At 46.2% G+C, this 144,179-nt stretch overlaps 1 protein-coding gene across 2 annotated transcripts; it reads right to left on the reverse strand.

The window, feature by feature from the left end:
* Window positions 1–2,272: 2,272 nt before the first annotated feature.
* CHST9 (carbohydrate sulfotransferase 9) lies at window positions 2,273–92,351 on the reverse strand. Of its 2 annotated transcripts, XM_048507272.1 has the most exons (4): window positions 92,182–92,351; window positions 75,765–75,961; window positions 8,587–8,624; window positions 2,273–3,866 (listed from the first exon to the last, which is right to left on the reverse strand). In XM_048507272.1, exons 2-4 carry the CDS (start codon window positions 75,862–75,864, stop codon window positions 2,763–2,765), a joined length of 1,242 nt encoding a protein of 413 aa, XP_048363229.1. In that variant the 5' UTR covers window positions 75,865–75,961; window positions 92,182–92,351; the 3' UTR covers window positions 2,273–2,762. The 2 variants fall into 2 exon arrangements, with proteins under 2 accessions (XP_048363229.1, XP_048363230.1); XM_048507273.1 differs by lacking the exons at window positions 8,587–8,624; window positions 92,182–92,351 and having other exon boundaries at window positions 75,765–75,915.
* Window positions 92,352–144,179: the final 51,828 nt, after the last annotated feature.

The following is a 144,179-nucleotide window of genomic DNA, read 5'->3' on the forward strand; positions in this document are numbered from 1 at the left end:
AAAACGTACAAAAACATATGTATTAAAAAACTTTTTTAAAAAGTTAAAATTAAGTTACAATGCATAGAAAATGTATAAAAGGTGTGGGTATTGACCTTTAAGGCCTTACGCGGCCTGGGACCCTCGTACCTTCGGGACCGCATTACCCCATTCGTCCTGGGTCGACCTCTGTGTACAGCAGAGGCCAATTTACTGGCCTCTCAATGATGCGGCTGGCCTCCACTCGGGCCAGGGCCTTTATGGCTCTGGCCCCGGCCTGGTGGAACACTCTACCACCTGCTGTCCAGGCCCTGCGGGACCTTGGAGAGTTCCGCAGGACCTGTAAGACCAAGTTGTTCCACCGGGCCTTCGGAAAGACCAGCCGCTGAGGATGCCCCCACCCCCCCTGCTCTACAGGGGTCCCCACCAACATCGGGACCCACTATTTTGCTCCTGGGAGGGTTGCATATGGGTTTTGTAGGACATTGTTTTAGATTGTAACTGTTTTTAACTTATATGTATGTTTTTATATATGATATTTTATGTTCACCGCCCTGAGCCCTTCGGGGATAGGGTGGTATATTAAATCAAATAATAAATAAATAAAAAATAATAAAAAATAAAAAATGGTTAGGAATCAGGAATCATTGAGGGAATGCCCAATAAAACAAAACAAAAAAGTGTCCCCCCCTCTAGCAGAAGATGGCAACAGAAAGGGATAGACAGATCTCCCTAGGGAGAACGTTCCAGAGCTTTATTGTCTTGACTGAGAAGTCCTTCTCCTGGGTGGTCATCTGCCTAATCTCAGAAGGCAGTGGCACTTAAAGCAGGGCCTCAGAACATGACCATAACAACCAGGTGGGTTCATATGGGATAAGGAGGCCTTCATGTTTGTTAGTCCCAAACCACATAAGGCTGTAAAGGTCAAGACCAGAACCTTGTATTGTGCTTGGAAACAAACTGGAAGCCAGTGTAGGCAGGCTTGTCTCATGGGAAGAGGAAATGAGCAACTGCAGCATAAGCTATTGTGATCATTTTCTTGGAGGGCAAGCTGTTACTTTGGGCTCAAGATTGTGCCTTCATGCAATAACTCTTAGGACTGGGACCAAGGACTGCCTCTGGACACAATGGACCTGCATTTGTCTAAATCTAAAGTTTGTGAGAGATCATACTAAATTGTCGAGAAAGTCAGATGCTCAACACTCTCCTTGTTATTAATATCCAGGTATGGTTCAACAGATTGAATGTTTAATTTGCCCACAAAAGATCTGGGTGCAGCTTCAAATGATACAGATGCTGCATTAATTGAAGGTGAATCAGGAATCAATCCAGATCAAGAAATATTATTTTAGAAGACCTAGGGAGATCAATAGACCTATAAATACATTAAAAGTTTGGAACAATGCCAAATCATACGTGTAAATCTTAATCCATGCCATAACTTTGCTCATCTAACAGCTGCATCATGTAGAATGTTGCTGAGATATCCAAAGAAAGGAGACCATTAACATCTGTTTTTGCTTATAGAATGTGTCAGGTTTAAAAACGTGGAAATGTTTAAACCAAAGTTACTATTAGAAAATAATCTTCAGCTAAGGGCAACAAACACATGTGGAAGCAGGCTTCTGGGTGAGTATTCTCAGTTGGACAAGAAAGCATATTGTTATACAAATCAGTATACATGTGTCAGAGTCATAATGTGGAAAGGCATCATCTTGCTAGCATGAAACAAATGTGTGTGTATTTTAAGTACTTTAGCATTTAGGTATAGTTAGCCTGTGTACACCAAAGTCCAGATTTGGATGGAACACTCAAAAAAACAAGGGAGAAGAGAACAAACAAAAAAGGATCTTGGGGGCATCAATATGCTGCATATGTTTTCCATACCCCCAAATCATTTGAACATTTTGGTAGAAAGCTGGCAGTAACGTCAGTCAGGTATTAGGAACAGGATAGGAGGGCTAGATTTAGTAACTCGAAAGCCCCTCTGCTTAAAACACTGCCCGGTGTGCTGCTTTTGTAATTTTATTTATTAATTATATTTGTACTCTACTTCCCTCTCCACGGCACAGCAAATTTTGGTTCATGCAGCCAGATTACAGTACACACATGCAATGGGGTGGTGGTGGTGGTGGTGGTAAATCATCATTACTTTATTATCATATTCTTTTATGTGGAACCAACCCATTTTGATATAATGTGAATACTTAATATATAGTTGTATTGTCGAAGACTTTCAACAAACACAGCCCGGAAACCACACAGCACCCAACTAATATATAGTTCATTAAACTATTTTGAAAACTGGCTTTTAATTGGTATTTCCAGAAAGTGCAAAATACATTCAAGACACATTTTATTTCTAGAGAGATATAACAAAACCAATTTATTTTGGTCATTTCTGAAGAGATACAATTGACCCAATTTATTTTGGAGGGTTTCAAATCATGAGATTGCTGGCTTTACAGTGAAATCCTTTGCAGAGTTAGTCTAGTGTAAATCCACTGAAATGAATGGACTTACATCAGAGTAACTCTCTTTAGAATTGCACTGATAATGTCATAAAGGTCACATCCCTAACATTTCACCCTTTCAGGTTGTTCAATATAGGAATATTTTCCTTCCCAGACATGCCAGTATAATCATTCCTGCATTATTCCGATAATTTATGCCAATGGGAGTTTAAGAAGGCTCCAACAATCAAAACTTCTCTGTTTAAAAAACTATGTTTCTTTCACTCCGAGTTGCAAACTAAAACTGCTTAAGCGTTAAACTAAACAAAATCAGGGCCCTACATATGGTGCACTATAATTAAACATTAAATAATCCAGAGAATAAAAGTCATAAATCATTTGTCTCTCTGTAGCAGGAATTTTTGCCAGGTACTGTCTCACAACTTCTGAATTTGTTCTTTCATCGGTGGAATGTCGATCTTTGAAATTAGGATATGTCAGGTCTTCTGGAGCTCCTATTAGTCTCAAAAAATAATTGGCATCTTCTTCCAAAGTTTCAAATTTACCGATGAAATCATAGTTGATAATGCAAGGATTACACAATTTGCTGATCTGCTCCCAGTGTATGTCCATCCCTATTGGACGATGGGAATCTAACAAATACTGAATGAATTCTTTGAACTGTACTCCTGAGCCTGTTGTCAGTGCTTCTCCATCTGCATTATATCTGTATTTCTTAATAATTGACTTCCCAAATACAGGGTGGTAGTAGCTGTTTGGGTGTTCAAATTTATCTCTAAATGCAGAGACCAATCTTTCCATGGGATCCCGTACAAATATAACTTTTGTATATGTCTTTAAACGCATGTGTATCCCTTTTAAATCAAAACTGTCCAGTTTCTTCAAATGCTTTCCATAGTGTACAGCATCGTGGGTAATATTATACGTTGATTCTGCAAGACCGTTGAGTACAATCAAAACCCTTTTCCAGTTAGAGCAGCCTGCCTTGGGCACTTCACAATACAAGAGTTTGTGTTTATCTTCCACGTATATTCTGGATACCATGCGCATAAGGTGAATCAGAGGACTGTGTTCTCTAATGTGTTTTTTGCAGAAATTATAAAGGAAAGCTCTTCGTTTCTCCTGAACTTCATCTGTGGTTTTCCAGTGGTCATCTTTGATGGAACTCTTGTTCAAAGGACGCATTGCTGGGGAGAAGTTCACTTGCTTGACTTGTTTAAGAAGCAATTTGATCTTTTGCTGCTCTTCAGATAATTCAAGAGTCAGGGAAGCAGCCATCCCTAGAAAGGGGTTAGCATCTGCCTGGGAAGAAACAGTCTCAGAAAAAATTGTACTTGATCTGTCAAGTTTTGGAGAAGTGATCAATTTTTTCGGTGCCCTTTTAGGTTCCTTTGTATAATAGAATTTGATATCCTGTAAAGAAACAGTGACAGCATTTAAAATATGGTTATGTATTACATTCATAGCTCTCCTTTCTCAGGAAGGAAAAAGTAATCAGACGGTTAAAATAATTAGGGATGTATTTCTTGATGTCATTACTTCCTAATGGCATAGAAAGTTACTGTATCAAGTATGATTGCAACTCCAACTGTAAGAACTACTTTGCTACTGGAGCACTATATCTTTACTACAAGGAGTAATGGAGATAAAAATGTACTTCATTAAATCTGCACCTCTGCTGCAGGTACAAGAGCTATGTAATAAATAGCACAACCATGCATAATTAGACAAATGTAATACATAAACATTGAATTGCATCTAAGTCACTAGTGGGACTAACATGCTCATTCCAAAGGAGATTATCCTGCTGAAGAAAGTCCATCAAAAGAAAAAGGAAGTTTCCTCATGTACACAGGAAAAAAACACTGGACCACGAAGTAAGAGCTAATGCATACTACAAACATTCTGCTGGTCTTTATGGTAAGTAGTGCACTGCTCATGGAAAATGACTGAAGGACCTACACATCAAAACAGGGTAAATTACTAACTGATTTGGTGCACAACCTACTAGGGTTGTAACTATACTTTTATAATCTAAATGCAGGTAGATTGCATCTGAAATCCTTGAACAACACAAAGAAGCATCCAGCTGGGGTGTGAATTAACAATGGTATTTGAATAATGGATTCTGAAAATAACCTCTAATTTAGCAATTATGTATACCAGGCTATGAGTGAAAAAAACACTCTTGAATTTCAAGTAGGGGAATGTATATGAATCAAGATTCTTATCTACAAGGTTCTCATCTGAGAACATTAAAGCAAATGGCCCACTAGGACCCTTAACTGACGTTTAGAATTACCCTGAAGGATACTGTGGAAAGGTAACCAAAAGTGACCAGAGGACTTCTATGCAGCTACCTGAGAAAGACAGTATGCAACTTGCAGGGAGAGATGCTGAATTACTATGACAGGAGTGACTTTTTAGCTGGAATGGGATCAGCTGAGCTTTGTACAAGTGCCTCAGGTAGCTCTCCCCAGGTTGAACTGACATACACAGCAGGAGTTCCTTGAAACTGCTCCCCTTGCAGCTTCAAGAGCAAAATCAGTCAGGAAAAAGGCAGTACTGACTCGATGCACAGAAGAAGGGAAAGACTTGAAGCCAAAACAAAATCAACAATGCAAGGACAAAACCTATCCCATAATTTTTGTTACTCTATTCCTTGACCCTTCCTGTTGGACTTAACTATAGAAAACACATTATTAACAATAGTAAATATTAATGATAATAAGAATAATGACAGGTAGCTGTCAGATAATGATGGAGGGCATCCCTCAAAGGATGATAGTAATGAGTTCATGAATTTACTGCAGCTATATACCAAGGAAGACTGTGTGCTACAGAGTGTGTGTGTGTGTGTGTGGGGGGGGGGAATGAGAGTATGTCACCATATACTCTCATGCTTTCTTTTTAAATAATTATTTTATTTACTTTTTTAACAACTACACATCATAACTAAAATAACACATACAACTCTACAGTGATCCAGTCACCCAAAAAAAACTACTTACACCACAAAAAACCAAATTACTTGACTTCCTGCCCAGAACCCACTGCAGAACTTATCTTCAGTATTATACTATTACCATTAGTATCCAAACCAGCAATTATAAAAAAAGAAAGAAAATAAACTGTTCGAATGTCTATCCTTTTCACATAGAAAATGTACATAGTATAACCTTATCTCTCTAATTTATTTCTTGGATTTAAAGGCAATTTACATATAAATTCTTCAATTAAAAAACATTTTGACCCACTAGATCAGGGGTAGGGAACCTGCGGCTCTCCAGATGTTCAGGAACTACAATTCCCATCAGCCTCTGTCAGCATGGCCAATTGGCCATGCTGGTAGGGGCTGATGGGAATTGTAGTTCCTGAACATCTGGAGAGCCGCAGGTTCCCTACCCCTGCACTAGATACATACTTACGACTGTTGTCTGACATACTTTTTTTAAATCGAGCATTCCACTTAGTTTTGCTGATTTTTTATTTGCATTTCAGCTATTTCTTTGAAAGTTTTTAAGTAAACTCTTTAATGTTTTCTCTTGTTAAACTCTTTGGCACTTGTTGCAGTGGTGATTCTTTGTGACTGTCCTTTGTATGTGAAAATAATTCCCTCCCATTTTAACCAAGTTAATCTTATTTGTTTCTTCTTCTGAGGGTCCACTAAAAAGATATATTCCTTTCGCTTCTGCAGGATCCTCTCATGCTTTCTTGACAAATGGCTTGGGTGGTAAAAATGTACTGAGTGCTTCAATTGCTGAGTAATTAATGGCTGTGACTTATACGGAGATGGACCCTTTAAGTGCTTTGTTTTATCTACTTTGTTTATGAGCAGGAACACAGACCTTCTGGGCTCCAGCTAACAATGATGTGAGAAAGATATGTGGGATCATGTTTTCCTGTGTTTTGTATAAGTTAATAAACACTGGAAGTAGTTACTTGGAACTTTATCACTCACTAGCTGATCAGGTACTAATCAAAAGCCTGAATCCATACACCCTTTCCAGTGTGCCATTTTCGTAAGTAGATGCCTTGGTCAGCATTTCTTTCGCATTTTTATCTTGTATTACATTGAGGAAGGTGATTTCATTGCCACAGCAGCTTTTTGAGGTAGTTTAGTATGAGGGAGAGAAAACAGTACCAATGGATGCTCATTTCCAATCATCATGGTTTATCATTGTATAATCTATTCTACATATTCTGGCCACCTGCATCAAGTAGACATCATTTAGAAACTGTTTCATATGACTTCTTTAGATCAGTTCTTAGTGACAGTGGGTTAGATTTAAAGAACCACAATCCAATCAGAACTCTGTTCCCAGAATGTATCATTCCCATTTCCCTGTCTTTAATGGTCCCCCACAACACCTGGAAAGTTACTGATGGGGGCTGGGAGGCTCTTTGGAATTGCATGGAATATAACTCATGTGGCAAATAGATGAAAATCACAGATCCTCTCTCCTTATACAAACAATAGGATGCTTTGCTCATGTGAGGATAACTGTTGATGAACCACTATAAATTAATTATATTTGCTAAGGTATGCTGCTCCACAATAAACCACAGTGGCATGTGAATACCAATAAGTATTTAGCCTTGGTGGTTGGCTAAGAATACTCACAAATCCCTTGTTTTCTCATTAGAGGATCACATTCCTTGAAGTGATACCCTCAAATGCTGACCACGGTGGCACAGAAAAATGGAGGACTTGGTTATAAAAGCATTAAATACACAGCTGTAGTGAGTTTCTCTCTATACCCTTTATTTAAAAAACCTACACTATTATTAAGATCCAAAACATTTAAAAGTTAATAAAAATAAGCTGTCTAGTTCAGAGAACAACCTGAAGGAAATGAACTCTGAAAAGCTAGAAATGAAGCTCATTTATTATGAACAAAAGAAAGCATCAGCATAAAATGGCTTGGGTGGGGCTGAGAAGAAACAGCTTCTTTTCCTTAATTAACACAAGCCTATACAAAATCATAAGTGTAATGAAATAAGCCTGTTTGTATGAACCAGATCAGTAAGCTGATTTGTGTAGGCAGTAACTTGGGATAAAGGGCATTAGTCTCTAATTTTATCTGCCAATGTCTATTAAAACTGGAAATTAAATTCCTGCAGTCAAAATATTATGTATTTTTCTTAAGCAGAACATGATGAATGCTGTGGAATCATGAACATTTGCCAGTCTAGCAATATTTCTACATAAGGCCTTGGTTTCACAGTGAAATTTTACTGTAAGCCAAATCTGTTCTGATCTCATCTGCTGGAAAATATACTTATTGCTATGCATGAAGTTCTTAGCCCCAATCCAAAGTTAGCTTCATTAAATCCCATAGAAATAAACAGGACACATTTGTTGCATCTTACTTAAATTCAATTGGTTTCCATAGCACTTAAACATGATAACTTCTTCCACAGAATGTCTAGACTGCAGACAAATAAGATGCCAGGGCAACTGTCTGGCCTCAGTTACACCTCTCTTTTAGCAGGGTTTATACAGCTTTCTTTTAGCCAGTAACCAATAATAAACTAATTTAAAATAACAATTGACAATATCAAGTTTATTTTTTTATTATCTGCAATTTCTAGCTATATTTTAGAAGAAGAAGAAGAAGAAGAGTTAGATTTATATCCCCCCTTTCTCTCTTGTAAGGAGACTCAAAGGGGCTGACAATCTTCTTTCCCTGCCCTCCCACCACAACAAACACCCTGTGAGGTAGGTGGGGCTGAGAGAGCTCAGAAGAACTGTGACTAGCCCAAGGTCACCCAGCTGGCGTCTGTTGGAGTGTACAGGCTAAACTGAATTCCCCAGATAAGCCTCCACAGCAAAAGTGGCAGAGCGGGGAATCAAACCCAGTTCCTCCAGATTTGAGTACACCTGCTCTTAACCACTATGCCACTGCTGATCCATCTTATTCCTTTTATTGAATGGTTTAATAAAACTGACCAAATCAAGGCAATTTTTTTTATAATCCAACATGTATTCAGGTTCATAGAGGAAGTTTTATGGGCAGTACGTGCTTTTAACTTTTGTATTATTTTTACATGTTTACATTTTATTTTATTTATTTTTACATACACAATCTGGTATAAACAACTCAAAGATATATAAAAATGGTTGAAATACCTGATTGCTTATATGTTGTTTTAAAATTTCTTCAGACTCTGAAACAGAAAATTGAAAATAATCACCTTATAGAGTTTGAATATGATCACACTCATCACAAACACAGTACATAAATCAAATGAGACAGTGGTGGGCACCACTACCAAATGGCTGCCACAGGAAGTGGAATCAAGCACAAAACGGACGCCACAGGAGATACAGACAATCACACATACAAACACAAGAGAAATAGTGATGGGGAACAGAAGCACACACAAAGAGAAGAAGTCCAAGGGTTAAAATTCACAGAGAGATTCCCAAGAAGGTCAAACTAGGATAATACTCCAAAAGCATACCAAGGGAAAATGGTGCCCAGAGACAACTAGGTCTCTGGGCGCCCCCCCACCTGCTCAGGGGCATGGCTCTTGGGCATGGCCACCCCCCAAGCCACCCCCAGGCTCCCTAGAGCCTTGCTGCTGCTCTCCCCACAGCCTGTGGAGGGAGCACTTGCCAGCCTCTGGGATGTGCTTTTATAAGCACGGAGGTCAGGGGAGGGGCTTGGGTGTGACTTTGTGCTTCTAAAAGCTGGTCCCCAGAGGCCAGCAAGTGCTCTTTCCCTAGGCTCTGGGGAGAGCAGCAGCCGGGCTCCAGGGAGCCTGGGGGTTGGCAGGAGCTTGGGGGGCAATCGACCCTGCCCAAGCCACACCCCATGTCCTCAAGTTTTGCCCCTGGCCTCCGTGCTTATAAAAGCATGTCCTGAAGGCCAGCAAGTGCTCGCAGCTGGGCTCCAGGAAGCCTGGGGGCAGGGCACTAACACAGGCCTTTCAGTCATGACTAAAAGGCTTGTACCCGGGGACATGGGTATCCCCATGTCCCTAGGCTGGTACACTGCTGTAATACTCACACACAATGACCAAGAGAGAATAAACACACACACACATAAATAAGACTACCAAGGGGGTGGTGAAGATGAGAGATAAACTGAGAAGGCAGCAAAAGAGACAGCGCTCCAGCAAGGTCGCTTTCTGGTCAGTTTAAAATAGCACCAAGGTGGGAGAAAGGAGGAGGGTACTCACATGCAGAGGGATAACACAAACACACATAGGATTACAAAGAGGGAGGACAGGATAAAATATATACACACGAAGACAGGGAGGAGGGCAGGGGAGGATAGAGCACACAAAATTATTTTGCCTTCATAGTGGCCCTGCCTACTTTCCTGAAACACATGTGGACCCACAAGAAACTAGTAGGGAGAGAAGGATTCTTGATTATAGGGGCTTCCCACTGCTGGACTATTTACTGGAACCTCAATTCCCCACTGCAATTGTGACTGCTTCTCCTTCTCTTCCCTAGCCCACCTGCCTCTAGCATTGCCGTTTTTGGCAGTTGGAGAGGAAGCAGCGGCAGTTCCTAGTCCTTCTCCCTTGCTGCCTGCACTTTCACCCTGGTGGGGTGGGGGCAGCAGTGGGTTACATCACACCGATTTTGTTTTCTTTCCCCGCCCACCTACAGCATCATGAGGAAGACCTACAAGTTCTGCTCCTTCCATTCTCCTCCTCCTCTCTTGGCCATCTATAAATCGATAAATAACTATCCATTAATTTAATTTTTGTTTTGTTGCTTTATATGGTAGGCTGACTCCTTCCATTTGCTTGTTTCAACAATTGCTTTGCTTGAATTCAATTTTACTGTGTTTTTAAGTAGCTTCCCTTTTATTTTGAATGACACATTTCAATTCACTGCTACTGTTTAATTTCATTTCAGAATCAGAAAAAAAATTTGCAGTGATGGAAAAAGTAACAATGCCTGCTAACTTCATATACATAGATTATTAAATTTAATTATTTAAGAAGACTTTTTGCCACAGGGATTTTAGAGGTCCTTCTTGGTAATATTCCCAAAACATTTCAAAAAGAAAGGTATGGGGATTCAAGAGTTATCAGTAAAAATGGCAATAGAGATTTGAAGTTATAATTTTGTTGCTTCCCACTCAATTATCACCACAGTTCCAGGAAATGCAGATTTGATATGCAAAAAGTTGACGGAGAACTTTCAAAAAGAGGTAAAGTAGCAAATAAATTTCAACTGAATGTGAACATGTAATACCATTGTGAATTGGTGTTTAAATGCTGAGTCAAGTGAGGCAGAGACATATTATTTATTATTTCATTATAGAGTTTATATATGCTTCTACAGAGATCTGGAGCAATGGAGTAGGAAAGTTTACTGATTTAACGAACAATGCAGAAGTTACAACAAGCATTCACTCCAAGAAAAGCCTCCCCTAGAACCAGCCCAAACCTGTATGTTTCCACATTTTCAAAGTTCCCCTCCCAAGAATCACAGATATTAGAAGACAAAACAAAGGGGTACAATTAGCAGCCTTCATTCAGCTGCTATGTGCCTCATTGACAGCTCAGAGCTGTCAATCATACTGCCCCTTGCCTGACCTCCCCCTAAGTGCTTGGAATCTACCTTCCCAATGTAGAAAAAGGCTCCATGCAGTTAAAGAGGAAGGATAAAAAATGAACAACAATATTAAAAAGCTGGGATCCAAATGAAGCAGCCAGTAGCGTAGTGCCAACGGGGCGGGTGAGGGGTATGACACCCCGGGCATGTGCTGGTGCAGGGTGTGTGCGTGCCCTGAATGCAGTTCCCCTCGCTCTGCCCCTAGAAGCAGCTACACTCCCAAACTGTTCAAAGTGCTTCTGATGGCATTCCTTTGGTTGGAAGTGGAGTAGTTACTAAGGACCTCACTTCCTTTAGAGAACCTTCTTTTGCAGTTCCAAAGCAGGATGATTCTATCAAAGCACGATACTTTCTAACACAAATGCACACCCAGTAATTAGTAGACAGAATCAACTAAGCAACAAGAGATTCCAATGAAGTACAAACAAAACACACTTGCAGATATTTCCCATTTTCCCTTTTCTCCAGCAGCTTCTTGTGGTTGGACAAACACTGATGTTGTCGGTCGAGGAACACTCACAGCTAGTTCAACAAATAGGAGATGGAGGTGATTGTGCCCAATTCCCTTTTCTCACATCAGCTGCCCATCCACCCACAGTTACACTGGCTTTGTTCACAAGAGTCGCCTGTCCCCAGCAATAAGCTTCCAGGACATCATAGAGAGCTGCTGGGGGAAGAGGGAGACATCAAATGTCTACTTTTGTGAGTGCCCTTAAGCTTCAGGTTCATATGATCCAAACCAATGACATGGAGTATTTGGAATTTTAACACATATTGCACTGTAATAGACTAACAATAATGGCCCATTTGTAAGACAAAAAAAATAAACTTTAGACTACTGACAGGACTGTTAGAGAAACAGTACAAGAGTGATTTATCTATGGGTAAATATTTCTCAATCTGTTCCTTCTTCAGTCTCTTGATTTTTGTCCTGCATCGATACTTTTCAGAGCTCTACCTGGGGAATTAAATTTTATTTCCTTATAAAATATGAAGGGAGAATGAGCTGTGTATTGATAATGGTAATTTCGTTAACAAGGGTCATAGCATGCCATATACAGTTACATCATAACTATTGCATCCAAACCCGAAGAACCATCTGACTCTTGGGTGCTGTGTGGTTTCCGGGCTGTATGGCCGTGTTCTAGCAGCATTCTCTCCTGACGTTTCGCCTGCATCTGTGGCTGGCATCTTCAGAGGATCCTCTGAAGATGCCAGCCACAGATGCAGGCGAAACGTCAGGAGAGAATGCTGCTAGAACACGGCCATACAGCCCGGAAACCACACAGCACCCAAGTGATTCCGGCCGTGAAAGCCTTCGACAATACATCTGACTCTGCTTCTGTCTCCCGCATCAGAAGGGATGAAATGCAGAGTTCCTGGCTTGTTACTTCCAGCCACACGTGTTTCAGAATGAATTCCTGAAATATTTCCTATCCCATGATACTGATGGTCTGCTGGACTTGAGAGAAAAGAGGTTTACTGACATATTTTATTGTACTACATCCACAGCTCTGCAATAGTAATCCTGGGCTACATCCACACACTGAATAGGTCACTATCATTGCTTTATAACAATAATTTGCACCAGGGTTTTCCAGTGTGAATAAACCAGTCCAGTTGTGAGTGATTACTCAAGGGCAATGATTTTGCAATATCCAGCCATAGGTGGATGCAGCCCTAGGACAGAAAACCTAGAAAGTGTATGGTTAACTACAACTAGAGTGCTTGTACATGCACAGGCTTGCACCAAACTGCAGCTTTAGAACACAATTCCTGATGTCATATGTAGAAAAGTCTATAAAAGAAAATATTCAACCATGATTTGCCGGGGGTGGGGGTGGGTGGGTGCATTTCTTAAACCAGCTTCAGATGGAAAAGTGGTTTTGAGACTGATGCGGAAATCATGTACTTAAGTGACGGTAGCAGAAGCACGTAATACTGAAAAGACATATTAGACCAATCACACCCTTTTAAGTGTATTTTACTATTTAGACAATTATAAACAATTCATAAGGAGCTGAAGAGCTAAGTAGCACAGGAATTTCCGAGCCCTTCATTACCTTCTTCAAGGAAAGGGTTTTGACATCCTTTGTGGGAATTTCAGTCTAACTCTATCAGTCACAGATTTCTGGGCAAGGATATGTGGATGGCAATCCCTTTACAGCTTGTCAGTGTCACAATTTGAGTGGCTGGAGGGATTGCTGTGGAGCCAAAAGCAGCAAACTATCAAACTGGCAGGTTTAAAGGCATTGACAAATGCTCTCACTTTTGTTCTACTTCAAACACATAAAGTTGAAGATTTGCCTTCCTGTTTACCGAACGCTCTTACTGTAAAACAAAGGTCTGATTTACAGTTTTTAGCCTTTCTACAGCAAATCTAACATTTTAACACCTTTTTTGGCTTACTGGTTGAAGACCATCCACATAATTTTGTAATTAATACGTTTAATTTTATAATAATATTTTAATACTTTTATTTGGATGGTTCTACTAACTGCCTTTGAGGAAGGGCTGATAAAGGTGGCAGTTCCAAATTTAACGGCAAAACAACATGAGGAACATTCTACTCAAAACTCCAGAAATTTCACATTTCTCCTCCCCCGCAAAAGGTATACTAACATCCTGAACCTGGTCATCTTCACCTTGATGTCCACATGTCAAGGGTCCACCCACCCACCAATAAGAACTGCTTGGCTTATGCAGTTTGGTTGCCTTTCCTGAAACAAACTGAGCAGCCCAAATAGCCAAGAGCCTTATATGCACAGTGGTCCTGATCTTAACGGTCAAAGGTTTATATTGTAAGACCTCAGTCCCAAAATAAAGAAACTGTAGTTTTCAAACTGTAGACTTTATTTGGCAACCAAAGCATAACCAAGCATAGACGATTCTGTGGGACAAAGCGCAGGCTAGATCTTTAATCCCTGATGCCCTTGACCCCCCGCCGGGCCCCAGGTGCTGTGGCTTCAGCATAGTAACAAAGAGAAGAACACAAAAGACAGGAACCACTTCACACCTGGGAGGATGGTAGCCCGGCCAGGCCTATGGCCAACAGACCAGAGGGAAGGGGGGAGAAGGGCTGGCGCCAGAGTAATAGCTGGTATTAGTGGCTCAATTCCCCTTCCCAGATTGTCAGAAGACAGCCATCCTGACATTTATATGCATTATCAGGTTTTCCTAAGGTCAGACAGAAGATGTCAAGGTGACTGAAATACAGGTTGTACTACTCTCCTGGAATAGCTTAAATAAACCAACCCACCCCCTTTAGCCTTCCCACTTTTGAAAAGAATAACAATGATATTAGAAAGGGCCCTCACCTGGCTAGCCGGATCTCATCAGATCTCAGAAGCTAAGCAGGGTTGTCCCTGGTTGGAATTTGGATGGGAAACCAGCAAGGAATACTTGGGTTGGTATCCAGAGGAAGGCAGTGGCAAGTCACCTCTGTTAGTCTCTTGCCTTGAAAACCCTACTGAGTTGACGTAAGTTGGCTGAAACTTGTCAGTGCTTCATACACACGGGGAAAGGTGTTTTTTTTTTTAAAAAACAAGGTATCTCCTTGAACAGACAAGTTATACTGCTGAGAAGATATTGCTAAGCCTTTCTTTCCCTTCCCAGGAAAAAACAGCAAATCTGATTAAAAGAGGAACACAAGCAGCCATTTTGTAGATGATAACCGGCAACCCTCCAACTGGACCAATGACCCTGAGCTGTTGTTATGACTAAAGTGGAAGCCCTCACTCTGCTTTGAACTACTGTGGGTTTGGAATTTGGATTTTCTAGCTCCAAAACACTGACTTCCTCAGAAAGTATTTAAGACCATGTTGTAACTATTTTTTTAACAATTTTGTTTTATTAAACATGTCTAATATACAAAAATACCACAATATAAAATTCATAAACCCCTACCATTAGTCTGATCCCTACTTTGATAATGTATAACTATTATCTAACAGGTAGACTCTGAACAAACTTTTTTGTCTTTTACAATAACCATCTTCCTAAAAATAAACAACCTCCTCTTTCTACATATTGCTTTAGGCTATGATGGAGGATTGCCTTTTTATAGTAATTACTCCCCATATAATGGTGCACTATTGTGTTTTATAGATCGAAGTTTCACTTTGTTTCTTGAAGAAGGAAAATTAAACATTATTTAGGCAGACTTTCAGTATGCATTCTTGTGTTCCCTGAGATTATCATTATGACAACTGAAATTACATCTTGGGGCTAATTTTTTCCCCCCAAACCACATACGGCTTTTTCAGTTATACAAGATTAAAGAATATGTGTTTTAAACATTATTTAATGATGTACAAGATGCTAGGAAAGACCAATGTTTGCAATCTTTGGTTGGATCAACTCTATTTTGCTCAGAGCTTTGTGGACTTTGAATACTGATGCTTTCCTGCTTCCCAGTACATTTGTTTTTAGGCTATTTTGATTCACTTTAAAGGAATTTTAATAACTTTGTGTTGACAGCACAGACAGCTGGGGCTGAGAATTAAAGAAAAACTCACTTGCTGACTGAGGAAGGAAGTGACATCAATGAGCTTCTGAAGACAGCCCAGAGGGAAAATGGAGTTTTGTGCATGTGGCCTCCCATTTCACTGTATTTGAAGGGATGCCTCCAAATGCAAATTGTATTACCAATCAAACTTATGGTACCTAACTCCTACCAGCCAAGAAGCAGAAAGAATTTCAACAATTGCGTAGCACTTGCTAAGGATTAACAAAAGGCCAGCGGTCCTACAGTTTAATTTCTTAAAGGCTATTTCTCCTGACTATTCCTGCTGATACTAGTATAACCAGATCAAAATTTTTTGCTTATGAGGGCAGCATCTTGGGCTTAAATACTCCATAATACTATGTGAGATCATCTAGGTCTGCCAATAGTTCTCCTCTTACATACATTAGCCCTTTATTGGCATAATCAGAAAGCAAAATGAATACATCAGATACATAAAAACAAAAAGGCCCCAAAAGGACCATACCAGATACATACTATCAGTGATGGGATCCAAACATTTTAGTAACAGGTTCCCATGGTGGTGGGATTCAAACAGTGGTGTAGCGCCAATGGGACTGGGCAGGGCATGACGGGGGCATGGCCGGGCATTCCGTGGGTGGGGCATTAATAATTTCTCTGTTACTGTAAAAAAACTCTTACTGTAAAAAAAAGTTCCTAATTTCCAGCTGGTATCTTTCTGTCCATAATTTAAACTCATTATAGCAAGTCCTATCGTCTACTGCCAACAGAAACAACTACTTCTCCTCTAATTGACTGCCTGTCAAATACTTAATACTTTCAAATACTTAATTTTGTTTCTAAAAATCAAAGGAAGGATACTTTCCTTAAACAAGGAACTTTACCATATTACTAAAACATGTTTTTAAAACAGCCCAACAGGGAGAATTATCCCGTTTTCTACCTTCGCTAACCAGCCACATAGGAAACAACCAGCCACATAGGAAACAACAGGACTTTATGATTTTTGGACCTAATGGAATTTCTAATGGAAAAGCAGACCCAATTAGTAATCCCCTCTCAGCACACACAAATAATTAGTAACCCACTCTCGGGAACTGGTGAGAACCTGCTGGATCCCACCTCTGCATACTATTAAATACTCTTAGCTATCTCCATAATAAAGTTGGCGACCTCTTCACAAAAACCAGGGTCAGAGATATTCAGCAATAAAGAAAACCTAATCAGATCTGGCAGCCCAGAATGGAAAAGAGAATGTAAATTGATATATTTAGATCTGATTTTAACAAATCTAGTGCAGTGCAGAAGTTGGTGGGCCAGGGTTTCAACCACATTGGATTTGCAGCTGCACAACCTTGCATATTTTTCTACATTACTAAACCCACCCTTTAATTGAGCAGAGGACATAACATTGAATCGTGCGATGGTGAGAGCTCTTCTTGCTCCGGGGTTCGTTAGAACATAAAGGCTCTGCTCGAATGGAATTAAGAATTGAGTAGGGGAGCAGGTTCGTTCAGCTGCTAGATGTAAATTTGCAAATTCCAGATCTAGAAGCCGGTCTTTAAGTGTATTAAATGCTTCTGAACAGGACATTAAATAGAGTGATTCGAGTGGCAGGCCAATGGATATGATCTTCCTCTCGATTGGGGAGAACCAGGGGTTAGCCTGCATGTCCTGAAGTATCAAGGAGACAAGGGAGTGTTCAAATGGTAGGTAGTGAAGGCGGAGCCAGAATCTAAAGGCTCTGAGCCATGCTTTGAGTTCTAGGGTGTTTTCCCCCAGTTCTAAGCACAAAGCTGTGTAAGGAACACAGTTTGGGACTCCCATTATTTGATGAAAAAACTTAGATTGGGGGACGTTCAGAGCATGGTTCACTGCTTGGATCCAGATGGGGACCCCATAAAGTAGTTGAGATTCAACCTTTGCATTAAAAATCCTTAATGCAGCCGGAACATAATTCTCCTCTTAAAAGTTGTGTGTGTGTGTGCGAACATATGTGTAAGAGATAGAGGAAAGGATCCCACTTTTCCAGTTTCTTCCTTAGTTGGAAGAGTGACCTTGAGTGGGAGGCTTTTGAAGGAAAATAATCCAGAAAGTGCCCCAAGAAGCAAATGACAACGTAAAAAAAATGTTTTTATTCTCTGTACACTCAAATAAGCCAAAAAAGCCAAACTCTGGACATAGACATATGCAGACAAAACTATCCGGGAGCTACATTATCTTTAAATATCTGCTTCTAAAATAAAATACATTCCATCCCTCCTGCAATCATTCAGGTTGCTATTCAGTACATCTGTCCCTTTTAAGGCACCTGCTGATGGAATATAATAGTACAAATTGCATCCTGTTGACCTACCTTACTGTGGAAGGCCTGAATTTTTGTTTCTTTTTAGAAGTATATTCTCAGATTCACAAATGTATTTTTTTCTTTTTTGCTTGAGAAGAGTACAAGTGGTCTAGTTTACTATAGAACATTGACACATTAGAAACTGGCCAGGGTTTTTTTGCTCACTGTCAATAAGCGGAAATTTATTTTCAATCAAGCCACCTTGCTTTATTGTTTTTGGGGAGCATTCTAACCACATCACATTCATCTACTGTTAATGCAAACTGCACAACTGAGAATAATGAGAAGGTCTCACAATGCATTCATTACCTTTTCCTTGGTATTGAATAATCCTGTCATGGTGCCAACTCAACAACTATCCAGGCAGCATTAAACATAAAAAGGAACCCCAAGTTGATACTGATTGACACAAATGAAGGGAAGTTGGCCATTTCAGAGTGTTTGATTTCTCAAAGCATTCTAAGATCTCCCTGGTTAATTTTTGGTGATTACTTTGGATATGAAACAGTCCTTTAATTGTCAGTCTCTAATAAAGGCCCCTGGGAACATAAACATTTGCAGAAGCTAAAGCAGCCAAATATCTTATGCTGACCCACGTGCGCATATTCAGCTGCTGTCTAATGAAGCCATTACAAACAACACAGACAGGACCAAATGGTGATGTTCTCAGTTTGATGACAGAACTCTCCTTTGAAAAGAATACTGGAGTACATATTTATTAATGAGACTAAGAATTTAAAAGGAGGGAATAAAATAGTCTTCAATTTTGTGCCGAAATCTGCTATAATTCCCACTTAAGCAATATAAGACCCAAGGTTGTTTACAAACAAACCTGTACTCAACAATGTCAGCATTCCTAACTTTATTCTTATTGCACACTGGAAAGCTATATGGTTCTTACTGTACATTTCAGTAACCAGTGTTCAGTAATCACTGGAACAGTATGCCTAATCCTCTTAACAGCAACCATGTGAACTTGCCCTGAGTTAGCCCCATGGAAGAATTTGATTGAAGCTGGAAGCAGCAGCTCATGATTTTGGTCACGTTCACAATACGGAGATTACGATACCCTTTGGTATCTCTTGGGACCATTTTTTCCACACCTTTTTTTTAAAAAAAAAATCTTGAAATTAAGCTCTAAACATTATTTGGTTTGAAACAGGGAGCAAACACTGATGCTCCCCTGACTTCTCAGGAGGTTATTTTCCATTACAAAAGTTGCCAGAGAGGTGGGCATTTCTGAAAACAAAAGTATTTTTCATCCTTCTAGTTTTTTCATGCGGTATTCCCTATGAGCAATTTGTTAGATCCACAAAGTTAAATTAGTTAGTGGGTTCTTTTACCTTTTAGTCAAACTGTCTGGCCACTGTATGGGGAACCCTTCCATAGAACTGGGAGTGATAGTCAGTCTTTGGCTGAAAACCCAAGGACTTGGTAAGGGGGATTAGAAATTGATTTTGGACTATGCATGATAGGTAGCTAGTGGAGAAGTTAGTGTAGTCTAATTAGGGATTTTTCTCCTTGTTAAGATTGGTTAGTTAGTTGGGATTGCAACTAGGATTAGTAAATTGAGAGATAGTATTGAGGGAAGTGTAAGAGTTGTTCTATCTCAAAGGGGCGAAAGTGGGACCAGGGATCCCAGTGATTGTTGAGCAAGGGAATTATTGCAATGGGACAAGGCCATATGAGAAAAGGTGGCTGAGATATCATCAAGCTCGACCTCCTTCTGACCTTCATTCCATTTTGAGATATGATGGTAGGGGGTCTAAGAGGAAACATCTCTCTCTGACACCGGTGCTGTGTAACACCAGGTCCATCAAGAATAATACTGATACAACAAAATTATTTTGTGACTCAACATGTGGACCAGGTATGTGTGACTGAGACTTGGACTGGGGGTGGGGGGTGAAAGTGTTGTCTTAAGAGAACTCACTCCACCAGGTTTCTCTGTTCTTCATCAACCCCGGACCAGGGGAGTAGTAGTGGTGATGTTCATCCAGGAGGCTTTCTCCTTCAGGGCAGTCTCTGTCCCAATGATCATAGTACTGATTGTGTGGGCTGTGGAAATCTGGGCATTCGGCTGGTATACTGGCCACCAAGCGCAACAGCAGATGCCTGCCAGAATTGCTAGAGGTCATGGCAGAGTGGGCCTTGAAGTTTCCCAAGCTTATTGTTCTGGGGGATTTCAACATTCATGTAGACGCCTCCATTGTATCCGCGAGCTCTCGCCCAGTCCAAGTGTTTAAGCTAATGCAGTCTTTAACATCCCTTCCAATGGGATAAAAAAAAAAATTAGTGATTTGGCAATCACTTTTGCTTGTGAGGCTTTTGCAAGTTTTTTTGCAGACAAAGCCTTGTTGCTTGGCTATCTTCAGGTCCTCTACTGGACCATTTCAGCCTGCTCTCCAAGGCTGATATCGCCAGGATGCTTGCACTTGTGAGAACCACCACTTGCCCCCTTGACCCGTGTCCATCACGGCTGTTGAAAACCATTGGTGGTGAGTTGTGAGGTCCCCTGTTGGAATTAATCAATCTCTCCCTCTAGCAGGGAGTTTGTGTGGCACACAAATGTCAATCTAAGGTTGGATCTCAGAATTCTCCGTTTGGAATACCTGAATCCTCTTTTCAGATCTTTTAATGTTTATCGTGAATATCTGAAGCAGCAGCTGCAATTTACAACCACCAAGTACAGCTCTAGATGAGAAAATCCAATTTGTTGGCAGCAGTTTAGGAAACATGGTCCCAAAATGAAGCCTCCTTGGGATGCCTAATTTACAGCTAATTTGTTTCAAAAATAAAACTTGTCAGGCTGCCAATAAAGCAAGGTGTAAAAATGAGCAGCACCAAGGAGGAAAAATGTTTTAAATGTATTATTGATACTTAGCTCTGCCTCAAAACTTCCCTGCTAATAGCTATACTAAGTTGCTTACTTTAATTGGGACATTGCTAGCTAGTCATAGGTCAAGTTTTTTCCACATGGTTACGCTAGAGGTAAAGGTGCGCGGCATATATGACGCCGGACGCACCCTCGACCGCTTCGTCCGGAATCGAATTCCCAGCTGAGGGCGGGGAAGACGGTGAAGCGTTGCGCCTTCGCCCGAACACCTTCCCTTCCCTCCGACCTTCCGGTGCGTCGCCCAGGCCAGGGGACAAGGCCCCCTGCCCTGCACGACAGCTCTGGAGTTGCAGAGTGGGGTGGTGGTGTCCCCAGGCCTGGACAACGTGCCGGAAGGTTGGAGGGAAGGAAAGGCGTTTGGGAAAGGGGGGGATGGCGCCTTCCAGCCACGAGGTTCGGAAGTGAGGTTCGGAAACAGTGGCTTCGTGCCGCTCGAGGGTTGCGAGGACACTGCGGTGCAGCGGCGGTGGCCGTGCGAACCCCTCCCCAGGGACGCTGTTTTTAGCGTCCCTGGGTCGCTGTATTCCGCCCGTGCGGAAACAGCCACACTCTCTGAATGTCAGTTGCTTAGAGGTTTATTGCTTACTAAACTGAATTCTGGCATCTTCCTTCCACTGAATTTTCTTAGCACTCATCCACATCAATCCAATCACTAAAATAATGTAATTTCCCCCAGCTAGCATCAGTGCAATTGTATGTGCTGTGGGGACTGTGGCTGTGTAAGCAATAGAGGCACCTAGTGAAAAGTGCCCACAAAATCTACAAGTGAAGAATGAATGTCCAGTACTCCAGACATTTTGTGACTTTTTTAAAAAAACACTTATTTCTTTGGTGGCTGAGTGCCTCCCTTGTTCATGAAGCTATCAAAATATTATCAAAGTACAGAAAAAGTCTGTCCCTTCTATCATTTGCAGCAATGCAGCAATTTTAAATATCTGCTGCTTTAGTAGTTCCTCCTTCCATTTTTTGAAGGCTGTTTACTCTCCCCTCCACTGAAATGTGAAATGTAATGATCTCCCTGCACAACAGTATTATGTCCCCCAAGCAGGTCTATTTTATCCTGGTTGTGCTTATTTGTTCCAATACATTTCCCCGTGAGATCACAGAAGAACTAAGAAGCGGTTGTGATGTACTTTGACTGTCTGCCTTTGCCCAGCTTGCACAGCCTATAGCTGAATTGTTTATCAATTTAAAACAGCCAGTCATAAGAACATAAGAACATAAGAACAAGCCAGCTGGATCAGACCAAAGTCCATCTAGTCCAGCTCTCTGCTACTCGCAGTGGCCCACCAGGTACCTTTCGGAGCTCACATGTAGGATGTGAACGCAATGGCCTTCTGCGGCTGTTGCTCCCGATCACCTGGTCTGTTAAGGCATTTGCAATCTCAGATCAAGGAGGATCAAGATTGGTAGCCATAAATCGACTTCTCCTCCATAAATCTGTCCAAGCCCCTTTTAAAGCTATCCAGGTTAGTGGCCATCACCACCTCCAGTGGCAGCATATTCCAAACACCAATCACACGTTGCGTGAAGAAGTGTTTCCATTTATTAGTCCTAATTCTTCCCCCCAGCATTTTCAATGTATGCCCCCTGGTTCTAGTATTGTGAGAATGACTCTGACTCTGCTGAGTGAATACACAAAGGTCCATTTTACTCTTCTGTGGAAGGTGGCGAAAATTCTTTACTGAGCAGAAGATAGGTAGGTGACTCCATTGTCTGCCTTGTCAATATCTGTGCAAGAGACTGAGGCCTACTTAAAACATTCTGCTGAAAGGCAAGAAGAGCTTACTTGGCCATTTTTGCACATTTCATTCAGACCATGCTGTTACATGTGCGCAATGCTGTCACACATGCCACATCAGTATGCTAGTGCAGTGTCTACCTTGGCAATGAATCTCTGGGTGCTAAGAGCCCAGTTTAAATCAAATGGTGGACTAGTGAAAGATTGCACAGGTAAATTCTTCTTAACCACTTGTGTCACGTTTAAATCAAGCCTGAAATATTAAGATAGAAAGAGCCATGAAATAGGCTGTAAAAACGCTTTAGCGGCATTAAAGTAAAATAAGAAGCAAGCTCTAAAGTATCTTAGTTGCAATGAAATGTGACTATAAGCCAACGCCAGGAGAAAGGCAGAGGAGCCATCACCTTTCCTAATACGTAAATTTAAATGATGACTGGACCAGCATCATTCAACCTGCAGCAACCAATTGCTACGGGTCGTTCACTTTACCTATGTTTTGTAGAGTGAAAGGTCACTTTAATCCATCAAAGCCTGTACTTGGCTCCAGTTACATTTACTCTGAATATCAGCAGTAGTAATCTCTGACTTTATTTATTTATTCATTTAATTCATACCTCCCAGCTACTCCCCACAGAGGACTTGGGGCTGCTTACAATATTTCAAATACAATAAATACAAATACAATACATAAATGCAACAACTAGAGTTAAATAATAAAACTAATTAAAACAACAAATTGACAACAAATTACATGGAGAAATCCAAGCAACTGGCCAACTCCCCAGTTTGTAACATTAATCAAAGGCTGCACAGAGCAGCCTTACAGAGTGCCGGAAGATCCCTCAAGGCACAAACTGCCCTGGGGATTTGATTTCAAAGAGAAGGGGCAACCACTGAAAAAGCCCTTGCCCTGGTGGTTGACAAATGGGCCATTTAAGGGCGAGGGACCTGTAAAAGGAACCTGTGAGGATGATCTGAGGAGGTGATGGGGATCATACTAGAGGAGGAAGTCCCACAGGAAGGATATTCTCAGACTTTTTAGAGAATTTCACAGGTCATAAGGAGCATTTTGAATACGCATTGAAAGCCTGTGCAATGAAATATTGATGTTATATGTGCAGTCAAGGCTGGACCCAGGCAGCAATCTAGTAGACACATTGTCAAGATCCCTGGATCTGGACCAACTGAAGCTTTCAAAGCACCTTCAAAGCCAGCACTACTTAGAGCATATTGAAGTAGTCTAATTTGGAGGTGACCATCACATGGATTACAGTGGCAAGATCAGAGTGGGTCAGACAGCGGTCCAGCTGGCAGGCTTGGCATAGGTGATAAAATGTTATCTTTGCCACCCTGGAAAAATATTTGTCCAGAAAAAAAAAGGAAGAATTGAGCCACACCCCTAAGCTCCTAATGGAATTCACTGCAGAGAGCTCTGTCAAATACAGGTAAAGCTGCTCACCCCTGAGCCCTGGATTTACCCAGTCATATGATCTTCATTTTTGAAGGATTTATGTTTAGCCAGCTCTCACCTAGCCAATCCACTAGTGTCCAAAGATAAAGCCATGGCTGAGATACCAGCAGCCAGATCCCTGTCAAGTGGGAGGTAGATCTGTCATCCACATAATGGTAGCACTCAACTCCAATCTTGCTCATGATCTCTGTCAGGGGGCACAAATAGATATTAAACAACATTGAGGGTACCCACAGGTTAGGGCCTGGTGAGACAACCTCTCCTCACTGCCAGCTATTCTCTCTAAGTGCCTCTGGATGAATGAGGAGAACCATTTCAGTGCAAGATCCCTCATCCCCAGGGGGGATAGGTGGACACCAAAGACCAAATGGTAAAGTGTGTTGAAAGCAGCTGACACATTCAAAAGGATCATCAGCACTGGTCTGCCTTTGCCAAGATTTCACCAATTAAAGCTACCAGAACTGTCTCAGTGCTGAACTCCAGTCTGAAACTGGATTGGAAGGGATCCAGGGATTCAAAGAAGCAGAGAATACTGCAGTCAGAGCACACTGAGGCAAGCTAAAATAAAAACAGAGAATCCTGATAGTGACAATTTGTATTTCAATCAGCTTCATTATGGTGTTCAGGCACCCCAAGAAAAGCTACAGGACTTGGGAAAATTCAGCTTCTCTACAGTGGCCACTGTCCTGACCTAGCCTGATCTCATCAGATCTCAGCGGGGTCGACCCTGGCAGGTATTTTGTTGGGAGAGCTAAGGAAAACAGGATGGTTCTCAGAGGCAGGCAATAGCAAACCACCTTTGAACATCCCTTACCTTGAAAACTGTACCAGGGGTCCTCATGAGTCAGCTGTGACTCGATGGCAAAAAAAGAGAACACAGAACCTCACCCTCTGATCCTCAAGTCACAAACTTCAGTTTAAATCCTGACTCCTATAAAATAAATGTGTTCTAGGCTAAATGAAAGAGTCCTGTGTATACAACATGTTTCCTGTATTTTGTCAATTTCTGCTGGGTAGCCCAGTCTACAGTCTGGGTAGCTGAGGCGGCACCACTGTGGCACTGCCCCACCACCTGCAGAGGGCTTTTTAGCAGTGCAGTGAAGAACTATAGGGCTCAATGGACTTGTATCACCCAAAAGGGTGGTGTATGTCTGAGGGTAAGGATGCTGTGCTCCTGTCCCCAAATCCCAGGTGGAAGCTGGCTAACAGCTGACTGTTAAAAAAAATTAAATTCAAATAAATAATAAATAATAATAATAAATAATTTTTATATCCTGGCCATCCGAGAAGGGCTCAGGGTGGCAACAACATGTTGAACCTACATTACAGTTAAAAATCTACATTATACCTACATTATACCTACATGTACAAAAACCTACATTACAGTTATAATTTTAAAAATGCTCATCATAACTTAAAAGATAGCCCCAAGGCAGGACCATGCCTGCTAAAAGACGACATTTTTTAAACACACAAAGCCAGTGAGCCTGTGTGTAGCCTGGGCTTCTGAGGCACTTGTGCCTGGCCTGGCAAAGGAGGGTATGGCCTTGCAGCGGGCCATTTTGCACCCCCACATGACCTACAATGGTGGTGCCCGGGACAAATGTCCCCGGATGTTCCCACTGTAGCTTCGCCACTGCCTCTACCTTTAATGGGTCTCAAAGCTGTTTGGCTGAGTAGGAATCTGAAATCCAGGTCTCCCATGTTGACCTCCCACATGAGACACAACCACATTCTGCCCAACGTCTTTTTCCCCAAATAATTCAGTGCAAGCCAGTCACTCTTTTTCTTGATGTGCATACTCCAAACATAACAGAATGCAAGGTTTCTATACTATCTAAGTGGCACAAAATCTGGGTTCAGCTATATGTTTAAGAGAAGTGTTTGTACTGATCAGTTGTTCCTAAAATGGAACACACAGACCTGGAAAGGACAGTGAAAAAACAGCAAGGTGTTGATGCCTGGTTGAACAAGGATTATGACCAGCATCAAATTTGGTGGAACATTGTATAGTCTGCCTAGAAAAATATCAAAGAAGGCTTCCAAAATAGAAAGCTACCAAAAGAAAGTTACTAGATGGAAAACTACAGGATTTAATTTAGAAAGAAACCCTGGCAAGGACATTTATTCACTATGCTTTTGCCATTACTTCTGTTACACTTCACCATCAAAGAATTGTGAATGGCCCATGGTTAGCTTTTCTTTATTAAAATGATTAGCAACATGGGCAACAGAAACTGAGCCATTTAAAAAACTGCATTTAATACAAATGTTTAAAGTACATTTAAAGTAAATAATTCTTCTTTAATAAGACTTAAAAAAACATTTTCCAAAAGCCATGGAATTGAATGCCCATTTCAGATATGTATGATGGTTCAAGTAGCATTGCTCATTCTTATACAGATAAGCTATGCAATATATATATATATATAATCAATGCTCTCTCTCTCTCTCTCTCTCTCTCTCTCTCTCTCTCTCTCTCTCTATCTATCTATCTATCTATGCTTTACATAAATAGGCAATTTTGATTATCTTAGCCTCAGCAGAAACTAAGGGGATGTTCATTTTGTATGATCAAAGCTACAGCAGCTAATTTTCTAATACTTTTCTTAGTTGAGAAAAACTAAAAACGACATGGGAAAATATACCTCTTTATAGGTAAATGCATCTCACACAACACAGCTAGTTGGGCACCATGTGCTTTTCTTCCAAGGGCCTTTTCCATTTGGGGTGAAGGGCTAGCATGTGTAGCCTATATTGTTAAAATAGAGATAAACAGAACAAAAGTGGTATTTAAATTATTCACCTGACAACACAGGACTTCAATTAGCCTCACATACTGATTTATTTCCCGTGTCACTGGGATATTTACAATTGCTGGTTTTGGATTACAAGGATAACTAGCTCCCAAGACAGAAAGAAGGCAAACATCTTCACTAATTATGGCACTGTGCCACAGATAAACGACAAGTAGCATCAGCAGGGAAAACAATGTATAAATAGAATAAAGACCAAGATGAAAAGGATGATCAGCACAGAAGCCAGCATAAATAAAATTGAGATGAATCCCTCATTTTTACAACATAGTCCCCATATTTACAGCGTACTCTTGAGTGAGGAAGTGATAAAAGATGGGGGAGCTGACCAGCTGCTAGACTGCTGTTTCCAAAATATGACAGTATCACTCACACAAACTGCTGCACTGGCACCAGAGATGTGGGCTCAGCCTAAGAATGGTGTCCCAAACTGGGAGAAAGTTATGCCATCAAAAACCATGGCGTAGTTAGGCACCAACACAATAGGGCAGGCTAAGTCGCCCCCACACTGTCCCAGCCACAAGAGCCAGAATGAACATAAGAAGCTGATAACAGTGGCAGCCAAAAAGTATATGGTATACTCTAAAGGCAAGTGTACCCAAAAGAGCTGTTTATGATGGGGGAGAGGACAGGGATGCTGGCAGCTCCATACTAAACTGACAGTGATGTCTGAGCTGCAGTAGTCTCTAATGCCTGGTGGCATGCTTCCTGTGCCTTTGTGGCCCGGTTGTTGGGACGCAGGTATGGGGTGTGGGAGCTGTTGGTTCGAGTGCAACCTCTGTCACTTTTAAACAACTTTTAAAGGGAAAGCAGGTTTGTGTCCTGAAGGAGGACAGGTTTTGTGTGGGAAGCAGTTTCTGCTGCATAAGTGCCCTTTCCCTATGAATAAGGGGAAGGGAAATTCAGGCCAGGTACATATGTTGGGAATGTGCGGCCACTAGGTTTTTCCTCCCAGTCTACTAGCTCCTCGTGGGAGAGGGGGAAAAAGAGGTGCATTGTCTGTGCAGTGGCTGGATTAGTTGTGCCTGGTTAGTTTGTGTTCTGAAACCTGGCTAAGACGGTAGTGGGGATTCAACCGGGGAGGTCGGCCCTCAAACCTGGTTAGTTTGTGTTCTGAAACCTGGCTAAGACGGTAGTGGGGATTCGACCTTAGAGGGATATCATGAGGTGCTGTTGCATAGTTGGTGAATACTTCTGGGGTTACCACAGACTTTGGCATACTAGCTATGCCATCTGTGCGTCACTGAGTGTCACATGTTATTTTCTCCTGTCGAATGAATGTCCAGAAGGCATCAACCCAGTATTGGCTCTGCTGCATTGGTAACCAGATACCTCTTCTCTGGCAAGCCCCAGAATTGTGCTGCCTCTGGTTCTAATTTCATTTGTCCTGCCTATAAATTGGCACCATTTGTTTTCTGCCATTCTTCTGGCTTAGATTCTCAGAAGTTGGAAAAGCTGCTCTGCATGTGTCATTCGCTTTAATGGCAACCCCCCCTCCCCCCAATAGCCAGGATTATTTTCTCCTTTTAACTAAATCAGGCATGTAAGTCATTGTTCACACTAACACTAACAAATTGAAAATGTTTTGAGCGTGCAATTGTGTGCACATTTCACAGCAACATTTTAAAAAACTTTGTATTTCTAAAAATGTTTAAAAAAGGTTGCATACTTTATCAAAATAACATAGTTTAAAGGTAGACATTAAGAAAAGACAAAGTTAAAACCAAGCTTCTATTTGAGGCCATCTTGCAAACTAATGTTTTTGCATCAATTTGGAGATGGTATGTGGGAAAAGGCATTGTTTTTCTTTGCTCCTCAGAGTGATAACACAGTGGTTTAAATCATTTCGTTTCAAGCCTCAGGCTATATATTTTAATCCCACCAAGAGTACTGCTTTCTTTTTTACAATTTTTACTCTCTCCACAAATACTACAATTCTTAACATTCTTAATAATGAAATGTTCTTAATGCAGTGTTAAGATATGTTGCTGTGAATTTCAATACTGCCACTTACAACTGGAATAAACGGCAACACATCTTAAGATTGTATTAGAAAGGATTGCATCCACCTCTACTGTGCTGGCAGAAGAAGACTTCCCGCTACGTCCCCCAGAAATGTTGTCCTGGGGAAAGGGGGATTTCTCGCAGGCAAAGGCCACGCATATTCACAGCTTGCAGGTGCTTTTAGACCTGTGTTTGTCAACAGAAACCTAGATCTACACATGGTTTTGTTGATCCTCCTCTTCACTGCAGCCCGTTGACTCACATGACTTGGGACAATTGTTAACAATTGTTAACAGAATAAGCCTACTGATAGAATGGAAAAAAGTTTTTTTAAAAAGTTATGTTGTTTTAGTGTGTTTTATACACTTTATGTTATGATTTATTATATTTTAATCTTATTGTAGTCTACCTCAAGAACCTAGAAGATGCAACAGACTTTAGAATAAATAACTAAATGTGAAATAAGCACAAGCTCATGAGTCTGACTCTTAACTAATAACTGTGGAGAGAGGAGAAAAAGAAACCCTGTTATATGGTCCAGTAAATACCGAATAACCTAAACAGATGGGGTAACCAGGCCTTCCAGTATGCTGAGATGCTTCCTGCTGGCAGTCAGCTTTGCCTGCTCCTCGCAGCAGCAGATAATAATAATAATAACAATAATTTAAAAGTGGTATTGGTTACATTGCTATGTTACTTCTAGGAAAAACCCAGAAGTGATGTAGGGTAGCTCTAGGAATTGTTTGAAACTCTATGGCAAAACCCACTGGTTGCCACCTTCAGCCTGGCAACTCTTATTGAACAGCATATAGATATCAATGGATTCCACTAAGAAAGAATATACTGCCAGAATTATTGATAAAAAGGTACAATAACATCTGAGAAGGAAACTAAGAAGTGGTTTTTAATTTTATACATGCCCTCAATCGTTTTAAAAATGTATTCCATTAAAATATGCCAAAGGCATTCTATAATCCTAGTCCTAATGCATTGTTAGATGTCTTTGCTATGTGAATTATTTTTTAAATATTTTGTAATCTGCCTCAAGTCTTATTAAAACAGGCTGTAAATGAAATAAACAAAAATAAAATCAGTGTATTTCACAGAATACAAGAGATTATAAAGTATACATGATCACATCCCAAACAAGGTAATGTTGAAATCATATTAAAATGCTCTAGCCTTTTTCTTCCTAAGAAGTGAAAAAAGGGTTGTTATGCTTCTAGTACAACTTTAAGTGGTATCGTCCACCTTGAGACTTCCCTAGTATGAAAAATGCATATAGGACAATTTTGGTACAGATATACTTTTTCTGAAATGGTTTTAAATTTAGACCTCATGTTCATCATTTAGGAAATCTGTCCCCTGGTATTTTAAATATATTTATTGAGATATGGCAGACATTCATTATTTCCTTTTATTACAACAAAATTTCTTTGATTTTCATTGTAAAACAAAAAGCGGGATAGAACAGTGAACAGTGGAAACATACTTGATATGGGGTGCTGTGTGGTTTCCGGGCTGTATGGCCGTGTTCTAGCAGCATTCTCTCCTGATGTTTCGCCTACATCTGTGGCTGGCATCTTCAGAGGATCTGAAGGCAGATGTACCCAAATCAGATCCTCTGAAGATCCAGCCATAGATGCAGGCAAAACGTCAGGAGAGAATGCTGCTAGAACACGGCCATACAGCCTGGAAACCACACAGCACCCCAGTGATTCCGGCCGTGAAAGCCTTCGACAATAAATACTTGATATGCTTTGCATGTGGGTTCTCAGATGATATCTAAGAAGCCAGTGGACAATCCCCAACAAGATGCCGCTACAAAACTCTATTAGAGCTATCAGTTTCTTCATGTTCATTGTTGAGGATTCAGAAAAGTGAACTGTGACAAAAGAGAATGCAAACTTACACCAGCTCAGAAATGTTAGAAGAACATGTGACAAATAATTCTTTTAGCATGCGTCATTAGGTAAAATGGCAATAGTATAACTTTCATCCAGTTCACTGCCCTACATGGCAATCCTAGCATCAGTATACATATTGGTCATTGTACTACTATCCTTTTGTAAAAACAGAGATTTCTGCCTATAGAAAGAATACACAGGCCATGTAGCCTGTTTAATCATTTGTAGCCACATAGTGTAGAACCAGGCTGTGGGCCAGAAATACAGGGGGTTCCTATGTTCACAATATTGCTACAGGTATAGCAATATTGCTATAAGGTATTAAGAAAAAACAATACACTGATAAAAATGTTTTTAGTATGTTTAATATTGAATATACCCTAGAGCATGTCTTTAAACACTGTTGAAACCTCTGCCCCCGATAAAATATTTTTCCCTCTCATACAGAAAAATAAACAGAATAATAAACTTTATACAAAAGTGACAGGCTTACAAATATTTTAAAAAACATGAAAGGAATCTTAGCTTTTATAAAAGATTTTCAATATAAGAGAGCCCCCAATGAAATCTTAAATGACTGGTGTAACTTTTTACTTCAGTGATGAAATCCATCCAGTTAAACACAGAGTCTGAAGGTCCCTGTGTGTCTGAAAGTAATTAGTTTCAAGGAGGAAAAATCTATTAAATGAACAAACATATCCAGCACACATTTTTGTGTAATTGATGGAATAAATAATGAACAAACAAATGCCTGGGATTTTGTATAGTTTTTGATTTTTCCAAACAATTAACATACATTATCTGAATAATATTATTTACATCTGCACATCAAATGTATCGACAAACTTAACACTTTCAGTCTGGAACAGTATGCAAAAGCTATTTGACAAAAAGGAAAGCAGACCTGTTAACAAATATATAGTTGTGCCAGGGCACACTATGAGGGCTGAAGTAAATTAACACTGCAACTGATTGCATAACTGAGCATCAAAGCACAGCATCGGAATACCAACATGCCTTATTTGCCGATCATGACTGGCAGCAGCAGGTAGGCAACGAACAGCCATCTGCCAAGAGAGCTCTCAATTTACGTCTCCCCATAGTTTGAATAATTTGCCCACAGGTCAGGGGTAAGGAGGACATTTTGGCCAGCTGCCCTCAGTGCCTGCTGTTGTCAGTAATGCAAAGCAGGTCACAAGAGCAGTTTTTATGATGTGTAAGCAAAAGCCCCCATACAGATGTAAAAGTTAAAAAACCTACTGGTATCATAGTAAGGGCAGTTCTAGCATAAAGAAAGCAAACAGTTCCTCCAACAACAGCTCCAGTTGGATATCCAGTTTTACATTTTTTGTAGCAAGACGGTATCTACTGTACAGATTTAGGGCACTTGTGCATATGCAGAATAATGCACTTTCAATCCACTTCCACAAACGTTTGGAAGTGGATTTTGCTATTTCACACAGTAAAATTCAGTTGCAAAGTGCATTGAAAGTGGATTGAAAGTGCATTATTCTGCATGTGTGAAAGTGCCCCCAGAGGCTCATCTGAATAACAGGACATTTTCAAATTATCCCAAGGCCATCTTTACATTTCCTTCGCACTCATAGAATGTAAACAGTATTATCAAAACTAGAGGCATTCATGTTTTCATCCATACACTGACCTAGACATAATTCTGAACTAATAAACTTTAGCTAGTTCCTGCCCTGCCCCCCCCCTTTCCAATGGACAGTGTGCCCGTCATCACCTTCTGTGCCACTGTTGCTGGGAGTTCAGGACAGGTACAGAGGGTGCACCTCACCTTAAACCCTGCCCCAGTGCAATGCAAGGAGGTGCCCCCCTTTTTTTTGTACCACTGCATTTAGATATCCCTGTGGGCTACAAAAGCATTTCCTCTGCACTTAAGAGGAGCAGTGAGGAGGACACTTACTGTGAATCAACAGTTTTAGCTGACCTTTTCCCTAGAAAGATCTTTTGTAATTAATTTCTCCCCAAATGACCTCTTTCTTGTCTTTCCAGTTAGATTAGAAGCTTGTCACTTCCAACTTTCTAAGTTCTCTCTCTCTCTCTTGCAAAGACAATGATTTATCCTGCTTTTCCTTCACAACTTAATTACAACTTTGTTCCTTCTCTTTGGTTTGATTGTCTATCAGCTTAATCTTCTCTTTTGCTCTTAGGCTCGAAACTTCCTGTAATGCTGGAGATTCTTGATAAACTTTCTTGTTTCCTCATACTATGTCTCTGGCTTTACCTTACACAGTAACTGTGGGTAGTGCTGGTGGGTTCAGTTGGGACTCTGGCAAAGCTTTTGTTAATTCTTCTACACTGTTTTCATTATTCACTTCTGCCCTCTAGGCTGCGATTAGTATTGCTCATGGTTGTTGAGTGATTATTTTGCTTGTTAGTACATCCCAAAAATATTCTGTTGCACTATGCCCCCAAAACATACCCCCAAACCTATGAAACATGCCATTCATTAAGAGGAGATCAACGCTTCTCAGCTTGGGAGTCAGCATGGTGTAGTGGTTAAGAGTGGTGGACTCGAATCTAGCGAACCAGGTTTGTTTTCCCCATTCCTATCCCCATTCCTATGCATGAAGCCTGCCAGGTGACCTTGTACCAGTCACAATTTTCTCAAGAGACTCTCAAGCAGCCGGGCACCTACCACACAAGAGTATCTGGCTGTGAGGGAGTGGAAAAAAAACAGAGTGATTGAAAAACTGCTTTGAGACCCCTCTTTACAAAGAGTAGAAAACCAGGGTATAAAAACCAGCGTCGCTTCTTCTTAGCTACCGTAAATGAGAGAGAGCTTTGAGTTTGGGGCAGACTAAGCATGTAGAGGAGCAGAATAAAATCGAAACATAAAATCAAAACATGAGTAACATGCACTTCTTAATTTCCTGTTTGACATGAGAAATTCATTACTGTCCACATGATTTGCCTGCTGGGCAGGATCAAGTCTGATCCTAGCAACAGCAGCAGCAGCATCAATAATAATAATAATAATAATAATAATAATAATAATAATAATAATAATAATAATAATAATAATAATAATAAAACACATGATATAGTGGGTACATGCTGCACACCTGGCAGTATAAGGACACTGCTGTGCATTATTAACACCTTGGCAGGGAAAGATGACAAGGGCCAAGCCTCTTTCTCTAATGAGTCAGTTACAACATAGAATAAATGGAACTGCAACAGCTTTGCTCAATAAACTATGTAGTTGCCCCAATCAAAATTAGTCCCTTTGTGGCTGTTTTTAGAGTAAACACACACATTGAGAGAGCCTCGTCTCCCTCCCTAAAGGTCTTGTCTTTTTTTTTAACTGTGAGCCTGTGAGCCTAGCCTGTACATTTTATGACACTGGTCTATTGCCTGAAGCTCTCTTCTTCCAAGCCAGTGTTGAAAGCAAACAAAAACATCATTCCACACTATAAAAGTGACAGTGTAAATGGTTTTCCTTACACAGGGATTATCTCTGTGTGGAAAAGAATCATGTGTGAACCAGACTTCACAACAGTATAAAACTTCACATACGATGGCTGCTGAAGAATATGCAGACCAATTTTACAGATCCTATAAATGTCACAGTCTTCATAGGTACCAGCACATCATTAAAATTACTTGTCATATTTAAAGCTTCTCATGAATGTTACAAATTATTCCCAGGAGTCAATCATGTAATAAAAATATTAGCTGAAGATTTTAAACAGAATTATATTTTTGTTTTCCTGTCCCTTAAATTTACTTGTATAATTGTACGCTACAATTTGGTTAACACAACCAAAATATATGACAGTGTAAAATGCAAGTAACAGTACATGTGGCTGACTATCACAGAGAAAAGGCCTCAGGTAACATCATTCATATGTTAAATTTGCACAAGCATAGAAATGGCTCACTAGAGTGCACCGTTTTGGTTCATGTGAAACATGAAAAGGGGTTCTGTTGCTGGATACAGATTTTCAGCAGAAAAACTGGAACTAAAGTTGTACTTCATCCATCTTTACTGAACATGTATTTAGTATTAAGCTTGTTAAATTCTTCACTAAGGCCTGTATCATAAAGAAAGCTTCTGTAGTCTTTACTACTGCTACACGGTTTTTAAGGAGAGTATTTCTGTATGCAACCTAAGCAGACTTTTTAAATGGGGGAATCTCTTCACTGAAATATGTAATGTAACCCATTTTTAAGGAACAAACTGACAAAGGGAATTCTGTGTGGTAAAGTGCCCTCTAGTGACAACATAAATGCCAGAAAATGCTTTGCAAATACAGATTCAAATGTATTTTCAATATGAATACATTTAAGTTTTAAAACATTACCATTGATTCTTAGCATATTAATAGGCAAACAAGTCTAGTTATGCTATTAATCACCCTTTTGAGACCAACAGGTAAGTTTAGTTCATTTACAGTGCTATGTAATATACTTCCTCTGAGGAGCAAACAACACAAACTGGAACACTGCTTTTTGTTTAAATTTGGCAAATAGTAGGCCTTGATTCAAATTGGGGTGGTGTTACAGGAGAGAAAAGATAGTTAAGCCTTTTCCTCCATGCCATTTTTGCCATCCCAGATTGCATACAGAAAACTATTTTCCCTGCTACCCCCCCCCCCCCCCCGTTTGCTCTGCAAACAGTAGCCCTGGCAGAGATTAAGTCTGATATCACAAATCACTCTGGATTTTAATCAGCCCATCCCCTGTACAATTACAATGAGTAAAAATATGACAGACCCATTCACAGATTTCAGAGCTTCATCAAATTGACTGACACATAAAAGTTTCAAAACTACATGGCTGCTGATAGGCTCTTTCAAATGCTCAATCAGGGCTTGTGCAGTCAGTAAAGGATTGTGGCTCTGGTTCAAGTAAGAACTAAGTTCCCCTCAATGTGCCATTGCTCTGTTGAGTCACAACCAACTCATGGTGACTCCACTCATGGGCTATTCCAGAAAAGAGATAAGCACAGGTGGTGTGCCATTGTGATCCTTGGCACAGTAACCCCAGGCTTCCTTCCTGTCCTCCCATCCAAGTTCTGACCATGGCCAACACAAGTTAGCTATCAATCTCTGACAAGCTCAAGCTAATCTGGGCTGCTTTTTATGAGTTAAGGTTCAACTGTTTTTGAGAATTTCAGGATCATATATGAAATAAAGTATTTCAGTCAGGTTAGAAGCTGGTGACAGCGGCCTCAGACACCAAGACTAAGCAATGATAAATGTAATATATTTAGTGTGCGAGGGAATAAGGTAAATCAGCTTTTAAATGATAAAAAGTGCCAGTTAAAATCAGGAGTGTATTTTCTTCTAAAAAGCGAAGTATTAGTTGTTATTACTATTAATTTTACAACTGCTTAATTGTTGCTTTTTTTGAAGTGAAACAGAATACTAATTTAAAAGAATATTAATTTTCCAAAATAATGACTACAGAGCCCACAAAAGCATTATTAATAATGATTAAAGCAGGTAGAATATGATCAAATTCTGCAGGAGGATTCACAAACATGTATTCAGGTTTCTACAGAACCGATAAATGGATTAAAAATGTAGAGCACCAGGAAATTTTCCTGTTCCAGGCTCCATTGAAAATAAATAGGAAATGTGCAGAGATGTCAAATGGGTGCAAGTAAAAAGGCTTAATTTTGATAAGGGCTGAAGTTTAAACCTGGTTATTTAATTTTTTTTAAAAAAATTACAATGCTTCTCTGTTTCAGATGGGTAATTTCATCTTTTGCATAATTGTTATGAAGTCTTCTGACACTTATACCTGATGGCTAAAGAAAACATTCATGTTCAGAGGCAACATACTTCTGAATAGCCTTTGGCCTCTGTGCCCTTGCTGTGGGCCTTCTGGGCAACTGGTTGGTCACTGTAGGAAACAGCATGCTCCAACAGTGGAACCGTCAGAGGAACAAGTTTTTCAAGATACCACTGGAGCGTTCAAGTCTGTACTTGAGCATGCATATCAGATTTTTCCTGTGATTTAATTGATATTGAAGCTGCATGTATCTATAGCTTTGTCCTAATTCAGACAGCAGTTCAATTGGCTGTATATACCTAAGGTACTGTCACAAAATTACACCCATGCGTACTCCAACTCACTAGGTGAGTAACATTTCAACATTATCTTACAATCATAAATATATAAATATAGAGGAGTAAGGAAAAAGAATACTTTATACAACAATTATTGGCTTGACAAAGGACTGCCGAAATAAAAACCTAATCTAGAGGTTTTATAGCCATACCTGACGGTGTACTGACTTACAAAAACCTTTCTTGTATATTTATGATTGTAAGATAATGTTGAAATGTTACTCACCTAGTGAGTTGGAGTACGCATGGGTGTAATTTTGTGACAGTACCTGTTGTACACCTGCCTTGATTATTATGGTGTATATACCTAAGAGCATTTCTGATTTTACTTTGTCAAACAGCTAACTAACCTTGTCTCCACTGCAATCTTCGCTTGTGGCATTAGGTACTTTCAGAAGCATGTAAAGGGCAATGAAAGGGCTATCATGCTGAGCAAACAAAAACCTCAAGGCACACCTCTGTATTTCGGCAATTATGTAGCTTTACCTCTGTATTTCGGCAATTATGAAGGATTACAGTGGTGGTGAACCTTTGGCACTCCAGATGTTATGGACTACAATTCCCATCAGCCCCTGCAAGCATGGCCAATTGGCCAAGCTGGCAGGGGCTGATGGGAATTGTAGTCCATAACATCTGGAGTGCCAAAGGTTCGCTACCCCGGAGTTAGAAGGTAAGCCATGTTGCTGGGGTGCTCAACACACATGACACTCTGGACCTATAATAGCACATTAATTCATAATGCACCCACCCTTTCTATTATGATTTTTAGAGGGATCCTGCTTTATCTTAAGGTAATGTACAGGGCATTTTTCAAAAGAACAGCAAAACATAGCATTTCAGCAGGCCTCTTCCTTAAAATTCTTTGGTGGCCTTTGCTAAAATTAGATTTTAAGATTTTTAAAGTTGTTAGCATTTAATTGCCCTTGTTTATGTGGCTTTTAAAAAAAATGGAACGCTTTACAGAAAATCAGTTTAGAAGTCATACCTAAGATTCTACTTTACATCTCTGATGGCAGACAGATACCTCCACTAGATAGGAATGCAATTTAAACCAATTCTTCCTCTTACTGCTGGTCCTCACATTGTCCCACACTCTATTCATGAGATCTTCTGAGTCTCAGAAACAGAATTTCAGGATGTGTCATGGGAAGAAGTGGGAAGCAAATCACATTCCACTTGTAGGACCCAACCTTTGCACAAGAAAACCATTAGACAAGAAAACCTCATGTCAAAATAAGGTTCTTGCTGTTCCAGTTAATGGTAGGCCGTTTCCGCACGGGCAAAATATGACGTCGTCGCAACGGAAAAAGAAGCGTCAGAGCGAGAGCGTTCGCCATACAGCGCTAGCTGGTACGGAGTCGCGCCCAGTCGGCTACTGGCCCGTCAGCTTCAAAACGCCAAACCTGGCCCGAAGAAGCGGACTGTATTCAGAAAAAACGCTTTTAAAACCACTCTTTTTTCCCCATGTGACGCATCGACGCTTCGCACTTTCGTGCGCAACAGCCTGCCAGAGCTGTGCGTCAAAAAAATGGCGTCGGGCCTGCACGGCTGCGAAAGTCTTTTGGGCAGGCATAAGCTTTATCGCTGAGACGCCGCTTCACGCGAGCGGCTTCACGTCGCGAACCGTCACATTTCTCGCTTGGCGGGCTCGCGGGCGCCCGCAGAAATTCTCGCCTGTCTGTGTGAGCGCGGCTTTTTTTTTGGGATCGCGTCGCAATTCTCGGCGCACGTCATCGGCTGTCGCTGCCACTTTTTTTTTTGGCCGTGCGGAAACGGCCGTAGTTTGATGCAGAGTTTTCACATTCATTTAAGAACCTGAGAAGAGCCCTACTGGATCAGACCAATGGTCCACTTAGTCCTGCATTAGGATTACCAGATCTCTCATGGCTACTGGAAGACAGGGTTGCCAGATCCAGGTTGGGGACATTTGGGGTGGAGCCTGGGAAGGACAGGGACATCAGTGGGTAAAATCAGTGGTGGGATTCAGCAGGTTCGCATCGGAAGAACTGGTTGCTAAAATGGTGCTTGTAAACAGCCAGTTGTTAAATTATTTGAATCCGATGACCAGAACCAGTTGTTAAATTATTTGAATCCCACCACTGGGTACAATGCCACAAATTCCACTCTCCAAAGTATCCATTTTCTCCTGGCTAACAGATCTATGTTGTCTAGAGATCAGCTGTAATTCCAGGGGATCCCCAGGCCCCACCTGGAGATTGGCATCCTTATCCTGCATCCTGTCTCACACAGTGGCCAACCAGTTACTCTGGGGGGGGGGGGCAACAACTGGGCACAGAGGCTGATGCCTTTTCCGTCACATTGCCTCCAAGGACTTCCTTGTGTTAAATGAGAAAATTCCCTCAAGGGAAGTTACCTCGGCAGAAGGGAGTCCTTCGATTCAACCCACTGAGCTTCAGCAAGCACAAACAAGATTTTTATTTTACAAAATATTTTTCTCAACCATTTTTATTGCTGCTTATATTTGTAGTATGTCTGCTAAGTGAAAGATTAGCAATCAAGGAATTCAAGACTTGAGAGGCCAACCTTTATACTGTAACTAAATATACAAATACATTTACATCGTGATAGTACAAATCTTTTCCCCAGCTTTCTCGATAATAATTCATTCTTTCCATACATTACAAAATAAATTTTTGAATGAAATAAAAATTGTCATGACTTGAAGACACCAGCAAGGGGAGTAGTTACACTTTGAGAATCTCTCATTGTGTTTGGCTGAAGGGAACTGTGTGGAAATAATAAATACATTGATGTTGGGATTTATAAACAATGGTGAGGACGGGCATTTTGATGTATAAAAAAAAAAATCCAACAAAACAAAGCCCTGATCCTTTAATGATTGTTTCTAAGTGAGAAGGAGAAACACAAAAGAAGCAGACATGCATCATTAGAGCAACACATTAAAACAGCAGAGTGCATTAAATGAAAAAAGGAAAGCTTCAGTATGTCATTTTCCTTTTTTAACCTTCAACAACGTTTATATTATATAAGGTTTCCTAAAGAAATAACACTGTGGAAGAAGCAGTGTGAAAAAGGGAATTGTCTGGTCACAGTTTCTTTAAAAATGCTGGCAGCTTCTACGATGCTGGTAGATATTCAGGTTTTTGAAAGAGGAAGTGGAATTCCTTGTTGTTTTCCTTAATCAACCATGTGATGCTTCTAAGTACATTGTAATTGCTTTTTTTTTCTAATGTCCTTCCAGATGTCATGAGATCATTTATTGTTTGTTTAAAAAATTATAAAGCAGGTTGCTCTTGCTAAGCGGGATATAAATAGATCATAAATCATAGATACTTTACTTCCATTGGAAGGAATAGAAGAGGAATATCCAGATATGACATCAGCCACACCTCTAATCCCCTTTCATAAGCAAAGATGACACCAGTCTTTATGGACCAGTTACACAATACTGGTAAGGAAGAGGTTAAAGTATATCTCAGCTTTTGCTGTAAACTACCCCATTCCCATGTAAGTTACTTTTAACCTGTTCACAAACCGTGAATCCGAAATTATATTCTCATGTTATTCTCCACTGAGTCAGTGTTAGCCTCTAGCATACATACTTCCCAAACAAAAATCTATCCCATTCATAATATTTATACTATGAAAAAGAGGAGTGCATCCATGATTCTTTTGAGAAAAAAGGAAGGAAAACTCATCAAGGAGTCTAGCTGTGTTCTTTGCCAACCAGTTTAAGCAAAGAAAAGAGGGAAAACAATATCCCTATTTGAATTGGTAGCTAACTGAAACCCAGTAGCAATTACCTCTTAAGGCATCATTTGATCCCCCCTGCCCCCCTGCATGATGGAGATGAAGCTGATGAATACAGGGATAGTGGAGTCCAACGTAACAAAGGTCTATGTATCCAAAATGATTTGATTCAAGAAGTAACAGTACAATCCTGAGTGAGACAGGGGCTTGACCCTGTTGCAGCATAAATGCCACTCCAGACAGCATAAGTAGCATATATGCCGGTGCGGGGGCACTTATGCCAGTGCTCAGGATTCATGTGGCTATACAACAACTGAATGCAAATGCCGCAGCATTAGCACTCTTCCAATACAGAAGCCTACTCTGGCACTGGTGGGGACATTCCTAGTGGTGATGACTTCAGTTGGTTTCCTGAGTCTTTCAGTCCAGCCCAGGAGTTTTTCAACCTCTTTCATTCCTTTTGTGGTGTGAACTTACTTACCCACTGGACTGCATAGGGGCTTTTTGTTGCCCTCGGTGATTTTACTCTCTCTTTTTTGGTTGCCGTAGTGCCACAAACCCCTTTGATGGCAACAGAGTTGTTCCATGCCTGGCCCCCACTCAACTACCCCCCGCCCCCACTCAGGAATGGACTATCCAATTTCCACAAGAGGTATGCTTGACATAGGGCACTTTTGCACATACAGAATAATGCACTTTCAATGCACTTTGCAGCTGGATTTTACCGGCCAAAATCCACCTGCAAACAATTGTGAAAGTGGATTGAAAGTGCATTATTCTGCATTTGCAAAAAAATGCCCATAGAGAAGAATCTCATACTCTACATTATTCAGCAGTACTGCTGCTCTGTATTTACTGTGTACCAACATCTTTCCCAATCCCTTTCTTCAATCTGCAGATCTTCACTGTACTTCCAGTGGGTGCTGACTTTTTATATTGAAACCAATGCAAAGATTTGCTACTGGAGTAATAATTTCATCTAAAGAAACTGGAACTTCTCCAGGTTCCCTCTATGTTTCCATAGATGTTTATACCACTATGTTGAGATCATATTGTAGATTCCTCTTTACAATCTTGTTATTCTTCTGTTAGGAAGACTGATAGGTTCTGTTACCAGAAGTTATGCTATATATTTCTCTTGTCTCCTACGCACTAGATAGTTGTGCATTTCAAAACCATTTGAAAACTCACGTGTATTGCAGCAATGTGAGCTATTCTCTAAAAAGCCACTGCAGACACCCTTGTGAAAGACAACTGCTGTTCAAGTGACAAAAATCTGGGGAAGGGGGTTCGACAGAACGTATTCTCATCTAACATTAAACAGTTTAATTAGTCCAATTTTCCTTTGAATGTTCGTTTTAATTTTACAATTCACATAACAGGAAAAAATGAGAGGCAACATCTGCCTTTGCCATAAGTGTTGATGCCACATAACGTCAAAAGCTGGACATTGTTGAAAGTTCTCAATTGCAACATAGAGAAAAAATTGTTATCAGGTATTTCATTATCCAAAATATTCCATTTAGTATCACCTAGAGGGCAAAATCCTTCTCCTCAGTCACCATACATCTCAGTCATCTTGCATCTTTAGGTGTCCAACCCCTGCCTCTCCAGCTGGCCAATTTGATACCCTGGCCACTGCTGAGTGTATGACAGCTGGCACTAACAGCAGATGTCATTTTCACATGCCTACTTTTCTCCTCGGCCTGCCTAGAGCTGAATTTGCTTTAAATTTTGGATTTATTTTTTAATGTACGGTATTCTCAGCTGGTCACTGTCTTGATGGCCTTAATTGGCTGGAAAGGCAGGATAAGGATGGTTTAAATAATCAGATTTGGGTAGAGTGATCCATGCTCTTACCTCACACTTCTCAGATTACTGTAATGCACTTCCTGTGTGGTCATTGCCAACTTCAACTGGTGGAAAATGTAGCTATCAGGTTATGGTCAGGGACTAAAAGATTCATTTACCTATCTATTCCTGGGCACAATTCAACAAATTATGAACAGGTTGGGGATGGGGTTCAAGAAGGACTGCCTCCTATTGCATTGCCCAGCCCACCAGTTAAGATCTTCCCCATAAAGTCTGTGCCACCATCCACAGAAGTGAGGCAGGTGGCAATTAGAAACAGGGCTTTTTCAGTGGTGGCTCCTGGAGGCATACCTGGCATCTACCTTCCTTTATATGAGATATTTATTTTTACACAATCTTTTAACTAACAGTACCATCTTTTAAAGCTGTTTTATAGTCTCCTGCAAGCCCAAAACTGGCTATAATTTTATGGCTATAATTTTATGGCTATAATTTTAGTCACTCATTGTTTGCTTTCTGCTGTTTTATTGTTTTGGGAGTTGCCTCAAACAGGTCTCTGGAAACAGGGCATATCTATTTTCTAAATAAATAAATGAACAAAACAAGAAGTCAGCAGTGTTTTATTAGAAGTGAAACCAAGGAAGTACGTTTCTAGCTGTTTTCTTCAACAATGGTTAGATACATTTGAAAAAGTTTTGCTAATATTAGCTGTGAAGCTAATATTTCCATTTTTCAATTTCAGTGAAGCTAATATTTCCATTTTTATTCCTCCTCATGTTTAAGCTTTGTAGACCCCTTTGCATTACCTGTCTACATTCTTTACACTTTATAAGCAGGTGCTAAATACAGTGTTTGCTTTTCCATTTATCACACTAATGAAGATGTTAATGGTTCATTTAAGAACTTGGACCTATGGATAATCTCTGTGGCACAAAAGATTATCTCTTTTCCCAACCAGCCATGCCCATTATCATTTGTCACTGTCAAACACTATTCATATGTTTTTCTTTTTATCCAAGTCAATCTGCTTCTGTTTTTCAAATAACCTTTCAACTGCATCAGACACATCGCTAACTTTTAAGGGTCACCATTTTAACTTCAACCAGTAAGAGTCTTAATTTATCTCCAAAGAGTCCAGATACATGCTTTAAGAAATAATTATATAATGCTTTCACAAATTTGCTGTAAAATGCCAAATAAATAAACCCGATTAATTTTGGAAACTAGGCTCTGTGATGTGCAATACTACACAAGACTTTTTCATATCTGGTCCCAAGCACCCAAGTGAAATGACAATAAGAGAGTTGCTATAAAAACTTAAGAGACTTTGATCCAAAGATGCCTTTGATGACAAGGCACTTCCAGTATTTGGAATGGGTGTGGGTGGGATCAACTAGTTAATTTATGCTAATTCTGCCTTACCACTGCAGACCCCATATGCCATATCCCTTATTGTAAGGAGCAACAACTGTCAGGAAGGGACAGAGGGCGAACAAGTAATAAATTTGTTTTACTCCTGTGAAACTACTTGCTGTTACTGTACATTTAATTTTGAGTTTGTTCCTGTATTAAAGCATAGATATTTGCTAAAGTTACCTATAAATTAGTGCATATTTTTAACAGTTAATTTAGGAGGCAAAATAGTGTGCAGAGTCAACATTAGCTGAAATAAGTTCATATATGGATGCAATTATATGTAGAAAATAGGCCTTCAGCAATATCCAAAGATACAGGCACATCTTCTTAAACCAGGTGGGCTAAACCTAAAGACAGACTAAATTCAGCCACCATTACTCACAGATCCTTGTGGACTTTGAAACCAAACAGCTGAAGCTTACCAAGTGTTATATCAGCAACTATGAATTCCAGTAGGTAGAATAAACCAAAAAATGAAGAGATCAGGAGCCTGAAAAATTTACACTGCCAACAGGCTTTAACAATATGAATTATATGCCATGCAATGCAACATCATTTGACTGACAGCCAAAGGACATCAAGATTGAAGATTTGAATGTTACAAGTGAATGTGTAAGAAGAGCCTTGCAAGCATTAATAATTTTTATTTAAAACATTATTTTGCCACCTTTCATCTCAATCAGGCCCTCAAGATGGTGCAAACTCCAGATTAACTCACAATTACGACTAAACAGTCATTCAGTGAAGAGGACCAGTGGAAAAGTGCTGTCATACACACAGAGTCTGCATTGCCATTATACAAGTGATGATAGGAAGTTCTAGGATTTTCAATGTCAAGAACATATACAGCTGGGAATTGTAAGAAAGGTTAGGCTGACAAAAATAAATCTTCCTCACCAACTCAAATATAGAAAGTTAAGCATGATAAGAGGGGAAAATACAGTGTCAAGGGAAGACACACAAGACAGTGAGATCAAAGAAAACCAAATAAAGGCTAAATAAAAGAGGCAGATAACAAGAGTTTAATAAAAGAGCTTGACATATCAAGGAAACAGAGAAAAGCAGCAGAAAAAAAATCTGAAATTGGATGACAGCCTTACAGGCCAATATGTTATTATACAAAACAAGGCTAAGCAATAGCAATTGATCACAATTCAACTGTGGAACAAGGAGAATAGAGATATCAAAACAATGTAGGTTTTATAGTACTATTTATACTTTGCTTGAACCCCTTGCTGAAGAACCAGTGATTATACATGATAAGTTGTGGACCCACAAGGATCTGAACAATCTCCTTGCCCCATTCCTTTCGTCCTTCCCTCCCACTTGCTTCAGCTGTGCCAAAACCTATCCACTCTCCCTCTTTCCCAACCACCTTCTTCTTACCATGTCCTGTTTCTCACCCTAGAAATCCCCAGAAACAGGGTAGAGAGGAGAAGATTTGGAAGACTTCTGGGATTATGGTGACCTGATTGGGTTTGAGCTAATAGAAGCTTCCCTTCAACTCTTCGTTGAGGAACAGTATTGAAAGTGAGTTTTGATTTGCCACCTTGTTTCCCCTGTTGCTGGGGTCCCAGATTTGGTAGGTGGATTGACAGACCTTAAGAAAGGCCATTTCCAGAAAACATCAAGATCAGCAAGTGTCTGAATAAAACTGAGTAAAAAGGGTTGCCATCCCGTAGAATCAATTTTCTTTCTTTTTTATGGGATCTTTAAGCAAGAGAGAATGGTAAAATTTTAAAATTGTGTTCAATTGAATTTATTCCAAATTGTGTACAATTGAATTTATTCCAAATCAAACTGGGCAAGTGAGGAGAAAGACAGGGGAAATCATGTGAAAGAAAAGATTTGCTCACAACTTACCCCAGCACATTTGATAGGTGGACTTACAGATCCATAGCACATTCTAAAGGGTTGGATATGTCAGAGGGAGAGTGGTGAACAGAAGTGCTGGTGGAATCTTTCGCAGGTTAATGGTGACTAGAGAAAGTAAGATGGAGAAGCTCCCCGCCTTTATCCTGAAGGATGGCGAGGGAGGAGATATGATCCAATGAAAAGCAAGCAGCAGAAGCCAGTCTTGAGCTGAGCCTGTGCGTCTCTCGCCTTGGAGAAAACAATTGAACTTCCCCCTCTGGTTTTGTGTGAGTAATGGGTTTTACATATTTACATTTGGGGCTCATGGTTTGCTTATTACTAGCCAAGTGGATTCTCCGTCTTGAATGTGTTACTTTGTGAAAAAAAGAAATGGCGCCGTTCTGAAACTCCGGCATCTACTGGCAACTTTCGCGCATTGCAGTACACTGAGAATTAATAGCTGGATATAAATAGCTTAAAATAGTTTGACAGCTCAACCCAGAGCTGAGGTGAATGGGGATGGCGCTGCTTGAGTGCCACTCTGTCCCCCATTGATGCTTTTCAAGCCATGCGGATAGATCCTGCTTGTGGAGCTGAGCCCCGTATGCAGAATTCACAGGTTTTTTTCTTTTAAAAGCCTCTAACTCCCCCATAGGGGAGAACAGAAATATGCTGTGAAAATCAGTGTATCTCCGCCAGCAGCTCCGTCAGTGTATGGGGGCCGGGAGTGGTCTAGAGGCCAACTAAGGTCGGACTCACCCCCAGAACACCAGTGCCATTCGAGGCCAGGCATCATGACCAGGCACCAGTGAATTCAATTTTCTGAGACAGATCTTTATATGAAAAAAAAAATACTACTGGAGCCAGTAGATGAAGGAAAGCTAGAAAGATCTCCGTGCTTTGCTTAGCAAGATCTGTATCGCCAGCAGGATTTACCTTCCTGTGAGGGCTTGAGAAGCATTGGAGGGCAGTAGATTGGATAGATACAGCGGAGCTTGAAAAGCATCAGAGAATGATAGATTCTGCATATGGGGCCCAGCTCCACAAGCAAGATCTATCCACAGGGCTTGAAAGGGGGATAGACCCAGCATGCAGGGCTGAGCTAACTCAGTTCCGCCTGCAGTTCCTATCCGATTTAGCCTCCTCTACAACGAGGAATTCCCAGTACCTCCCATCCCAGCACCTTCCCAAAATACTAAAGCAGAGATTGTCATGATTCTGCATGAACCACATCCTACCTGAAATTCCACATAGATGTGTCAGGGGGAAATCCCACTTCTACTGAACAATACTCCAACTTATTTAGTATTCTTATGGCTACACTGTACAATTCAATAAGACAAAGAGAACAGCAGAAAAATATTTTCCTATCTGCATTTTGTCAGCATGAGGCAAAATGACAGTTTCTTTTGCATTAGCCATTTATCATTTCAGATTTGTTTTGCCTGCATAAACACAGCTATTCTAAAACAATGAAATCCCTTGGTTTCCCCCCCCAGAATGATGCACCACAGTTGGATATTTTTCTTTACTTGCACTCTATCTTAAATATAACTGCCTGTAATATAAAATTTGCTTAGAAATCATCATTTTGATTCTTCTCTACCTCAAGACCCTCTTCACAGGTGTTTCTTTGGCAACCTGGTTTAAAACTCAGTTTGTTTTATAGGAAAACATACTCAATAGAAAGTATTGCTGGACTCTCTTCTTAAGATTAAAAGCTCATTTGGCTCATTTAGGTAGTTTGAGAGCAACAGTGAGTGGGAGGTGACATAAGAGAGGTTACCTTGGTCACTAAAAGGTCATTTTTACTTAGAACAACTAGTAAGGCGAGTTGCTGACATGAAACCTGCATGCAAAAAGCTTTGAACAAGCAGAAAGAACCAGAAGTCTGAGAAACAGGATGAGAAACCATCAAAAGCAACTGTTCTGACCATATCCATTATGACTTGAAATGTGGAAAAGTGTGACATCCTTGAGAAAATCAGAAGAGGATATTGATTTTGAGATAAAAGTAGCAGAAGTCCCTAACTGTTCCAGATATTCTATATCAAAGCAGCAGTTGTTTCTGTGGTATTTTCAGTCAATGCTGTTCGGATGCCTAGCAACCAGAACAGAGTCAAAATGGCAACCCTTGCCTGCAACTGGAGATTGTTTAAGATGGGCAGATTGCTCTGTATATGCACAAAGGGAGAAAGATGAGCAAAGTTAAAACTGAGTGGGTGTGTATGCCACCTATTATCCCTTAATTCTGAAAATTTCCCTTTGATTATGTCAGTTCTGTTTACCTTGATTAGTCATGCCTTGCTGGAGCAACAACTGGGAAATGATCTGCTCTTATCATATCATCTAAACATCTATTTCTCAAGTGTTGCCCTCATTTACAGATATCTAAATCAGCAGATCTGACACTAAATATATTTTCCTGCAAACCTAGGGAATCCCTCAAGTTTGCTGAAAAATCTGAAATCGGGGGGGGGGGGGTTATCAGAGATGAGCAGGGATAGAAATGGTAGGAAGACTGACAGAGAAGGGGAGAGAGACAAGAAGGTGGGGAAGATTTACAGAAAGGTATGAGGGTGAGAAAGAGGGGAAAGAGGAGGAGGGAAGGAAGCAAAGAGAGGACAGATGCACCATACCCATATGTTTCTTGTGGGTCCTCACTTGCATATTTTAACAGTGAGCCTAGTCATATCTGAGAATACTTAAATCCATTGGAGCTGTAAACAGTCAAGAATAATTTAAATGTTTAGGTTTGCAGAAAAATGTGATCCCTTCGGGGATGAGGCGGCCTATAAGTTTAATTAATTAATAAATAAAAATACATTGGGATTTAAAACACCCAGAATAATAAAAGAAACACCTGGAGCTCTTAATAACTAATTTCTTCAGTGGCTGTTGCTAGGCTGGGTTTCTGAGAGTAAAAGGCAGGGTGAGGGTCCTTTTAAAGGCTGTTTTGACCTTTAAGGAAGGACTCATGGGAGCAAGGTCTGGCAGCAACCATTGGTTGACTTGATACCACCTGACCTGCATGGTTCACCTTAGTCTGGCTGCTTGCTACCATTCAACAGCAACCATCCTATGAAAACCAGGGTGGTGTAGCTGTTAGAACTTCAGAGTCATGTTGGGGAGATCCAGGTTCAAATCACCTTAGTCATTGACCAGCCACGTACTTTCAGCCTAACCTTCTTCACAAGGTTTTAAATGTAAGGTGGTTGTTGAGTGGGAGGGAGAAAAGGATGTGGAAAGAGAATCCTATGGGGGCTGTCATGGAAGGAAACCTGCTGTGGACTCACCCTGTTGCAGGCTCACCAGTCTAGATATCCACCCTATCCTGATGCTTGACAGTCCAGACATTCACCCCCCCCCCATCCCACTCCAAATTTGGCCTGGCAACCCCACTGGGGGGTGGCCAGTCCAGGCACCCACTGATCCCTGCTCCTGATCTGGCCTGGTGAGCATGCAGTGAGCTCGCCAGTCTAGGCAGCCACCCCATTCCACCCCACTGCAGGCTGGCCACCCCCATGCTAATCTGGGCTGGTGATCCCCTGAGTTGATGAAGTCACCCCCATGCTGATTTGGGCAGGTGAGTCTGCTGTGGACTCACCCGCGGAGGCACCCAACCCCAGGCCCACCCGACCAAGTCACATTTATGTAACAAATGAGTTCAACATTTTGGCTTTGCAAAGCAAAAGACTCGCAACATATCACAATGTAATTTTCTCACTCTCACACAGACAGTGAAGTAGGCTAGTTGACAAAATGCGCTGACTTAAGGTCACCCAGCAAGCTTTCACTGCAGGGGAAAAACTCAAAACTGTATCTCACAAATCCAAGTCTGACACTGCAATCACTGTACAACACTGGTGCAGCAAAATTTCACTCCTACAAAAAAGGCAAGGCGCATGTTCCAGAATTAACCATGCATTATATCTACACAGCCAAACTTGCAGATCAAGAATTATCATTCAAATTGGTACTTGACATTGAACAGCAACAAACATGTTCCACACAAGGAAGTGCCTAGTATAATTAAGCAGTCCATAAAAATGGATTTGATAGAGGTTGATCTATAGTCTGTGAAATATATATGTGCTTCTGAACTAGAACCCTTTTATCTCTGTTCTATAAAGGCTGATAAACAGTCAAGTTTTTTAAAAAAAATTGCTTGGAAAAATACTGGATAGTGACCTACTTTTTGTTCAAGTTCAGATGAATTGAAAATTTACAGGACAACCAGTCAAATGTGATGTGAGAAAAACTCACATCAATGTAGCAATTGTGCTTATGGAAGCACATGCGTTAACCTCAACACTTCCAGGCTCAAGATCTATGGGCACCTACTTTGCAAGGATTTCCTATGTGCATATTTCTCAATAATCCTCGGCCAGTCCTAAATGTTCAATTTTTGGGAAAAGGTGATTGAAAGGGTAGTGACTAGACAATTCTAAGCTTTCTTGGATGAGGCAAATTGTTTGGACTCCCTCCAGTCTGGGTTTAGGCCTGATGATGGGACTGAAACAGTCTTGGTCGCACTCGTGGATGATTGAGCTGGGAGAAGGTCAGAGGGAGTGTGACTTTGTTATTTTCCTAGACCTCTCAGCAGCTCTCAATATCATTGATCATAGTCACCTTCTGGATTGCCTATCTGGACTGGGACTGGGAAGTACCATTCTTTGGTGGTTGTGGTCCTACCTAGAGGATAGATGGTGCTGGGGGACTTCTTATCAACCCCCTGACCTTTGGCATCCACAAGGTTCCATCTGATTCCCTATGCTCTTTAACATCTCCATTAAACCCGTGGTTGAGGTCATCCAGAGACTAGGGTTGGTTGTCACCAATATGTGGATGACACTCAGTTCAATCTTATACTTCCAGCTGATCCCAGGGAGGCGACAGAAATACTGAACCAATGCCTAGAGAAAATGTTGGAGTGGGTACAGGCTAATAAACTGAAACTTAATGCAAATAAGATGGAAGTGCTGCTAGTGAGCAGGTCTGACCTGAGATTTAGGTGTCACCTGTTCTAGATGAGGTTGCACTTGCCGTGAAGGTATAGTTCCATAGTCTGTTAGTGATCTTGGACCAGGCCTACTGATGAAAAACAAGTAACCACTGTGGCCAAAGTGCCTTTTACCAGTATTGACTGGTTAGCCAGCTGCTGCCTTTCTTTGGCTGAAAAGTTCCAGCCACTAGATGTGTGGTACACATCTTAGTTAGATTAGATGACTGAAATGCACACTACATGAAGCCACCTTTGAAAAGTGTTTGGAAACTTCAATAGGTACAGGATGCTGCAGTCAGGATGGATCACAGGGGCCATATCACTCCTGTCTTGGCCCATCTACACTGGGTTCCAATCTGTTTCTGGGCACAATTCATGGGTGCTGGTCTTGTCTTTTGTGGTTTGGGGCCAACACACATGGAGTGCCTACTCCCTTATGAACCCACCCAACCATTGTGGTCATATCTGGAAAAACTGCTTCAGGTGCCCTTGTCTTCTAATACTAGGTAGGTGGCAACCCAGGATGGAGCTTTTTCAATCATGGTATGAAAGCTCTAGAACTTGCTTCTCAGACAATTTCCTCTTCTGTGGCTATCTCTAACCAGTGGCAAAGACTCTTTTTACTATGTTTGGGATTCCCTCAATGATCCTTTCTTCCTAACCAGTTTAAGTGTTTTGTATGTACTTTGACAAATTGCATGCAAAGAGTTCTTGTTTATGGTTCCTCATCTTCTGGGAAAAGAATAACAAGTGGAGTTCCTCAGAGATCTGTACTGTGCCTTGTTCTGTTCAACAACTTTATACATTACTTGGATGAGGGAACAGAGGGGATGCTCATTAAACCTGCAGATGATACTAAATTGGGAGGGATAGCAAATACAGTACTGACCTGACAGGCTGGAAATGAGGCTAAAACAGGGGTTGGCAACCTTTAACACCCAAAGAGCCATTTGGACCCGTTTTCCACGGAAAAGAAAACACTTGGAACCGCAAATACTTTTTGACATCTAAAATGAAGATAACACTGTATATATTCTCATGCAGGGCGAAGTTCTCTTCTTTGGGGCCCATTTTTACCCATCAAAGCAAAAAAAAGGGGGAGGAGGTAAAAAACCTGTTGTTTTGTACATGATTCAAATGACCAGCAATAGAACCTCTGTTTCACACATTTCTCTTTTCTTGTGTTGAAAGACACTGATTATGCCCCCCCCCCAGAACCCCCTCAAATTCCACTTGGATGGTGGATCAAAATTGGTGCCTTTAATGGGGTTGTCAACTTCTGGGGGGGTGAACTTCTCCCCCCCCCCCTGAGAAAATGTCTGACGGCCATATTCATCACTGAGCATGGCCCCCGCCCTGGTCTCAAAAGCCACAGCTTCTGAGAATCTACCCCAAATGTCCTGGGATTTGCCTGCCAGGAGTTGGAAACCCACGACAACCATGGCTGAGGATGATTCCGGCCTTCCTCCCTTCCATGATCTACCCTCCACTGGCTTATTCTGAAGTAAACCTTCCAAGATCCACGTGCAAGGCTTTCCCCATGCCCTCCTTGGCAACGCAGAAGCAAACAATTCCCACCCAACCCTACCTCCCGATCAAATAGACCTGACTAGTGCAACCTTGCAGGCTGCAGGTAATAACTCTTTTAAAACCTGACATCGTATTTCTCACCTGGACTCAGCCAGGCTGTCATCCGCCAGGAAAGCCCCTGGAGCTCAGTGGGGCTGCTGGGGGGGGGGGTCTGCAACCCAAGGTGTTACTGCTGGGATCCCCTATGTGGTCCCGCCCCCAAGAAGGATGCAGGGAAGAGGGAAATGAGGCCACCCAAAGCAGGGTCGACCCCTGACCCCCATTCAAGGGGGCGGGGGCGGACTGAGGTTAGGATTGTGCTGAAAACCTGCGCTCCTGCAACTCCCTCCCCTTTCCTGCCCTTCTCTGCTCACCTGTGCAAGAGGATTCACCAGTGGTGTTCCGCCCCTGCCCTGCGCTGTCATCACCGTCATCAGCCAACCAGGCAGCTGGGACAGGGAAGCCAGAAGTGGTTTGGGATAGCCATCTCGGTCTGTGCCTCTCTAAGAATGGGGACTCTTTCCCATTAACACTTAGGGTGATTCTCCAAAGGAGGCTGAGAGGACCCAAGCCACACAGAGCCACAGTGCAAGGACAAAAGAGCTGCGGGCTGCAGATCCCTGGGCTAAGACTAACAAAATGAATTTCAGCAGAGATAAATGTAAAGTTTTGAATTTAGGTAGGAAAAATTAAATGCATAATTATAGATGGGGGAGACTTGGCTTGACAATAGTATGAGCAAAAGGGATCTAGGAGACTTCGCAGACTATGGACCTAACCTGAGTTAGGAGTGTGATGCAATACCTAAAAAAAGCAAATGCAATTTTGGGCTGCATCATCAGAAGTATAGTGTTCATATAACACAAAGTGGGGGAATCACTTTGCTCTGCTCTGGTCAGACCTCACTTGGAATATTGTATTCAGTTTTGGACACCACATTTTGAGAAGAATGGTAAAAAGCTGTAGTGTGTCCAGGAGAAAGCAACAAAGATGGTGAGGGGTCTGAAGACCTAGTCCTATGAAGAAAAGTTGAAGGAGTGGTACGTTTAGCCTGGAGAGGGAATGACTGATGGTTGATATTATAGCTATCTTCAAGTATTTGAGCGGATGTCACATAGAGGATGGTGTTGAGATGTTTTGTGTTACCCAAGGAGTTTGAACCAAAACCAACAGGCCAAAAATGTATCAAAAGAACTTTGGACTTACAATACAGAATATGGCACTGGGTGGCTGTGTCTAGCTTTGCCAGGCACCGAAGCTCCAGTGTGCTGTTCTGAAACGAGCTGCATAAGCCTCTCCAGATGAAGGAGAGAGCCAGAGAAGCTGCATGTACTCCTGAGGCAATCTCCTCTAGGCAGGACCCCCCAGTAATCCTCACTGGGTGGTCCACTGGAGTTGAGAAGCTAGAGTTAATGGTAATCTCCATCTTTTCCAACTTGACCTACAGACCCCCCTTGGAAGGAAACATCCAAGTTGTGTATCCCTTATGGATGGAATTAAAAATGGCCTGATGGAAACTATACTTCCCAAGAGACCTTGTGAGCCCCAAGGTCTCCTGGGAACTGTAGTTCCTCAGGCCATTTTTAGCTTGTACTGTGAACAGGCCTTTTTTTCAGCTTGAAAAAGTTCTAGGAAAAGGAATGGAACTAAAGTAAGTGTGGGAAGGGGATGGGGGTGCCGTGGGGGTGGGGGGAAGGGGGAATTTTGTGCCCCCCCACATGTCCCAAAACCGTACGCCTGGTGCGTGGCGCACCCCCCTGTCCCCTGGTAGCCCCGCCTCTGCCTAGTAACCTGTATTTAAAAAGTACAACTGATGCATGAAGAAATGTACAAGAAAATTTTAGTCACAGCCTTTCCTTTTAAAAACTTTTACTGAAAACACTGTCTTCTCAAGAGTGTTACAGGAAAACATTCATATGGCATTCATTTTCAATATATGAAGCATTATCTTGTTGAAAGTTTTCTGAATGAGCAATGGATGTACAGTAAGTGAAGATCCTTGTCCCTTAGCCTACAAATTAGCCAGGTATCAGGAGCTGTAAAGATGATTACGCAGTCATGTCAGTCATCTGGATTGTACCGTCCCCAGGTCTGATAAAAATGATAGTTCATCTGATTGTGATTCTCAATTACATTCACCTCATGTGTACTACACCAGGAGACAAACCCAGATTTTGAATGGCAAGACTGTACATACATGAAGACTGTGCATACATACTATACATGGAGTAGAAAAGGCTTTGTCTACCTTCTCCTCTCAGAGATATTTATATAATGAAAAGTACCCTTCATTTCTTTGGTGCTTATTGCAAGCTTCCCCAAGCAGATGCTCTTCCTGATCACGACTCAACCTTTTGCTGAACAATTCAGAATCTGCTTTTGCCTTCCAGTGTAATCTATCTGCGTTTATCTGAGAGGTATGATTAATCATGGCCTGTTGCTAGGAAACAGTAGAAAGTTCGTTTAAGCTTAATGTTTCTCTTTGTAAAACAGGACCAGGAAGAAAATACAGGTTTGTGACAAGGAAATGACCTTATATAAAACAACATTTAAAATCAACTTGTAAACCTAATGAAATATGAGCAGGATGCTGTTGGGGAGAAAGGGAAATGAGAAATTAAGATTTAATGTTCAGCTTGCAAGGCCTAGCTGGGCCTGAAAAGCAGATTTTATGAAAAGAGTATCAGCTGCATGAAATTAAGGGGAAATACGCTACTGATAAAACAAAAATTGTGGAGGTTAGGAGAGTAAAATGGCATCATTATTTTAAAAGTTATTCACTATAAGCCCAGCCCTATGAAATGCACCAAAACTTGTCCCATTCAGATATCATTGCCTTTATAAGGACCATGGAGCAAAGACTACACTAATGACTTTTTTCAGATGCTATAATTTTTGTTAAAAATTATACTGATAAAACAAAAATTGTGGAGGTTAGGAGAGTAAAATGGCATCATTATTTTAAAAGTTATTCACTATAAGCCCAGCCCTATGAAATGCACCAAAACTTGTCCCATTCAGATATCATTGCCTTTATAAGGACCATGGAGCAAAGACTACACGAAATGACTTTTTTCAGATGCTATAATTTTTGTTAAAAATCTAAAGTAGCACAGCACATACCGAGATGCTGCTAGAGCTCGTACCTGCAATTAAGTGTTTCCACCTCCCGAGAAGTGTTACCTCATGGGATGTACTTGGGCAAGACTCCTTACAAGGATTTTGATAATTGTTTTGAAGTTGTGCAGAATGATGAATTCTTTTAAGCTACTGATATGCCACAAAATGTTTAATATGGGTATGTGGGCTATTAAGAATGTCAGCAAGATAGTAACATCTGCGGACTTAATTACACTGAAGTAGTAATTTAACCCTGCATCTACATTACAATATATGCAAGCAACCATAGTGTAGCTGTGAGTTTTCAGTGGGCACGCCATTTAAAAGCACTGTGGAGGTCCAATTTGAATCTGCATGGGGCCCAGCACTGTTTTGGCTCAATAAAAATATGTAGGAAGGAAATCAGAAGCCCCTCCTTCCCTCACACGCCAGTCCTCATCTGATTCAATGCTTTTTAAATGAAATTCCTACCAGGAATCTGCAGCTGCAACAAGGCTGAGAGTTTCTGCAGCAGATTCACCTATGTCAGGGGTAGGGAACCTGCGGCTCTCCAGATGTTCAGGAACTACAATTCCCATCAGCCCCTACCAGCATGGCCAATTGGCCATACTGACAGAGGCTGATGGGAATTGTAGTTCCTGAACATCTGGAGAGCCGCAGGTTCCCTACCCCTGACCTATGTTGTAACATGCAGTTTAGCCTACACACAGTTTGCTCTTATGAAATTAGTAGGTGCAGGTGTTGACATTCTTGAGGTGAGAAGTGATCAGTTTACTAAGGAGGATCAGCTCTATTTCTCCTGTTGAGTTCAAACATAATGTTCAACCCAGGTTTAATGGAAACAGCTGATGGCACTTTTACTAATTTCACCAGTTTCAATGATGGAGCTTAGAAACAGGAAGTACATGCAATCTTCTGCAAGTTGGAGGCAGGTTCTCTTTTAGATAACAATGATAATAGCAATTTATTCTAGGGCAGGGGTAGGGAACCTGCGGCTCTCCAGATGTTCAGGAACTACAATTCCCATCAGCCTCTGTCATCATGGCCAATTGGCCATGATGACAGTGGGGGGGGGGGGTGGGGGGGGGGGGGGGTGGGGGGGGGGGGGGGTGGGGGGGGGGGGGGGTGGGGGGGGGGGGGGGTGGGGGGGGGGGGGGGTGGGGGGGGGGGGGGGTGGGGGGGGGGGGGGGTGGGGGGGGGGGGGGGTGGGGGGGGGGGGGGGTGGGGGGGGGGGGGGGTGGGGGGGGGGGGGGGTGGGGGGGGGGGGGGGTGGGGGGGGGGGGGGGTGGGGGGGGGGGGGGGTGGGGGGGGGGGGGGGTGGGGGGGGGGGGGGGTGGGGGGGGGGGGGGGTGGGGGGGGGGGGGGGTGGGGGGGGGGGGGGGTGGGGGGGGGGGGGGGTGGGGGGGGGGGGGGGTGGGGGGGGGGGGGGGTGGGGGGGGGGGGGGGTGGGGGGGGGGGGGGGTGGGGGGGGGGGGGGGTGGGGGGGGGGGGGGGTGGGGGGGGGGGGGGGTGGGGGGGGGGGGGGGTGGGGGGGGGGGGGGGTGGGGGGGGGGGGGGGTGGGGGGGGGGGGGGGTGGGGGGGGGGGGGGGTGGGGGGGGGGGGGGGTGGGGGGGGGGGGGGGTGGGGGGGGGGGGGGGTGGGGGGGGGGGGGGGTGGGGGGGGGGGGGGGTGGGGGGGGGGGGGGGTGGGGGGGGGGGGGGGTGGGGGGGGGGGGGGGTGGGGGGGGGGGGGGGTGGGGGGGGGGGGGGGTGGGGGGGGGGGGGGGTGGGGGGGGGGGGGGGTGGGGGGGGGGGGGGGTGGGGGGGGGGGGGGGTGGGGGGGGGGGGGGGTGGGGGGGGGGGGGGGTGGGGGGGGGGGGGGGTGGGGGGGGGGGGGGGTGGGGGGGGGGGGGGGTGGGGGGGGGGGGGGGTGGGGGGGGGGGGGGGTGGGGGGGGGGGGGGGTGGGGGGGGGGGGGGGTGGGGGGGGGGGGGGGTGGGGGGGGGGGGGGGTGGGGGGGGGGGGGGGTGGGGGGGGGGGGGGGTGGGGGGGGGGGGGGGTGGGGGGGGGGGGGGGTGGGGGGGGGGGGGGGTGGGGGGGGGGGGGGGTGGGGGGGGGGGGGGGTGGGGGGGGGGGGGGGTGGGGGGGGGGGGGGGTGGGGGGGGGGGGGGGTGGGGGGGGGGGGGGGTGGGGGGGGGGGGGGGTGGGGGGGGGGGGGGGTGGGGGGGGGGGGGGGTGGGGGGGGGGGGGGGTGGGGGGGGGGGGGGGTGGGGGGGGGGGGGGGTGGGGGGGGGGGGGGGTGGGGGGGGGGGGGGGTGGGGGGGGGGGGGGGTGGGGGGGGGGGGGGGTGGGGGGGGGGGGGGGTGGGGGGGGGGGGGGGTGGGGGGGGGGGGGGGTGGGGGGGGGGGGGGGTGGGGGGGGGGGGGGGTGGGGGGGGGGGGGGGTGGGGGGGGGGGGGGGTGGGGGGGGGGGGGGGTGGGGGGGGGGGGGGGTGGGGGGGGGGGGGGGTGGGGGGGGGGGGGGGTGGGGGGGGGGGGGGGTGGGGGGGGGGGGGGGTGGGGGGGGGGGGGGGTGGGGGGGGGGGGGGGTGGGGGGGGGGGGGGGTGGGGGGGGGGGGGGGTGGGGGGGGGGGGGGGTGGGGGGGGGGGGGGGTGGGGGGGGGGGGGGGTGGGGGGGGGGGGGGGTGGGGGGGGGGGGGGGTGGGGGGGGGGGGGGGTGGGGGGGGGGGGGGGTGGGGGGGGGGGGGGGTGGGGGGGGGGGGGGGTGGGGGGGGGGGGGGGTGGGGGGGGGGGGGGGTGGGGGGGGGGGGGGGTGGGGGGGGGGGGGGGTGGGGGGGGGGGGGGGTGGGGGGGGGGGGGGGTGGGGGGGGGGGGGGGTGGGGGGGGGGGGGGGTGGGGGGGGGGGGGGGTGGGGGGGGGGGGGGGTGGGGGGGGGGGGGGGTGGGGGGGGGGGGGGGTGGGGGGGGGGGGGGGTGGGGGGGGGGGGGGGTGGGGGGGGGGGGGGGTGGGGGGGGGGGGGGGTGGGGGGGGGGGGGGGTGGGGGGGGGGGGGGGTGGGGGGGGGGGGGGGTGGGGGGGGGGGGGGGTGGGGGGGGGGGGGGGTGGGGGGGGGGGGGGGTGGGGGGGGGGGGGGGTGGGGGGGGGGGGGGGTGGGGGGGGGGGGGGGTGGGGGGGGGGGGGGGTGGGGGGGGGGGGGGGTGGGGGGGGGGGGGGGTGGGGGGGGGGGGGGGTGGGGGGGGGGGGGGGTGGGGGGGGGGGGGGGTGGGGGGGGGGGGGGGTGGGGGGGGGGGGGGGTGGGGGGGGGGGGGGGTGGGGGGGGGGGGGGGTGGGGGGGGGGGGGGGTGGGGGGGGGGGGGGGTGGGGGGGGGGGGGGGTGGGGGGGGGGGGGGGTGGGGGGGGGGGGGGGTGGGGGGGGGGGGGGGTGGGGGGGGGGGGGGGTGGGGGGGGGGGGGGGTGGGGGGGGGGGGGGGTGGGGGGGGGGGGGGGTGGGGGGGGGGGGGGGTGGGGGGGGGGGGGGGTGGGGGGGGGGGGGGGTGGGGGGGGGGGGGGGTGGGGGGGGGGGGGGGTGGGGGGGGGGGGGGGTGGGGGGGGGGGGGGGTGGGGGGGGGGGGGGGTGGGGGGGGGGGGGGGTGGGGGGGGGGGGGGGTGGGGGGGGGGGGGGGTGGGGGGGGGGGGGGGTGGGGGGGGGGGGGGGTGGGGGGGGGGGGGGGTGGGGGGGGGGGGGGGTGGGGGGGGGGGGGGGTGGGGGGGGGGGGGGGTGGGGGGGGGGGGGGGTGGGGGGGGGGGGGGGTGGGGGGGGGGGGGGGTGGGGGGGGGGGGGGGTGGGGGGGGGGGGGGGTGGGGGGGGGGGGGGGTGGGGGGGGGGGGGGGTGGGGGGGGGGGGGGGTGGGGGGGGGGGGGGGTGGGGGGGGGGGGGGGTGGGGGGGGGGGGGGGTGGGGGGGGGGGGGGGTGGGGGGGGGGGGGGGTGGGGGGGGGGGGGGGTGGGGGGGGGGGGGGGTGGGGGGGGGGGGGGGTGGGGGGGGGGGGGGGTGGGGGGGGGGGGGGGTGGGGGGGGGGGGGGGTGGGGGGGGGGGGGGGTGGGGGGGGGGGGGGGTGGGGGGGGGGGGGGGTGGGGGGGGGGGGGGGTGGGGGGGGGGGGGGGTGGGGGGGGGGGGGGGTGGGGGGGGGGGGGGGTGGGGGGGGGGGGGGGTGGGGGGGGGGGGGGGTGGGGGGGGGGGGGGGTGGGGGGGGGGGGGGGTGGGGGGGGGGGGGGGTGGGGGGGGGGGGGGGTGGGGGGGGGGGGGGGTGGGGGGGGGGGGGGGTGGGGGGGGGGGGGGGTGGGGGGGGGGGGGGGTGGGGGGGGGGGGGGGTGGGGGGGGGGGGGGGTGGGGGGGGGGGGGGGTGGGGGGGGGGGGGGGTGGGGGGGGGGGGGGGTGGGGGGGGGGGGGGGTGGGGGGGGGGGGGGGTGGGGGGGGGGGGGGGTGGGGGGGGGGGGGGGTGGGGGGGGGGGGGGGTGGGGGGGGGGGGGGGTGGGGGGGGGGGGGGGTGGGGGGGGGGGGGGGTGGGGGGGGGGGGGGGTGGGGGGGGGGGGGGGTGGGGGGGGGGGGGGGTGGGGGGGGGGGGGGGTGGGGGGGGGGGGGGGTGGGGGGGGGGGGGGGTGGGGGGGGGGGGGGGTGGGGGGGGGGGGGGGTGGGGGGGGGGGGGGGTGGGGGGGGGGGGGGGTGGGGGGGGGGGGGGGTGGGGGGGGGGGGGGGTGGGGGGGGGGGGGGGTGGGGGGGGGGGGGGGTGGGGGGGGGGGGGGGTGGGGGGGGGGGGGGGTGGGGGGGGGGGGGGGTGGGGGGGGGGGGGGGTGGGGGGGGGGGGGGGTGGGGGGGGGGGGGGGTGGGGGGGGGGGGGGGTGGGGGGGGGGGGGGGTGGGGGGGGGGGGGGGTGGGGGGGGGGGGGGGTGGGGGGGGGGGGGGGTGGGGGGGGGGGGGGGTGGGGGGGGGGGGGGGTGGGGGGGGGGGGGGGTGGGGGGGGGGGGGGGTGGGGGGGGGGGGGGGTGGGGGGGGGGGGGGGTGGGGGGGGGGGGGGGTGGGGGGGGGGGGGGGTGGGGGGGGGGGGGGGTGGGGGGGGGGGGGGGTGGGGGGGGGGGGGGGTGGGGGGGGGGGGGGGTGGGGGGGGGGGGGGGTGGGGGGGGGGGGGGGTGGGGGGGGGGGGGGGTGGGGGGGGGGGGGGGTGGGGGGGGGGGGGGGTGGGGGGGGGGGGGGGTGGGGGGGGGGGGGGGTGGGGGGGGGGGGGGGTGGGGGGGGGGGGGGGTGGGGGGGGGGGGGGGTGGGGGGGGGGGGGGGTGGGGGGGGGGGGGGGTGGGGGGGGGGGGGGGTGGGGGGGGGGGGGGGTGGGGGGGGGGGGGGGTGGGGGGGGGGGGGGGTGGGGGGGGGGGGGGGTGGGGGGGGGGGGGGGTGGGGGGGGGGGGGGGTGGGGGGGGGGGGGGGTGGGGGGGGGGGGGGGTGGGGGGGGGGGGGGGTGGGGGGGGGGGGGGGTGGGGGGGGGGGGGGGTGGGGGGGGGGGGGGGTGGGGGGGGGGGGGGGTGGGGGGGGGGGGGGGTGGGGGGGGGGGGGGGTGGGGGGGGGGGGGGGTGGGGGGGGGGGGGGGTGGGGGGGGGGGGGGGTGGGGGGGGGGGGGGGTGGGGGGGGGGGGGGGTGGGGGGGGGGGGGGGTGGGGGGGGGGGGGGGTGGGGGGGGGGGGGGGTGGGGGGGGGGGGGGGTGGGGGGGGGGGGGGGTGGGGGGGGGGGGGGGTGGGGGGGGGGGGGGGTGGGGGGGGGGGGGGGTGGGGGGGGGGGGGGGTGGGGGGGGGGGGGGGTGGGGGGGGGGGGGGGTGGGGGGGGGGGGGGGTGGGGGGGGGGGGGGGTGGGGGGGGGGGGGGGTGGGGGGGGGGGGGGGTGGGGGGGGGGGGGGGTGGGGGGGGGGGGGGGTGGGGGGGGGGGGGGGTGGGGGGGGGGGGGGGTGGGGGGGGGGGGGGGTGGGGGGGGGGGGGGGTGGGGGGGGGGGGGGGTGGGGGGGGGGGGGGGTGGGGGGGGGGGGGGGTGGGGGGGGGGGGGGGTGGGGGGGGGGGGGGGTGGGGGGGGGGGGGGGTGGGGGGGGGGGGGGGTGGGGGGGGGGGGGGGTGGGGGGGGGGGGGGGTGGGGGGGGGGGGGGGTGGGGGGGGGGGGGGGTGGGGGGGGGGGGGGGTGGGGGGGGGGGGGGGTGGGGGGGGGGGGGGGTGGGGGGGGGGGGGGGTGGGGGGGGGGGGGGGTGGGGGGGGGGGGGGGTGGGGGGGGGGGGGGGTGGGGGGGGGGGGGGGTGGGGGGGGGGGGGGGTGGGGGGGGGGGGGGGTGGGGGGGGGGGGGGGTGGGGGGGGGGGGGGGTGGGGGGGGGGGGGGGTGGGGGGGGGGGGGGGTGGGGGGGGGGGGGGGTGGGGGGGGGGGGGGGTGGGGGGGGGGGGGGGTGGGGGGGGGGGGGGGTGGGGGGGGGGGGGGGTGGGGGGGGGGGGGGGTGGGGGGGGGGGGGGGTGGGGGGGGGGGGGGGTGGGGGGGGGGGGGGGTGGGGGGGGGGGGGGGTGGGGGGGGGGGGGGGTGGGGGGGGGGGGGGGTGGGGGGGGGGGGGGGTGGGGGGGGGGGGGGGTGGGGGGGGGGGGGGGTGGGGGGGGGGGGGGGTGGGGGGGGGGGGGGGTGGGGGGGGGGGGGGGTGGGGGGGGGGGGGGGTGGGGGGGGGGGGGGGTGGGGGGGGGGGGGGGTGGGGGGGGGGGGGGGTGGGGGGGGGGGGGGGTGGGGGGGGGGGGGGGTGGGGGGGGGGGGGGGTGGGGGGGGGGGGGGGTGGGGGGGGGGGGGGGTGGGGGGGGGGGGGGGTGGGGGGGGGGGGGGGTGGGGGGGGGGGGGGGTGGGGGGGGGGGGGGGTGGGGGGGGGGGGGGGTGGGGGGGGGGGGGGGTGGGGGGGGGGGGGGGTGGGGGGGGGGGGGGGTGGGGGGGGGGGGGGGTGGGGGGGGGGGGGGGTGGGGGGGGGGGGGGGTGGGGGGGGGGGGGGGTGGGGGGGGGGGGGGGTGGGGGGGGGGGGGGGTGGGGGGGGGGGGGGGTGGGGGGGGGGGGGGGTGGGGGGGGGGGGGGGTGGGGGGGGGGGGGGGTGGGGGGGGGGGGGGGTGGGGGGGGGGGGGGGTGGGGGGGGGGGGGGGTGGGGGGGGGGGGGGGTGGGGGGGGGGGGGGGTGGGGGGGGGGGGGGGTGGGGGGGGGGGGGGGTGGGGGGGGGGGGGGGTGGGGGGGGGGGGGGGTGGGGGGGGGGGGGGGTGGGGGGGGGGGGGGGTGGGGGGGGGGGGGGGTGGGGGGGGGGGGGGGTGGGGGGGGGGGGGGGTGGGGGGGGGGGGGGGTGGGGGGGGGGGGGGGTGGGGGGGGGGGGGGGTGGGGGGGGGGGGGGGTGGGGGGGGGGGGGGGTGGGGGGGGGGGGGGGTGGGGGGGGGGGGGGGTGGGGGGGGGGGGGGGTGGGGGGGGGGGGGGGTGGGGGGGGGGGGGGGTGGGGGGGGGGGGGGGTGGGGGGGGGGGGGGGTGGGGGGGGGGGGGGGTGGGGGGGGGGGGGGGTGGGGGGGGGGGGGGGTGGGGGGGGGGGGGGGTGGGGGGGGGGGGGGGTGGGGGGGGGGGGGGGTGGGGGGGGGGGGGGGTGGGGGGGGGGGGGGGTGGGGGGGGGGGGGGGTGGGGGGGGGGGGGGGTGGGGGGGGGGGGGGGTGGGGGGGGGGGGGGGTGGGGGGGGGGGGGGGTGGGGGGGGGGGGGGGTGGGGGGGGGGGGGGGTGGGGGGGGGGGGGGGTGGGGGGGGGGGGGGGTGGGGGGGGGGGGGGGTGGGGGGGGGGGGGGGTGGGGGGGGGGGGGGGTGGGGGGGGGGGGGGGTGGGGGGGGGGGGGGGTGGGGGGGGGGGGGGGTGGGGGGGGGGGGGGGTGGGGGGGGGGGGGGGTGGGGGGGGGGGGGGGTGGGGGGGGGGGGGGGTGGGGGGGGGGGGGGGTGGGGGGGGGGGGGGGTGGGGGGGGGGGGGGGTGGGGGGGGGGGGGGGTGGGGGGGGGGGGGGGTGGGGGGGGGGGGGGGTGGGGGGGGGGGGGGGTGGGGGGGGGGGGGGGTGGGGGGGGGGGGGGGTGGGGGGGGGGGGGGGTGGGGGGGGGGGGGGGTGGGGGGGGGGGGGGGTGGGGGGGGGGGGGGGTGGGGGGGGGGGGGGGTGGGGGGGGGGGGGGGTGGGGGGGGGGGGGGGTGGGGGGGGGGGGGGGTGGGGGGGGGGGGGGGTGGGGGGGGGGGGGGGTGGGGGGGGGGGGGGGTGGGGGGGGGGGGGGGTGGGGGGGGGGGGGGGTGGGGGGGGGGGGGGGTGGGGGGGGGGGGGGGTGGGGGGGGGGGGGGGTGGGGGGGGGGGGGGGTGGGGGGGGGGGGGGGTGGGGGGGGGGGGGGGTGGGGGGGGGGGGGGGTGGGGGGGGGGGGGGGTGGGGGGGGGGGGGGGTGGGGGGGGGGGGGGGTGGGGGGGGGGGGGGGTGGGGGGGGGGGGGGGTGGGGGGGGGGGGGGGTGGGGGGGGGGGGGGGTGGGGGGGGGGGGGGGTGGGGGGGGGGGGGGGTGGGGGGGGGGGGGGGTGGGGGGGGGGGGGGGTGGGGGGGGGGGGGGGTGGGGGGGGGGGGGGGTGGGGGGGGGGGGGGGTGGGGGGGGGGGGGGGTGGGGGGGGGGGGGGGTGGGGGGGGGGGGGGGTGGGGGGGGGGGGGGGTGGGGGGGGGGGGGGGTGGGGGGGGGGGGGGGTGGGGGGGGGGGGGGGTGGGGGGGGGGGGGGGTGGGGGGGGGGGGGGGTGGGGGGGGGGGGGGGTGGGGGGGGGGGGGGGTGGGGGGGGGGGGGGGTGGGGGGGGGGGGGGGTGGGGGGGGGGGGGGGTGGGGGGGGGGGGGGGTGGGGGGGGGGGGGGGTGGGGGGGGGGGGGGGTGGGGGGGGGGGGGGGTGGGGGGGGGGGGGGGTGGGGGGGGGGGGGGGTGGGGGGGGGGGGGGGTGGGGGGGGGGGGGGGTGGGGGGGGGGGGGGGTGGGGGGGGGGGGGGGTGGGGGGGGGGGGGGGTGGGGGGGGGGGGGGGTGGGGGGGGGGGGGGGTGGGGGGGGGGGGGGGTGGGGGGGGGGGGGGGTGGGGGGGGGGGGGGGTGGGGGGGGGGGGGGGTGGGGGGGGGGGGGGGTGGGGGGGGGGGGGGGTGGGGGGGGGGGGGGGTGGGGGGGGGGGGGGGTGGGGGGGGGGGGGGGTGGGGGGGGGGGGGGGTGGGGGGGGGGGGGGGTGGGGGGGGGGGGGGGTGGGGGGGGGGGGGGGTGGGGGGGGGGGGGGGTGGGGGGGGGGGGGGGTGGGGGGGGGGGGGGGTGGGGGGGGGGGGGGGTGGGGGGGGGGGGGGGTGGGGGGGGGGGGGGGTGGGGGGGGGGGGGGGTGGGGGGGGGGGGGGGTGGGGGGGGGGGGGGGTGGGGGGGGGGGGGGGTGGGGGGGGGGGGGGGTGGGGGGGGGGGGGGGTGGGGGGGGGGGGGGGTGGGGGGGGGGGGGGGTGGGGGGGGGGGGGGGTGGGGGGGGGGGGGGGTGGGGGGGGGGGGGGGTGGGGGGGGGGGGGGGTGGGGGGGGGGGGGGGTGGGGGGGGGGGGGGGTGGGGGGGGGGGGGGGTGGGGGGGGGGGGGGGTGGGGGGGGGGGGGGGTGGGGGGGGGGGGGGGTGGGGGGGGGGGGGGGTGGGGGGGGGGGGGGGTGGGGGGGGGGGGGGGTGGGGGGGGGGGGGGGTGGGGGGGGGGGGGGGTGGGGGGGGGGGGGGGTGGGGGGGGGGGGGGGTGGGGGGGGGGGGGGGTGGGGGGGGGGGGGGGTGGGGGGGGGGGGGGGTGGGGGGGGGGGGGGGTGGGGGGGGGGGGGGGTGGGGGGGGGGGGGGGTGGGGGGGGGGGGGGGTGGGGGGGGGGGGGGGTGGGGGGGGGGGGGGGTGGGGGGGGGGGGGGGTGGGGGGGGGGGGGGGTGGGGGGGGGGGGGGGTGGGGGGGGGGGGGGGTGGGGGGGGGGGGGGGTGGGGGGGGGGGGGGGTGGGGGGGGGGGGGGGTGGGGGGGGGGGGGGGTGGGGGGGGGGGGGGGTGGGGGGGGGGGGGGGTGGGGGGGGGGGGGGGTGGGGGGGGGGGGGGGTGGGGGGGGGGGGGGGTGGGGGGGGGGGGGGGTGGGGGGGGGGGGGGGTGGGGGGGGGGGGGGGTGGGGGGGGGGGGGGGTGGGGGGGGGGGGGGGTGGGGGGGGGGGGGGGTGGGGGGGGGGGGGGGTGGGGGGGGGGGGGGGTGGGGGGGGGGGGGGGTGGGGGGGGGGGGGGGTGGGGGGGGGGGGGGGTGGGGGGGGGGGGGGGTGGGGGGGGGGGGGGGTGGGGGGGGGGGGGGGTGGGGGGGGGGGGGGGTGGGGGGGGGGGGGGGTGGGGGGGGGGGGGGGTGGGGGGGGGGGGGGGTGGGGGGGGGGGGGGGTGGGGGGGGGGGGGGGTGGGGGGGGGGGGGGGTGGGGGGGGGGGGGGGTGGGGGGGGGGGGGGGTGGGGGGGGGGGGGGGTGGGGGGGGGGGGGGGTGGGGGGGGGGGGGGGTGGGGGGGGGGGGGGGTGGGGGGGGGGGGGGGTGGGGGGGGGGGGGGGTGGGGGGGGGGGGGGGTGGGGGGGGGGGGGGGTGGGGGGGGGGGGGGGTGGGGGGGGGGGGGGGTGGGGGGGGGGGGGGGTGGGGGGGGGGGGGGGTGGGGGGGGGGGGGGGTGGGGGGGGGGGGGGGTGGGGGGGGGGGGGGGTGGGGGGGGGGGGGGGTGGGGGGGGGGGGGGGTGGGGGGGGGGGGGGGTGGGGGGGGGGGGGGGTGGGGGGGGGGGGGGGTGGGGGGGGGGGGGGGTGGGGGGGGGGGGGGGTGGGGGGGGGGGGGGGTGGGGGGGGGGGGGGGTGGGGGGGGGGGGGGGTGGGGGGGGGGGGGGGTGGGGGGGGGGGGGGGTGGGGGGGGGGGGGGGTGGGGGGGGGGGGGGGTGGGGGGGGGGGGGGGTGGGGGGGGGGGGGGGTGGGGGGGGGGGGGGGTGGGGGGGGGGGGGGGTGGGGGGGGGGGGGGGTGGGGGGGGGGGGGGGTGGGGGGGGGGGGGGGTGGGGGGGGGGGGGGGTGGGGGGGGGGGGGGGTGGGGGGGGGGGGGGGTGGGGGGGGGGGGGGGTGGGGGGGGGGGGGGGTGGGGGGGGGGGGGGGTGGGGGGGGGGGGGGGTGGGGGGGGGGGGGGGTGGGGGGGGGGGGGGGTGGGGGGGGGGGGGGGTGGGGGGGGGGGGGGGTGGGGGGGGGGGGGGGTGGGGGGGGGGGGGGGTGGGGGGGGGGGGGGGTGGGGGGGGGGGGGGGTGGGGGGGGGGGGGGGTGGGGGGGGGGGGGGGTGGGGGGGGGGGGGGGTGGGGGGGGGGGGGGGTGGGGGGGGGGGGGGGTGGGGGGGGGGGGGGGTGGGGGGGGGGGGGGGTGGGGGGGGGGGGGGGTGGGGGGGGGGGGGGGTGGGGGGGGGGGGGGGTGGGGGGGGGGGGGGGTGGGGGGGGGGGGGGGTGGGGGGGGGGGGGGGTGGGGGGGGGGGGGGGTGGGGGGGGGGGGGGGTGGGGGGGGGGGGGGGTGGGGGGGGGGGGGGGTGGGGGGGGGGGGGGGTGGGGGGGGGGGGGGGTGGGGGGGGGGGGGGGTGGGGGGGGGGGGGGGTGGGGGGGGGGGGGGGTGGGGGGGGGGGGGGGTGGGGGGGGGGGGGGGTGGGGGGGGGGGGGGGTGGGGGGGGGGGGGGGTGGGGGGGGGGGGGGGTGGGGGGGGGGGGGGGTGGGGGGGGGGGGGGGTGGGGGGGGGGGGGGGTGGGGGGGGGGGGGGGTGGGGGGGGGGGGGGGTGGGGGGGGGGGGGGGTGGGGGGGGGGGGGGGTGGGGGGGGGGGGGGGTGGGGGGGGGGGGGGGTGGGGGGGGGGGGGGGTGGGGGGGGGGGGGGGTGGGGGGGGGGGGGGGTGGGGGGGGGGGGGGGTGGGGGGGGGGGGGGGTGGGGGGGGGGGGGGGTGGGGGGGGGGGGGGGTGGGGGGGGGGGGGGGTGGGGGGGGGGGGGGGTGGGGGGGGGGGGGGGTGGGGGGGGGGGGGGGTGGGGGGGGGGGGGGGTGGGGGGGGGGGGGGGTGGGGGGGGGGGGGGGTGGGGGGGGGGGGGGGTGGGGGGGGGGGGGGGTGGGGGGGGGGGGGGGTGGGGGGGGGGGGGGGTGGGGGGGGGGGGGGGTGGGGGGGGGGGGGGGTGGGGGGGGGGGGGGGTGGGGGGGGGGGGGGGTGGGGGGGGGGGGGGGTGGGGGGGGGGGGGGGTGGGGGGGGGGGGGGGTGGGGGGGGGGGGGGGTGGGGGGGGGGGGGGGTGGGGGGGGGGGGGGGTGGGGGGGGGGGGGGGTGGGGGGGGGGGGGGGTGGGGGGGGGGGGGGGTGGGGGGGGGGGGGGGTGGGGGGGGGGGGGGGTGGGGGGGGGGGGGGGTGGGGGGGGGGGGGGGTGGGGGGGGGGGGGGGTGGGGGGGGGGGGGGGTGGGGGGGGGGGGGGGTGGGGGGGGGGGGGGGTGGGGGGGGGGGGGGGTGGGGGGGGGGGGGGGTGGGGGGGGGGGGGGGTGGGGGGGGGGGGGGGTGGGGGGGGGGGGGGGTGGGGGGGGGGGGGGGTGGGGGGGGGGGGGGGTGGGGGGGGGGGGGGGTGGGGGGGGGGGGGGGTGGGGGGGGGGGGGGGTGGGGGGGGGGGGGGGTGGGGGGGGGGGGGGGTGGGGGGGGGGGGGGGTGGGGGGGGGGGGGGGTGGGGGGGGGGGGGGGTGGGGGGGGGGGGGGGTGGGGGGGGGGGGGGGTGGGGGGGGGGGGGGGTGGGGGGGGGGGGGGGTGGGGGGGGGGGGGGGTGGGGGGGGGGGGGGGTGGGGGGGGGGGGGGGTGGGGGGGGGGGGGGGTGGGGGGGGGGGGGGGTGGGGGGGGGGGGGGGTGGGGGGGGGGGGGGGTGGGGGGGGGGGGGGGTGGGGGGGGGGGGGGGTGGGGGGGGGGGGGGGTGGGGGGGGGGGGGGGTGGGGGGGGGGGGGGGTGGGGGGGGGGGGGGGTGGGGGGGGGGGGGGGTGGGGGGGGGGGGGGGTGGGGGGGGGGGGGGGTGGGGGGGGGGGGGGGTGGGGGGGGGGGGGGGTGGGGGGGGGGGGGGGTGGGGGGGGGGGGGGGTGGGGGGGGGGGGGGGTGGGGGGGGGGGGGGGTGGGGGGGGGGGGGGGTGGGGGGGGGGGGGGGTGGGGGGGGGGGGGGGTGGGGGGGGGGGGGGGTGGGGGGGGGGGGGGGTGGGGGGGGGGGGGGGTGGGGGGGGGGGGGGGTGGGGGGGGGGGGGGGTGGGGGGGGGGGGGGGTGGGGGGGGGGGGGGGTGGGGGGGGGGGGGGGTGGGGGGGGGGGGGGGTGGGGGGGGGGGGGGGTGGGGGGGGGGGGGGGTGGGGGGGGGGGGGGGTGGGGGGGGGGGGGGGTGGGGGGGGGGGGGGGTGGGGGGGGGGGGGGGTGGGGGGGGGGGGGGGTGGGGGGGGGGGGGGGTGGGGGGGGGGGGGGGTGGGGGGGGGGGGGGGTGGGGGGGGGGGGGGGTGGGGGGGGGGGGGGGTGGGGGGGGGGGGGGGTGGGGGGGGGGGGGGGTGGGGGGGGGGGGGGGTGGGGGGGGGGGGGGGTGGGGGGGGGGGGGGGTGGGGGGGGGGGGGGGTGGGGGGGGGGGGGGGTGGGGGGGGGGGGGGGTGGGGGGGGGGGGGGGTGGGGGGGGGGGGGGGTGGGGGGGGGGGGGGGTGGGGGGGGGGGGGGGTGGGGGGGGGGGGGGGTGGGGGGGGGGGGGGGTGGGGGGGGGGGGGGGTGGGGGGGGGGGGGGGTGGGGGGGGGGGGGGGTGGGGGGGGGGGGGGGTGGGGGGGGGGGGGGGTGGGGGGGGGGGGGGGTGGGGGGGGGGGGGGGTGGGGGGGGGGGGGGGTGGGGGGGGGGGGGGGTGGGGGGGGGGGGGGGTGGGGGGGGGGGGGGGTGGGGGGGGGGGGGGGTGGGGGGGGGGGGGGGTGGGGGGGGGGGGGGGTGGGGGGGGGGGGGGGTGGGGGGGGGGGGGGGTGGGGGGGGGGGGGGGTGGGGGGGGGGGGGGGTGGGGGGGGGGGGGGGTGGGGGGGGGGGGGGGTGGGGGGGGGGGGGGGTGGGGGGGGGGGGGGGTGGGGGGGGGGGGGGGTGGGGGGGGGGGGGGGTGGGGGGGGGGGGGGGTGGGGGGGGGGGGGGGTGGGGGGGGGGGGGGGTGGGGGGGGGGGGGGGTGGGGGGGGGGGGGGGTGGGGGGGGGGGGGGGTGGGGGGGGGGGGGGGTGGGGGGGGGGGGGGGTGGGGGGGGGGGGGGGTGGGGGGGGGGGGGGGTGGGGGGGGGGGGGGGTGGGGGGGGGGGGGGGTGGGGGGGGGGGGGGGTGGGGGGGGGGGGGGGTGGGGGGGGGGGGGGGTGGGGGGGGGGGGGGGTGGGGGGGGGGGGGGGTGGGGGGGGGGGGGGGTGGGGGGGGGGGGGGGTGGGGGGGGGGGGGGGTGGGGGGGGGGGGGGGTGGGGGGGGGGGGGGGTGGGGGGGGGGGGGGGTGGGGGGGGGGGGGGGTGGGGGGGGGGGGGGGTGGGGGGGGGGGGGGGTGGGGGGGGGGGGGGGTGGGGGGGGGGGGGGGTGGGGGGGGGGGGGGGTGGGGGGGGGGGGGGGTGGGGGGGGGGGGGGGTGGGGGGGGGGGGGGGTGGGGGGGGGGGGGGGTGGGGGGGGGGGGGGGTGGGGGGGGGGGGGGGTGGGGGGGGGGGGGGGTGGGGGGGGGGGGGGGTGGGGGGGGGGGGGGGTGGGGGGGGGGGGGGGTGGGGGGGGGGGGGGGTGGGGGGGGGGGGGGGTGGGGGGGGGGGGGGGTGGGGGGGGGGGGGGGTGGGGGGGGGGGGGGGTGGGGGGGGGGGGGGGTGGGGGGGGGGGGGGGTGGGGGGGGGGGGGGGTGGGGGGGGGGGGGGGTGGGGGGGGGGGGGGGTGGGGGGGGGGGGGGGTGGGGGGGGGGGGGGGTGGGGGGGGGGGGGGGTGGGGGGGGGGGGGGGTGGGGGGGGGGGGGGGTGGGGGGGGGGGGGGGTGGGGGGGGGGGGGGGTGGGGGGGGGGGGGGGTGGGGGGGGGGGGGGGTGGGGGGGGGGGGGGGTGGGGGGGGGGGGGGGTGGGGGGGGGGGGGGGTGGGGGGGGGGGGGGGTGGGGGGGGGGGGGGGTGGGGGGGGGGGGGGGTGGGGGGGGGGGGGGGTGGGGGGGGGGGGGGGTGGGGGGGGGGGGGGGTGGGGGGGGGGGGGGGTGGGGGGGGGGGGGGGTGGGGGGGGGGGGGGGTGGGGGGGGGGGGGGGTGGGGGGGGGGGGGGGTGGGGGGGGGGGGGGGTGGGGGGGGGGGGGGGTGGGGGGGGGGGGGGGTGGGGGGGGGGGGGGGTGGGGGGGGGGGGGGGTGGGGGGGGGGGGGGGTGGGGGGGGGGGGGGGTGGGGGGGGGGGGGGGTGGGGGGGGGGGGGGGTGGGGGGGGGGGGGGGTGGGGGGGGGGGGGGGTGGGGGGGGGGGGGGGTGGGGGGGGGGGGGGGTGGGGGGGGGGGGGGGTGGGGGGGGGGGGGGGTGGGGGGGGGGGGGGGTGGGGGGGGGGGGGGGTGGGGGGGGGGGGGGGTGGGGGGGGGGGGGGGTGGGGGGGGGGGGGGGTGGGGGGGGGGGGGGGTGGGGGGGGGGGGGGGTGGGGGGGGGGGGGGGTGGGGGGGGGGGGGGGTGGGGGGGGGGGGGGGTGGGGGGGGGGGGGGGTGGGGGGGGGGGGGGGTGGGGGGGGGGGGGGGTGGGGGGGGGGGGGGGTGGGGGGGGGGGGGGGTGGGGGGGGGGGGGGGTGGGGGGGGGGGGGGGTGGGGGGGGGGGGGGGTGGGGGGGGGGGGGGGTGGGGGGGGGGGGGGGTGGGGGGGGGGGGGGGTGGGGGGGGGGGGGGGTGGGGGGGGGGGGGGGTGGGGGGGGGGGGGGGTGGGGGGGGGGGGGGGGGGGGGGGGGGGGGGGTGGGGGGGGGGGGAGGTGGGTGGTGGTGGGGGGGGGGGTGGGGGGGGGGGGGGGGTGGGGGGGGGGGGGGGGGGGGGGGGGGGTGGGTGGGGGGGGGGGGGGGTGGGGGGGGGGGTTGGGTGAGTGCTGTCAAGACCATATTCAGTTTCCGGGGGGGGGGGGGGGCTGTGAATTAGAGGGGCCTTCCCTCTAAGAAATCTTACAATGTGAGGATACCTGGAAACTGTATGGGTGTGAATGTAACTAATGTTGCAATTTGTCTCTTAAGGGTGGTTGCTCTCAGGTCCCTGTCCCTTCCTTCTTGTAGCATTGTAAGCTCAGGCTGCAAGGTATTAATTTATTTTGCGTCTGCATCAGTGCACAAAGACTTTCCATGATCTGTTATAGATCCTTGGAGTTGAAGGTCTCCTGGAAGCTGTGTATTCTAACCTTAGGAATCTGTTGCACACAATTTCCACGAGGTTAAGTTCAGCCTTCCTGGATATGGATGGTAAACTGGGCCTTGATGGATCATATCTGGAGATACTGGTAACCGCAGCAAAGGGCTTGTGGAAAGCTGCACCAGATCTGTGAACCAAGGACGCCAGGGCCAGGAGGCAGTGACAAGTATTATCTGAGCTTTTTGCTGCCTGATCTTCCTAATGACCTTTGGAAGAATTGGCACCAGAGGGATAACAAACAGGAGACCCACCAGCCAAGGTGAAGTCAAGGCATCTGTTCCTTTGGCTTTCAGATGATGACATCTGGAGAAAAATCATGATGGATGGTCCAAAATGTTATAATATGTGATCAAATAGGGCTTTCTTGAGCTTCCACTCCCCTTCTTGAATTGTGGTTCTGTTCAGTCAATCTGCCTGCACATTGGATGTTCTTTTTATTGGTCTAATAATTATTTTTATATTTTTGCAAAACAGTACAATGGTAAGAGGAAAAGATTTAGAAAAAGAAAAAAATACATGCTGTAATAATCAATATGCAATAATCAATATGCTGAAGAAAAACTTCCACTTAATCTAATTCAGAAAGAAAAAAACCCTTTTTGATAAGTTCATATATACTTAAGCTGATAAATTTTAGCATCCTGATATCAACACAAATGCTTAAATAGAATTTTAAAGCATATAATAAGGCTCCCATTTTTCTTTAAATTTATGCTCTGGTTTTCTAACAACAAGATTTGCCAGTTTAGCCATAATAAAGTATTCTCTAATCTTATCTTCCCAATTTTCTTGGATGGGATAGTCTTCTATTTTCCAGCTTGACACTACAGTGACTCTTGCTGCAATTAATAAATACAGAAATAATTCCTGGTGTTGTTTTGGTAGGTTTTCTGGGACGTATTGTCGAAGGCTTTTCTGGGACGATTTCCAACATAATTGAGTCCACTTGAAATTAACTTTTTAGTATTTTTTTGCATTTCTGTGTGGATCAGAATTTTTTCGCCTATTTACAGATCCAACAAACATGGGAAAAAGATTTTTTTCTAGACATTTCCAACACATAACCTTATATTTGTTGTCCATTCTTCTAATACCTTCTAAAGTTATGTACCATCTGTAAAACATCTTCTACCAGTTTTCTTTCAATGGTTAGCATGTAGTAAATTTTATATTTTTAGTCCACAATATTTTCCACTGCTGGAAGGTAATCTCCTCTTCAAAGTTTTGCATTCATTTTCACACAATTTTTAACCTGTTCTGTCTCTGAATTGCACCTAAGTAATAACTTGTAAATTCTGTCCATTAAGTGTTGTTTCTGGTGGGTGATTTCTCCCTCAAATTCTGACACTTCTGTCAGGGTACCTCTGTCACCTTTAACTCTTTTTTTAGCCTTGATACTACTGAAAATATGTCATCCATTGCATTTCTCCCCTTCTTTAACTTCTTATCAAGATTTGATCTTCCCTTGTTAATCATGTCTTTGTATATCATTCATCATTTTTAAGTAGTCTTGAGCTTTTACTCCCCTACCTGGACCTTGGTTCTATTCAGACAATCTGCCTGCACATTGGATGTTCATTTTATGTGCTTGACCCTGATAGATCACAATTTTCCTTCTGCTCAATTTGAAAATCTAGACAGCTTCCCTGGGGAGGACTTGGAGCCCCACTGGATGGCTGTAACACTGTCCATCCTGAGTCTGTCAGTTGCAGCTTAAAGTATCAAGGCCAGTTGAATGGCATGTAGTTCCAGCAGGTGAACTGATATTGAAGACTCCCCTGTTCTACTGGATCTTGAATCTACATGGATCATGGCACTTTTGCTAATAACTGTAAACACCTGTTTGTTCTCTTGTACCAGGTAAATAAAAGAATAGATACTACAGAAGGACAAGAAGAAAAGCAAGTAGACCAGCAGTGGTGACACTAAACTGATCTCCTGTTTTGAGACAGGAAAAGAACTGAAAAGGAAGGGTGACTCCCCCACTAGACAGGAAGCCAAAAAAAGTAGTTCCTGTCTCCCTAATTGGATGGTGGGATTCACCCATCAAGATGTCCCTTGACCTCAGAGGAAGAAGAGGAAGTGGATAAGCCTAAGAATCACTCAGGCTAATTCACAGTGGCTTAAGTTATGTGGTTTAAAATTTCAGTATAACCTCTCAGAAATCACCAAGGACAATATTGCTCATTTTATCAGTTTTTTCTAGACTAAAACATCAACGCAGCTGACTAAATAAAAGTGATCAAGCAGCAACATATGGATTTTCAAAAATAGAAATTGCTTTCAGCAGATGTTATTAGAACCACTAGCAAACATGCTGGGTTTCTTCTGGCATCTAAAAGATATTAGTAGCAGGCCCATGCAAAATGAATGCTACAATATTAGAGACATCTTCTCTGGTAACCACCTATCTTAGTGTTATTTATAGTCTGCCTTTCTCACTGAGACTCAAGGCAGATTTACATGAATCATTTTCATTAAATAAACAATGTAAGATGATTAGGATTGCAAAAGTCTGAAACAAGATGTCAGTATTAATCATGATGTGTTAATTCAAGAAATGGCATTACATAAGTAGCAATATAAAGCAGTGAGAGCAAGGTAACATACAGATAAAACATATTAACAGTACTAGCAGCCAAGCCCATTTAATAGCTTAATAAAATGGTCTCTGAATGGGAGGGGCATGCTGCCTTTCCTGCCTGCCTCCTGTCACCTGTGCTACCACTTCTCCGTGCGCGTCCCCCTCCCTCTTGGTTCGCTGCTGCCGCTAAGTTACCTGGCTTGTCCCGAGGTTGTATGGGGGGTGGGAGAGGGCCACTAGGGGAATGGGGCGGGGGCAGCAGGTGGCCAAGGCACCACTGCCCCAGCATTGGGCATGTTGTTTGTGGGCGGGGGTGAGAGAGGTTGGGGAGAATGGGGAAGGGGCTTACAGACAGCTAGCAGGTAAGTTGCCGCTGCCCCGGGCGCTGGGTGTGTTGCTGAGGGAGTTGGGAGAGGGCACAAGGGAATGGAAAGAAGGTTCATGAGCAGAAGGAGTGTTGTTGGAAGTTGAGAGAGGGGGCAGGGAATGGGGAGGAGGCTGGTGGGCAGCAGACAGCCAAACCACCGCTTTTCTGGCAGCAAGTGTGTTGTTTGGGGGTTGGGGGGGGAGGACACACTTCCAACCGATGGACGCACAGGAATCACTTGGTGAATCTTGCACACCCATTGGCTGGGGGCTCATCATTGCGACATTCCAACCCTTTACAGGTTGTGTATAAGTATAGTCCATAGTCCTGTTCCCAGAAAACACAGAAGAGCTTCAGAAGGTTTTGGACAGGGAAATGATCCTTAAGATACTTTGATCCCACATAATGTAGGGCTTAGAAGGTAAAAGCAGAAGTTTTATTTTGCTCAGAAATCACTGAAGCTGTTTCAGCACTGAGGGGAAATATTCCCAGTCACCAAAACTTATATTTTAGCTGCTGCAGATCAGCTGAAATGCTAACTCCTTCACAAGCAGCCTCATGCACAATTCATATAATCAAGCTTAGATGTTACCAATTATGCACATTTTCTATGGTATTAACTTGCTCACCTTCTTGAATGGCTCCGCTTTTTGCTTTATTCTTCTGCAGTCAAACACTCTCCTTCCCTACTGCAGAAGCACAATTCCCTTTTCTTTTTTTAAACATAGCAATCTGCCACGCTGGCTGGCAAGTACTGCCTATCCCAGCCTGGTGGCAGAAGGAAGCTGTTGAATCTAATACAGACTACTAATCGGGGAAGAGTTGGATAGTAACATCAGTAGCACAACAGTGAAGGCATGAGATTTCTTTCTGGGAGAGGACAAAAGTCTAGAAAATCCCAGACTGCAACTAAAGCAAAAACCATGCTTAGTCAATCAGGTTTATTTACACTCAACAAGTTTAGCAGAATTGGTGCACATGACATTTTATTAAACAAATAAAGCAACTGCCTGAACCACTGAAATCCTCAGAACTTCTCACCAAATATTAACTTTAGAAAGCTCTTGAATTAATACAATTGGTTTGCTGCCTTACCTGCATGATGTTCATCAATCCAGGCTTGCAGATACATGAAAAGGAGTAGACCTGCTACTCCAAACATCAGTACAGAACCATAGACTTGTTTTAGGTTCATGGCCCTACCAGAGGGCTACATTTCCATTCATTGGCTCTCATAGGTTTTCAATTTAGCTTGTACGTTTTCTTCTTATGGTTTTCTTGGAAAAGTCCATCTGGAAAGAAATTAAAGTTTTAAAAAATCATTTCTCTAAATCATGTGTCCTCAACTTACTTGAGTCGGTGAGCATCTTTGGAAATTCGAGAGAGAGTAGTGAGCGCCATGTCCAAATGGCTGTTACAGGAGACAGAGTACTTTCCTCTTCACTTTGCAAAAGAACTGCAGAAGGGGAATAAGAAGAAATTAAAGGAAACCTGGAGGAAGGAAGGGAGAAAGAGAAGTGGCAATAAAAAGGAAAAAAACTGGCGGGGGATTAGAACCCACAATCCAGGATACTTATTAGTGCTCCTGATCCTTCAGCATAGATATTGTCGCTACTGTATCCTGGAAAACTCTCTAATTTGAATTAGGGCAGCCAATACCGAGAGAGCCAGTGTGGTATAGTGATTAAGAGAAGCAGACTCTAAGCTAGAGAACTGAGTTTGATTCTTCACTCCTCCACATGAAGCCTGATACGTGACCCTGGGCCAGTCACAGTTTTCTCAGAACTCTCTCAACCCACCCAGAGGCAGGTAAGAGCAAACCACCACTGAACATCTCCTACCATGAAAACGCAGTAAGTCAGTGTGTGACTTGACAGCAAAATCACACGCAAACACAGCCAGTAACAATCCAAGCCTAACAAAGCTCCTGCTTACTTTCTGAAAACCTCAGCAGGTACTTGGGGAAATATTGGTTAGCAACATGGCACTCACAGGCACTACGATGAGGAACCTCACCCTGGTGTTTTCTTCTCAGAATAGGCATACTTTCTGACAGCTTGTTTTTTTTCCTTTTCCAATTTTACTTTCATCAGTGAAAGGGGTTATCAATGAACTTCATTTTCACAAACAACCATTTCCCCCAAATAATCTAGACCTTTCAAAAAGATCAGAATACTTCTAACCTGCTTTTACCCTAAAGGGCTCTAAAAAAAAATTCTCAAAGCAAAAAATTTCAGAATTAACATTTTGATTTTTAAATTTGAGGTTCGGAAGAACATCAATGTTACAGACCTGTTTTAAGACTGTGTAAAATTTACAAAACAAGCAGAAAAATTTAAATGCAAAGAGGTTAAAGCATACGACAGCATAAGAAATAGAACTGACCGAACACCCTGAAAATACAGACTGTAGTCAGACTACAACAGCCAAATGAAACATGAGATAGAATATCCATGATCAGGATCTCTAATTTATTATTATGCCCTTCAAAACAGCGACGTGTGATTACTAATTTGATCAGGGAAGTGGCAATATGGAGAAGGCTTTCCTTCTGTGCTGTTTATACCAACAATTAAAAACTCTGAATGGTACTAGGGAATGAATATTATATGTGCACCATCCAACATGTCAATAAGCACAAGAAAGAGAGGATAGTGACACTTAAGTCACTGTTCCCTATTCTTGAACAGTAAGATTTTTTTTTTAGAGAAAATAGATGGAGTCATCCATAAACACATAATTACAAAATGTTATGCTCCTTATTCTCTGCCTACTTAGTCTTTGATGGCTTTTATGGTCCAGCAAATGATCAAATGTTTGTCAGCGTGGTACAGTAAAAGTCTTAAAATGTGAGAGACCAAAGTTCTAATCTGTGCTTGGGTGTCGAACTCTAGCCTTCGTCAAGTTGCTACTCTAAGCCTACCCAACCCCACAATGCTGTTGCCAGGATAAAGCAACTGATCCCGTTTAAAGCAATACAAGCAAAATGGCTTCTTTATAATACAAGTGCAACTCTCAGTAATATTAAAAAATGCGCTGAATAAACGCAGTAGCAACAAATACTAATAGCATAAATCCAGCTCTGAAAGACAAGTATCTCTTTTTTTCTTTGACCATTTTGCAGTCACCAATTTAAACTGAAACAAACCAATAAAGAGCTCGATTCTCACCAGATGCTTCAAGTGAAGCAAGCTCAAGCCCAAAGCTTTCTGAAGAATAATTTTACTTGCAACAGAGCCTCGGGAGAAGGAAGTCATTAATTTAAAAGTCCTTTGCTGGCTACTCAAGAGCAGTAGGATATAAGTGTTGATAAAAATGTAATACAGAACCTTTCCCTGAACACAAGGGAAAAGTAAAGCTACTTACAGTGCTTTTAAAAGCCAGAACTTTGTAAATCTATTGAGTATAGTATACAGAAAATATTAAATTGGAAACCAAAGAGAGAAAAGCCCCAATGTATCTTGAAACTCAGTGCAATGATGCCCTTGGAAAGAACATCTGATGGGAGAGATTTTAGTGAACTAAAGCAAACTGTTATAAGCATAAAATAAGACACTTGAGAACAAAGGAAAGTTATTCCAAACGTATTAGATTTTTTTTGTTTGGCATCCCAGTGTTTATTTCTAGACTTAGATTTGTGCACAGACACGGACCTTTGACAAGTTATATCAGATTACCTAAATTCCACCATATGGTTTGCAGAGAAATGCAATTTTACAACAACAATAATGATAAAATACAGGATTTTTCATTGTTTTAAAATACAGCCTGTTGACTTTTATTAAAAATAACATGAACTCATGTAAACAACCACCATCACAGGAAGCACTAGTTTTTTTAAAAACAAAACAAAACTCCAGGTGAGAAATCCTACCAGAAACTAATAATGCATTGGCATATCTTATGTAGAAGTTATCTGTAATACTTCCTCCAGTCAAGACTCTATTACCCTTGCTCCGCCATGACTGGCAAGACCTCCGGAGAAGGAGCTGTATCATCTGAATTCTCCTCCTTCTACCATTCCTTGCTCTTACAAAATGCCTGAGCAGAGATGTATACGGCAGATCTTTCTGGAATAGACCACCCTTCCAGTCCTTCCCTTCTTCCCTGTAACCCTTCACCCAAGCAGAAGTGTCATGAGATCCTGTTTTAGCTGCAACTGTTTCCTGGGCTGCTCCCTTCCTCCAGGAAGGAATTGTTTGCATTCATGATTCCCCAGCTCCGCACCCCAAACTCTATAGTGGGAGGCTGAGGGCCATATAAAGCCCACCCCCCCAACCCTACCTATTCAGGACACCTCCTGACTGCCAGTTGCATTTGGCTCATCGACTGAAGGGTCAGGGGGGGGGGGATCCTGCTGTATCATATGTATATTTAATGACAATCTCCACACAATTATACTAATGCTTTTATGTCTGCATTAGTACTCGCCTGTACTAATCATGCTTATGTAAAGCGTGCCAAACAAATCTCAAGTCCCCACCCAGTAAACATCTGCTTTCATGCATGAGACCTAAAGTTCTATTAAAGAACTAAATATTGGGTGACTCTTAAACTTTGGAGCCAAGGGCCTTCAGTATCAGCCCCACAGACCCAAAATAAAGACATGCAGAACAGTATTTACACTGTGGATGAAAAGCAAAGGAAAACTGGTTCACTGTAGCATTGTGGGGTGCTGGCTAATAGATACTTATTTCAAATTTAGCATCTGTGTTTATAAAAGGAACAGCATCAGGCGAGTTAGTTAAAGAAGACTGAGTTAGCTGCCTAGCCATGAATTGTGATAGAAAACAAGTTAAGAAAACTGAAAGTGAGAAAGAAATTGCCTGAACGAGAAAAATCTAGCCCTCTCTTTTGTAAGAGTGGGGAAAGGAATCTGGCAGATGAGAATATGATAGACTGACGTATTTGAGAGGACTCTGCAAAGAGAGAGAGAAAATATAAGTAAAACTGAGGAAACATTATATTCAAGGTTGCACAGGAAAATCCTTTCTGAGTTAGACAAAAATCCATATAACATTGCATTCTGTTTCCAGATGCTACCAGCCAAAGACTTCTGGAAGCTCAAAAGCAAATCATGAAGCAGAGTGTTTCCCCTAACACCAAGTATTCCAAGGTACGTTGGCTGCTGATAAATCTGCCATAGATTTGTCTCATCTTCTTTAACACTTCTAAACTACTGGCCACCTTGTGGCAGTAATTCAGTATGTTAATAATGTGCAATAGTTATATTTGCAGCTTTACTTTATAAGGCCACCTGAATAAATTGGGAGGTATGCCAAGGCTTTCATTATGAGAAGAGTCACTGAAAATGACAATAATGCTAGGAAAAGTTGAAGGTAGCAGAAAAAGAGGAAGAACCAACATGAGATGGATCTTGACTGCACTTAACACAACATGCCAAGGTAGGAAGGAATAAGAGAGTAAATTCAGTGCACGTAATACCATGACACTACACCAAATTTTGGCAAATTATTTCAAGAATGGCACTTGTTTATATCTGGTCTCACATGCAGACAACCACATAATTTTCCTGCTCCAACACATAAATTCTATTTTGCTGTCATTGCTGATAAGAAGGGCTAAAATGGACAGAAAAATAGTTTTGTATAGTTGGAATGAAAGGAGATTGATAGGTGAGGCTCAGCAGGGTAGGTGGGAAATATTAATCAGAGGTGGTACTACATCACGAGTCCAGTGACCTCCTATGTTTTCTAGAAAAGAATGATGTATTGATACCAACCTGTGAGTTATGGCACAATCCTATGCATGCTTACTCAGGAGTTAGTCCTACTGTATTTAGTAGAGTTTACCCCCTAGGGCACGTACATAGGACTGCAGCTTTAAGATGCACCTACAGATAGCATTTCACGAAATTCGGAAAGCACTCCATTCTTTGTTTTCAGTGAAGGAAATGAAATATATGCAAGATTTCATATCAAGCCTAAATTTATTTTACTGCCTTGAGCGCATAAAATGGATTTCTAACTTAAGATATAAAATTATGCTCTTTTATATATTTATCAAATTTAGAAGTGTTAACAGTACAATCCTAAAATTTATGTCTTTCGAAAGCCATTGAAGTCACTATCAATAGAAAGGTACAACTCTGCCTGGGATTACACTTCACGTAAAATCCTAAGCAGATCTATTCAGAAACCTACTGTATTCAATGGGGCTTACTCTCTGAAAAGCATTTGCAGGATTTTATGGTTAAGTTTTCTACACACAAAATTATGACTATACCTAATACTTGAGAGAGCTGCAAAATGATTTAACCTATGCTAACTCTGCATGCATATTTGGTTTTGTCATTTGATAGGAAAACAAAATCTGAAAATAGAAAACATTTGCAGTAAAGAAAGTTATTTTGATAGAAATAGTTTACATAGCCTCAATAGGACCAGAAGAATACTGGGATAATGAATTAAACTTTATTACATGGAAAATAGTGAACTCTTCAATAGCTTATGGAGCAGCAGTGGCGTAGGAGGTTAAGAGCTCATGTATCTAATCTGGAGGAACCGGGTTTGATTCCCAGCTCTGCGCCTGAGCTGTGGAGGCTTATCTGGGGAATTCAGATTAGCCTGTACACTCCCACACTCACCAGCTGGGCAACCTTGGGCGAGTCACAGCTTCTTGGAGCTCTCTCAGCCCCACCTACCTCACAGGGTGTTTGTTGTGAGGGGGAAAGGGCATGGAGATTGTAAGCCCCTTTGAGTCTCCTTCAGGAGAGAAAGGGGGGATATAAATCCAAACTCTTCTTCTTCTTCTTCTTCTTATCATTGTGGTCAGACATATTGGAGCACACTGACTGAACAAAATTAGTCACAATCAAACTGGCAGCAAAAAGTCACCACGGAACATCTGTGTGGATTCTGTGAGAAGAATAGTCCTCCTGAAAGAACAGATTACACTGCCAGGCTGAGAGTATGCTGCAAGAAGTTGACATTGCTTGGAGGAGCTGTTGTGGTCTGCAGCATGCAAGAGGCTAGATAGTTTCTTGTTTTGCTCATTCCGCACATGCAGAATAATGCACTTTCAAACTGCTTTCAGTGCTCTTTGAAGCTGTGCGGAATGGCAAAATCCACTTGCAAACAGTTGTGAAAGTGGTTTGAAAACGCATTATTTTGCATGTGCGGAAGGGGCCTCAGTTTCTTCAGGGAGAGAAGTTGTAGATAGCTTACTTTCTTTTGCATAAATCCTTGTAAATGGGTTGATTCCTTATGGAAATGTCTCACTTGTTTCTGCTTCCATTGAAAGATAATAATCATATGTTAAAGAAGTTTCTTGGAGAACGTATGGCAAAAAAAAAAATCCCCATTGTAGGATAAGTGGTTTGTAGTGGTTTTTTTTATTCTCATACCCTTAGGTATAATACCCAGTCTTTTGCACTTGGTAAAAAAGATTATATCAGTTTGTACCTGTTCAATTTTTTTTTAGGTCAATGGATTTCAATTCCATTGACCTAAAAATGGATTTCCATTCCATTAATGAAGTTAAGATAATTTTAGGAGCAGCTATTAAGATAATTTTAGGAGCAGCTGTGTTGTTCTGCAATAGAGGAGCAAATTCGAGTATAGTAGCACCTTAAACAGCAGCAATATTAAGAAAAGACTAAACTTTTGGGAGTCTGTGAGCACAATCCAAAGGGAGAGGGGGCAAATTCACTCCTGGGAGGAGTGCGCTGCCAAGCCGGAGAATTTGCCCTCCCTGGGGCACTTATCCTAGCAAGGGGCAATTTCACTGGCATGTGACTGCCGTGCCCCGCCAGTGCTGTAACTTGGCACTGGACACAGCACCAGCATCCCAAGGCCCCTGTTGCCACTGCCAGCATAGCAGGAGTGGCTGAGGGTATGCCAGGGGAGTAGCCAACATTAGCCAGCCCCCTCTCAGCCTTTGCTGGCATTATGCCAGTGGGCCATTCTTCAGATTTATGCTGCCCTTTTGGGCAGCATAAGTCCATTGGAGCCCATAGAGCTCCTCAGCAGTGGGGAGGCTGTTGGACTTTTCCAGCCTCTCTACACCACTGGAAAGCGGTCAGTCACAGCGGCATCCAGCTTGTGGATGGAGTTGAAAGTCCCCTCCTTCAGACATCTGATAAAATATCTGATATGAGAACTTTGATTCTCAAAATCCTGTCGTCACTAAAACGCTACCCATCTCAAATCTTGCTTTTCTACTGCAGATCCTCCTGAAACACATTTAAACAATAATCATGTCACTGAAAATACGTTGTATGTACCAATTACACAGGATTTTTTGGTTTCTTTCTTAGTGTTCACATTTACCTAAATTAGACACCAGACAATTTTGTTTGGTACCTCAGGCTAGACTTCCACCCAAGCAACAAAAGCACTAGAAGCAGTGCTGGGGCCAGCAGCACAAAGAAAACAAGAGGCCAGGCTTATGCCTTGTCATTGCCTCCCAGACCTTTACAGCCAGCAACAGTCTTGCCAATAACAACCCTAATCTCTCACCCATTCTTTCATTTGACTGCACACCAGCATTTTCACAGATAGTTACTACATTTTTTTCAGCACTTGAACCAAAAGGGGATGTCAAACTACTTTACTCTCAGTCAAACATGCTGCTTGTTACAATCAGACAATGAGTTAATCAATCTCCCCTTCTTCTGACAATCACTATGTAATAAAGTTTTGCTCTCCAACTCTGCTACTAGCAGTTTTTCTGGATGGAGGGAGTAAGCTTCTGATGTATTTACCTCTCTTCACCCCCCAGGATTAATTACTATCCAAGGTTGGGAGATGAGAAGCAATCAATTTTTCTCCTCACTTGGTGGTGGTGGTGGGTGAAAATGGGACATGCTCGGCTACTGATCTAGCCACTGCAAAAGAGATATGAGATGTAAATCATTTCTTATTTCAAGCTGAGAGTCTGAAGCTAACCCCCGACTGATCCCTCATTAGTTGCAAGTCAGCCTCTGATAGTCGCACATAGCTGTTCCTGCAATTAGTTGCAAACTGGCCACAAAGAGCCTGTCTATTAATTGACTGCTTGATTGCCAATGTTCAATAGGCTATGAGCCAAACTGGCAGGAATATAAGCACCCATATTCTTTCTGGGCTAATACCATTAAGAATTTGTCATGGGAAACAAGGATTTTTCAGGGGTGCCTATATTATGGAATTTTCTCCCCAAGACTTGTATCTTGTATCTAAGGGCATTTAGGTAAAGGTACCAGCACTTCCAAGACTCCTCACTAGATTTAATGGCTGTTTTTCTCTTCTTGTACTGGTGTCTGGTTTTGTTTTTGTTTTTTGCTTACCATTGAATGTATTGGCTGCATTGTGGACTTCAGAGACACAGCTGGTATTATATTCCTATTAATGAAATTAAGTATTCCACCACTTTAGTAGGCTGGTTCATAGCACTTCTAGGGTCTCTCTTCAAAGAAAAACTGGCATATTAACTACATTGGGTCACTTAGCCCACAATGATTTCCAAGTTAAGCTACATGCTCTTGCTTTGCAAAACCTGCAATTTTACATTCTGGTTCCTATAGAAACATTAGCTGCATATAATTTGGTCTGATTTAGTCATTTTCTTCAGAATAAATATCCTTTTGCTAACATCTCGGTTTGTACCTCAACTTTAGCTTTGCGACCTAAAATGGACACATGCCCAAGTCAGAGGTCTGCCTCAATCCTATTGACTTAAAGGCCTTTTCATGCTCCAAGCTCAGAAGGCACACATGATATCAGCTCCAAAGTGTAACATTGGCTCATTCCGCACACGCAGAATAATGCACTTTCAAGCTGCTTTCAGGGCTCTTTGAAGCTGTGCGGAATGGCAAAAACAGTTGTGAAAGCAGCTTGAAAGTGCATTATTTTGCGTGTGCGGAATGAGCCATTGACAATGCATTAACTAAGAAACAGTGGTAATGCTTGGACTGGAAAACAGATATTTTGTCTTTTTCAGCATTTGAAATGTCTTATAAGAAATACAAAACAAATGGATTAATTTTCTTCTGCATCATTATGAAAACACACCAACACAGCTGAATTAATCTAGGGATTTGTGAAACTCACTCCAATAACTGGGCTGGAAATAGTTTTTCTACCTGCCCCAGAGGCATAGCTAGGGAAAATGGAGCCTGGGCCAAAATCTGAGCGCCCCCCCCCCCCCCGCCCATGTATGTTTGTGTTTTTTGTATTTTTAGTGGGGTTTTTTTTTCAGTTTGGGGGCTTGGCACTGGACACTGCCTGCAGGGGGCACAATGTTTAGGCTAGCAGAACCAAAAATATGCCAGATGCTCAAGCTGGATTAATAAAAGGAAGGGCACTACAAATCTTTTTTTCAAATTTATAATGGTTACAGCAGCATACATGAGAATCCCAGAAGAAAATCAGTTCGTGTTTCATAGATCATAGCAAAGCTTTTGACTGGGTGGATCTCGAAAAGCTTTGGCTTGTTTCAAAGAAAATAGGTGTCCCACAGAATTTGATTGTTTGATTGTTTTGCTGCTTGTAATCTGGACAAGAAGTCAGTGTTAGGGCAGAATATGGAGAAACTGAATGGTTTTCAATTGGCAAAGGTGTTCAATAAGGATGTATTGTATCTCCCTGTTTCTTCAATCTACACGCAAACCACATCATAAGGTAACCTGCATTAAAGAAGGTGGAGAAAACACTAGGGAGACAACATTAACCATTTGAAATATGCTGATGATACCACATTATTGGCAGAAATTAATGAAGATTTGAAATTACTATAGGTGACTATTAAAGCAGAAAGTGCCAAGCAGAACTATAGCTAACCAACAGGATGACAAAGGTATAATGACTGCTGGGGAACTACTCAACTTTATGCTTGACAACGAGAAAACTGAAATTGTTGAAGATTTTCAATTCATTGGCTTCATTATCAACTAAAAGAGAGACTAGACTTCGACCAAGAAATCTGAAAGAGACTGAGAGTCTGAAAGGCAGTCAAGAATAAACCATCTCTTATATAAGTATGCATGCAACAGTTCACATGAAAACTATACTGAAATTTTACCAAGTACAGTTGTCATTTCAAAACACTAAGAAATTTTATCCACATATTTCATTTTAAAAATATTTTTGGCAACAACCCTAATTAAAACATGAAATATTTTAATTTTATTATGTTCAGGCATCGTTTTAATTAAGAGTCACACACTTCAGGCTCAGACTATTTGCACACTGAATGCAGCTTCAGAGTTATTATTCTGCATAGGTTTCAAAAGTGTCAGCCTGATTAATTAATGCAGTTAATGAAATGATTTGTGATCTACAGCCAGTGCACATAAACTTTCATTAAAGCCACCACTATGACACCAAAATAGATCATTTCTTTCTGTGTCAAGCACAGCATGAGGTAACTTTTCCATTAGAATACTCTGCAAGAATTCTCTTAAGTTTATACCATTAACATCCTGGGGAGAAAAAGGCATCTTGGCTTCTCTTTTTCATATACAAATTCACAAAGCCTTGTAGTCCTTAATCTTGACACCTAGGGATCCACCCCACATGAACTCTAGAGTTCCATTACAAAGAACTATGCTACTATGAAGGAGGTACAACAATAATTTGGAGTCTTACTAAAAAGTCACTGTCATAAATCCTTTAAGATACTTAGAATGTCATGATTTTCAAATATTTGAGATTGGGAAAACTAGCACATAAAAGTCACGTGTTACTATTCCTAAACATTTATATCCTGCATCACATAGTTTCTAAAGGACAGACCAACAACCAGATGGACGCTTTGGTACTGCCATATGCACAGACTGATTAAACTCAACTCACATGCCAACACTCACAACAGGCTGTGTGAATTGCCTTAACAACCCAGTGAAGCAAGATATCATTATTCCCATTACATATGTGGGAACCTGAGATTAAATTAAATAATGTATATATTGCCTTTCTGTTTCGCGGCCTGTATTCAAGACCATTAAACAGATGTAAATATAATATGTGTTTAGAAACACCACAACACAACACCCTAGAAAAAAAAACTCAATTCAAAAGTCTTCTGGGGAAAAAAAAAAATTACACTGAAAGGCTTAAATCCTTCAAGATACTTAGAACAGTGGTTCTCAACCTTCCTAATGCCGCGACCCTTTAATACAGTTCCTCATGTTGTGGTGACCCCCAACCCTAACATTTATCCATTTTACAGATGCAGAACACTGATGCAGAGAGTCTTAGGTGACCCCTGTGAAAGGATCATTCGACCCCCAAAGGGGTCCCGACCCATAGGTTGAGAACCGCTGACGTAGAATGTCATGATTTTCAAATATTTGAGGTTGGGAAAACAAGCACATAAAAGATGAAAAGTCACTTTCCTCTGTCATGTGTGGGGGTCATTTGGCCACACCCCTCCCCCTGTGTTGCCTCCTCCTTTTCCTATGCCCCCACTTACCAGCCTGAGCCTCCACTTCTGGCTACCTTAGGATGATGCCACCTTGGCCGCGCTCTACCATCCCCTCCTGCCTGAGAGAGCGAGGCCAGTGGGGTGGTTCTCCTCAGGTCTTCCTGCTTTCCCCTCACCATCTGTGAGGAGCCACCAAACCCGCAGCAGGGAGTGAGGACAAGGGGCGTGATGGCCTGCCTGGTGGTGGCCTGTCAGGCCAGAAAGTGAAGAGTACCATGAGAGGTCTTTTCAGATAGAGTTTTCAGGAGTTCTTTCTGGCTCTCGCATTCCTCCATTGTCCTCGCATGGGAAGCAGAGAGCCACCAGCTGCCCTGCACAGATTTGGGGGGGGGGGAGATACAATTTCACTGCTTGCCTTGGAAGCTATTTACTGCAGATACATCCTTGCTTTCTAGTCACAGTTATCCTCCATTTTCGCAGACAATATCAGTGCTAAGATGAAGCATCAGATGAAGGAATGGGCCACTGTGCCCTGTTTGCTGGTCGTTCAGGATAACTGGATGGCCACTGGATGAAATGGGTTGCTGATCTAGATGGATTACTGATCTGATCCAGAACTACTTCTATTTTTAGATGCTTAACTTGATGTTTTGAGACATATCAAAATGACCAAAGGCTCATTTCTGCAACTGCAATCACTAGCGGAACATGTCTTCTTTAGATGCATGTATGAGGCAATTTGTGTCAGGTCTTCCCTCCATTTATTATAGGACAGATGAAACAGGGAAGCTGACTGCCTTTCCTAGAACTATTCTCCAACTTTAAACATCTTTTATTGAAATCTCATTCATGTACAAAAAGTGGACCTCCCTGCCCTGTTCTGAGTTTCTTCTAAATGGGTATCATCTATTAGCAGTTTTATAAATACTTGCTTTAAATAATTTTAAGTGCATGCTTCCATGCAAACACTTGATGTGCTGCTTAGTCATGAACATGCTTGCTCAAATGCAAGTCACACAGATGAGATGGGACTGTTCCTAAATACATGTTTTTAGGATTAATATTGTAATTGGTGCAGCTTCAGTAAAGACCAGTTTCCAAAGAAGTCATCTACATCTGCTCAACTGAATGCCCACCAGTGATCTCGCTTGTACATAAATTCTGGATACATACTCTGCACAGTTTAATCTGTGAGGCATGACTTTGGCTGCTGTACACATGCCTGTGATATACACAGGAGAAGTGGCAATTACAATTCTTCTCTGTGTTCCTACAAGCTGAGAACTTCTTGTTTCCAACACACCTTCCAGCCTCCTTGCATTCAACACAAGATTGCAGCTCTGGCTGAGCTGCTCCCTCCCCAGCATCTAATCACTTCCTTCCGAGTAGAGTGAGTCGCCCCTCCCCTTCTTTCATTCTTGGCTAGGCTGAATACAAGGGCAATGCCAGCAACATGACTTCGTCTTAATTTCTCTGCTCTGCCTAAAGCTAAATTAGAGTCTGGAAGTTCCTACACAGCAGCACCTAGCTGCAAGCTGGTTTGGCAGGAATAGAGATGGAGCAGAGTCAGCAAGGGCCCCTTCTCTGTGTGCTTCCATTGCTCTATGTCTTTCCTCTTTCTGTGACCCTTTGCCTTCTCTAAGCTCATGTCTTTCTCCTTTGTTGGCTTGTATGCGTATGTATTTATATTCATACCCCATTGTCATAACAGTGGGTTACAAAACAAAACAATCTTAGCAGCTTACAATACAAAACACAATAAACATAACATGAATAAAACATAACAATTAAATCAGCAATAACAATCACATTAAAATAACTCCACACCAACTCCAGACCAGCAGCTGTTGAAGAGGTTTCCAAGAAGGCTAAGACTGGGTGAAGAGGAAGTCTTCACCATGTGCCTAAACTCGTAAGGGCACATGGCAAATCTCCAAGGGGAGACTATTTCGGAGCTGGAGACAATCACAGAATAAGTCCTCCTGTATGTCCCCACCTCCTGAGCCTGAGTACCATCAGAAATATCTCTGCCCAGATGCATAGCGGCAATGGGGACATCCAGGGTGGCTTGTCCCAGGCGCTGCCATTGCCGTCATGTGTCGGGGTGGGGGCATGGCATGGCGGAGCGGGGGCTGGCACGTGGGCAGCTCATGCCCTGGGTGCAGTTCCCCCTCCCTTCGTCACTGTGTTCACCTGTGATCTCAGTGCAGGTACACATGGACACAGGTGCTCATTCTGGTAGGCAGGGCCCAAGCCATTTAGGGTTTTGTACATCAATGTCAATCAATGTACATCAACTGATTTGGGACCATCATTTCAAAATGATCTTTTATTTTAAACCCTTGAAATTAAGAAGGAATTGTTAATGGTCTAGCAAAGTAACACTAGACCAGTGGTTCTCAACCTGGGGGTCGGGACCCCTTTGGGGGTTGAACGATCCTTTCACAGGGGTCGCCTAAGACTCTCTGCATCAGTGTTCTCCATCTGTAAAATGGATAAATGTTAGGGTTGGGGGTCACACGTTAGGAAGATTGAGAACCACTGCACTAGACCAAAGATGGCACATACAGAGAGAAAAGGTGACAAGCAACCTCCCCAAAAGGAGGTGGCACAGAAAAAACAAGGAAGCGGCAGGAGGGCAAAGTGGTGGACCGGCTCAGCTACAGACACTTCACAGGGGAAAAATCCCTCCAAAAACAAAAAAAAATGAGGGAAAATCACACTGTGAAACAAACAGTTTCAGGGTAAGTACTGCATGCATAAATGTCCTGTGTATATCTGTCCACCCCATGACTTTTGAGTTATCTTTTAAAATATTCTTTGTGTGTGCGTCTGTATGCAGAGAGAGCTAATTAGCAGAGAGAGCTAATCAGATCTTCAATGGCCAGTCAGATGCCCTGCTGGACAAAAGCGCTACTTGGCCACACCTACTTTCTAAAAACACTCGGGAAGAGTCAGGAAAGGTATCAGCAGGTGTTATGGCACCCATCGCTGCTATATTGGGGACCCCTGCCCTACTATATGTGCCAAGGCAAGCTGTAACCCTCCTCTTTCAGCCCAGGACTATTGTTTCTTCTGAGTTCAATGAGATTTATTCATAGTTATATGAATATGATTATAGCTTCACAAACGAATCTGCCTGCTGTATTGTCGAGGCGTTCACGGATGGATTCAATTGGTTGTGGTGGGTTTTCCGGGCTGTGTAGCCGTGGTCTGGTGGATCTTGTTCCTAACGTTTCGCCTGCATCTGTGGCTGGCATCTTCAGAGGTGTATCACATCGTGACACAGTGTGTAACACACTTCCCTCTGTGATACACTTCTGAAGATGCCAGCCACAGATGCAGGCAAAATGTTAGGAACAAGATCCACCAGACCACGGCCGCACAGCCCGGAAAACCCACCACAACCAGAACCTGTCTGCATTTAAGCATTTTATAGGAAAATAAATTCCATTAAGCTCAGTAGGATTTACTTCTTGGTAAGTATGTTTATAATCAGGTAGCTCAAATATTACCTTAAAAGTTTCCTGCAAGGGATGGGAAGAGAATGATAACTGGAAAAGAGGGCCCATGTGCAGTTGTAAGTTGTGTGTAAAAAAGAAATGAAGTCCAGTTAAACATGCAGCATGGCTTACATGTCCTCACTTGTCATTCCTTTTGCAATGTTCTAGAAGAACATTGTTCTAGAAAAATTACTTAATTTTTTGTAAAAAATTCACACTGAAGACCTGAAAAAGCAAACTTGCTCCTTTACAGCTTTTCACAATGCTTTAGTGACTCTATTATTCTGAAACATTATAATTGATGCTACGCACAAACATCCCACAATTTGCATTTCTCAGGAGCCATGTGCTAAGCTTCCACTAACTTTCATTGATCTTGCACCCAAAACTAAACTCACAAGTCAGGTCAACCCTAACCACAGACAAGATCTGTGGTCCCTTTAAACTTTGAAAGTTTGTTACACATAAAAAACTAAAATCTATAGACGATTAACATAATGTTCTATCTTGATTTGTTATTTTAAAGTATAATATACAAATAATATGGATTCCTGATGAAATCCCCAAGGTGGGGCTCTCCCAAGTGGAACAATAAAGCAGCCAAAAAGTTATCAGTTTAGATCCTTTGGAATTCATATTTTTCATCTAGTAATTACACAGCATATTTTAAGGGATCCAAAAACTTCACATGTCGTATTTCAGTAAATAATCTAACCAATTCTGCAAAGGAACTAAGTATCCATCAGGGTTTTTATTTTTTTAATCCGACTTTTCATCTAAGGCGCTCAGGATCGCACATGTGGTTCTTCTCTGTGGGTAAGCTACTGGTCCAGTCACACAATAAGCTTCACGGCAAAGCAAGGATTCGTCCCGTTTTAAGAAGCTCCCCACCCACCTCTGTGGCTCCGTTTTCTTACTGACACACTCCCAGGGGGCGAGGAAAGCACTTCGAGAGAATATTAGTTTGCCTAAACTGCCTGCCCTCATACAAAGGCACCAGACGGAGTCTCCGAGAAATTCTTCCTGTTACTGTTTCTCCAAGACATGGTTTGCCTTCGGCCATTCATTTGCCAACCTGCTGAGCGCACCGGAATTTGCCGCGTCTCAAAAACTCAGGCTTTGCATACTGAAGGGATGGCCTCTCCTCCTTCCCATTTTCACAGATGCACGAAAAGCAGACTCAACAGGTCTGCATCGAAGGGGCTGCGTGTGTCCCTTCGGGGGCAAAAAACGCAAGCCAGCGCCCCAGGCACCGTCTCATGCGCGGCGCAAAAAGAGAGCGACGGAGGCGAACGGGTTCCAACATGCTGGAAAAGGGACGGGGAAGTCTCCCCGACCCCTTCTGTGGTGTGAGCGGCCGAATGGCGCCTCTCAGCTCCCCCAGCGTCACTCCCTCCCTCCCTTGCCCCTCGCACGGAAGGTCCTCTGGGAACTTTGCTCTTTCCCCTCTTTGCAAACTATAGCCGACCTCAAGCGGAGCTGCGGAGTTTACTTCACAGTAAACTCCGCCGCGTGGAGCGAGGGAGGGAGCGAGACCTCGCCACGGACTCTCCAAGCCCCGGAAATCCTGCTGCGTTTTTGCCCGGCGAGCCTTTCCCGGCACCGGCAGCAGCTGCGCGCCTCTATCCCCGAGGGCCGCTTACCTTGTGAACCAGCCCGAGCCTTGCTGGGGAATGGGATTTCCCCGGCTCTGCTACCGCAGGAGCTTGACGCGCAGCCCCGCCCTGCAAACTTCCCAGCCTACCCCTGACGGGGCGGTGGCTCCTCCGGGCGCGCTCGGCAGATCTGTCCTGCTTCGGAGTCTTGCAGCCCGGGCAGCCGCCCTTCACACTCTGCATGAGCAGATATAGAGACCCGGGACGTCTCTCCTTTCACCCCAACAGAAGGGAACTTCTTCCAAACAGCGTCCTCGTTTCCTGCTTTTTGTACAGTGGAGCCAAAAGACCCCGCCTTGGGAGCAGTGGGATTTACTGCCCCCCCCCCCTTCTTTACGAGCCAAATGATAAACAGACTTTACAGAAGTACCCCAGGTGCCCCCTGGCTCTACACGCGCTTTCAGAAGAAGTATCTTTAAGAGCGTTTCTGTTTGTCGCCGTACCTGTTAAAGGTGCTGAAGGTATGACACGCACATGCAGGTGATTCCAGTAGGGAAGAAGTAGAACATTAAACTCTCTGGAGTCCCCCGCCCCCCTTCTTTCATAGCAGTTTTGCAATGCACTTAAAAACGGGGGGAAATCTATAAGGGCTGACTTAAAAAAATATTGACATCAGGGGCATATTTAAGATGGAGTTCAACAAGTTACAAAACTCTGTGCCTTTGTTTTAGCATATGTAAAGGGCCTCTCCTGGCCTGCAACTGGGCTGAGATGTAAGAGTACCCAGAACACCTGTTACAATCTCTAAAGGAGCCTTTCCCAGGAGAAATGAAGTTCTGTCCTGCATGCTCTCGCTCTCTCCTGAGACCAATATTTGATGGTATCAGTGTATTCAAGTATTTGGAGTGACAACTAAACCTTTCTGACAAATACAAGATTCCGAACAAAAAAAGTGTTTTTCTTTGCAGGAGGATGAAGAGGGATTTATATCCCTCATTTTCTCCTTTATGGAGACACAAAGGGGCTTACAAACTCCCTTCCCTTCCCTCCTCACAATAAACACCCTGTGAGGGAGATGGGGCTGAGAGAGCTCCGAAGAACTGTGACTAGCCCAAGGTCACCCAGCTGTTGTGTTTGGAATGTACAGGCTAATCTGAATTCCCCAGATAAGCCTCCACAGCTCAGGCAGCAGAGTGGGGAATCAAACCTAGTTCCTCCAGATTAGAGTACACCTGCTCTTAACCGCTACACCACTGCTTAAATAAAGACAATATTTAATGTAGCAGAGCTCATAATGTATTTTTGGTTTTGTATGTTCTCTGGTACAACTGCCAATGTGGTGCTGTATTGCTTATTTAAGCACAACAGATACCACCTTACTTTTAGAACAGCTTTAATATCTTTTTCTTACAATCTCAAAGAGAAGAAATTAAATATCAGGAAGAGGAGTCAAGGGGACTACCTGTGGAGGAGAACCATCTCCTCTGCTTGCCTGGTGCATCCCCAGCCAGGTATCATCTTCTAACACACAGGTAGACAGGTATTATCTTCTACCCCACTAAGCTGTGTCTTCACATCAGACTTTTCTTCCTTGCAGCTCGAGGCCTGAGCCTCTCAAGACCTTGTGGCTTGTACTAGGAGCAACACGATTTGAGGGAGGTTCAAACTGAAGCAGGAGCTGTATAAATATCTGACATCATAGTGACTGTGAGATAATTAAACTACAGATTAGAACTGGGGGAGGAGCTGATATCAGGTTAGAGTTATTTGAGTTAGAAAGAGAAAGCCTGTGCTTGTTTACTCCAAAGCAAGGAGCATTGTGTTTAGCAAGGCTTACTACCAGAAGTGTGGATACTGTTGTAGCCTTGGGCACGGATTGGACTTATGTGCAGGTGGCTATGAGAAAAGTAAGAATTTTCCATACATAAATTTTAATGTTGGGAGAATCTGTGTAATTTAAATTTAGGGCTCTTTTTTTTTTTGCTATCCAAACTAAATCACAATTGCAGTTTAACTCCCATGTCTCTTGTCCTTGTCTCTTCTCTTTGTTATACTACCCTAGTGAGAACCTTTCTTGTGCTCTTTTGTATCTTTTTTTTCTTTTGAGGCTGGAAGAAATATGACATACCATTACATTTATAGCATTGCTGAGCCATTTATAATCTTTACTGTTCTCTCTGAATCCTTTACAATTTACAGATAACAAAGTATACTGCCCTAAATATTCCTGACAAAGTTTCCTGACAACAGAAGCATGCATGCTTACATCCCTGTAACACCTCTAGTAATGTAGTCCCAAATCAAATTTGCCTGTCTTTTACGATTATATTTGAATGGCGTAAGTAGTTGCAAGTTGATACAGTAATGTGCTAAGGAATGATACCTCTCTGTGCTACGCTTGTGTTGTTGACCGATTTTGTCTCTTTTTTTATTGTGTGTTTATCATTGTTCCTACAGTCTTCATAAAAGATCACCAAGTAGTTTCTGGAATCAATCATTTATGAATGGACTAAGCAGTACAAGTGGCTAATGCCAAAATATAATGAAAAGCCATATTCTGATGTTACATTTGATTGCAGTATGGGACAGACATCCTACACATGATAGTTCTGGTCAGTGTGATGGCCGTTTCTTCTGGATAACAAGCATATATTAGGGTGCTGTGTGGTTTCCGGGCTGTGGCTGGCATCTTCAGATGCTACACTTCATTGTTACTCACTTGCCAGGCCACTCCTATTCAAATGCCCTCCCCTATTGACCTTTACTCACACATATATATACTCCACTTGCTTTCCTTTCCTACTATCAGATCCTCTGAAGATGCCAGCCACAGATGCAGGCGAAACGTCAGGAGAGAATATTGCTAGAACACGGCCATACAGCCCGGAAACCACACAGCACCCCAGTGATTCCGACCGTGAAGGCCTTAGACAAAGCATATATTAGTTCTTCAGGTTTGCAAAAAAAAAAAAAATCTGAAATCTAAAAAAATAAAACATTGGAGTTTATTTTTAAAGAAGCCAGCAATGATGAAAGGAGCGACTTCAGCTTTTAGCAACACATTCCCTCAGTGGCTGTTGCTTGCCAACCACAGGTTCTTGTCTTGGGAGTTTTTGTGCTTCAAAGGTAGGGAAAGCAGCAGAGCTCTTTCTGGGCATATTTGGCCTTTGAGGAAGGATTCACTGGGACCAAGGAAATTCTTGGCAACTTTGTGGTAGAGTTTGAGGAGGGGAGAGGCCTCAGCCAAATATACTGCTCCCCTGCAAAGCAGCCATTTTCTCCAGGGGGACAGATCTGTGTCGTTTGGAGTTCAGTTGCCATTTTGGGAGATCTCCAGGTCCTATCTGGAGATTGGCAATCCTGGAAGCAGCCTCTGGGTGACTTGATACCACCTGACTTGCATGACTCAACTAGGCCTGGCTGCTTGCTATTGTTCAGCAGCAGCCACACTATGATAGTCAGTGTAATGGAGTGGTTAGAGTCTCAGAACAGGTTCAATTAAACTGTCCTCCCCAGGTACTGTTGTCAAATCTCTAGAAATTTTTCAAACTGGAATTGGCAGCTCCATGGAACGCAGGATATTGCTTTTGTAGCTTTTGCAGTCTTATGTCAAATCTTGAAAAATAATACAAGTGGACAGTTTACCACTGGTAAGGCTTCATCTGAATTATAATGTTGAGTTCTGGGGTATTGTGGATCAATGAAAATGATGCTGAGTTAAAAATAAATCAAAAGGAGGTGTACAAAGAAAGTAAGTGGTCTAAAAGTAAATTATGAAGAGGAAAAGAAGAACAAAATTTGTGTTGCCTGGCGATAGGAAATATTCAAAAGAATGTCAGAGAGGAGATACAATGAAGATAGGTTAAGAAGCCGTGTTTTTATCCTACACACTAGAGACATTTGAACCTTTTCCAAGGCTTTCATTCTGTATTTTGGCAATACATAAGAGGTAATTGAGAAGCATTCCTGGAAAACTAGGTATTTTCAAAAGTATGAAAACCTTGAATCAATATAATGCATTGCGTGCAGATAGGTAGAATTCGCTTTGGCAATCAACAACAACATAACTCCAACTTGGAATAAATTGGGCCGCAGCCCGTTTATTAGAACAGAACAGAAGCTGGGGGAGCAAGAGGACCCCATCCTGCATCTGGCCAGCATCCCCCTGCTAAACCAGGCACTGTCCCCAGTCCATGATTGGGGATGGGACAAGAAGTTATTGGATGCCACCTGGGTGCAAACCCATTCGTAGCACCCCTTCCTCTTAAGGAGGCCCCCAACTGCGGGAAATCCGGCTCGCAGGCTTGGTTTTCCATTAAAGGATGAGGTCCTCTGCCCAATACCGCCAGGCTGCGACAGATGTAAAGCAAACAGTAAAATCTTAACCACATAGGGAGGGAGGGTGAGGGATCTTTGATCCTCGGCTGAAGGAAGAGGCCGGGGCTTGCCATCTGCTGGCTTTTAAAGCAGGCATGCCTATCCCCCTTGGCACATGACTCAGGCTCCCCCGAGTCATGCTGGCTCGTACGTAGCCACGCCCCATCCCCGCCAGGAAGGGAGGAGCCAACCGTCTCCCTTCTGCCCCCGTTAAGTCTGGGGCCGGTATTTCTCGTTATGCAGAGTGACCTACAGCTTTAAACTTTGTCTCTGCTTAAGTGGAGTGCCCTTCAGCAGCATAATACCAATATATGTTGGCATATCAGCACCCATATGTTCATCTAGTGGTGAAAACTGCAGCTCGGTTGAGTCCAAATTACTATTTGGAAAAGCAGCATGCTGGAGTCAGAGGCCCACAATCCCCTCCCTCTGTGAAGTCACTTCAGAGCTCTACTCACAAGCTGTTTAAAAAGGAAAACAGAACTCTGGACCTCCTGGCTTCTTATCTGATTTGGCTCTCAGTGACTGTTTTGCAGATTATAGATAGTGTGGCAAGCAACAGTAATGTGAGGTAACTGGGTAAAAGGAAGCCTTTATAGGATAGCTATAACACACAAAAACTAAAATAGAAACTGTAGTCTGTTATTCAATGAACTGGTGACCTTATGACTGGACTCTGCCACTTCAGAATCAAATAATTGAGTGCTGCAGGGGGGTAAAATCTTCCATTTAGAAAATTAGATGTTGGCTGGAAGATTCTCCTGGTTTTTCATGTGAAAGGATTTTTTTTATATACTGGAGAATTTAATCGTGTGAGCCATCTATGTGCACTCTGAAGTAGTATAGTCCTCTTCATGACCTGAGAAAGAACAGGCCTCTGCTTTTCATAGTTAACATTTAAATATACTATTCTCTTGCTAAGTACTTTTCAAGCATCCTGAAACGAACCTTTGCAGCTCTGTGGTGAAGAAAACAACATTTATATTAGTAAAATGCCAGACAGTATGAATGTTCAAACCTTGTAGCGTGGAACTGCTTTCCATTGTAAGTGGAACGTTTTCAAATCTGCAGATAAAACAGAAAAGGTTTGGTTTATTGGCTTCTGATGTCAAAACAGCCCTTAACTCCACATTGAAACTGCCTTTTCCTTCCTGCCTCTCCTTGAGGAATATGGCATTTATGAAGCATCGTAACTCAGAAATGCAGCACATGCTTTGAATGTGCAAGGCATCTGTAGGGAAAGGTGGCAAGCAAAGACTTTTCCTAGAGCTGATGCCAGAGACAGTAGACAATGCTACAGTTCTGATAGACTTACAGGGCAATCCTAAACAGAGTTCCACTCTTCCGTTGAAATCAGTAGGCTTTCAAGGTTGAAATTCTGCTCAGGATTGAATTGTTATCTAAACATGTAATTACCTAATGTTGCGATGACACACTTCTAGCTAATTGCCTTGCAGGAATGTGGAACTGAATCCTTCGTGGGCTTGACCTACCACCAGTCCCCTACTGCCCTCCCCATGTCACAAACACCAAGCTAGGATCGGTCGGGCTACAGCAGCTTGCCACCCATTGCCCCGCTGGCCCCAGCACCTGCCTTCTATTCCCCCGCCCCTCCTACTCCTTCACCCACCCTCCCTCCCTCTGTCTCAAACACCAAGTCAGGTCCTGCCGGACCATTGGCATCTTGCTGCTTGCTGCCCTGCCAGCCTTGGCACCATCCTCCCATCCCCCCCGACCTCACCCGCTTCTGCCCTCCTGGCCTCCCACTACCCCAAACACTAAGGCAGGGGCAGTGGGACAATAGTAGCTTGCCTCCTGCTGCCCCCAGGCATCAGCCCCCCATTTCCCCACCGTCCTTCCCATCTAGAACCCATTTTATTTGAGTATACAATGGGCTTTACTACTAGTTCAATATAAGGCAGTTTCACATGCCTTCTGGGACAGGTTCTGCAAACAGTCAACTATTCACTCACTAAATTCTATAATTCCGACTACCTTTCCCTTTGTCTTAGCTGTCTCTTGCCCACACTTGTTTCAGTGGAGGATATACCCTGTTTCCCTGAAAATAAGACATCCCCTGAAAATAAGACGTAGTAGAGGTTTTGCTGAAGTGCTAAATATAAAGCAGCCCCCAAAAGTAAGACGTAGCAAAGTCTTACATGCCCATCGACCAGAGCATGCAGCTGTGGAGCGGAAAAATAAGACATCCCCTGAAAATAAGACATAGCACATCTTTGGGAGCAAAAATTAATATAAGACACTGTCTTATTTTCGGGGAAACAGGGTGGATAGGTGCACTGGTGGCTATCTTGCAAAGAAGATAAGTAAAGGCAATGGGGATGAAATGGTTAAATAATCTGCAGGGAGAAACAAGATGAAAGCTTCAGAATTTCCCATAACCTTTATTTCCCAGTTAACCCTTGCAGCGGTGAGTGCTGAACCATATCCCTTAATTTCCAGAGTATGAGGTAGGCCTCCTTTCAAAGTCATGGACAATTGAATAATTTTAATACAGTAATTTACCCCATTAAAGTTTTATCTCAGTTTCTTTAGGCACTGCTGCTGCTCAGAATACCTGTAACATAATCTTTAAGCTCCAATAGCTTGTTTCCATTTGACATGTCTCAAATTGTCATACACACTTATCGTCAGAGAATGAATAGGGATTACTTCACCCAGTAGCAATGAAAGAACTGAGCCGTTGGAGTGAAATATATGTTTAACTGTATCTAGCAAATGTAGATAACAATTTAGGGTGGCAAATATGAAATTGGAATTGCTGAAAAGATTTTAAGCATCTCCATAATTACCTTAAATGGAACTGAACCTTTTCCTTGGGGTTTAGTATGAACTAGGGACTTGCAGACATCTAGAATTCTTTGGTTTGTCACAGGAATTAAAACCTTGAATTATGCAGTATCCAAAGAGAAAACAATGGATTAATTTTCCTGCACAGTGACCCTTAGATCTATGCATATAGACCTGCTACAGTTAACAGGTGACTGTGTCACTCACAAGCTTGCTACTGTGAAATCAAATAGCTCTCAGTCAAGTGAGGAATTACCCTTCATTAATCTGAATCAGGTCTTTACATGAGGCATTTTGCAAACCGGTATAAACCTGTGGTTGCAGAACTTGGTACGGGTGTCTGGATAAAACAATCAATTCGCTAATTTAAACATTATTATAGTGCTTTTTGAGTGTCCAAAGTGTTTTAAGCATCCTAATTATGTACTCTATACAACTGATCTATAAAGCCAGTCAGTATTGTTATCTTAACATATCTGGGACCAGTAGTGGCTTGCCTAAGGCAATCTAGCTCTGGTGAGATTTGACCCTGGGATCCTTTAGTTTATTCCATAGCTCATGCTCTTAGGAATTACTTTATATTTACATCTAAATGTATTCATGTGATTTGTACCCTAGCTCGTCCTGACATTGTAATAATATGCCAATCTGATCACTTCAAGATACCCTGCAGAAGTCCATAAAATAAAATTAGCCCTGCTGACTGATGGAGGACAGTATTTTTTAGAATCTGCCATCTTGTAATCTTCAACAGCAGTTAGTACTGGTCGGTATACTCAGTCCTACCAAACTGCTACTAGAATATCTATGCACCCTTTCCCTCTTATCACCCTGGAAGTCAGGGTGGTGTAGTGGTAGAGAGACTTGGATCTAAGAAATTGAAGTTCAAATCCCCGTTCTGCCATGGTAATCTTTGGTAATCCTTGGTAATCTTTGGCCAGTCATGTACTCTCAGCCTAATTTACTTCACAGGGTTGTTGCGGTGAGAATAAAGTGTAGACGAAGAGAATGTTTTGAGGAACTTTGGGTTCCTATTAGGAATACAACTTGAATATAAATAAAGAAATTTATTTGAATATAAATAAAGAAATCCCCGGAGCCCCCCGGGGATCGGGCGGTATATAAATTGAATAAATAAAAAATAAAAATAAAATAAATATAAGAAACCTCTGGCTCTTTTGAGCTGCTAGTTGTGTGTTTGTAAGGTATAGCTAAGTCCCACCAACATATTTAATAGAATTAACTGGGTATCTTGAAGGTCAGAGACAAATATGCATGAAGATATACTGGTGTGTGGCATAATTTATTTAGATATTGTGTATGCAGTGTGATTAGAACACTTTAAAAATCAAATACTCTGGATTTTTCATTTTCAAGAGAGTACCTGCCTCATTAAAAAACGCAAGAATCTTGACGTTATTTTGCCTGGTATGATGCTATGATAGACTGCAGTATTCCATCTGTCTAATACAGGCATCCTGGGCATGAACATGCCCATGAACTAAAACATTGTGCTAGGAAAATCAGACACATCAGCTAATCCAATCATTTCCCATTTGGCAATTTGATACAAAAAACCCCCTCCCCCACAAATGATTAATACAAAGTAATCAATACTTGCCTAAGGCCAAACTCCTTTTTTTTACCGAGTCAGCTGAAATGTGTGGTAGTATTTCAAGAAGAATGGTGTTCTCACTAGTTCTTTTTGCAATACAGGTTTCCTTTAGAGTGGAAGTTTAATTGTAGAAAAAAATGGTGGGTAAGTTGTAGCTGATTTAGATAATTAATAATTAAAAATGGTGGCATTTACTTCCATATAATTCTCTTAGGCTGTGTCTGTACTAGAAAAAAGATGTAGATTGACCTGATGTCCGAAACACCAGTGAACTGTGTAATGTTCTGATGGGCTTGATTGCTAATATGATTTCATTTAGTTTTGGCAAAGTCTTGTGATAGAAGCAATACAGCCATACTTAAGATGTTACAAAAATGTTGAAATTAATTTAAATATAATCCTTGTTTGATATTATTTTTATATTTTCTTCTAAATACAGATTAACTGAAAAGAGTCCTGATTATGTATTGACAAAAGACATATTTTTTTATGTTTGACAAAAGACATATTTTTTAACTAGAGGTAAACAATAGCTGCTGGTCCTTAACTTTTGATCTCTGAATATCAATTAGCAATAAAGTCAAGAGTTCATTCTTCTCTAAAACACAACTTTCAAAGCTATCCGGAGAAGGGGGGGGGTTACCATTAAGAGGCAGTGTGGGCCTATCCTGGGGAGTGGTGGTTTACCTCAGCTGGACAGAGCTTATCAGGCCCACCAGCCCGATCTGGAGTGAAGGGGGTTGTCTCAGCTGGCTTGCGGGACTGATAACCCTTCTCAAGAGGGTAGATCTGGCCCATGGGCCGCATGTTTGACACCCCGGTGTTACAGGGTAGCTGTGGTGCCTATGCAGAGGAAGAGTATGCCAGGAAGCCTTTGGGGGCTGCATTAACCTCTGGAGAGTCTTGGGAAAGTGGTGAATGGTGTAAAGAGAGTCTTCCACTGGGGAGTGTATGAAGCAATGACAGCCCTTTGCACTACTGAATACCTATCAAGAAACCCCTGACAAAAGAATAGAGTTGGACTTGCCTTTCAGAAGATATCATAAAATGTGCTGAAAAACTGTAATGGGATTTTCAGTATCTTATTATCACATACTTTTCACCAAGTTTTGGGTAAGACTGTATCATCTTTGTGTGTATTTATTTTGGGTCTTCAATAAACTCTGCAGGAACTATCCCAAGAATCTGCCAGCTGGAACAGGATCACAGCCTGGAGAATAGGAAGCAAATCAGGGGGAAAAAACCTCCAGTCAATAGGAAAGAGATTATCTATAGTACCAGCAAACGTCAAACTTCAGTTTTGCAGTCTGATAATGAGACTAGTCAACAATTTTCTCCTGAATGTAGCCCTAATCCTGGCAAAATTTGTAATTTAGTTCCAGTCTCTGAGTAGAACTCTGTGATAAGAGAAGTGCTAAGTGCATGTTCTGTCATCATCTACACAAAGGTTCTGTACAGATTAGTTTTTGTTCCCAGGGCTAAGCACAAGGGTGAACAGAGATGAAGAAGTCCAGTTTAGGAGACCCTGGTTCCTTCAGTTCCTTGAACTGGGAGCATCCTCAAGGCTGATGATGGGCTGGGTGTGGCTGTAGAGTGATGCTCTTCAAAGGAAGTATTGTCGCATTCTAATACTAGGCCAGGTGAAGCCCTCACAGTTTTTCACACAACACATTGTTTTGTAAGTCTATATAATGACTTCTAATACTAGGTAATTTGAATACATCATGTCTAGAAATCTTTTGACCACTCCAGTACCTCTGGAAACAGGTTATGTTTGGTACTGATTTCACATGTGTAGACAAGTCAGCTATATGCAGACAGATAGAGGAACAAAATGATATGTGGTAGAGAGGCTGATGATAAAGGATGAAGGAAGGTGCTGCAAACAAGCTGATGAAGGTGCTGCACCATTAAATATGTTGTGCCTGAATTAGTGTTCTACTTGCATCCCAAACACTGTAAATACAGGGAATTGGGAATAAACCCACTGCAGAAATACATCTGCAAGACAGTCCAGCAGCTGCCCTATAATCAAACATAAAATGAAATTCATTGTGAAAAGACTGCAGGCAATAAAGATTATATTGTTTTCTTTGCTCGTATAATTCTTTATGCTGAACTTTCACATTCACTTACTTGGACAAGTTTTGAGCTTAAAGGGCCAGTGCATTAAACTGTTGCTGTGTTCATTTTCCATTTCTGACAGATAAGTGGCTCTTCATCAGAAAGCATAAGGGAAATGGAGTATTATGTATATAAAGTGAACGGCTGACAGTCATTAGCAAAGCTGTCTGAATTTAGAAAATTAACACTTTTTTAAAAAGCCAAAAACGTTTCCAATGATGTGATGGACCTCTATCCTTGAACTTCTACATTGGTGAAAATATTCTCTACAAATGCCAAAAAAGAACTGTGAGGGAAAAGAAACATTGTTATTAGACATCATACTGGTTTTACAAAGATAAATCATGTCACACTAACATAGCTGAATTTACACAACTCGTCGTATAATACTTTTGTCTCTGAAATCATTTTCCTCTGCAAAAGTATCTAGCTTTTATGTGTTCTTGCTATAGGCACTGTCTGAATATAAGATGAATATAAACTGCCATTCAGCATGTGGGTGACTTACCTCAGTGCAATTTGAAATTGTTTCTGTATTTTTGAGCTTTTGGGCAAGCTTCCAAAAAGCTTTCCAAGAGTTCTGTTCTGGCTCATAAAGTTGATGGCTGTACATTGATGGTGGCACATATGTATTATCATTTCTCCCTGGGAATTTGAGTTTAGTTTTACTTGTTGTTCAATTCCATAGCACCAACCATGGTGTAGAACTGCCTGGAAATTTAGCTGCCTTTCTCAAACAAATACATCTGGAACAAGAGAGGATTTTTGATTGCAATGTATACAATAATATTGCTGGGGAACTTTCTTTCAATTCTTTCCTGTAAGCTAGTTCATTATTTAGGTTCTGCTGCCACACTGATCCTTCCAGGTTAGACTGCTGTAACATGTAACATGTCTTTGAAGACATCTCAGAAGCTTCACTTGGTTCAAAATGTGAGACTCCTATGTAGGGTCAGCTGCTTGGAAAATATAGCTCCAGTGTTACACCATTTGCATTAGTGACCTATTGGTTTTGTACCTCTAACTTAGGGCCCTCAAAAATCAAACCACATCTATCCCACATGCCAACTATTTTTCAGATAACCTTCTTATCATGCCCACTCTTATTTAGGATTGTCCATGCAACAACAGCTAAAGAATGGACTTTCTCTGTGGTAGGTTCAATCCTCTTAAATGGCCTCCTGGAATGGATGTGAAAAGCACCTTCACTGGCTATATTTAGGAAGGTATACAGCACAGTTCAATTTAGAGGACATTTAGTGGAGGAAAAGGTGTTTTGGCAATATGTTTAATCTGTATGTTGTAAATTTATGCATTGTTATTATAACAGACTCATATTTTTGTGTCCTTGCAACTTGTTAATATGTTTTTAGGCACCTTCAGTCTAAGTAAACAAGTCAGGATGTAAATATTTTGAAAATTAAAAATCCATCAAACAATTACAAGAAAAATAATTTGAATAAATACCCCTGCATAGAAGGTCTTCACTGATCCACAGGCTACTTGGGCAGGTAGTCATCTAATTGTGGATGCAAGGTATTACTTGTTCATGACAGTCAACAAACATTTAGTTGAGGCTCAGGTGCTACTGCTAAAGAATTAGATATATACCTAAAATAGTTTGTTATGGAACTGTGAATTGCAAAACTATCCAGAGTTTAATCAAGGATAAGGCATTAAAGAAGTTCCGTGTTTGGATTTGCAAAGCTTCAGGTGCATAATCTGCTGGAATGATGAATGTGCCTGTATGATTCAGAGTTATAAAATGATGCTTCCTCATCCTTTCACCACAAAATGTAAGCATAATGTTTACCTTCAGACTCAAAATGGGGGAAGGTACTTGCTGAGATAAGAGCTAGGGAATAAAGTTACCTTAATCATTACAAGTACCTCTTTCAATCTATCTTCAAGATAATATTCTAGTTATTCAGAGGCTTTCTGGGACTGTCCCTAGGGCTATTCAGAATTCAGATTCTAAAAAGTGGATACAAAGTAAAAGTAAACAAGCACTTATATTAGGAAAGCTGGTAATAAATTTTCAAGCTTTGTAGCACACATGGCAAAGTCAATAGGAAGCACAACAGGTGGTGTTACCTGGTGACTGGGCAACTGTGAATGTTATATCTTGCACAAAGGCGCATCTCTAGAAAAGTCTGATCATTTTCTTTTTCATGTTCTGTCAATGCAGTTTGTCATCTTCTGAAAAGCAGTTTGACTGAATTGGTTGTGACATCCTTATAAGGAAGTCATGGAGAAGTGAATGAAAAGAAATGTACATAGGAGAGGGAAGCATGTAGTAGGAAAACTGCTTAGGGGTATTTCTAAGTCATGAATATTGTGAGGAATGTACAATATTTGTCTTGGGAGAGGGGCTGTGACTCAGTGATAGATCATCTCTTTGACATTCAAAAGGTCCATTTTCAATCTCTGTTATCTCAGGCTAGAATGGTGATGGGAAAAAACACTACCTGAGCTCCATTGCCAGTCTAAGTAGAGACTGTTGGTCCTGATGGACCAAGGGCCTGATTCAGTATAAAGCAGCTTCATGTGTGGGTTGTGTGGCAGTTGCAGCTCAAGGTTCAACTGGAATCTATGTAAACTGCCACTAGCTTTGGAAATTTCCCTGCCTTAGACCCCCATTGGCTTGACAATGGGGATACCTCTGCTTTCTGCTTCTCCCTCCTGTGGTACAATCCCTTCCCCTATCATATGGGAAAGTCTCTTTTGTTCCAGGTGCCGCCGCCCCAAACAAGAAGACAGCACTCTCATTTGTTCATATGTGCATCTATCATTTGATGAAGGGATGAATTAACACCACTGAAAAACACTGTGTCTAAGGTGATGGGAGATGAAATTTCCGGCTTGAGTGGCTTATATGTAATGGTTGGTGCACATACAAGCTATCTCTTGATTTTGCATTTGATAATTGTGGATGGGGAACTTGTGTGATGGGGAACTTGTGTGAACTGGCCTTCATGATAGTAAACACTGAGAGGCTTAGCTGAGCCATACACCTCCAGCTGGAGGAGTATCATAGCAAGGATTCCATATCTTTGCTTGTTTATGAATGCCACAATTGTCTCTTTTGAGTTGTACATAATTTTGTTTCAATAAAGAATCTGACAAATCAAAATATGTAGCTAATCAAGTAAAGCAAATGGCAGTATATTTTCCTGCTAGAATGTCTTGCAGAACTACTGTTGTGCCAACTTTTAACTTTAACTGAAGTATCGGAAATAATATATGCAAGGTGGAAACAGCTTTGCAATTACTCAAACAAATATTGACTTTTTCGCCTTGATACATTTGGGGTTTTTTGTTAACACAAACCCATCCACCTACTGTGAAAATTATATACACATCCTATACAAATTCTAGTACAGCCATTATTAAAGATTCATTACTTATGCATTGGAAATAATAAACAATGGAGCATAGGCAACTGTGATTTGTTTGGCCTGCTGCTTTTGATTCTTGGTAGACCATGCCATTAGAAATTTTAAGTTGTAATTTTCAGTTATTTGGTTGTGAACAAATATGCTTTTGAAAGCCAGATAAACACAGATGGATTTTTTAAACATTTACCAATCCAATTTTTCTTTAAATTAATAGGTCACCTCCAAAGAGCTCCAAAATACTATTTAAACTTCAAGCTGATTCCAAATGTGAGAGGCTTTTGTATTCACATTATATTCTTTTTACCACTGTCTGATTTGCATTCTACTTATTCAAATACCAGTTCCTTATCATTCTTTGCTTACATCAGCATTCTAGGGAAATACAAAGCATTTTTTTCAGCCTTTGATGTGTAAGAATCACAACCACTCCTTTAAGCAAAGCATTATATTCATTCCATTTGAACCTCTCTGTTCTTATGTGTTTCATCATAATGTCCAGGAATCAAATGGCTTCTTAAAGCAAATACAAGGCATATGTCCATCGGGACTATTTTCCTTTTAAGCAGCAAGAATCATGCACACTTGCCCATCCCAAATCATAAGCTGCTTCCAAGAATCCCTTCAGCTTCCAAAGTCATTTGCTGCTGTTTCTGACATTCCCCTTGAGAACTAATTGCACTGGCAGGTACCATGTCATTCTAGCCCCATTTGCATAATAAAATAAATTGTACTCAAATCTGTTTGGATACCACTGCCTTTAATAAACTTTGGAATAGCAGAGCCCCCTTCCCTTGCCCCAAACATCCCCAAACAAACAACCCCCCCCAAAAAATTCTTAATTTCCTCAGTCCAAGCCTGCAGACTATTTTATTTGGCTAGCTAGAGTTATTTTACAACAGCTGCCACTATCAATTTACTAGGGCTACTTCATCCCCATCCCTTCCCCAAGAAAGAAAGACATAGAGAAGAATTGCTGTAAGTACTAGGTCCAATTATGCACAACATGTTTTTGTGCACGATGCGGGTGTCACAGCAAGATTTCTTGTATGGACCTATTTCTTCAAGCCCCATTTTCACTTTTCATTCTGCCTGCAGCAAGCAAGACCACTTCTAGCATTATTTTAATTTTTGCTTCACCACCAGAGTGGGGAGATTTGCCAATGGGCACAGCTTTGCCCCAGACAACTTCTCTCCACCTATGGCTGCCCTTTCCATTTCTTCACACTATTATGTACCCCTTCCTGCTTCCCTAAGTGGAGATTGATCTCTCATATGTATAGTGGCACCAGGGGGCGGGATGGAGAACTACAACAGTTATTCAAAGGCTGGGATGCAACATTCCACAACAGCTTTATGGTTCATGGGGGAGGGGGGCACAGACAAACCAGTGGGGCTCTAGGATACTTTTTTGTGGTCATCTGCCCCTACTCACCCCTGCCCAAATAGGATACACAACTACCAAGATATGTGACTCTGGACAAGAGAAAGAAAATCATTTATCATAGTACTTAAAAAAAGACCACTGAATCAAGCACAGAGGCAAAATGTGGAAAGGGGAGGGAGGAAATGAGAGGAAATATCCTGTTAGTGTTGAGGGTGTGGGGAGAGAGATGGGGCAAGGGCCTCAGCTAATAACCAGTCTCCTTGAAAGAAATGGAAGACTGTTAGGGATGAAAGCTATACTGGGCATCGGGGAGAGGTGCGGGAAGAGGGCACACAGAGGAGAGGCAGAGGCCACAATACATATGTGCATCACCTGTTTTGATAGCATATTTATGGCACAGAGTATGCCCACCTTCTATAAGCCCTGGGTCCTCTTATTTGTTCAAAAGAACTCCCCGCCCTGCTTATCTCTAACATCTGTGTTTAGTCTCTCCTCCACCAGTACAGCCTCAGTTGCCAGCTGTCCTGGACTCTTCTCTCCGCCCCCACCTTCATGCTGCCACTCCTTACTGCTTCTCTAAAGTGCACATATTGGAAAGACTGAGAGGTCGATCTTTCGATATAAAATAACAACAGAGTTTTTTCAAGGGACTGTAGAAGCAGGTGTCTTTGGGGCTCCACCCCACCTCCCCAATGGCCAGGAGAGTTTTAAAAACTTTATTTCAGGCCAAACCCTGATTTAAAACAAGCTTCTCTCTTCTCTTCCCTTGTAACAGTGGCGGACACAGAGAGAGAAAGAGAGAGGGGGGAGGGGAAGGGAGCGGTGAGAGAATATCACCTCTGCCTTTAAGGCTGTTGATAGATGGAGCTAAGAGAAATGGAGAGAACCAGAGGTCTGTTTAAAACTTGCAAGCAGCTGCAAGGCACTGGGCAGCCCTCCACATGTAAATAGAGAAATGAGAGGAGCACTCACTATGAGCCCACTGCACAGAGGACAGGCTTGAGGTAAGTGTTCCATGGGTCTAGGACTCCTTTGTATGAAGCTCTTTTCAAGAAAGTGTATAACTAAACCATTTAGCCAGGTATTGATATGTAAAGCTTGGCAAGCTTTGGCACATGTGTACTTATGAAACGTAGGTATCACAGAAAAGCCAAAGGGGTACAAAGAAAGTCAATTCCAGTTTACACAGCTTGACTAGACTAGAATTAACAAATGAGGAGCAAACTATACACATTCCAGATGTCCAAACAGCTCACAAAAATCTAGGATGACACTGACCTTATATCTGTGCTGTTCCTGAGAAGATATGATCAAGTTGGCTTGTTAGACAAAGTTCAGAGAGACTGAGAGAAGAGAGATTTTAATCCTACCATCTAAAAACCTAAAATGTTCCAAATGGATATTCTTGAGGACCATAGGAAAGTTTGTGTCAGCAAGTATAAAAGACATAATACATAAGCCTATAATACTTGTGATACTTGCGATAGTTGCTCATAAGGAGCAAATGAACATTTCAATAGACATGTCAAGGTTTGGCAAAATACATACACTTGCTTCCATTGTCTGATAGATTCAGAGTGTGGAAATTAATCATGCACACATACCAGTTAGCACTGTTTTGTGAGTTTTGCTGGCTCTCAAAGTGGAATTTGGGCAACATGAAATGGCAATACTATCTCAAACAGGTTCAGAATTATCATAGCTATATAGTATAATGAATGGGTGGGTTCACCTATGTGACTAATCCATATAGAAAGGAAGGAAGCAGCAGCAGAAGTCAGGGAAAATAATGCTGAACAATCATAAGTGAGCTGAGACACTGACGCCAAAAATGTTCAAAAGGTATTCACATACAAGCATTTTCACAAGAAATATCTCTCTTACCAAAATAACTAGTTTCAGTATCAAAAGCAGAGAATATCCAGTTGCCAGTAGTCATACAACGCTCTTTATATTTGTGAACAAAATAGTGGAATTGGCTACAACAATAGCAATTGCTACAATATGAAGTTTACAGAACAGGTCAGTGATGAATTCTGAAGAGCATACTCAGCCAGAAGTGCATGGTCAAAGGAATAAGAACATAAGAACAAGCCAGCTGGATCAGACCAAAGTCCATCTAGTCCAGCTCTCTGCTACTCGCAGTGGTCCACCAGGTGCCTTTGGGAGCTCACATGTAGGATGTGAACGCAATGGCCTTCTGCGGCTGTTGCTCCCGATCACCTGGTCTGTTAAGATTTGCAATCTCAGATCAAGGAGGATCAAGATTGGTAGCCATAAATCGACTTCTCCTCCATAAATCTGTCCAAGCCCCTTTTAAAGCTATCCAGGTTAGTGGCCATCACCACCTCCTGTGGCAGCATATTCCAAACACCAATCACACGTTGCGTGAAGAAATGTTTCCTTTTATTAGTTCTAATTCTTCCCCCCAGCATTTTCAATGTATGCCCCCTGGTTCTAGTATTGTGAGAAAGAGAGAAAAATTTCTCCTCTGTCAACATTTTCTACCCCATGCATAATTTTTATAGACTTCAATCATATCCCCCAGCTGCCAGCCGTCTCCTCTCCAAACTAAAGGAGTCCCAAACGCTGCAGCCTCTCCTCTCCTTAGGGAAGGGTGCTCCAGAGTCCCTCAATCATCCTTGTTGCCCTTCTCTGCACTTTTTCTATCTCCTCAATATCCTTTTTGAGATGCGGTGACCAGGAACTGGACACAGTACTCCAAGTGCAGTGGCACCACTGCTTTATATAAGGGCATGACAATCTTTGCAGTTTTATTATCAATTCCTTTTCCTAATGATCCCCAGCATAGAGTTTGCCTTTTTTACAGCTGCCATGCATTGAGTTGACATTCCCATTAATGGAACTATCAACTAAGATGCCTAGAAATCCCTTTCCTGGAAGTTCTGTGACTGATAGCACTGACCCCTGTAGCGTTGTATGTGAAGTTTGGATTTTTTTTTTTGCCCCTATGTGCACTCACTTTTACATTTTGCTACATTGAACTGCATTTGCCATTTTCCTGAGGCCACTCACCTAATTTATGAAGGTCCCAGCTTGGAGCTCTTCGCAATCCTCTGTGGTTCTCACCACCCCTACATAATTTGGTATCATCTACAAACTTGGCCACCACGCTACCCACCCCTACTTCCAGGTCATTTATGAATAGGTTAAAGAGTACTGGTCCCAAAACGGATCCTTGGGGGACACCACTCCCAACATTTCTCCATTGTGAGAACTTCCCATTTACACCCACTCTTTGTTTCCTGTTTCTCAACCAGTTTTTAATCCATAGGAGGACTTCCCCTCTTATTCCTTCATTGCTGAGTTTTCTCAACAGTCTCTGGTGAGGAACTTTGTCAAAAGTCTTTTGGAAATCTAAGTAGACAATGTCCAATCCGGTTCACCCCTTGGTCCACATGCCTGTTTACATTAACCCCTCAAAGAACTCTAGTAAGTTTGTAAGACATTGTGGATTTGCCTCTGCTAAAAGCCATGCTGACTCCTTTCTCAGCAGGAGTCTCTGCTTTTTTTCTACATGTTTTATAATTTTATCTTTAATGATAGATTCTACTAATTTACCAGGAACAGATGTCAAACTGACTGGCCTGTAATTTCCCGGGTCCCCCCTAGAATCTTTCTTAATACATAATGACTGTGATTTTTAATGCAGATGGGTATTCCGCCCAAACTCCTGTCCATGTGAAGAGTTCACAGTCCTCCCTAGGTAAATTTTAAGTAGGCTAGATTTTAATTAACATTGGCAGCTTGGATAGCCTAGCTGGAAGTTAAGCAGGGTCAGTTGCAGTGAGTACTTCCATGAGAGACTATCAAGGAGCAGCCGCTTCTGCTGCTCTCCTGCTTGGAATGCACCAGAATTGGGGTCACCATTAATTGGTGACAACTTGATGGGATGCTCATGCTCCTCTTCCTAATTAACATTGGTGTTGACAATATAGTTTGGCAGCCATGTGCCCATGTTGTGTAAAGAAACTACTTGGGGTAAAAAATGCTAAGGCCGATCAATTAAAATGCAAATGAACCGTTCTATTTTAGGACAGGTATTGCTAGGGATGGTGGAAAATGTCATTTGCCGTTTGAAACATTTTTTTCCAATTTTCATTCCCCTATACTCTTTTATAAAACTACATGTACTTTCAATATAGTGACAGAAATGAAGTCCATAAACACCACAATCCAATTAAAATGTTTTTCATATCGCCTTTGTGGCCTTGTCTGCTTCTAGAATGTGCAAAGTCATACTATATATCTATATTTTTATCTAGAAAGCTTTCTCCACTTCATCTCAGTTTAGATCAGTATAATGACCATAGAAATGAGTAAGCAAAAGTTAATGTTCTTTGAAATGCATTTCCTGCTTGTTAGCCAATACTATGCTCTAAAAGAAACCTACATAAAATTTTAATCAGTCAATACCAAATCGTCTATACCAAAACATTAATAGCTAAAGACAGTTGCTAGCTACAGCAAACGGCACGCCTACAAAAATTGTAGATATTCATGAAGACTAGACATTGCTCATAATTTGTAACCAGAAAGGTTAGAACCTTGGGCATTTCCCCTCAATGAAATGCCCTCAAGACCTGATGAATTCTGCCCCCAATTAAAAAAATGCTTGTACAATCTGTAGAAAAGATAACTTGAGTTGGTATATTGCTGAATGACTAGTTTCTGCGAAGAGAACCTTATTTAAATGATCCTCACTGTCTCTTTCAAGAATGATTTATTGCATCTTCAGTATTTTGTGGCTCCAATCTACCACCCAGTGAGGCCTAAGTATTCAGATTTCATACAATTTTATCCCATTGATTTCATCTGACTGGGGTGCTGAGCTGTTTCAAGGATATTTTCATTTGTGTTTGTCCTTGACACACTGATAACATTCTTATCCTGGTTTGTTTTATGCTGATACATCTTTAAAGACAGGACACAATGACCTTGATACAAACTCATCTTGTTTATCATCATAAGTCCAATGTGACCATAGAGCATAATCAGGAGGAAACACAATTGGCTTTACATATTCAGCAAAATATTTTGTTTCAGTTTTTAGCAGCAGGCCCATCTCCCAGTTGGCATATGGCTTGTGATTGGCTGGCTTGGGCTTTCTTGACAAATCTGCTCCCAGTGAACTGAAATGCTATATTTACAGGATTTGGCTACAAGGACTGTATCCCATTTCAAGTATTCCTAACATTTGGAGTCATCGAAGTAAAGTGTGTTTTTATTATAGTTTTGCCAGAAGAGAGAAATCAAAGAGAAGCTGATAGCCCTAAAACCAGTGGCATAACATTATTATCCACAAATTTTGTTTTAAAAAGTTATGCATGCAATAATAGCCATACATTTCTACCACTTGCATGTTATTTTGTTCTTATAAACTTCCATTAGAACCTATCTCATAAGCTGTCCTCCTAAAGCTATGCAAAATTCTTAGAAATATACTCATATTTTACAGGTATTTTGCAATCTGATATGTCAAATGGTTAAAAAAATCTATAATGTATGCACTTGTGGCAGGTGGTATATTCTAACCCCAATTGACTGAATTAGCTAATTCTTTGAATACTTGCAGTTAATTAGAAAGCAAATGTAAAACAAACCCATGCAGAAACAAAGAACATGTCAGAAACCTGCCAATTTGGAAAACAGAAAATTCAACTGTGACTTAACAGTACTGGTTGTTTTTGGTTAACACACTGATTGGAGTTCATGTAGTTTTTCTTCTAAAAGGCTGTGGTTCGTATGTTGCCATCAATGTTGGAATTAAAGTTCTGAATCAATGTAGCCCCATTAATATATCATGAAGTTAATAATTAGAAAGCAGAGTCATAAAGTCTTCTAATGGGAAAAATGGCCACGACAAAGCTGCCTGTGGGGAAAAAATCTGGACATTTAATTGCAAGCTAACCATGTATTCTGTAAGACTGCAAGGGACTCAGAAGTGGCAAACAGTTGTCTTGGATAAAGATCCCCCCCCCCCCACACACACACACACCCAAATCAGCATCCTGAAGATGAATGGATATGACTGTCTCTCGGTCACGGCTTTATCAGAATTGTTAGAGCATTTCCATGCTAACATTTGATAATAGCAAAGCACAATGTATCTTAATTATCGGAAAAGTTTGAAAATGGAACATCTTAAACATCTCATCTCAAACATAGTAATATAAAGCCTACGATACAATACTGGTTGCTAGCACATCTCTGAAAGATGAACTGCTATATTGAAGCAGAACATGTTTGCTCTGGCAGTACAGAAGATACAATATTGTGCTGGGAGGAAATAACGTGTCGTACTAATTTCATATAATACTGTTCAAATGGTTAACAAATTATTTTTAAATATTCAGTAAATACTGTGGAATCTTCTGTTTTCTTTGTTGAGTACTGTATAATGATTTGGTGTCATCATTTTAAAAAAAATCTTCCCAGTGATCTTGTGTATTATAATTTAAATTTTGCATCTGAGAATTAATCATTTCTGTCAATAGCAGAAGATTCACTTCACCATTAACTTCGAAAGGAAACTGAATTACTCTTTCTTTATAGTGCACTAACTAAAACCTGCCCTGAATTATATTCCATTCATGATTTCACACAGGGTAGCTAGTCCTGGATTAGGCACAGGCAATTTGTCACTGAAAAGTGGACTCAAGCTGTTGACTTTATTTGTTCAAACTCAGAGGCTCTTAAGGACAACAAAAATCTATGCAACATATTGTGATTTATTTTATCATTTAATATAGAAGCCCCTTTAATTTACTGCTTTGTGTATGTCATTAAATGATTTCAAATGAAAAGGAGTTATCTTCTTAATGATTGAAAGAAAAGTACAAAATCCCCTCACTCACAGGCCTTTTATGCACGCAGTGTTTACCTCAGTTAGGTACTTTGCAGTGGGTTTTTCTTACAGTTTTCTGTTTCAATGAATTTCTCCCACTGTGAAGTGAACACAGCCAAGCTGATTTGCCCTTTTGCCTCTCCTCCACTTCCTTGTTCTATTTGTGCAGGGAGAAACTGGGCTGGGGAAGCTGGGAGGAATGAGGAAACCCAAAGAAAGCAAAATGTGTGCTAATTCCCTTCCCTTCCCCTGGGAAGGGAAGGGGAAAGTCATATTTTGTCAGGTTTCAAAAACCATGGAGCTTCTCTGATCTGCAGTGCGGTGAGTTTGGGAGGGAGGAAAATGTATTCAGTCAAGAATCTCACTTGAAGGGAATGTATGCTCACTGCACAATAGACCACAAGTACATGAATGACCAAAGACTCATGTCTTCACTTAATTTGCAGTCCATGTCTTGACCATGCAATGTGTTATGATGCTTTTTCATATACCCTTAGTTATGTTGCCTAAAAGCAAGTGAAATAGAGTGTGGTTAAGAATGGGAAAGGGCACAGTTCTTACTGCAAGGTGCATGATAGGATGTTTGCATCCTATCTTTTTTTTTTTTTCAAAAAAAGAGTTTTGCAAATTAAGAAACAATTTCATTGAAGACATACTGGCAGTGTTTTTGAGAGTACAAAGATCACAAGGTTTCCTAGCTCTGGAGTACATTTTTTTAAAAACTAGACATAGATGATAGTTAGGAAACAACAAATTTGTCTTAAATCTCATGAGGTTTGAAAGATCATTCTAACACAAGTGTTTTGATTTCCTGGAAACTTTTAAAACTAATGTTGAACAGATGAATTTTTCAGGCTTTGCTTGCAGCAGATTTGTGACAAAATGACATTTCATCCAATTTCTGGAGCAATCTCCTTATCCTAGGTGAGGGATAGAACTGAACAGGTCACAAACCTGTGCAGCCCTTTGCTTCCAAAATTGCAACGGAAGGTCACAAAATGGTTAAAGTGGCCTTTTAAATTATCATTATTGATGAGCACACCTGCCATTCTCTAAGAAAACTAAATCTAAAACCAAGCTAAATCTTCTATTGCTAAAGAAAAGTCCTGTGAATTATGATGCTGCTTTAGACTCTTTCAGCTCAGAGGCACATATTAAAAGTGAACTTTGGTTGAGCAACTAGTGCTATATTGATAGTTTCAAAGAGACTGGGAGTTCTTGTAATAAATCATAAGGTGACAGATGCCAATTACCCAAGGTCAGCTCTGCCAGGGACGTAGGTAAGGGGTTCAAGCCCCTCCCATTATATATGGAACAGTTAATATAATGGCCAGAGATAGAGGAAAATGGTGCCCGGAGACAAACCTTCTCTGAATACTCCACCCCTCCCTCCTTCTTTCCTCCTCGCAACTCGGCTTCTGCCCTCCCCAGAGCCTGGGGAGAGCAGAAGCGACTGCCAGTCTCTGGAGATGTGCTTTTATAGGCACGGAGGTTGGGAGTGGGGCCACATCCCTTAGGCAGGCCTTGCCCCACCCCCAATCCCCACCCCCTGCCCTCCATGCCTATAAAGGCACGTCTCTGGAGGCTGACAGTCGCTTCTGTTCTCCCTAGGCTCTGGGGAGGGCAGAAGCCAGGCTGTGGGGAGGGAATGAAGGAGGGATGGGGCAGGAGGGGTAGCACCCCCCATCCTTGGAGGCTGACTCCTGCCCTCCGCCAGGCCTAGGAAAGGCAGAAGCTGAGAGGGGAGCAAGGCGCCATGCCTTTGGGCTCTTTCGACCCCACCTGTGTTGCTCCCACGACATTGGCATGGCTGAGGGAACCCAAAGAGCAGTGTTCGGGCTTCTTCGGCCCCACCCACACTGCTTAGTCACTGAAACCACCCCATAAAAAAATCTATACCTACATGCTTTTGCCCCGCTCTGGTGTAAATGTTGCTCCAGAAGTGCTCTCACTTTCCACGGGAAAGCGAGAAGTACAGGCGAAGCAAGAGGAAGTGCATCAGGACAAGATTTCTTGCCCAACATGCTCCTGCTTGGCAGCGTGCGGCAGCTGCCCCTGGGTAATCGACCTGAGAAGCTTATATAGCCCTGTGTGAATACACTGATGAAGGCTATCAAAGCACAATAGAACTGGCAGCTGGTTTATGAATTCTTTTGAATTACTCTGGATAAAACTGCTGAACAGCTTGAACAGAATAAACAACTATGACTGTACTATAAATGTTCTTTAAAGGACTTTAATGATAAAAACTGAACACCACTATATCAGTTGCATTTTATTATACAAGACTCTTGGTTTGGCTATTTTAAAGGTACATTGCTGGATAATGGCTGGTGGTACTCAGCATAGCAATAGGACCTTGTTAGTGTGCACTGCACACTACTGGCCATTCATCAGCCCTGTTTGTATTATGCTGCCACAGTGGTTTCTTTCTCTTCCACTGTCATGAACTGTCCAGTGGTAAGGATGTGGGTATCTGCTGTTGATCAGCAGTGGGAGCCACCTATTTCCATATGACCTACCACAGACTACTGCAGTACCTTTTGAAATTAATCACTACCAGTATATAAAGCCTTAAATAAGGTTCTCAGAACATCCAATTGCTAATCATGATGTCTGAAACGTCATGATTATTTGAATTCAGGGACTACTCTGGGACCCTCTGAAGACTGAGTCGTTGCTCCTCTGTCTTTAAGAAATTCTAAGGTTTTTTAATTGTTAAAATACTATCTTTCACTGTTCATTCTATGCAATAATTCCTTTCCCCTCTTTTGCAAATTTTTATAACCAGATTTATACCGTTTTGTATAGTTGTAATATGTAAATATTTCAGATGTTATGTCTTTGCGTGGCTTCTTTTTAATTATTTATTTCAGTTGTTTTAATCTTCTGTTTACTGTTTGTACATTGCCATAAGCACTCTTGGGCAGCCAACAACAAATTATTATAAACAGATGAACACAAAGTGCAACATGCAGATCATGAAATGTGTGACTGCTTCCTAAAAAGGCAACCACTCATTTAATTCTCCATGTTCCCTGAAATGATTCTGACAACTTAACCTACCATGATGACATACCATTGTGCATACAATGTCATACCATTGTGCCTTTCCCCATCCCATACCCTTGTCTTGGGTATAATATTTTATGCAATATGAGGCTCTGACATCTCTTCACAGCTGTTATGGTTGCTCATCACAGGGTAGAAAACAATTTAGTATATGTCTGGGAGCAAGGCTGCGTTCCAGCACCCAGCAGCCCTCCTCATATGACACCCTTTCATGGACACCAGATGGTAGGACACCCTGCTACTAGCAACCTGTCCCCGGACATGCCGGTGAACAAAAGCACCTTATGGAAGCCAGAAGCTAGGATTAGCTTCAGGGAGCTGGTAAGAAGACCTGAGTTGCAGGAGCCAACCTCAGCACTTCCACAGAGTAGGGTGGGGTCAAAACAGCTGTGGCCAAGATGAAATCAGGTTTCAGCAGTCCCCCAGAGCAGGGCAGAGCCAACACAACTCCTACTCAGCTGTGATCAGCAGGCCCCAGCCTTTCCTCAGAGAAGGGCAGGGCCCACACAGACCAAGCTGCAATCAAGGGAGAGGACCAAGAGCATTGGGGGCCAATCCCAAGCCAGCAGGGCTTGAGAGACAGCCTGCTGGCCATTGATAGCCTGGAGCAGGGAGATCCAAAGGGGGTTGGAACCTTTTTGGGAGGGATAAAAGGAGGGAAGAGGGAGTAGAATAGTGGGTCATTGGTAGGAAGAGGAGACACGGAGAGGAGAGTAACGTAATGGCTTGAAGTGGAAATCAAGCCTTCCAAGTAGAGAATGCTGTGGTCTTCACCTTCAGTTGTCATGCTGACTGGTTGGGAGGATCTGAGCTAACTTGTGAGGACCACAAAGAAAAATGGCGCTCACAGTATTATATAGTAATATTTTAATGTGGTAGTTACTCAGCTGCTGAAAAGGGCATATTTTTTTGTACTTGTGTACCACATCCAATTTTATTTGTTGTAAAATGCCATGCATGGTTTTGAACTTGAACAGTTGAATCCTGTGAACCAAAGGAGCTTCAAATAATAGATCTTGTAGCAATCAATTTCTCCTGCACTCTTCAGCTTCCCACACCCCTAGCAGAACTTCTCTTGAGAGTTGGTGAACCCTCAAGAACAGAATGGGGTACATGGAAGGCTGCTCTGAGAGGGGAAATTAGCAGAAATTAGCAGAAATCCCCAAGTCTTCTGCTGTGGAAGGTTTTTCAGCAAATAAGGTGGAAGAAATTTTTGCATATCTCACTTTCAAAGCATACTCCACTGACTGGAAATCATATAACCCCAGAAAACAGATTTCTGGTTGTAGTATATGTTGCCTTGAATCTCAGCGAGAAAGCAGGCTATAAAGAAAGTAAATAAAATTTAAATGAAGGACTACCGATATGCAGATGGCTAATTAATCTCCATTCTTAAATCAGAACTGTATGACTAAGAGATAATCAAAGCCTCACTCCCAGGAGCATAATGCAAATATTCTGATTTCCATAGGCTAAACAGATTGCATGACATAATCATGGAATCTACCCTAACATTAGCAAGCTGCCGGCTTAACATGCCAAATGCACATGGTCACTCTGATACATGAACAAGTATTGCGTGAATTTACAGTGACTTTTGACTTGGAGAAAAACTATGTGTAATTAGAAACCAGCACAGTTTGAATATGTTCTGCATCAAATGCATACTGCAAGTTTGAAAGAAAACTTAACATAGTCCTAAGGCATCCTCTGTCCCTTCCCCACACCTCTTTTTATACATTTTTTAAAAATTGTAATGTCTACCCTGATGAACAGTACTGGAGAACTTGAAAGTTCACACACTATTAAGAGTTATTTGGTTGTAAAATACCATGCATGCTACAAGACTACTACATGTGGTCTCAGTTTTGGATTATGCGTTTGGGTCAGCTGCACAACTGTAAACAACTTCTTTTGTATAGACCAAACCATAGATGAAATCATAATTGGAGATTGAATTCTTTAAAAAGTACTTGCAGTCAATTACTGTCTAGATCTACCACTGATGTGCAGTTTTAGTCCATTGATCTGGCAAAGTACAAAGTCCAGGACTCTAGATTTATGGATTGCTTAATCCAGTGGCCTTATACAGCTTTTTTCTTTTTTCTTTTACATAGTTACTAGAAATGTCTCCCTGATGACTGGGGTGATAAAGTCATCACATACGAACTTCACCACTTCAGATTCATAGTGCTGTTGTCCCAAGCTGAGTTACACCCTTCTCAGTCCATTAAAATCAATCAATTTAGAAAGGTGTAACTTAGGTGCTCACTGTTAAACATGTAATTCCTTTCTGAGCATCTCAGGTGTCATGCAGAGCTTCTCACTATGGTAAAGAAGACAAGAAATTCAGTTCACCCCTCCTTCCTAATTCTAAAATCACCTGGAGGTCAAATGCAGCCTTGGGCTCTGTGTTACCTGGGGCTAATGTGGGCACTTGGTAGCTGTCTGTATAGAACACAAACAGCAATATATTTATAATTGACAAGGGAGGCATTTTTATTCTGAGGGAACTATAGAAATTATCCAGCAAACACACACAGTCAAGGCTTTTGCTAAGGTAGAGAATTCCTCCTATTATTAGGTTTTTCACATTCTGTTGTACGCAGTAAAGGAGTCTTCAGGGTGCAATTCAACTTTCATTTCTGAAGTAAAATCAAATGATTCACTCTAGTGTGCTTGACCCAAGATGACATAAATTTAACAAATATAATTCTGTGGCAGTGCATTCCTGAACTAATTGAATTGCATATTTCCTTAAGCTGGACAATCACCTGGAAGAAGTCATAACAATAACAATAGCCAGTCAATTTTGGTGAGGTAATTCAGTTAAATATTAAGACTGAATAAAATACTCTCCTGACAGCAGCTGTAAAAATCTTTACTTCCTCTGTGAAGTGAGTGTTAAGAATGTCAAAAACATAACAAGCATCTGTTATCATTCCCAAGACAAAATGAAAAGATATTGATTTCCACTAAAAATAAATCCCTAACACACATGCACACATTATTCTGAACCTTAGGAGGACCATTACAGTTTGATTGTATTGTCATCCAAAAATGCATCAGACATCTTTTGTGATCTTTTCAAAGAAAAGTTTAGTTTAATAAAATGGAATAACCCATGTCTACACAATAGAGTCTTTAGTTTTAGTTTCTTTTACCTCTCCCAAACCTTTTCCACACTGCTTTGTTGGCAATCCCTCGCTATCCTGGTTTTCCTGCATTTCTCTCCACTCTTTCTGAAAACTGTTTTTTTCCCAATCTTTTTTTTAAACCAGCTTGATTTCAGGGTTTTAGAAGTTTGAAATACTTGTTCGATTTTATTTATTTATTTATGTTTTTCACTTATTGGCCACACTTATTGGCCTTCACTTATTGGCTCAGGGCGACTTACACCATAATAAAACAATAGTCCATTTCCTAGAACCATTATTATTAAAATCAGACAAAGAAATAATCTAAAGTAAGATCCAAAACAGTTTGGATGGCGATAAAATCCCACCCCCACCCCAAGCCCACCAGAGGCTAGAACGATGTGACCACACTCAGCCCGGCTGGCCAGAGCTTTTTTTTGCAGAACTTTGCCTAGTTCATAGGTGTCAAACTTGCAGCTCTCCAGATGTTGTGGACTACAGTTCCCATCATCCCCTGCCAGCATCAACTACAGCTCAATGAGCCCCCATACAGGTGGGTGAGCTGAGGTGGTTGTCTCAACCTCCCCTAGCCAAAATAAATATTTGGTCCCCCCCCCCCCCACATACTTCCTGTGAACAAAATCTGTGCACAGTAATAATGAATGGAGCATAAATACAGCAAAAATTCTCTATATATTAGCAAAACAAGACTAGTATAAGAGTGCTTTAAAGAACAATATTATTTCAAAGCAATAATCCCTTAGCCCTGCAATTGGCCATAATCATAGCTAGGTTTAATTCTTTAGCTACTGTCCATAATTTTAAGAAGGAAGGAGGGGCAGAACAGTCAATAAAAAAAATGAGTAATACAGGAAAGCCACTAACCAATCAAATGGACAAACTGGTAGGTAAGGAGTGATTCACTGGTAGACATTGGGGGTGGTAAACACATTGGTCAGTGGGCACCATTAGAGGCGTTAGATTGCCCTATCACTCCAAAGAGCTGAAAATTGAACAGTCTTTAAAACTAAATTGCAACATGCATGAGCAAATTCCATATAGAAACAGGCAATGTGGAATGATTGCCCCAATTGTGCTATCAAAACAAGTACCCTGAGACAGGAAAAATCTAGATTAAGACTGCAGTCTTAAAGATGTCAATATTTTGACTGTTCTTTATTGTGACAGCAAACAGGAGAAACTGATCACAGTAGCTGAAGAATAGAATATGAACATTCTCCTCAGTCTTAACCTCAAGATCATCCCCAAACCCCAAAATCTCTATAATAACAACTAAATTTTTGAAAATCATCTGTGGTATTCCAGGGTTTTAAAAATATTAAATGTTTACTTTTTATTTTCAAAAGATGAGTTTTTGTTTGTTTTTCTGTCTCAGCATCTGTCTCTGTGACCTTCCCAGATGAACCTTTGGCTGAGAAAGGATCATCTCAGATATGGCAGCAAGGTTACAGAAGTCTATTGTTAATCATTCATCTTGCACCAAACCGGCAGTCCTTGAGCCATTAGGAAAAATATTTTAACCTATTATTCAATTTTATTTGCGATGGTTGCTTCCTACCAATTTAATCTTATTGTTTATTTATTTGAATCTCTGTTTTACCTTTTAAACATTTTGTTTTATACCTCTGATCTTGGTCGGCATTTTAGTACTTTTATGATTATATAAAGAAGTTATCTCTGAATATATCTGGAAATCTTCAGGGAAATCTTTAAAACTCCCAATATTCAGTAAGCCATGGGAAAAAGCTTCAAAATAATAAATCATTACACTATTATTTTTGTGCATTTACACTGCCATTGAACTATATTGCTTGTTTTTTCTTGAATTTCTTCAATAAAGTCTTTGTTTTCTTTATAGTGCATGTTACTCAAGCAGTTATTTTGACCAAATCCAGAAAAGGCTTGGTTACATTACTGTACCAAGGCACGGTCAACTTTCACAGCTTTTCAACTCTAATCCTTGATATGGAGGATACTATAACATTAAGTACTTTGGCCTGATCTTGTGAAGATCTTAAAGCAAGCAATTGATTTTAATGACAAAATCCATGTAATCCTTTCATTGAAAGCCAGGCAATTGTTACACTAGGTCACTGTCAGCTGGACATCAATGAAGAACTGAAGTGCTTTCTGAATCAATTAATATGATTTATGCCCAGAACAGGGAATTAAGATACCTAAAAGATGATTGTGCATGGCTTTTTCTGCACAACACAAATAAAACGTCTTGCAGATGTTATAAAAAGAACTGCTTTTGTTTTTTTGTCTGCATAGCACAGAAAAATAAAGCATTTCCAGCTAACCCAGTTCTCCCCCCCCCACGCACATTTTCTGCTGCTTTAGGGATTTTCCATGTCACCTGCCATTTGCATTCCCTGTGGATGTTTTCTCAATTGGCCATTTCAGTGTTTAAAGTACATGAATAAATTTTGTTTTGCCTGGTGATTATGAGAACATGTCATTTTCTCCTTTTTTGTTTTCAGTGAGGTGTTTTTGAAGCTACAGAGACATAGCTTTGAAGACACCTCACTGAGAAAAAGGGGGAAATGACATGTTCTTGTAATCACAAGGCAAAACAAAGCTTATTCATGTATTTTAAACACTGAAATAGCGGGTGACCACAATGCCAGCTGAGGAAACATTCATGGGGAACACTCAGCAAATGGGTGGCACAGAGATCCCTGAAGTGGCAGAAAATGGCCGATGTGTGCTGTGGAGAAAACAAAAGTGGAAACTTTGAACTCAGGAGGAAAAAAATAAAATGTATCTTGCTCTCCTCACAGCAGTAGAAGACATCTTAAACCCATTTGGGAGGGGAGGTTGATCGCTAGTTTAGCATTTCCACAATAAAATTGGTTGAGCTGAAATAAAGCATACTAAAGATGCTTTTTGGGGAAAGCTGTGCAGAACTCTGCCCCAAAATGCTTCTATTTACGTCCTCAAGATATTTTATTTTGTGTTGTGCAGGAAGGGTTGATTTAACTCCATTTAAAGCAGGAATGCAAACCTTTGTTTTGGTGTTGTCAAGTTAAAGATGATGCTAAAACCAATTTGAATAACTTTAATGAATGTAAATATAAGAACAAGAGTCTTAAAAATGGTGACCATGGGCCCCAAGGCACCTGCCAACACCTTTCCTTGTATCTACGAAGTGTTACTAGAAAGTGGGAAGAGCCAGGTGGGGTTTTGCCCAGCAAATCTTCTGATTGGCTATTGAAGATTTAATTGGCTACACAGATTTTTAAAGCCATTGCGTTTGCAGCAACTGCCACCACACCATAAGGATCTTCACTGTGTAACTGAAGAAAAACTGCAACAGTCATTTTGGGACTGTGCACACTACGCTATGCACACTGATTCAAAAAGGTTTGAGACCCCTATAATAGAGGAACAATTGTAGGTTTTTCTTCCACCTTATCAGATCTATATAGGTCAAGATATATTGGAATAATTGCATTTTGGCTCATCAAAAAAACAAACAACCCCCCCCCCCCAAATATCTAACAGTATGTACTGTCTTTGTTAATTATTTGACAATCTCCTTTGCTGTTTCAACTCTATGTTCATGTTAAAATGTTTCAGAAATTTGAATGTGCTGCCCCAGATCTTAAAAAGTCCCAAACATGTATATCACTATCATTCTAACCATCACAGAAAGGGGAGGAAAAAGTCATTATACCAAAATGTTGGAGTGAAAATTACTAGGAATAAATAAATGAAATGCTGTTCATTTCCCAAATGCCATCCCTGTCCTCACATAATCCAAAGTTATCCTTTGGATTTAGTTATGCATAATCAGTTCTTAGAAGGTACATCCTTTATTAAGTAGAAAAACCATCTGCTTTATACAGTCTGCTATCTACAAGCTGGATATGTGGAAATATTTGACTGAAATGTATAACTATTTCTGTCCTGTGGAAAGTCCAGCACAATCAGACTCATATTCACTCAGTCCAAACACGGAGTTTAGCAGCTGTTACTTCTAAGTGAGCACACAAGGGATTGCCACCTAAAATGTCTGATCTGATCTTTCTCTCATCCTTCTCTTTTCTAATATTTATAATAAAGTCACATATCAGATTGGTACACAAACCATTAAATTAAGTAACCACCATTTTCATTATTGTTACCATAGCTCAAATCCATTGCCAAAGACATATATGAGGAGTAGTCAGCTGGGTTTTAATACTATTTCACCTAGAAAACCAGAAGACAGCTGTGAGTCCAGTTGAGGTCGCTGGGTCAGCCAGCCAAATGATACATATTTGTAAAGATGTCCCTATTGGGACTTAGCAATATTTAAGGCTCTTTCTAATAACTCAAATAATTTTTATTTTTGTTCTCTTCATGCCATAAAATCAAATAATAAAATTCTACGAATGAATTTTCAATGCATATTTATATTTCCATTTCCTACTGTAAGGGAAGGCTACCAATTTGACATTAATAGATTAGAAGCCTTAAATCAATTCATATAAAGTATAATATTCAAATTAAATACTTACAAGAAAACAGCGTTTATTCTATTTAGGTAAATTAAAAACTTTAGCAGGGTGCAGTTTGTATTTGAAACAAAGTATTTTATTCCAGTAACAGGATTTATTTAAAAGTGAATGATCCCCTATTCAGTGAATAGCTAAACAAAGCAGGTTCCTGTTAATTCTCTCCAACTAAAAATACATTTATGATATTATTATTGCTATCTGCTACATATATGTAAGTGTTTATTTCATTACAAGCCTGCGCATGAGCTAGATGATCAATCAATGTACTTACGGCACACTTACATTGCAATATGCGACAGTGTTTCCCATGTAGGGGAAATGTTGCAAATAAATTGATTCCCAGGAGTAAAAATGGGAAAAACAGATTATTAGTCTTTTAGTGTCTCATCAGGTCCAGCACAAAAGGTAGGTAACCTCCCATGGCCTTGGGTGGTTCTTCCATTTTACAGCAGCAACTGTTTGCCTTAGCTCTGTATGATGGCATTGGGCCTCATGTTAAGAGTTGGGCCTGCCTGCTTCCCAGTCTTCGCATGCATGTGTCAATTCTTTACTTAAGTGGCAACTTACCTCTTCCTGTATCAAATAGCCAGAGCAATAGGACTATTGTATGCTGCTGTCCACCCACCATTCATTCTAATTGCTGCTGTTCCTAGGAGCAGTAACTATTTGTTTGTCTTAGTGGATGACTGAGAAGCAATTGTGACAAGAAGTCACAGCCACTGTTTGCTTGCATGCCTGGTCTATTTGTAAGTAATATCTGGGAGTATAACTCAGGACTATAACTTATCGACAAGTACAGTGAGGGATTCAAGGAAATGCAACAAGTCATGTCATTAACAGATAAAGAACTAAGATAAGGAAGAAGAATGGCTTACTCCAAGACAGGAGGTTCCTGTGGTGATAATATTATTCCAAACACTTGCTTTAGTAGGAGTACAGAAATACTGAAAATAGTTTTTCTAACTTCTCTAAATGCTTATGCCTTGTAAAACATGTTAATTTACACGGTCCTACAAAATATCACATGTAAGTAAAGAATTTTTCATGCTTCAAAGTACCTGCATAATTCAATATTATGGAAATGTCTGAAGGCTACTTAACTTCTCACTGTTAAATAATGCGAGAAAGGTGGGTTGCACAAAGAATCAAGTCATCACTTTAAGATATTTTAAGGTGATATCCACTATGCAAGCTTGCCCTTTATTACAGTTGTCCTTTTTAACTGTCAGAGTATTTGTGCACAAATTAATGTGGAAGCTAGTCTGTGTGAAAAAGCAAATCTTACAGTTATCTAATGAAGATAAAAACAAAAGGGACAAAAAGATGAAGGTAAACTCAGTTACACACATGTACATTTAATAGCATGAAATGGGGGAAACTGAAAACAAAATTACAAAATGATAAGAGACAGATGCAGTGGGAGCTGGAGAAGGATGAAAGAAAACCAAGTGGATTAAAGTAATGATCAGAAGCGCAAAAAGACAGACAAATAATGTCAAGCCAACCAAGAAATAAGATCATAAATGAATGATAAAAGCTATGGAAATGAGGATGTCAGGATGTAATCTGATTTACAGATTTCTACAATTTAGAAAGTATCATTATACTTGTTTCATCATCATACAAGTGGGAACGTGCAAGAATGTACAGAAAACATCTCATTTCCCTCTCCCCCACAGTTTCCTCTTTCCCTTGCTCGAGAGCTCCTCATAACCTCCTTTTGCTGCTCCCTTCTCTCTTTCTAAGGTTAGAACATAAGAACTAGCCTGCTGGATCAGACCAGAGTCCATCTAGTCCAGCACTTTGCTACTCGCAGTGGCCCACCAGATGCCTTTGGGAGCTCACATGCAGGATGTGAAAGCAATGGCCTTCTGCTGCTGCTGTTCCTGAGCACCTGGTCTGTTAAGGCATTTGCAATCTGAGATCAAGGAGGATCAAGATTGGTAGCCATAGATCGACTTCTCCTCCATAAATCTGTCCAAGCCCTTTTTAAAGCTAGCCAGGTTAGTGGCCATCATTACTTCCTCTGGCAGCATATTCCAAACACCAATCATACATTGCGTGAAGAAGTGTTTCCTTTTATTAGTCCTAATTCTTCCCCCCAGCATTTTCAATGAATGCCCCCTGCTTCTAGTATTGTGAGAAAGAGAGAAAAATTTCTCTCTGTCAACATTTTCTACCCCATGCATAATTTTATAGACTTCAATCATACCCCCCACAGCCGTCTCCTCTCCAAACTAAAGAGCCCCAAATGCTGCAGCTTCTCCTCATAAGGAAGGTCCTCCAATCCCTCAATCATCCGCGTTGCCCTTCTCTGCACTTTTTCTATCTCTTCAATATCCTTTTTGAGATGTGGCGACCAGAACTGAGCAGAGTACTCCAAGAGCGGTCGCACCACTGCTTTATATAAGGGCCTGACAATCCTTGCAGTTTTATTATCAACTCCTTTCCTAATGATCCCCAGCATAGAGTTTGCCTTTTTCACAGCTGCCATGCATTGAGTTGACATTCCCATGGAACTATCAACTAAGACGCCAAAATCCCTTTCCTGGTCTGTGACTGCCAGCCTCCTGGAGATCTTGTGGAATCGCAACAGATCTTTGAATTACAAAGATCAATCTCCGTTAGGGTTGCCAACTCCAGGTTGGAAATTCCTAGAGATTTTGGGATGGGACCTTGCAAGGGTGAAATGCAGGGAGGTAAGCAACTGCAGTACAGTAAAATGCCACAGAGTACACCATCCAAAGCAGGCATTTTGTCTGGAGAACAATTGAAATCCTGGATGATTCCCAGCCTGTATCCAGAGGTTGCTAGTCCTAGTTCCCCAGGAGGATATGGCTATCGATGGCATTATACCCCACTGTCCCCTGTCCTCCTCAAACCCCACCATCCCCAGGCTCCAATCCCTTTCCAAAGCTCCTAGTAAGCTCCTCCCACATCTGCCTGTACCTAGGAAAACTATCGACTAGTTATGTGATGCCAGCCACCAGGCCAACTGTAGGAAAACCTCATATTTACTAAATAAAGAGCATAGACACAATAAAAGAAAACACATAATTTACCACTAGACATTAGCTGTCATTTTAAGTTTAAATAATCCTGTTTTTATAGTATTCATGAGTACTCTGCATTCTAATGTCCAGTTGCTTACGTGTGTGTGTGTTTTTCTGTATCAATGCTAGAATCAAATGCTAGTTAATAGGTCAGGAGAAACAAACAGATAAATTAATGAAGGTAGGAAAATGTAAAAAACATTGATTTTTAAAAACCTGTAACTTGCTTTGATCACAAGCTTCTTAGTGTATGAAACAAAGAAGTAACTGTTCTAAAATCAGCAATTAGATAGTCCATTTGAATCCAAGAAGGGCTTAGAAAGTGCTACATTTCATCAGCATAAATTATTAACTGCAGAAGGACATGCAATATTCATTGCTAAAAATCATTAAATAAAATAGGCTAGGGGAAAAAAATCTTAAACATGAGGCAGCGTTAATCATTTAGCCACAAATCTTTAGCTTAGAGGTTTGCATCAGTTTAATTAATTAATTATTTTTCTTTAAGCCTATTCACTGACAGATGTTCCTCAGTAGACCTGAACTGCAAATCCCCACTGGGTAGAAAATGAGCCTGTGGTTTAGCCTCTTGCAGTATTAATTAATGTTGCAAGGCGTTGTTAATGATAGTGGACAAGGTTAACACTGAGCATTGTTTAAGCTTGCTAGATTGGGGGCAAAAGTGGGTTACAAACACAATGCTTTCAAAATAGACCTTATAATCTCAGACGTGTGGCATACTCTCATATGTTCCTGTTTGTGCAAAGAATAAAAAGCAGGCCTTTATTTTCTGTATCTCCAAGCACACACAATAGGAAACCCCTCAAGTTCTGGACTTCAAAGAAAAAGTGGTTTATTCTGAGGCTAAGAAGCTTCATTAAGATTTTTTAAAATGGAGAGGACTCGTTCCACCCACAACTACATGCAGCATGGAAAATAGAGAATCTGAATCATATTGCCCATCTGCATAATACGGTGATTTCATTGCAGACTCCAGAGATCTGCATTGTTTAACATATAACCTAGAAAAGAAATGTGTATAAATTAGTTGAAGTATTTTTCAGTAAAGTTATATCGATCTTTTTATCACTATATTTTCTCTCACTTGATGCACTAGTGCAGGGGTAGGGAACCTGCGGCTCTCCAGATGTTCAGGAACTACAATTCCCTACCAGCCAATTGGCCATGCTGGTAGGGGCTGATGGGAATTGTAGTTCCTGAACATCTGGAGAGCTGCAGGTTCCCTACCCCTGCACTAGTGAGATCCACTGTTGCAGGACTGCACATTTTTGATAGCCACTTAGGCATTTGAAAAGAGAACGTCTTTACAGTTAATGAGAAGAAGTATACAATGCATTGTGCATAAATAGTCTAAATAGTTGGTTACATTTGGGGTTCAATCTTGGAATATGCAAACCATTCTTTATGAGCCCACAAGGGAAAGAGTGGCATACAAATATAAAATTATGTAGTTTGCCATTGGAGTAAAGTCAACAAGCATCATACTGATCAGAACTATTCACATAGCATACTCATACTCATGATTATATCTGAAAATGGATCAAATTGGGACAGCTGAGAATGTAAGACTGCCAGAACAGGTACTTTAAGTTATAGCATTGTCCGATAGGCGTTTGGAATCTGAGCCTTGAGAATGGACTATGTGTTTTAATTTTATTGTACAGATTATGAATCAACAGATACTCTTGGAGATCATCTGTAAACATCATGTCTGTTAAAAAGATTGCTAAAATCTCCCACGTGATATAAAAATAGAGAGATGTCATATTCTTCATTCTGAGGGCAACCTTCAGTCTTCATCTGTTTGATGATAGAGAATCTGACCCAGACTTGAAGGAGTTGGCTTTTGTTGCATAAACTTTCCCCTGTACCCTCCCGCCACAATCTGTCCTCTTTCCCTCTTCCTGGCAAGCCCTATATCCTCTCCCCTTATTTCCATGCTCTCCTCAACCATATACCAAATTAGGACTTTTCAAACATCATTCAACAATCCACTATATCCTACAAACTCTTTCCGTCCCTGTTCCCCCACCCACATCGTCTCACCTCATTCTGGTTTCTCAGATGTCACACATATTCAAACCACCAAGACACATACATCTTACCATGACAATTTCCCTGAAGGTGCCAACCATACATGTGGGTGAAATGTTATGAGCTAAAACTACCATACCATGGCATACAGCCTGGAAAACCCACAACAGACAAAAACAATATTGGCTTCTGAAGATTCTTGCAGAAACTTGAATAATGTGACCAAAACCTCCCAAAGACTCCCAAATAGCAAGACTGCTTAAATTATAAGGCACTTCCAAACATAATAGTTCTGTCAGGATGGAGAGAGTGCGATTGTGTTGATTTATGCTGGCAATTTTGTTAACGCCACCCTACAAATCTAAGAAGCTTATTCCAAACCAGCACAGTAACTTTGTTCAAACAAGATAATTATGATTCTTACTTAATATTTTATGTAGCAATATACCCTGATGGCTTCATTAAAATGAATAATAATGGTAGAAAAGAAACAGAACAATGGCCAAGTTGATCTGATCATTCCAAAGTCATAGCTCAAATGCCCACTGGTTTCAATGAGACCATAATTGGATCTTAAAAGTTGAACTGACTTTAAATCAGCTGTATATGCTAATTTGAAACCCAGTGCAAATTTTTAGGACAGTTTGGAAAATAAATTAAGCTCCCATTGGGGCCATTATGACAGCAGATTTTGGCCTTTTCCACACAAGTCGTTTACAATGTATCTTGCCACCAAATGCAACATTTTTTTCTTTTAAGTCCACATGGGTTTCCCCACCCCTCTGTTTGGTTTTGGAAACATTTTCCCATCATTTTTCCTCTGTTTTCCTGAGCACATTCACCATAATGCTTCTTCCAATGAGTTTCTAAGATAGCTTCCCTTGAGTGTGGGATTAACCTCCCCCACAGCCATTTTTTCCTTTTCATCCTCCATTTTTGAATGGAATTTTAATTTTTTTCTTTTTCTTGTATGACATTAGCAATGTCATGTTAGAATACAGACACAAACTAGGTCAATTGTATCAGCTTTGTCAATTTCATCTTGAATTAGCAATGCAATGTAAATTAAGGCAAAAATATACTTTGCAGCTGGAAGTGAGTGTAATTGGCAATGAAAGTTGCTTTTGCAGGAGGAAATTAACAAGTTACTGCAAAAGTAATTATGGTGTATCACTACATCTCTGATTTGTCCAAAGAAATGTGGTTCTTTGTAGAGGAACTATGTGTTTCTGTTCCTTCAGATAATGGTACCTGCTCTAGTAGTTTTTTTGCTCCCATTTTGTGCAAACATCTGGCCCTTATCCATACCCTGTGTAGCTGGCCAACCTCCACTTGTTCATTTTCTCCTCCTGCTCTTCATCCACTTTCAAAAGATTTTTTTTAAATTCGCTTTGTCATATTGAGCTAGCAATGTAACATTGAGGCAGAGATATAAATTAGTATGGCCAATTGGAACAACTTTGCCAATTTCACATAGAATTTGTAATCTTAATATTCAGGCATAAGTATGAATTGCAATGGTTGATTGGATCCTTTTTGTCAATTTCATAACAAACTACCAGAGGTGTAGATAGGGAAAATGGAGCCCAGTGCAAAATCTAAGTCCCCCCCACCCCCATTGGCAGCCGCTGTGATGCTGGAATCCACCCCCAAACAGCATCACTTTCAATGGTATTTAAACTTGGGAGCTCAGATGCTCCTTTTAAATCCACTTTAAAGGGAGAATCTGGGGTCCCCAGTTTGAACAACATTGAAAGTGATGCTGTTTTGGGGTGAATTATCCCCCACCCTGAAACAGCATCACTTTCAATGTTTAAACTGGGGACCTCAGATTCTCCCTTTAAATACATGCCAAAGGGGGTGGATTTAAAAGGAGAATCTGGGAAAATTTGGAGGTGCCTCCAAACTTTCAGGGTATCTTTAGGAGACTCTCCTGATGATACCACCCAGGTTTGGTGAAGTTTGGTTCAGGGAGTCCAAAATTATGGACCCTCAAAAGTGTAGCCCCCATCTCCTATTAGCTCCCATTGAAAACAATGGGAGATGAGGGCACCCCCTTTGGACCCCCTGAACCAAATCTCACCTAACTTGGATGGTGTCATCAGGAGAGTCTCCCAAAAAAATCCCTAATATTTTGGTGGTGCTAGCCAGCCTAAAAGCTGTGCCCTCTACACACCAAAAACTGAAAAAACACTAAAATACAAAAAAAACCCAAACGAACCTGAATTTTTTGCATGTGCCCCCTCCAAGCGCACATCCTGTGCAATGTGCACACCCCGGTCCCCTGGTAGCTCCGCCTCTGCAAACCACCAATGCAACGATAGGACAGAATGTGATTTTGAAGCTGGTAAGTACTAGAAGTAATTGATGCATGCAACAGGGACTGCAGCAGTAACAATCCTGCATTACTGCAGATCAAATTTGGCTGAAAAATGTAGTTCTTTGTCAGGGAAGAATGGGCTACATGTTTCTGTTCCTTCAGGTACAGGCAGCTGCTCCAGGGTTTTGGCTTCCATTTTGGGTCAGTTGTTCTCAATGGTAGAAATGGAGGCTATGATATTTATGAATTGTCGCTTCAAAATGTAACTTAGTTGTAACACTAGAGGACCTGAGTAAAAAATAAAAAAGGGGGAGGGTTTTTCTTTTGTGTCATGGATGACCTCCCACCACCATCAGGAATAATATGTTTTCAGAAGTAGCATGTGGAATAAAAGCAACTGAAGACACAAGGGTGGGAAACCCAAAATGACGAGGGGAAAGGTGGTGTGGAATGATTTCACAGAAAACATTTCCAACAAACAAGGTTTGACCACATGGACAATCTGTGGTAAACTGACCCTTAGCCAGTGTTTATTGAATCTTTGCCTATAGTTACTTTCTATTTACTTCTTGAAAACTGAACCAGTATGCATTTAAGACAATCAGTGTCAAAATCAAAGGAAAATCAGACTTTTAATGTTTGATAAAACAGTGTAGACTAGAATCTGGGAGGACCTGGTTCAAATCTGTTCTCTCTCATGGAAGCTTGCTGGATTACCTTTGGATCAGTCATATGCACTCAGACTAACCGACCTCACAGACTTGTTGTGAAAAGTAGGCTATAAATGAAGTACGTGAATAAACTAACCCTGGCCTTTCTATCCATTTTTAATTGCTTTTATAATATTTGCACCTTCAGGATTATCTCTTGTACTCACTCTGGATTTTTAGGTGACAGAAAAAAACCCTTAGCAGATCAAAGGATACTATTTTTATTCTTTCGAAGATGCTGTTGTTCGACAGGAGCATACAGTAAGACTGTGGTAGGATTCATGCTATTTTATGCTTCAGGGAAGACTTACAGAAAGGCCAGAATCCAACAGGAACAGCATGCAGTCAAAAACATCAGTGGATGATCAAGTTTCAGAAACAATCCTCTTTTCAGTATCCCAGAGAACCACTTATAGGCATACGACCTGAGTAGATGGTTTACGTGATGGCAATAGAACACCCCATGTTCTCTCAGGCCATTCACTGAGCGCCGAATTAGCCAAGCTGTTAGTTGCAGCAGGCCTAGATCTTGGAAACACAGGCACCCTGATGTGAGGAGGTCTGAAACCTAATGGAGAACATGGTAGATGTGTTGGACAGGGACCAAAGCACCAGGAACCAGTCCCGATGTCTTCCATAGGAAGCAATCAGGATGCATCAACTCTGGTTGGCCTGTATCTTCACGATCACCTTGCTGAGCTGTGGAAAGATGTGAAAGAGGAGTCCTGTCCAGTGAAACTGAAAAGCATCTCCAGGGACCCCTTCCTTACCCCCTGCTTGTGAGCAGTAGATTGCACATTTTGAGTTCTGCTGCAAGCAAACAGATTGATGTACAGCATCCCACACTCTTTGAACGCCTTGTTGAGACAGTATGGATTGAGGGATCAGTCTGGAAGAGGGGCGGCATGACAACTCAAGAGTCTGCTAAAGAACTGTCCTGTCTGGCAATATGAATAGTTGAAAGATACACCTGATGTTCGATTGCCCAATGTCAAATCAGAGTGCCTTCTTGACACAGGCAAGAGAACACAGTGATTCCTTGTTGGTTCAAATAGCACTTTGTACTCACCCTCAGTCAAAGAGCTAGGAACTTTGGGCTGCCAACCTCCCCTTGGAAACTGGAGCTGTCCTGAAATTACAGCTGAATTATAGACTACAGGGATCAGCTTCTCTGAAAGGCCTGGATGCTTTGAAGGGTGGAATCTATGACATCATACCCCCACCAACCTCCTTCCTCTCCCCAAACTCTGCTATTTGCAGGTATTGCCCCTCTAGGTCTCCAAGAGTTTCCCAAAGCCCAAACTGGTAGTTCTAAGCCAATATCCCAGGCTGTTTCAGGTCAGGACAATGGCATTGGGTGGGAGGGGGGAGGCTTAAGTTTCCCTTCAATGTTCCAAATAGTCTCCTTCCCACCACTGCCATCGGAGAGTCCCCCCAATCCCACTCGTTACAAAATCACATCCAATTTGACTCTCAAATGCGTTCCTCAGATTTTATAAAATGGTTAAGGACTAAGACAATATGGTGGGGGTGTGTTATCTGTATTATAAACAGTTCTGTCATTGTGAAATGAACTCCCCACTTTTCACCAAAGAGCAGCGCAGTGGTGGGATTCAGCAGATTCACACCACTTTGGCAGAACGGGTTGTTAAAATGGTGCTTGTAAACAACCAGTTGTTAAATTATTTGAATCCCACCACCAGAACCGGTTGTTAAATTATTTGAATCCCACCACTGGAGCAGTGCCAAAGAAAGCTGTGTGCCAGCTTGCAGGAGCAGGTTGGCAGCCCTTGAGTGAACAAGGCTCAGCAAGGAGTCTTTGCAGGAGCCAGGCTAGGAAGGTGCAGCTGTAGGAGATTGGTTATTGGTGGGTGGGAGTGGGACATTTAACACAGAAGGCTTTGGGAATCAGGCTGCATTGTGGCAGCAATGTTGGGCTAGGACTGGTAAGCTACTCAAGGTTATCCTTCTGTATTTACTCTAGGCTCTTGTTTGGGATCCTAGCTTTGGGCTCTTGGTTGTCGTTGCCTGTATCTAATACTTTGTCCTGATTAAACTGAATTAGCTGATGACTGCCTCTGACTCTGCTGATGACTGCCTCTGACTCTGATTGGGGTCTGGGCTACAACACCCAAGAAGCAGCAGATATGGAAAACAATGATTGCCAAGAGGACTAAAAATGCATACCCCCTCAAATGGCAACATTTGCAGCAAGAAATCTGAACCTCAGCTTAGCTCTAGTTACAACTTCTCCTTCAGCAAAAGAACTACAGGTATTAACTCTGACAATTCTTGCTTGATTCCTGATCAGTTCTCCAGCTAGTGACACTTTGAACTTTACACTTATGCCAACTATTGTTCTGATCTCTCAGCCTTTCTGTCTCTCATGTTACCAATTTATCTCCCCTGCCTGATGTGTGTGTGACCTTCATTCTGTGGGTATCTTTGATCTATATGCCGCTCTCAGTTTCATCCTTTGCTCACCGACTAGAATTTAAATGAAGTCTGGATCTCCACTTTGTGAACCCCTTTCATTCATACTTCCACATTCTTCCTTGTACCTGTGTTTTGCATTTTACTTGCCAATCTCTGTACCTGAAACCCCAGGACATTTCTCTAACTTGCCTTTTCTACTTGCATTCCTGAGTTTTAATGTCAGACTGTTCCTGCAATAAAGTGAGAACTATCTTTGTCATTTTCTGCACCCGGAACCCAGTTTCAGCTCTGCCAAGTCTGGCTTTTAGTGTCATTTTTTCTGGTTGTCTCTGAATTCTGCAGGGTGTGTAGAATGTGCTTATCAACAAAATACTTAAATTAATCTTTTCTGGAGTGCTTAGTTCTTTATAGATGTCCCAGAATCACCACATTACTCCCTTTATACCCTCCTGCACTCCCAGGAAAACGAAAATAGGCCAAAAAAAGTGTTGGAGTAACTGGCAAATGGCTAGCCATGGAATGTTAGAATACTTGGAACATTTCTGATTTGGACTATTTGTCCCAAGAGTGGTCCTATTTTCATTGGTAGAGTGTTGGGCAGTACATACATATACAACAATTATTGCAGCAGCAGTGATAGCATAGGAAAAGTGGCAGTGTGCTGTAAAGTGCTGTAAATAAATGAAACCAGGTGCAAACTGTGCAGAGCTTCCTTAACAACAGAACAAAGAGGGCGTGGGTTTCCTAACAGAGACCAGTTTAGGCTAAAGATTCTTAGAATTATGTTGCTAGTTCTAAGTCCTATGTGAAGTGAATAAATCATCTACTGAAACTTAGGGCCCTTCCGCACACGCAAAATAATGCATTTTCAAACCACTTTCACAACTGTTTGCAAGTGGATTTTGCCATTCTGCACAGCTTCAAAGAGCACTGAAAGCAGTTTGAAAGTGCATTATTCTGCATGTGCGGAATGAGCCTCTGAAATGAAGATTAGTAAGGTATGGAACTGAAAGTACTTTGTAAAGTAGAATGATTAAAAGTTATTCCCCCCTGCACATTTCAATCTTTATTTTCCAGTTTAGTTGCATCATTTATAGTTCTTCATTTCTTCCTTGAGGTTCCATATAACAATTTCAGCTACTTTCCCATCTTACTTGGTGCTCACCTTGACAACCTTTTTTATAAACCTCAGTGGTGGTGATGGGATGGAGGTTGCTTCCTTTTAAAGGCCACAACTTTGCACAATGGTTCACTTTCTAGCTAGGCTGGTGCTTTCTTTTCTTATAACAACTGACTCTTATAAAAAAATCTTATCTCAGTCTCTAAAATTAAAAAAAAACTGATGTGATACTAACCACAAATAACTGATGTGCTTCTCTGCTTTGTAGTGCTGTACATATTTATAACTACGAGGTTTCCTAGCTCCGCATTGAGAAATATCTGGAGATTTTGAGGATGAAGCCTAGAAAAGGTGGGGCTTGAGAAAGGGAGAGACTTCAGCAGGGTATAATGCCATAGAGTCCACCTATCAAAGAAGCCATTTTCTCCTGGAGAACAGTTCCTGATAATGGCATGAGATCTCTTGGTATCTCCTGCAGGTTGGCAACTCTATTTAAAAACCGATGAAGATCTAGGGTGTTCTATAAAAGACACGCTAATTAGTTTGAAATGGAAATGAGCTAATTTGGGTTTTTTTTAAGGAAGTGACATATTTGCAGATTGATTTAACACCTCAGATTTTTGAGGTACGATTGTAATGACAAGTAACACTGTTTTTTTCCTTAGTAAAGTTGAAACTGACCAAAATCGAGTAATTAGGACATTGGGTATTAAGCATGGTGAAATGCAGCCCTAAAATCAGATGCCTCTCATTTGGCATGGGACTGCTCTGCTGCTTGGCCTGCTGGCCGCCCAGAACTGTATCCATCCATTCTTTTATGTCCTTTGCAAGTTATTTGCTCAGGCAGCAAAACAAGACCCTGGAGTGTGTTGGTTTAGCCTGTGCATCTGCCTGAGGCTTGTGGTCTTCAGAGGCATAGTCACACAACAAAGTGTCTAATTTCCAGTCCTGCTCTTGGTGTTACAGACTACAGCTGTTTTTAGAAAATGAGTTCTACCATTTGTCTCTACTGTAATTTCCACATATGGAAAAGGTGACTGTCTGGTGAAAGTGGGATTTGAAGGAAGGATTACAGGTTGTTTGTTTTATCTTCTCACTCCACCTTATTTTTTTTACAGAAATAGTTTGTATTTTCTTTTTTTTCCAGCTCTAGTCTGATTTTTGCTATCAACAATTCACTGTCTCATCCTTTTTTTAGCAGAGAGAGTAGAGCTTCTTTAGCTTCTGCTTCCAATTATGTTAACAATTTGATTTCTATACTGGCCGTCCACATATACACAAATACATTCATCTATTTAATTGCCTGAAATGTGTTCACAGTGAACAAATTGTTGTCTACAGAATTCTGTGGTTACTCTTTTGCTTCATTTTGTGCTCCAAGCCCAAATTTATCAGCAAAATTTATCAGCTCAGGAAGTCAGGAGGTATAATGCAATGTCTGATCAAATCATATCAATCAAACTACAGGGAAAGTCTATCAGTATAACCATGTTTATGCCCAACTACAGATGCTGATGATGAAGAAGTTGAAAGCTTTCATGCAAGTGTCAATCAGAAACTGTTCATATACCTGAACAAGATGTGCTGATAATAATAGGTGACTGAAACACAAAAGCAGGAAATGAAACCTCATGATTTTCTGACTGAAAATGTCCTACCCAGTCTACTTTAATTCATCCACACTCAGGATTGAAATATTTAAACATTTCATTTGTTTTACAATTTCAAGCTTACCTTGATCCATGCTTCTTGTGCTCCCTGTTTCTATTATATGCATCAAACAATTTTCCTTTTGCATCCATTCATATCAACAACTGAACGTCCAGTTGCATCATTAAGAATTAAGTTACTTGTACTTGTCCTCTGCTCTTCCCCAGTAGGTGATTGAGTGGCATCTGACTTGGGGGGGGGGGGGACCATCTTCCAACATTATACCTTTATTTTGGACAGTCTCATCATGGGGTTGCTGAGATAAACAGTTGGTCAGAAGTGTTTTGCCATTGCTGCCTTCTTCATTTCTGCCAATGTCACCTTCCTCTACTACTGCTTCAAGCATTCCTTCACCTCGTTGCAAGTATATGTTCTTTTTTTCTAGTGTAGCTATTGATCCCTGGAGGAGGTAGACACATCTTAGTCTGGTATCTCACCTGTGACCATTCTACCTTGAATGACTCTTCTAGGAGATTAGCCTCTGGGAAGAATCTAGACACTTTATGATATTGCTCTCAGCTTCACTGACACATACAAACCCCTTACTATATCAATGTGTGTGCCCACATTTAATTCAACTCAAATCTCACCCAGTATACCTAAAAGGAATCAAGCTCTCTTTTAGTTTAAAAAAACAAACCAAAAACCTCTAGGCTGTCGTACATGATAACCACTCTGTGTTCTATGTTCTTTAAGAACATAGCTCCCCTAGTCAATCACAACTACCAGTAAATGTTTTTAAATGTTTCTGACACAAATTGAAAAAAAATTAAATTAACTTTTCTAGCCCCACCCTCCACCTCCACCTCTTGAGTGATTTGAGCCAGCCACAGCTTGGGTACTTACTGAAGATACAGCTTAACAGTCTGTAGAGCATCCAGTTCTCTCAAATGCTGATGTGACGGCCAAGTAATGGGATCTGATGGAAACTGCCTTGACTGAAAAGCTGTGTTACTCAGTCTGATTGTTTTTACTAGATAATAATCCCTTTTAATTCCGTTCTAATAAAGGAACTTGCCTGTGTTCAACAGAGACACTGTTAAAAGTTAATAGTGTCCACACTTCACAGTACACTTTACATACAGTGAACAAAGTGATGCTGCCTATTGCCAGTAAACAGATTTATTGGTGTATGGATTGCTCATATTAAACAGAGTAATCAGGTGACAAAGGTTTCATCACCATCTGCCTAGAAGCTAACATAATTAAGGATCAGACCTCATATATCTTCTTGACTGATGTGTTGATCTTTCCTACTTCATTGACTAATGAATTGACAGGAGTGATGTTTTTCAGCATTGGCCTGCATTGGGCTAATTTACAACAGAGGCCTAAACGCTTGAATGCTGATGAATTCTAAACTGCATTGGTACCTGACTGGCCACAGTGCGGAAGATAACATCAATATATTAGCAAAACCCAATTCTGTTTTTCTAATTTGACCAACCCTGGTCTTAAGATGATCCACAAGTAAACAGTTTCAGAGGGTAGACATGCTGGTTTGCAGTAATAGAGGGCCAATTAGATTTGTGGGGGTAAGCTTTCGAGAGTTAGATGCCTTTGTCAGATACCTAACAAATGATTTGATAGCAAAGAAAACAGTATCATAAAAAAGAGCTCATATAATCAACACATGCAGGATCTTATGACTGGTGTTCCTTAACCCGTAGGAAACTTTTTTCCCAAGATGGGGAGAGTCAGGAAAACAAGAAATTTGGGTCAGTGGGCAATCCAACCATTTGGCCTTTCAAGGGGATCTGATGGATGGAGAGAGAGGGTGGAGGGCTCTGGACCAAGAGGCCCTATTTGCAGAGAGCAGAGTAGTTTCCATGATGGGCAGGATTTCTAACATTTTTTGGGGAGGGCAGGGAGGTTTTCACCAAAGTGGGGGAGAAGTGTTAAAAGATGAAGTCTTTCTTTGGACCGGATTCAAACACTTTGCTCAGATGTTGTGACCGGAGATGTGTTTGCTGTGTATGAAGTTAATTAGCATAATATAACTTCGTTAGATCTATGTTTTTCTTTATTTCATTAGATTCCATATTCTCCTACTATTTTGGCTATTTTCATGTTTGTGCTTTTCAGCATATCTAAGGCACTGGCTGAAAGGTTTCAGTTTATTCATTTACAGTTATTGATCAGAGATATTACAAAGAAATAAACCAACAAGCAAGCAAATAATATAAAGTCACCTGTCACTTATCAGAGAGTTTTGTACTCTGACTGAAATATAGCCCAGCCAGTTCTTTAATGGCCCATATGCCATTTCATTCTGTGCAATGATATCTGTGAGTCATTGATGAGCTAGATTTTTTGCTCTAATAAGTCCCATTTCTAGTAATAATCAGGAATAAGGCCAATCATGAGGAGTTCATTAATTACCCTCTGACTCCAAGAAGATTGTGGGTTGTCTAACAGAAAGAAAGAGATAAGCCTGCAGACTGAAGGTGGAGTTTCAATCAATAATTGATGATAACCAGACAGGCCCTAGCCTCTACTTTTAGCCTCCTGCTGATGTACCATGTTGGGGGGCAATTTGGAGCATTGAATAAGGTCCTAACGAATCCCAACTGAACTCTCTCTGAGGGGGTAAAATTAGTGTAGGGGGCTAATTGTGTGCCATATATTAGATGAATTAGAGTTTTACTCACATATAATTTGAGAGTGGCAGGGATGAATCCATCACCCTTTTGTGCAGAGTTGTTCAGAGTCAACTACTACTTTGATGTGAGTTATGTGTCTTCTGTTATGAAGGACTACACCAAGGTATCTGAAATGTTTCACCTGACTCATTAACACCTATCGATGTGCCAGGTGAAATTTTTTATCCTGTTGTTAAAGCACATAATTTTTTTTTTGGCATAACTAATAACAAGATGATCCTTTTGACAATGCAAGAGAAATTTAAGGGGCTTTTGAATTTGTATTGCTATGTCTGGGCAACTAGCTGCTTTTAACCAAGTTGAACATATCTTATCTGAGGAGTCAGTGTGCATGAATCTCACTTGTTCTGCTGGTGTCAGCCTAAGCAGAAAGCAATATTATACCCAGACTAGAAAACTGGTGGTTTATTGGGGGGCGGGGAGAAGCTGAAGTGGAGGACAACAGTCTTTCCACAGGGGGCCAGAGAGGAACAGATCTCCTAGGGAAAGAAGAAGAATACCTGGAACCAGTTAGTCTGGCTCTTTTAGGCCAAAGCTCGTGTGTGTGTGTGTGTGTGTGTGTGTGTGTGTGTGTGTGTTGTGTGTATTTCTCCTACGTTTTAATCTTCCGTCCAAGGTTCTCCTATTCTCATCTCTTCTGTTAATAAACTTTAATTCTGTATGTTTGAACCTGCCTTAGCTTTATTTTGCCAAGAAAGTAAAATAATGGGTTCCTTGGGCTGAGATATAGTGCTTTACTTCATAACACATTACCATGGGAAGCACCCGAGTCCCTGAAAAAGGTGGGATATCTGACAAGTCTAGTCAGAAAGTGCTTAACCTGCCTCAAGAAGTTAAGAAGGTGAGGGGATCTGTTGCATATGCCTCCCATGGTTGCGGTACATTAATTTAGGATTCCAGATGATGAATTGGCACCACTGTGGGCCATAGTACTTTGGTAGCTTGTGTTCTGTTAGCTGTTATTGTGGATAAGATTGTTTTCCTTTGATCTGCTTGCAGATGTTATATTTCAGTACCAGTGGAATTAAAATGAATACATTTTAAGAAGACTAATTGATGTGATGCAGTAAATCCAATTAATACAGTTTTCAATTATTATCCTTTTTATGAGAAAATAACTAATTTACAGTGCAATCCTCACCAGAGGCACATTCTTCTGTCACTTCTGCTTGGGACTGCACTGTTGCAATGCCATCCTAAGAACACTTTCCTGGGAGTAAGCCCCAATGAATTGGCCAGAGTAGGATTCTGAGTAGACCTGCTGGAATTTCTCTCAGCCTACTAATATTAATATTTTTAAACAAACTTACAGAAAATTGTGTATCCTTTTGGATTATTTATAAATTTGAAAAAATATGCCTCATTTGCCTGTCTTCATACATCACTAAAGCATAGTTTGGAGAATCTGCAGAGACAAAGACAGAGCAAAAAGAGCACTTACATCACAAACAAGGTAATTACACTGACTGCAATCAAAATGAGATCATTTTTCAGAGCTGTTGGGTATAAGGGTAGCTTGCCTCTGGACATCTTTAATTTATGTGACAGTTGCTACTTTTGCAGCAAATAAGCTATTCTGATACTGACCTTCATAGCACTATGGGAGTAATAAATTGCACATTGCTAAAACTGTCCTGAATAGTTCCATATTTTCACTGAAATGGGGTGTATATTTTTCCCTATTTTTATATATGACAGTTTATACTGACTTTAATCTCCACTACAACATGTTATGTGGGTGAACCTAGAAAAGTAATTGGATTTTAAAGAATTTTGAAAAACTAAATGTTGAACTGTGTAATTTAACATCCCAAAATATTTGCCATTTTTAAATGGAGGCTTGAACTGGTTGAAACACGAAGGTTCCATCTGTGTATGTTCATTTGAATGCAAAAACTGGAGGAAAGTTGTCACAAATAGCTATCCTAATCTTTCACCTTGGTTAATTTTTCTTGTACTTAAAATGAATGTCCTAGTGCAATGGGTATACCAATTCATTATAATATATGAATATTAACTATGTAAATTAGAAGGACATTCTGTAGAAGCAACATTCATTTGGTATCCATAGAATGACTATTACAATCCAAAAGATCTAACAAGATTCTTTAAAGGTTCATTTGGAATTAAGTCTCACTGAATTCAATAAGGTCTTCTTCTAAATAGTGGCATAGGATTACAGCTGGACAAGTTTTATTCCATAAAGTTAATAAGATGATGAATTTTAAGACACTTCCCCCTTTTTGGTCACAATCTATAAAGGAGAGAGTGGCTAAAGAGAATGTGTATAACTTTTAAAGTGATATTGTAAAATTCTCTGAGTTTTATATTAGATTACAGGATCATTTTAGGGAATAATATCAGTTCTCTAATACTTGTATTTAATTTGAAACAGACATACAATTCACATAATAAACATAATATCTCCCCAATTATATTAAATTATCTCTCAGAAGCAGCTCTGCCCTATTGTCAAAGATTAGCAACTTCCTTTTAATGATAAATGTGAACATCGTTGGGACATTCTGTATCACCATTTAACTGTGCAAATGGAACCCTAATCAGTTGCGAAGGTATAATTAGATGCTGAAAAATAATTACCTTGGTCATATCATTAGAAGTTTCTTGCTTGTAATCCCGTTGTGATCTATGAACAAATTACTTTATTAG

This window comes from Sphaerodactylus townsendi, linkage group LG09, assembly GCF_021028975.2.
Source record: "Sphaerodactylus townsendi isolate TG3544 linkage group LG09, MPM_Stown_v2.3, whole genome shotgun sequence".
Lineage (NCBI taxonomy): Eukaryota > Metazoa > Chordata > Lepidosauria > Squamata > Sphaerodactylidae > Sphaerodactylus > Sphaerodactylus townsendi.

Coding starts and splice junctions, on each gene's coding strand:
- CHST9 (XM_048507272.1), bottom strand. CDS start 75,864: ATGAACCTAAAACAAGTCTATGGTTCTGTACTGATGTTTGGAGTAGCA. Junction 8,625..75,764: donor GATTGATGAACATCATGCAG/GTAAGGCAGCAA, acceptor TTTCTGTTTCAG/AGTCTGAAGAAATTTTAAAA. Junction 3,867..8,586: donor AACAACATATAAGCAATCAG/GTATTTCAACCA, acceptor GTTTCTTTACAG/GATATCAAATTCTATTATAC.